Source organism: Mchenga conophoros, linkage group LG5 (assembly GCF_057382185.1).
Source record: "Mchenga conophoros isolate Kocher_MC1m ecotype Shallow Benthic linkage group LG5, M_conophoros_male_GT1.1, whole genome shotgun sequence".
Classification (NCBI taxonomy): domain Eukaryota; kingdom Metazoa; phylum Chordata; class Actinopteri; order Cichliformes; family Cichlidae; genus Mchenga; species Mchenga conophoros.
In genome coordinates, this window is record NC_140530.1 from 35,348,505 (window position 1) to 35,463,671 (window position 115,167).

Genomic DNA, 115,167 nt, shown 5'->3' on the forward strand with positions numbered 1-115,167 from the left:
CTCCAACCTGTCAATATTCCCCCGAGAGTAAAGCTCATGCTCACTCTCTCTACAGAAAATGCATTAGACAGAGACGATATCCTGGACTCGCGCCTTCAATCTATCACACACAACCACTAATCTGTTAATTGATCTGGCAAGGGGAAAGGAAAAGTGTGTGTGTTGTGTGCATGTGTGGGGGATACGGTGCTGAGGGATGACACGACTGAATAAATATATAATCTTTTATAATGGGTTCAGGGACCTTGAGTGGATGAGAGCTTGCTTTTGTTTGGAGTCCCCCTTTAAGGATTCATCCAAACCTGTTTGTTGTTGGCAGCCTACAGCTAAGACCAGAAACAATATAGAAAGATTTCCCTCTAAATAAATATGTGTGCATACATCAGTGACGAGATTCCAGTAAAACGTAGGAGAAGATCATGCTTATGTAGGATAATGTGGGACTCTCTGTTTGGTATTTCTGACTTAAAACATTAACACACAAAGTGTTGCAAACATTACCCACCCGAGGATAAATGTACAGCATGTAAGTATTTGGTAAATAAGTGCAGAAGGCTAGAACTGCTTAGGCTAGAATTGCCTCTATTTGCTTAATCCAGTCAAAAGTGGAGAATTTTTTAACTCAATTATAGCTTTATTTCCTTTTATTTATGGTAGTTTACATGAGATTTGCTGAAACACTAAACCTTTTATCAAAATGGAAACCCCACAATTACATCTTATTCAGCGCAGATGTCTTTACATGCCACACTGCCCTCATTCACAGTACAGGTGTGTTTATGGTGCTGCATTATAAGTAAGGGAGGTCATGCTTGCAGGGCCATTGCTAATTTTACCTGGGCTTTCCCTACTGTGAAAAGTCAAATCTCAAATGTGAAAAAGGTCGATGGTTATGGGAATAACGTCTTTTAAAAACTCAAATGTTAACCTGATGTAAAAATAACACGAATAATAAAATGGGGAGAATCCGACGAGTGTGCATGTCTAAAAGCTTTCAGCGTATCTCTAAAGTAGGCTACATATTGACATACTTCATCCAGTAAATGCAAACTTGGACCTCCAGGAGATGATACTGGAGTGAAAGAACGACACTAATGACTCTGATCATTTCAGTCAAAAGACGACGGTCAATAATATGCAGCAGAAAATGTCATCAAGCGTTGCTTTACAAATGCAGCAGTGTTTAAAGGAAATATTAGAGCAGTGCCAGGAATCGTGCCAGCCGATTGGCCAAACGTACATTGACTCATTTAAAGCGGTCAGCATCGTGTTAACGCCTTTAAAGGACCTTTAAAGCTGTTCTTTTCAGATAAATAAGGACATTCCAACATTTCTATTTCAGTGTTTTTATACTCTGTATGCATGTGGTCCATGCTGTTGCCTTCTAGGATAAAAGTGCAGGTACAACTGGTTTCATAAGCAGATAATGCACTTTGTACAGCCTTCACGTGGCTCATACTACAAAGAACAAAGATTAAATGAAATGACTGGTGTGTTACCACGTTTGAGCCAGGTTCTGAAAGTAATACATTGTGAGGACGATCACATTTTGCATGGGTGTGCTTTGATTTTACTCAAGCCCACTTGGTACCAACGAGTCTTTCTTACTTTTCCGAGGGGAGTCGGAGAAGCTGAAGGAAGCTCAGAGTTTAGAGTCAGGCGGATGGCAGCGGGCATTCTTTCAATAAGAGTGTAATGAATGCAAAAGTGGTTTTTTTGATATTACTCCGCTTCTCAGCCGCTAAAGGGATTAGGAGCCTGATGAAGGCTGGGGTGTTGGTGATAAGAGTCAAAAACAAGAAGAAGTGAGTCATACGCTCTGATCCTTTCACCACAGTCCTCACCAGCAGATTTTTAGCATCCTCCTCTGCGTGACACAGACATCCCCCTCGGAGGCATAAGGAGCTTAGATGATGCAGCATTTTTTTCCTCCCTCCTACAAGAAAAACTTGAAGGAGACTTGCACTAATAGCAAGCTGGCTGCTTCTTGTTGACTTGTCAAGCATTTAACATGAAGAATCTGCCTAAGGAGAAAGAAATCACTGTACCACAGTGAATGCTAACCAAATTAGTTTATCAACTATTTTCACTACAGAATAATTAAGAAATCATATGCTATTTGGTTTTCGTCATTCCACTGTTATAAGTGAATGGATGTTTTTATTAAACATGACAAATCTGAACCAAAAGCCCAACATTAAGACTGCTCTAAGTGCTTGGTCGAAGAGGAGTTGAACTTAATACAGTCATCTTAAGGACTCGGTTCTGGGTGTGAGCACAGACGGCCGACACACCTGATGTTTAAGCCTTCTGTTTAAGAGGGCCATCCAATCAAACAATGGGGCAGTGGCCTTATAGTGAAGAGAGTTAAAGCAACTCAAGTAAAGACCAAATATAAAAGTAGGTCAAAATAAGTATACTGTATTCCTTATATATGGTTGAAAAATTATGATCACAGTTGCATGTTGTGGTTAAAACAGGTCAGGCTGTAATTTTATATGTTAACTATTTAATCATGACTTAGCATTACAAAAGAGTACAAGCACGCACTTATTTTCTTGAGGTTAGAAAAACCTACATGTATGCTGCTTCACCTCCACGCAATGCACGATTTAACCTTTCATCGTTTGTTGTATTTATATCTCTGCTCTTTCCTTTGCTCTGGAAATCAGAGAGAAGAGATTACAGAAAATCCCGTCTTTCAGGTGAGAAAGTGGGATTAAAAAGCAGGCTCAGAGTACAAGGTGTGAAAAATGCTCAGTGTTTGGTGTGAAGCAGGATGTTGAAGATGCACTGTGTGCAGTTTCATTATCCGATTAAAAGCAGCATTATACGTTAAAAATGAACTGCTGGCTTTGCATTGGTTTACTGTGAGAGCTTCTAGGAGGTAGCGTGTCCATGTGTTATTCTTGTTCATATACTGACACCTAATGGCCATCGAGAGTACAGCAAAGCATGTGGAATAACAGTGCACTGAACAGTTTCTCCATTCAAAATCACTGGGTAACTGATTCCCACCAACATTACATTCCCATACAATTCCTATTTTTGTTCAATGTGAAATTCCAGAAAACAAGAAAATCTTGTGATCTCATATTTCATCCCAAATAAGTCAAATCCACTTTGAATAAAAGTTTAATTCACAAAAATACATTGACCAGTATAATGAAAATGTACTAAAATGTACTTTAATAATCCATAAAAGCTGGAACATTATTGACAGAAAAACACAAGAAGCATTATTAGAGTTGGTTTAGTATAATATATTTCAGCTTCGAGAGACATAGAAATCAATCCTTATTTTTCCCCATATTTCTTCTATAAAAGACCCATTTTTTCTGAAGCATTGTTATGCAAAAAGAAAAATGGCATTAGAATATATTATGGGAGCTATGAAATCCCGGTGACTGAGTATAAAATTAAGTCACATCAGAGAGAGATATCTGCAGAAGAGAAGTCCATGAACAAGAGGGCAAACAAAGAAAAAAAATGTAATAAAAAAAATAATAATACATATCATAGACCTCGATCTACCATCACTGACATGACAGGCATGGAGAATAGGTGTATGGCTATAAAAAAAAATTCTCACTTTTCCACTTTGATTTCACTTGAAAACATCTACACGTAATAACTGATGCTTTATTCATGCTCGTTTTTGAAGAATATTTATAATCATACAACTAAAGAGGTCAACTTCCATGTCTTTCAAATACAATATTGAAAAAGATGAAAAATACTGAATCCAAGTTCTAACTTTGTTTTCCTTCTTAAATGCTGTTATTTCTTTATGTTAAGCTGTCAAAAAATAAAAATAAGGGGCTGGCCATGTAGGCAGCTCGTGGACTTTTTTTTGTTTTTTTTTTAACTTTCAGAGGCTTTGCTGCATTTTAATCAGAACATCGTCAGTTTGTGGTGCTGTTGTTGGTGCAGAGGTGGACGCTTCCCGTTCAGCGTTCACACTCAAACTGAGACAGAGGAAGGTCCTCGGAGGCGAGAGACCAGAGTCTACTCTCTCTTACTGTCTTTCTCTTTTCATTCTCTCTGGTGTAGATCATCCTCATCTTTGATAGGAGCAGTTCAGTCAGCTGATTCACCGTTTATGGCTGATGGAGGAAGGGTAGGGTCAGGGCTGTTGGAATGCTGGCACGTTCCAATCAGGGCAACAGTTCTTCATTACAGCATTTCTGCAAGACAGCACACTGTCAGTCCTTCCATAGCCAACTCAAATCACCCTCTGAAAGAAAATTAAGGCGGCAGTGCCCTCTACTGGCTGCTGAGCAGCATTGCAAGTGTTGCAATTTCATTAGAAAAAAAATACACGGGCATATAGCATATATTATACCACTTTAAAGTAAAAGCATTAATGATTACAAGAATGATGTGTATAAACCTGGGATTTTGAGGCTTAAAAATAAAATTAAAAACTTATAACCTGCTTTTTGGACCCTTAATACAAAGTTTTTCATTCTTAAACTTCTTAGCGCTTTTCTTACATCTTAACCAGACCTTGGAAAAGAGATCAAATGTCTAACACAAAGCCTCAGGGGAAAATCACACCTCAGAGCAGAAAGTGAAGCCAGCAGTCCAACAGGGAGCACAGAGAAGTACTCCTGCACTATGTTCCTCAGAGGCACTTTCAGTGCCAAAGGCTTTAGGAAGCCGAGTGATCAGCATTTTGTGGCTTCTCTCAGCTGAGCAAAACTTCAATCAGTCCGTGTGCCAAAAGTCATGTGATGAGGTCTGCCGAGTTTCTGCTTGGGATGTTTAAACACTGCTCAGGTGCCATCTTTCCATTAACAGTCTGAGCTCTTAGCTCATGCTCGCCCTGTGCTTAAGTGTAGCTGCTGCAATTAAATGAACGTCTGTCTGGGCGAACACCGAGAGCCGCTGGTGTTCAACTCACAAACACCAAAATGAGAACAGAACACAAATAACATAATAGGAGTATATGCATGATGCTACAAGTGCAACTAGCAGGCTCGTGATTCATTTGCAGGCCAAGCTACCTTTCAGAGAGGCAGTGACAATAAGTTGGTAATGAGCGCAATAACAGATGCCCTGCAGTAACCATTCTTATTTCAAGTGTTCATGCGGTCTACTCTCATGTTGCTATAATCACATTCTGGCTACAGCAAATCTTGTTTTTCTTATTAGTCTTACAGTTAGCTTTCATAACTTCCATATGTTGTTGCTCGGTTTCTGATGAAGTATTCATTAACAGACCTCTTCAGACACATAGTAGAGCTCCTTCAAGAATATTAATGATAGCTTTATTTCATTAAGGTGTTTGGAATCTAGGGCCATGCAAGCTAACAGCTCCCTAAATATATCCCTCTCCCAGTGAATACAGTGACAGATAAAACCAGAGACTCAAAGTTCATGAGCTCATCAGGTCAACATGCTGGAAGCCACAAACTGACATGTCCCATTAACTCTCTGCGTCCCGTCTGTGCCTGGCACTGTATCCCCTCTCTCCCTCTCGCAGCGTATGAGCTGGTGGGCTGTGAGCAGTGGAACAGCGAGGTTGAAATCCCGTTAGTGCTGGTTCATTGGGCTGGCCGGCGTGAGAGTCGGGTAGGGTGGAGGTGGGGGGTGCTGGGAGTGCTGACGCCACCCTGGGGCATGCTAACAGAGGCCCCCGCTCTCACACACTGGAGCTCTAACTGACCAACACAGATGGGTTCAGAGGAGGAACGCAGTGGGTGGTTCAGCGACCCTGCTGTCTGGGCTGGCTACAATGGCACTGTCTGTTTCACTAATCCAGTTTTATCTGCAAAATCAAAGTTTTATTCCTCCACCCTGGAAGTTAAAAGTAACTGAAGACGTAAGATCTCTCTGTTGGCTGTGTGAACCTGTCAGGTCTGGCAACACTGGGGTTTTGTTCTGACAACAGAGCTCAAAATACCAGCTAACAGATTGTAAGAGCTTCTAAAAGCGACTGCACTCTAACCAAAATACTGGAGGGAGGAAGAAAAAAAAAAAAAAGTTGTGCAAACTGTCGCTTGTTCAGCTACGCCCTTTTTAATTTCAAACAACAAAGAGGCCATATGAGCTCCATTTTGCTCTTTTAATGACATTTGATTGTTTTCACAATATCATTCACCAATTAACAGCGAATAAACTGTTTAAGCTTTTTATTCTTGCTCACAATTAGATTCGTTTTTTGCTCCAATCCTTATGGCAAAATATCCCATAGGCTTGTCAGTCCTTTATTATTTATCTGTAGGCTCTATGGATGTGTACACCTTATTTGTGGGTTCAGTATACTTATATAAAAAAAAAAAAAAAACATAGCCAACTACTGATCTGGAAACATTAAAGCAGACTCGGGAGAAGTAGTTCATGTTTGGAGATTATATTAAAGTCAGCTGTTTATTATTGCGGAAATGCAATGCCACTTTATTACTGACAGGGAAATGTATTGACCGACTGTGAAGAACTTATTTGTCTACTTAGAAAAAAAAAAAGCACAGATCCCTAAAAAAAAAAATGTTAAGGGTCAGAGTCCTGCTCAAGGACACATCAGCTTCACTGACACCCAGGCTTTAGTCCTAAAACCCACTCATGTTCCATCCTGCAGCCCTTCGATCACCAGCAGATTTAGTCCCCGAGCCCAAACCAAACGCTGGCAAATATTTGGGCATTTACTGCTTCAAAAATAGGCTCCTGTGCTGTCGGCAAACACAGACCAAACAGCTCATGCAGAGTGTTACATCATTTGCAAATTCACAAAAGCTAACAGTTACATCTCCTTTGTACAGCGTCTGATCCAGATTCAACCTTTCACACAGCTACTTCAGCAAACAGGTTTAGCCTTTGACAGAAGGTCAAATGACACATCATGCAAACTAGTTTGTTTGAAGCATTCTGAACAGTTTACGCTTCACTACCTTCAAAGTTTGGAAACAACGAGGCCCAATTCAGTAATCTCCATGTGAGGGTGGCTGCACATCCTAAGTTCTTACAAGATTTCCTCAACTGAATAGATTGAGTTTCACCTGAAGGAAACGTTCTACATATGTAGTGGAAACTTTTGAAACTGGTGAGAGGTGGGTTAAATGGGCACAGTTCCATCGGGACATAATGAAAATTTTGACTTATTTTAGGTTACTGAAGATGTATGCCTGCAATATGACAAAAAGGATGGCTGCTCTCTGACCGCAGTTTTACTTAATTAGTAGTTTTTGCAGATTCTGATTAACAATGAAGCAAAAGCAAGTAGCTAACAGCTTACTCAATGTGCTGGCCATCTATTAAAATCTCATATAAGATTTATACAACTGTAGAAGAAACAAGGAAACATGTCATTAGTGTTTACAGAAAATGCTTTGCAGCTCCAATCTGCTCTCATGTTGCAGTCCAGACTTTGACGAATTGACTTTAATTATTGCCTGCGGTCGTTCTAAAATTAACAGACAAGATTGTCTGTTTGGAAGGAGTCACAGAAATAAGCACTTAGCGTGACAGTTTTCAGACTTCCTCATTACCACTGTTAAAAGGAGGCTGGAGTGCCGCGGCGGGAGAGGTCCTCGCGTTTCTCCTCATGACCCAGCAGTATACCTGTGGCAGCCGCTGGCTGCAGTGCTGTTTTGAAAGTTGTGGAAGTGGAGTGGGTAGGGTTGAGCTGCCGTTTCTTTTGATCACCAGTTTTCTCCAGTTAAGGAGGTCAGACTCAGTCTTTATTTTTGACTTTGTTTTGGTAAGGTCAGGGGTGCAGGATTTGTGTTGATTTGTTTTTGTTTATTATTTTGGCCTCGGCTCACCCTGAAGTGTTGACACTCCCGTTTTGTTGTCCGTCTTTACCACTTTATAAATAAATCACATTATAAAGAACGGATTTGTTTCCTGTGGCTGCTTGGGTCATTGGGGGGCAGGTGCCTCACTCATGTTATTGCCTGGCCCTAGACGGGTCGTAACACCACTCAACATGGGTTGTTTTGTTTTTTTTAAATCCTGTGAAAAAGATTTCAAAAGAAGCAGCTCTTCGTCTGGGAAACAACATGCTGACAGATCAGGATTTCCCAGACGTAACGAGCTGCTGCAGCTTGCTGAGGTCTGAAATTTATCTCCAGTTATCGCAGACTGACTCATTCATATTACAGGAATGAAGATTTAAAAAGCATTTCACAGGTCTGAAGGGTAATTCACGGATGCTTTCATTTCTAGACATTCACGGGGCCTATGCGTCATCAGTATCAATGAAATAATATTCACTGAATGACGAGTGAAGTTGTTTGTAGACTGTAAGAGAGCTAACGACAGATCAGTGTTGTGTATCTGCTGTTAGGTTGAAAAGTTCCTCTTCAGACCGTTTTAAACCAAGAACCTCTCTTGTAACCAGTTAAATGAATCACAGGGAGCCAGGTCAGGCATTACCTCATGTTGCTTGCTAATACACACACTATAATTGTGTAATCTATTGTCTCTACTTAAACCCTCAGTTATACCTCCAGCTACTTGGAGGGGGGGCTCCATCTCTAAACTGCATGTTTTGAGTTTATACAGGTACAATAACCACTGTGAACAGTTTATTTAGACTATAAAGTTAAAGTTGTTTCGACTTAACCGCACGCAAACAAACCCACATGACTAAAACGACAACTGATGTATGCAGTACCATCGGAGAGAGCAGGAAGATCAAAGCCATTACATAACAATTAATCTGACAGCTTGTCTATGAATCATGAAGTTGTGAAGATGCCGGCTGCATGGGTATTTAAGACTAATGTGTTTTGAAACTGTAGACACAAACACACACACACACCTGGCTCAGAGCTGCTGCAGGGGCTGAAGGGAGAAAGGTCTTTAAAGCAGGACACAGTTGGATTTCTTTTTTGCCTTCTTCTTTTCCACTGGCGTTTTCCTATTTATCTGTCTGACCAAGTCATAGAAGATCTAAGAGAGAGAGAGAGAGAGAGAGAGAGAGAGAGAGAGAGAGAGAGAGAGAGAGAGAGAGAGAGAGAGAGAGAGAGAGAGAGAGAGAGAGAGAGAGAGAGAGAGAGAGAGAGAGAGAGAGAGAGAGAGAGAGAGAGAGAGAGAGAGAGAGAGAGAGAGAGAGAGAGAGAGAGAGAGAGAGAGAGAGAGAGAGAGAGAGAGAGAGAGAGAGAGAGACAACACAGATAAAATGTTAATAAAGCTCTAAACCTTATACCTTTAAGTACCCACACATAGCCTCGTCACTAAATGGATTTGTGTGACAGTTTGCAGACAGAAGGTTTAACAGGATGTAGCCCAGAGAATGAAGTATAATCCATCTGAGCTCATTATTACCTACATGTCAGAGAAACCTTTATGTGTCTTAAATAAATACAATTCTACTGATGATTGCAGTACACACATCCATCTGTGACTGAGATGGAAAACAAACTGAAAATATATAGAGTTGCATTTTTGGAGGGGACGTTTGTACTCACATCAAGGACGTTGATCTTTGACTTAGCAGAGGACTCTAAAAAGGCACAGTGGTTCCACTGTCTGGCCAGGTTCTGGCCCTGCTCCTTCCCCACCACACGCTCATCCTCCAGGTCGCACTTGTTCCCTACAAGGATCATCGGCACCTGAGGACAGGTAAGAGCAAGCAGGTTCTGTTTGTGCCCACATGATTTATCCCCCATTGTCTGGTCACATATTCCTTGTTCATGCATTTTTAAAATTTATTTTAATGTAAAACTTAACATTTTATTCAGAAAAACTGTTCAGATTCCTCTAAATCCATTTGTCCTTACAACCTAGACTCCACTCTGTATGTCAGCAGGCTGTTTTAGGATTTAATATAAATCCTACAATTTGTATTATTCACAGCTGAGGCTGTAGTCCAGGTTCACATCCAACACAGATAAATTAGAAGTATACAGGATACACGTATACAGCTTGAATCACAAGACCGTACATAATGAGCCATGAATCAAAGTCTCCTCATGAAGGAGAAGAACCTTCCTTTTACTTTTGACTTTGTATAACTTCTTCGTTCATACCTTTTTGCCATTTTTCCCCTACAGAGAGGAAATTAGATATAGGAGAAAAGCAAACGTGTTTCCTATAAACACGTTTGCATTAAAAGGCTTCAGTAACTTTTCTTTTAGACTTTAAATACAAAATTTTAATACAAAAACTTTACTTTTTGTAAACTTAACCATAAACCTTTAAATGCCATCTTGCAGGGAGAAAAGGACCCTTCTTTGGAGGTGCAGCTGGGAATGTTAAAAAACAAACATTATCAAGATTGTTTTAATCCATTTGTCACCCTTTAACTCTACCTCAGGGAACGGTTAACAGTATAAAGGCCCAGGCTTTTTTATTGAACACACCAGCCACACACACACATATAAACAAAGGGGTTAAATCTCTTGGAGTGAAAGGTAGTGAAAAAGCAATATCTGCAAACAAATGTACAACCCAAGTAAAAGACTGAAGAGATGAGTATTAACAGTCAATGAGTGTGCTTTTCTCTGAGGCCTGAATTGGAGGGTCACAAAGATGATCAATAAAAAAACGATCTCCTTCCCGGTGGGAAAGTAAAGAAAATCATTTAGGTTACACAACTGTGTCCAGAGAGATTAAAGAATCAATAGGAACTGACGAGGAAGGTGGTTTATTTTTAACTTTTGTTTCTTTAAAAGGGAAATAAATTAAAAGCAAAGCTGAGGGGACAGTCACTGAGATTAAGTGCAGCCAGTTTTGGAACCTCCTAAAACCTGCTGCTTCTTTTGTTCTCTCAAATGTTTTAATAACCAAAGGTCCCCTCAAAAAGAAAAGAAAACAGAAAAAAAAAAAAAAAAAAAAAGAAAGCCTGAGGAGGACAGTATTCTGGGCAAAACTTCAGCCTCAACTGTCAAAGTAGGCAGAGCTGGGCAGTCAGGGTGTCGGGATGAGTCTCATCCTGCCTGCTGTTTCCTGCCCGGCTATCTAGGGAGAATGCTGGCCCGGAGGAAGTTATGACAGCCCCGCCCAACCGGGATAACATCGCTTTCCTTCCTGAATATTTTCAAATGTTTCAGCTGGATTCCATGCTCCAGCTGCTCTCTGGAATTATATGACACAGAGAGGTCTGTGTGTGGATGTGTTCATTCAGCCTGGGCTGCATTTCCACATTGAAACTTGGCTTAATAAACTAATCACTGTAAAACTGTATGATGTTAGAAAACGTCTCAGATGTGAGGAAGACTTTAAGATGTTGTCACAGGGTTCGTTCACGGGATATCTGCGTTTGTGATACAGCTTAGGAATCAACTGATGGAAAAATTCTGCATGCAACAAAAGAGGCGCCAATAATATATCAGCCAGGAAAGTCTATTTGTGGCGCCAAATAAATTTATGCATGGGAAATCCTGCCTTCACTCTCTTCTGAGGACCTACAAATGCCCCCCAGACATGTCTTGTGGATGTGGAAAAGCTACATATTTTTAAGAAAAATACCAGTATCCTGACATGTGCTCACTTGTCCATACTCTTTCCCCCCCAGTAAGTCTTCTTTTCAGAGGTTGCTGTTGGAGCACTACCGTCAGGCTTCTTGAGACAAAGTAAGATATAGGGTGAGTATTTTGTGCCCTTTCTATGGGGCAGACGACAGGAAACTGAGATGTTTAGATTAACCCCACAGAAGTTGGTGGTTGATGTTTGATATCTAAACAAATCCTCAAGCTGAACTGCTGAATGACACTTCTCCCACGGGTCCCGGGAGAACCAGTGGTATGCCCTCCTAACATAAACTCTTGAGTCAAGCTGGGATAAAAAGAATGGTGAGATGGCTGAAAGGATGGAGGTATGCAGGGAAAAAGGAAAAAAAATGTTCAGCGTCAGCAGAACACAAGGCAGCATTAGCCTACTTGAAGAATCCACACAACCCACAGAATCTGTTCAGACTTTATTAACATGCTACAGACAGGTCGTATCCCGCCCACAATGGCACGCCGAAGATTGGATTGTGGGTAACAGTGAACAGGCGGGTACAGAACGACAAAAATGAATGGAGTTAGTTCTTTAAAATGGAGCAGTGAGTCACAAGCATTGGAGTCAGGCATTACTACCATCCTAGTCACACGGGCAGAGACTGAGGTGGCCCGGAAAAGTCATAAGACCTCTCTTACATAAGAAGTGTGAAAGGAAATGAAGGAAGTGAGCTTTTAATTCACTAGTGTCTGCTCACTTACTTTATTTTTGCCACTAATGGCTCTTCTAAAGAGATGGAATTTGACCCTACTGTGTTCAATGAATGTACAACCATTAAAAGCCCTTTTAATTGAGCCTGGTGATATTAGGTGCATCTGTACATTATACCCGCTTTGCAGTAAATGGTGCATGTCAGAGCTGAGAATAAGAACAGCTGTAGCAGCATCAACGGTTTCTGCTTTAGCTCTGCAGTCACTTGAAAGATTTCTCAAACTAAGAAATCTGCCTTCTTGGAAGAAAAAGGGAAAACATGCCCAGCATTTCCTTTGGTCATGCATTCTTGCAAGGGGCAAAAAAGGATAAACAGATATCATGGCTATCAAAGGTAAGGGCACAAATGACCAGTGGACTGATAGCTGGCAGAGTGGCCATAATAGCCAGATAAGCTGAACTGTTTAAACTAAAAGATGTTTTCAAAGGGAACAGATTTCCAGAAGAAAAGAAACATCAACTCTTTCCTTGCGTGTCGAGAAGCCACTGGTCCTGCAATCCATCTGTTAGCCTGAGGCTAACCTCAGCTCCCAAACCATGGAGAGCCTAATGAAGAACCACAGTCTCACAACCCAGTTTTTGATGAGCTGAGGCTCTCCTTGCACTTCATGCCTGACAGTCCAATCACCCACATAGAGTGCCAGACCACATCAACACCACAAGGTTGGCCATCAAACAGAGGGGGGGAAGAATGCAACAGAAGCTGAAAAGGCCAGTTCAAATAAAAGCAGCACAATAATTGCACAAATATAGAGTAAGGGGAGCAAGAAAAAGAGAAAAGAGAGGTATTCTGCTCCAGGCTATTGAGAGGCTTTGCAGATGGCTGACGGGGAACAGAGAGACGTAAGGAAGCAAAACCAAGAGGGTGGGTTATGGTAACATTCATTCCCTCAAGAGATCACCAAAAAAGGGCATCTTAGATCCTGCTGACGCACTATCGACTCGACCAGAGAGGGGATAGAGGGCTTACTCGCTCCAGCAGTCCCACAATTTAGCAGATATATAGAAAACTGGAAATGTGCTAGTGACAAACAACAAGCTTGGAAAATAAGGAGATGACACATGCTCTTATTTGCAGCGTCGATGTGAGGCAGGCCTGATGGAGAAAACCACACAGTATACAGAAAAATCCCCGTGAGCACGAGTGCTCGGTGTCTGCAACAAACACTGATGAAACCGCAGGGACATACCCACACAACGTTAATATTAATCAGTGCTCAGTTATGCAGAGTACACAAGTTTGCCACTGTTTATACTCTATAAACATAACACCGTGACACTGATTGTGTTATGTTCAGATAATACAAATCTGCAATTAATTGCATAACACAGAGTGATTATAGTGTTGAATGGTATCTATAGCAACAGTCTGATCAGGCCCCTGAAAAATGTAGGCGGCTGAGCCCACGGACACAGGGCGTTTAGGTCTAACTGTACTTGTTGCCACTACTCTGCTTTCCACAGCCTACATGATTAAAGAAAATTTTAGCCACAAACTGATAAAATTATAAAACGCTTGTACGCTTATGCCAGTATACTTACATCCTCTGTGTCCTTTACTCGTAGAATCTGTTCTCTCAGGTCTTGGAGGTCGTTGAAGGTGGACTGTGCTGTGATGGAGTATACCAGGGCAAAGCCTTGGCCATTCTTCATGTACAAGTCCCTCATAGCTGTGAACTGTTCCTACACAAGGGGGGGAAAAAAAAGATGGAGAGACTATGAGCGCTGTCCTACAGCTTCCAACTTTTACTTATTGTTTTTTCTTTTTTTACTCTTTTATTCGCTGCACCAGTTTGACGATTACATTGCATATCTGTGACAAGATTACAAACTTTGCTGGATGGTTAAGTCTAAATAATCATTAAATCATTTGTCAAGCATAGATGTGTTGGCTCTAGATTGTCCCTTTTGTTTTGACTGGTCCATTTGTCAGAATTGAAACAGGAAAAAAAAAAAAGAAAATAAGCAATTTCAGGCCAGTGTACGTCGATGAAACTGAACACCATTTTATTATCAACTGAATAATCACAGTGGATTGGTTGAAATCCCAGTGGATAAAGAAACAGTATTGTGCAGGATTACAATTCTTGGATGTCTGTCAGGTTTTTCAGCAAAGACACACACACAGTGCAATGCAACGTGGTTTGTTACCGACAAACGCACACTTAAAACAGTTTCTGCACATCTCTAGGATAAGAGATGATGTGTTTCTCAGTCGCCAGTTCCCACACAGACAAATGTTTCAGAAATGTTCTTGCACGAGGACACCAGTGGGGGGGCAGAATAAGACTAATGTTAGATTGGTGTACAAAATATTCTAAAACAATCATAGATACACCATAAAAAGGCATCACAGTGTCAGCTCATAACTGGATGTCATTTCAGCTACTAAAGATCTCATTGCCCAATGTATCTGTGAAATACAACTTGTTTTAATGTTTCACAGTGTGGGAGACCGTCACACCTTGTATCAAATATCATTTATGAATATGTAAAAACTGCAGGCGAGGAAAAAGATTTCTGGTGCCAGGAGTCTGTTTCTTTTCTCCCAGATTGAGCCCGAGTAGCGTTGACTAATAGCATCTGAGCAGGTCACGGTCGAATGCAGGTAAACAGTGTGTGCAGAGAGAATCGACTGCTTTCTGACTACAATTTAGCTTTAAATAAATAAGGCTGTTTTCCCTAGACGCCAAATTACCAAACACTACCTAACGCATTGTCCGATCTGAAACGCCTCTAGATTTACTAAAATATATATTCAGGAGTGCATATGCCCAGCAAAGCTGAGCATTTGAAGATTTCAGTGGCAGTGAGTTTACTTACTGTGCCGGCTGTGTCAAGAATTTCAAGCATACATTGCTGTCCATCTACCTCCACTTGCTGTAAGAAAACATGTAAGAGCATCTTTAATTTCAGGTCACTGAGCAAACAAAATTCATAGGTTATATTCATAGGTCATACACTGAAGACTGAAAGAGACAGCTAACACTGAGGGGAAAACATGAAAGCAACCACACCAGTAGTATGAAGTCACAGGAAAATATAAAGAATGAAAACTAGGAATGAGAGGGTAACAGAGTAGAAGCAGTTGAATGAGAAAATTTCCGAGCACAATAATATGTGAACCTGAGGAGCAGCTGGTAACAATCAGCTCATTTCAAGCCAGCACTCTGCCTCTCACGGGACACTCACCTTTCTGTATGAGTCTTCTATTGTAGGGTCATATTTTTCCACAAAGATTCCTTGTACAAACTGAACTGTCTGTAAGGGGAGACACACAGAAAGCCAACATCAAACTGCTGGAGTAGCGCATGCAGCCAAAGTGCCATATCATCTAACACTTTGTCCACCTACGATCATCACAACTAGACAGGAATGAGGATGTTCATGAAGCCCAGCTGTGACCAAAAGCACAACATAATTATTCTACTGGCACACTTCTAAATCTGCATTTGTTTGAACTTTTTTATTTATCAAAAAATATTCAGTTAGAATAGTAAAATGTAGAAAATACAAGGGCTGATCCCCAGTTTAGGATTTGTACTTGTTTAATCATTGCTGTGAACCCAGAAGATGCAGAGAGTTAAGAGCTTTCAGTGCAAGAAAAATTGAGTGGCGCAAAAAAAATAAAATAGAGTGGCCAAATCAACACTTTGCTACTTGAATGTAAAAAACAAAAAACGGCCTGCACATTCACATAAAACAATAGTGGAAGACAGGATCCTTTTCATGGTAAACAATCCTTTTCTTCACTTGGCTGGATGTACTAAAACTCTTCTAGATGTCTATTATCCAAGTCTACCACAATGAGAAGACTTCAAGACAGCAAACAGAGGGCAAACAAGGTAAAAACAATTTAGCCTCAAAAATGTTGAATATAGTATCCAGTAGTTTAGGCCAGATTAGACCTAGAAATGCAGAGGTGCCAGTTCAGTGTGGAAACAGCATTTTTTAGACCAATGAAATTAATCACTCAGTAAGAGAATAATGTGAAGAAATAAATACGGAGAAGGCTTGGAATGAGGCACACATCTCCATCTGTAAAAACATGCTGATGTCAATAGGACTACATTAGGATGTGTAGCTTCCAATAGCACTCACCATTTACCAGTGATATGACAAAAGACAGAGGCAGCTAACTCTGAAGCATATAGGAATATACTGTCAGCTCAGATCATTGACAGGCCAGTGTTTCAGAGTACAGATGGCCAGAAATCTTAACCACACTGCAAAACCAACCCAGAAGTTTTGGAGGTTGAAAAAACAAAACAAAAACACAGAAATATTCTCCAATGGTCAAGGTAATCAGCTGATCTCAATCAAGAAAGGAATTTACATGAAGACAAAACTAAAGGCAGAAAGCCCCACAAACAAGCAACTACAGTCAGCTGCACCAAAGGCCTGGCAAAGCATCACAAAGAAGGAAAGCCATCTGTGGTGATGTGCATGGCTTCCAGACTTGGGCAGTATTAAAAAAAATGAACATTTTATATATAATTATATTAGTTTTTCCAAGTACATGTTAGGCCTGTGCATAAAAATGGTTATAATGCCAATGTTTCTGATCTTCAATCAGCATATCAGTTGCTTTATTTCAAATCTCATATGGTACATAGAGCCTAAATTATGATAAATGTGTCACTCTCCAAATAAACAGCAATGTCCAATTTTGGATTGTGATAAAAGTGCTGTGCTGAGCGGCAGATTTACATTAGTGGGGTAGACCAAGTTCACCTGATAACATCTTAATCCTGCCTGTTTGAGGGATTAATCTGACACCTGGTTGAAATTAGCTGAGCAAAGCATACGACACATTTCACAGGCATCTGAGGTCTCCTGACAATAAAATACATCACTGCTCTGGTTCTGTTCTCTATCAACCTTAAGAAAAGTAAAAAAAACAGATTACGATGTCTATACATGTAAACACAGATGAGCTTAGGACTGGCACTCTTTGAACATTTCAAAAACCCTAACAATAAAACCATTATATGCATTATATGTATACAGGCAGCTAGTTTCGATAACACAGGCCTTGGAGATAGATTAAACCCTTGTCAGCAAACAAGCATGTTCTCAATAAATCCTTTAGGAAAAAATTTAAACAGTCAAAAGACAGTTTCATCTGTGCTCTATAAACCTCCATAATTAAAAATGTTTCACCGCATGCTTTCCTTCAAAAGCTAGCAAAGCCTCTTGCTGTTTTATTGACAATTATCTACAAAGTCTTTAGGGAACACATGGCAGGAGTAATAGAGGCAGCAGATGCAGGAAGAGGATTGGAAGGCCATACTCACCAAAGCAGACTTGCCCACACCTCCAGAGCCTAACACCACTAGCTTGTATTCACGCATGGCGGGATTGCTTCACTGGACAGCCCAACAGTCTGCACTGGACAAACAGGGAAAAATAAAAATTGGACAAACAAAATGAGCAAAGGTGTGAAAAAACAGTGGGGAAAAAGCAAAAAAGAAATCTCTTTTCAGGCAAATCAAAGGGATTTTTTTCCTGTCTGGTCTTTGAGTTTTTCCCACTCCAGAAAGAAAGGATTCTAGTCATTCCTGGAGGATATAGAGGAGAAGCAGGACAACAATGGAGGGAACACCCATAAGTGGAGCTGCTTCAGGGTGGAGGAGGTGAAGAGTATGTGACCCCCTCTCTAACAAAAACCAGCTGTGATGTGTATGTGTAGGGGGGAACTGAAGGAGAGAGGAGATGATACATTGATCTGGCAGATATTCCTCGTAATGACACAATCATTTGGCTTTCACACACAAAACACACCCTGCTTACAGATTTGTTAGTCACTGAGTCAATTTTTGGTTTTATAAAACAGCAATATGGTGGCGGTCTCCTTCGCTTATGACAGAAAACAGCTGAGGGAAGTGGAAAATGTGATGGAAGGAAATTGTGAAGTAAAAATATCCCTTTAAGAAACAAGGAGGTTACGAATCACTGGCACACACTGTGGCGTAAAGTCAGATTGGGTAGCCAACTGGGTCACTACAAGCTGGGCTACAGACTCAGAAGGGGTTTAGATGTAGCTAAGCAATGTGGGGATTTCTGATTCCTTATCTACTGATCTAACTTCATATCAAGCAGTGTCTCAGGGTTTTTCCTGGCTCAGAACAGGCCTGTGATGAGTGTCTACGCACAGCAATAAGAATAAACTCTGTGTACTTTAAAAGCAATCAGTCTGGTACCTTATTTGGCTGAAATCTTTGTTACTGCTCAACATTTTATACACAAACATGTCTATTATAGTTGAGGAAATTAAACCCCCATTAACAAAGCTGGTTTAGAAAAAACAATATTTTAAATAGGAGGAGATTTTCCAGTAATTGTCAAAGCTGCAGTCAAAAAAAGACATTCAACTTGAAATATAAACAATATTCTAAATTACTGATACAACCACAAAATGTGGTAGGGATGTATTTAGAGAACACTAAAACATTTTAATATCGGTTTTCTTCAAAGACACGGCAGCTGACTGCCAGCTTATGTTTTAATGAACCAAGCGCTTTTGGATCAAGGGCTAAAAAGTGCCGCTTGTTGACATCAAGGCTGTAACGAAAAAAATAAATAAAAATCAGATAGTAGCGCATGCTGAAATTAGGTCCCAAGGACAACTATATAGCCTCGATTAATCATCAACTCTTTTGCAAACATCAAAAGCCCAATCATCAGCTACTCTGGAAGCAGATGATCCTCTTCTGCACTGCTTTTTTTAAATAGCACACGCTAAACAAACTCTCAGGGGGAGTGGTCAAAGGACGAAGGACCTCCAGCTTCAATCACAAGCAGGGACCATGTGGGACATGAAGGCCAGAGTGTGCATAATTCATATTCTCTAATCCTCTGCACTCAAAGAGAAGTTCTCCTTGCATGATTAAGGGAGAGGAGCCAATGGGCGGTGAAGAAAAAGAACAGGGATGCACGAGTGCTATCCAAACGTGCGCCCCTGTACGCTCATGTAAACATTCAAGCACAAAGTCAAGTGCATGCAGTGTGTCACATATACAATGTGGTACAGACAATGTCACACTAAGATTTAGGCTACACTTCACTTGTCAGCTATGTGCACATCACAATTCCACTGTGAATGCTGTGGACTGACCCTTGCTAAGACGGATGACGTCAGGGGCTCGCTCTGTGACAGAGGCAGTCAGATTATTATGTGCCAGCTTCAAAGGTCATTATGGAGGATGAGTGTTCCTCCAAAAAAGTGCAGTCAAATTCCAGCTCCCATCTTTACCATTTCAAACCTCAGTTTGCAGCCTGTGCATATGAAGCAATTGTTTCTAAGGGTCCATTCCTCGCATGTGTCAACAAATAAAGTAACTACATGTTTTTAAAAAGGTGTAGAAAGGTTTAAAAAGACAGTTTTCTTTATTTGGACAGGCTGCCTAGCAAGGATATTTAACATGTTATTATCAGCACCGGGTAGGATATGAAAATGTTAGGAGGAATGCACCTACAAACTGTCTGCCAACAAAAATTAAGATGACAATAGGAAAGAAAGCACCACAAACTACCAGGCAGATTAACTACTGTACAAAAAAAAAAAAAAAAAGAAGTGTGCAAAGCCGAATATGACAACAAAACAAGGTCTGTGTGGATCACCCTCAAAAAAAAAAAAAAAAAAAAAGATAACCAGAATAAGAGCCAGTCCAGACTTATTTCGAAGGATCAGTTACTAGTAACTAGCCATCCTTGGCCCTTCTTGTCTCAAGTCTCACTAATCCCTGGCTCGGTAAACAGGTTGATGTTCAATATCATTCATCTGCCTTTCCAAAGAGAAGCTCTTTCCACAATCAGAAACTCCAAAAAACTCCAACTCTGCCTTTATGAATTGCAGCTGGTGACAGCAGTCCTTTTTCTGCTCTTTAGAGGTGCTGTAAGCTGGAGGGACCCCTAACAAGAAGGGGGACAACACGACCAAGAGCCACTACACCAAGAACTCCAAGGCTGCACAGCAGAACAAGGACTGCTGGTTGAGACAAAAGTCAAATTAGAAAGTAAAAGCACAAAAAAAAGAATCCAAATCTGTCATGTACATCTGGAGTTTTCAGCACTGTAAGAATTACTTCTGACGTTAGCAGAGAGATTCCTCATTTCACAAGAGATGGAGATGTCGCCAAAATTTTGTTTCCTCTAAGAGTTTGCTGTTCAGCAAGTTAAAAATAATCTTTTCATTTACTGGACTAGTTTAGCATTAGTTCCGATCTCATATCCCCTTTTTCACACAAATGTGATGCTATTTTCAGAACAAAATGGAAATTAAGCCCTACAATCCGTGTTTCAGGGTTTTTCACAGTCTCTCTGATACTGGAAAGAAGTTAAGTTTAAAGTTACTGACATTTAAAGGAGTTTTGTAATCACCTACCTAACTGTAAGCAAATCTGACAGGGTATGGTTTCCCTTATTGCAATTATGGGTGCTTACCACAGCATATAAACAAATATATATTTAAAAAGAAAAAAAAAGTCACAGGCCATCATGTGCTGGAAATAAAAGTAACTGAACTGCCAATAAGTACTGAGACCACACCCAACTTCTAAAAAAATTATTTTACATAATTTCAAATTAATAAAAATAATACAGAACAGAGGCATGCAGCTGAGAATGAAATGCAACCTCATGGGCCTCTCTTACTAAATATTATATAGGTCAAACCATAACCGTCAAACCTAACCTTCATTTTGATCTTAGTCAGACCAGGGATTTCCCCCTCGTATACAATATTGCAGTGTCCCATCAAAAGGTTTTCTCCATTATTCAATGCCATACTGATAAAATTATTTTTCAACATTTCAATTTACTCTATCTTGAAATAATGGCCACAAATAAAAGACACCTCATTTTTCTAGCCAGGGGAAAACCGTGTACACACCTGTAAAGTTTTGTGGCTATTTCTTGTACAGTTGTGATACTGTCACACTGACAAATCCTGTCCTGAACACCAGGCAAAGAACCTAAAACCGTTTTGGTGGTAGTTCCCCCTACATGACCTGTCACTGGGAGCACATTTCTTTAGCATTATGACTCGCGCACAGAGATTCTCACAGTGAAAACAGTACCAGACAAACTACTGCAGCTGCTAAACATAGGTGACAGTCACCCAGCCGGCACTTTCTCACCAATTAGCACTGTTGGCAGCACTGATATATTTTTTTGTTTCAGTTCCTACCTTCAGGCAGGAGCTTCACAACCATCCATGCATGCACAAACAAACAAGCTGAAACACAGCTTTTACCCGTGACATTGATGAACACAGCCTGTCAATAACATATCAATAATCTTAGTGTAAAGTAATGTATGTGCCGCATTTTTTATTTATTTAATAATTTTACAGTTGTGTTGCTACTTATGCACGTGCACCATCAGTAGTTGTCCTTTTGTTGCACTTGTGCCAAAATAAATATAAAAAGGTCTTAAATCTCAAATCTGATTGCTTTCCCAAATTTTCATATGGCAGTCTATGTATGAAAACAATGAGTCAAAGTGCTGGTGAACTAACACGGAAGCTCAAATACAAATGAAGAGCAAAAAACCACTAAAAAAAAAATAAAAGAAGTAAATACTGCTACTAATAAAGTATTGAGAAACAGACCAAATTTCTTAGCTCAGAGTGTCTTAATTGATGCTAGAATCACTGGACTTGGTGCCATCTTTCACACCCCAAATGAACATATTGATTACAGCTCAAAGAGACTCTGCTTCATGTTTAATTTGCCAGCAACACAATTTTTGTTTCTTTTTGAGTTTTCCTTGAACTTGCAGCTACCTGCAGCCTGTTCTGCAAAAAGGTACTAAAGTGAGTGAAAAGAATACTCTCGTTCTGACACCTTGCCTGCATGATATCAGGGAAACTACACACAGCACAAGCCTGCAAACACAGTCACAATACCCGCAAAAATACACGTAGGGCCATTTAAGGACATCAGCTTTTAAAACCAAACCAGTCTCTTTCCACTGCCCTCAACTACACACTGTCATTCCCAAGAAAACAAACACACCACTGCTGTTAATCTGCTTTCGTAGTAACCCCAGCAAATAAGGAGCGGGAGAAGGCCACATGCCACAGAAAACATGCTCCTCTATGACATCACTGCATCACTCACCCTCTACAGCCAAAGGTATGTATCCATCTAAGGCTGGGAATTGGATTAGGTGGCGCCGGTAGCAAGAGCATGCAACGAATGCAAGTCTGGATAAACTGCAAAACTTAATTTAGTGAACAGGAGGCTGTTCAGCTAAAGTACAACCTCCCAGGATCCACAATTTCCTGGTCTACTGAGATTAATCCAACAGCAACGAAGCTGTCACACAAACTGACTCAGCAGGATGGGATGACTGACAGCTGCCCTCCGTATCCTCCACCCAGTGCGGATGGTGAACATGCACACATCCGCTGGTTACGCTAGCAGCACAATACCAACTCTTGTGGGTTTTCGCTTGCTTGACAAACTACATGTTGATGAGCTACGCTGTCAAAAAAAAAAAAAACCTACTTGTGGTTTAGGGTGAGATAACAGTTGCTCCAACAGTTTCTGCTAATAGGTGTTTTTATGTGTTCAAAAGTGCTTGCTCCTATGTTACCTCGACTAAAAACCGCAGTTCACTACACATAAGAAAGAAAAAAGAAGAAGAAAAAAAAAAAAAAGTACTAACTTTAGAGGCTGCTGACAAAAAATATCTACAAACATTCCTTTGATCTTAGTTTAGTTGGGTCTAAGTTTGTCTTTACATGAAATTTCACCTGTAACAGATTTTCAAGTCCTGCTGTATAAGTAGCTTGGCAATTAATTGTAACTAATTAATTTGAAGTGTATCAACTTAAACTTGTCTGTAATTTCCTGCAATTACTACCAAATTACAAACCTCGCTAGGAAATTAGGAATTTACAAGCTTGTAAAATAAACGCTTACCACCAGAGTTACAATAAAGGGGAATTCCATGTTTTCACAGGTAACTAGAGTAAAATACTTTCTGAAGAAATTGTTTTGTGTTATCAATTAAACTAACTTCATTCAAGAAATAAAGACAGGTGTCAAAGAGTTTTTAGCTGCACTCGCCGATCACTCTTCTCTTACAAAAACATGAACTAACATAAAATAACCCAATAATCCAATAATCAAGTTATACAACTCTCTTTTTTTTCTTATCTCCTACAACCTTAAATGCCCCCATGAGTCAGAGCTAAACTGCAGCCAGGCACACAAACTCTGTGACTTAATTATGACAAAGACCCGTAACTGACAAGCCTTGTCAGCTGAATGCATCTGTGTTACTGGGGCCCTGACCTGTAACCACATCCTCTTTCCTAAGCGCAAAAAGGCTTCATGCTGATAGGATGGAAAAGGAGTAGCTACCTACTAAAATAACCTCTTCCAGTCTCTGTTCCTGTTCAAGAATCCTGACAGCAGGCTGGCTTGCTTACTAAGAGGGAGGGTAGGGGTTATTGGCATAGATGGCATCTTTAGAGTCAGGTTCGGGGAAGTGTGTAATTTCAACAAAGAAAAAGTGAAATAAAGTACCCTTGAGGCAGTGAGCCTCTTTGTAAAAAGGGCCGATTAACTGGGAAAGTGACCTGCTGTGTGTTTACAGTTTCAAGGATGGGGCACACACCTTTCCTGCTTCACATCTCTCCCCCTGAAGCAGAAATAATATGCGATAGGCTGTCACGAAGCTTGGAGTCAGACAAGAGAAAGTAATTTGAGCTCTTTGGTTATCTCACTGTGAATCTACCTAATTTGCTTAAGGCAGCGGCATATGCTTATCACTTCAGGTCATGCCAAGTCCCTGCAATCTGTGGCTCGGACTAAACCACACAGCACAACACTGTCGATGTGTGATTATTACAACATGAGCTCCAGCAACATTAATCAAATTCTGGTCAAATCATAAGCCCGCTTACAGATAAACCCTTAAAATGGCATAATCTATAATCCACGCGAGTGAGGCCGGCATGTGTCCGCAAGCAGTCTAGTTTCAAACCAGCAACTAGCCTAAGTCCCGTTATCAAGCTTGTTAGCAAAATGCCGCTAACTAGCTAGCTTTAACTGCCTGCTGCGGGCCGCCGACACTTCACAAACCGCTAGCCGCGGCTCGTTAGCAAGCGAGCTAACTAGCCGACACATTCCCGACCTCTGCGCACTATCAAAACACAACCACCCTGTCAGAAGCCCGCCTCAAACAACCCTACCTTACTATTCCCGACCAAACCAGACGTGGCAAGCACTAAATCAAGCCACACTGCAGTGTATTTTCTCGGGAAAGCCACAGCTAACGTTACCTGCCCTTCCGTCTGGCCTTGACTAAAATGGGAGTGCACACTCCGGTATGTACTTGCGGGCAATTCCTCTCCTTTATTCGGCGAAAAAACACACACGCATACACACACAGACACACACGGCGTGTGATGATGAATTCGCTAATGGCCACGCAAGCGTCGGCGCTACGTAGTCCCGTGCAAATGACTTATTATTCGACCGCATTCAGCACGTAGTAAAGTTTGGCTTTCTGCACTTACCGTATCTTGCTCGCTGTCTCCTCGCCGCTCCGCAAGTGTCAGTTTGCCTCGGGCCCGTGCGCGCAGCAGACGTCACTCCCCGCTGATTCTCATTTTTCTTAAAAGGGCATGACACATCGGCCGCGCGCCCCGCGTCATTTGCATGATAACGGACTGCACAGTAACGCTAAGTACTAACACACTCACGTAACCTGGATTCATGCATTATAACTGTTTTATAGCAAATAACCTTTGTTGTACAATTAAGCAGTGCTCAAAGTCAAGCACTTTCTGGTTGTGAGTTATGTGAAAAATGCAAACAAATGTAAAAAAACAAAACATAAAAAACAAAGTTTGTGTACAAAATAATTTCTTTTCACTAAGATTATAAATTGTGTGAGATAAAGTCTAAATCAAGTCTCAAGAGCCCCACGAAGACACTTAAAATTTATTTTAATTGAAAAGCAGTCAAAGCTGATTCTTAAAACTTTACCAGCCATCAATTATAAGACTTTAATGATTATTGATGACTTTATAGGGGAAAAAGGTCCTTGAAAGCAGTTAATATAAAAATGACCTACTCCCTTTAATGATTGAGCCAAAGTAGAGCTGACAGCTGACACAACAAATTAACAGTAAACTAATCACCAACAAGTTTTGGGACTGATTAAGCATGCTTTGTGTGTCACTGTGTTAAAAATGTGTTTTGGCTTCCCAAAACTAAACATTATGGTTGGGAAGGTTGCTTATGATGGGTATTTTACACAATTTCCTGACCATTTATAATTAAATATTTTTAGGGGAAGCTGCTGTTGCTTTCCCTATCTTTATTTATTGTTCTGGGATTTTATCAGCTTCAGAAGTAAAGTCTGAAACTTTGCCACGAGTACGGTTCTAAAAATCAAACAGCCCACTTGCCGTGCGAGCTGCATAATTGTCCCCTTTAATGTCCAGTTTCTCATCCGGTGTCCACCTGTAAATTTGAAGCACTGGCTCTAGAAGAGATAACTGGTGCGTGACACGCACATGCAAGAATGTGAGAGGAAAATGCTTCCTTATGTGTCCTTTGTAAATATATCTTTAAAGAGTCAGCTGCACCAAGCTGGGCAGGCAAAGAGGGCAAAAGTGGGGTTTTTTTGTTTGTTTTGCAAGGAGTTCCCTCTAGTGGAGAAGCAAAATCCTGCTCTAGCTTGTAATCTACAGTCCATAAATGTATTCATAAAGCTCCAAAAGACATACTTTACAACTTATTTCTTTAATGTACCAGAGTACAATCTGTCATACAGATTTAATACAGAATACATCAATCCCTTGCTTGAGTTCTCCATTTAATATTAAATGTCTGCCTCAGTTTGTCATTAGCAGTCTTTTTCTCACTTGTGCTGAATGTAAAAACCACCATCACATAAAATAGAACAATCTGACACAACTCCTTACCATTGAAAAATAAATAAATCACTGTAAAACAAACTAAAATATTCCAGGAATGGCATCTGTGTGTCTGTGGTAAGATGCTTGCCTTCATAACTCTGAATAAAGTCAAAAAATTTAAAAAAAAAAAAAAAAAAGGCCAACCAAGTGTTGCTGGCCAACCCAAGCATGACAAAAAAGGCAAATATAGATTAACATAAGTGAAAGCTTTACTGTATGTACATATAATTAATTATGTTCCATGTGTGACATATTTTTGATAGATTCAACATCTCAGATTCTCTATCAAGATACATGCAGTTTATACTGTATGTAAACAAAATAGAAAAGCACATCTCATCCTCACAACAACTCTCAGCTGTCTGTATTTTACCACAGCTAGGTGAAACAGATGCACACGACAAGCCTGACAATGGCAAAAGGCAGATGTGTACATGGCTCCTGAAAGAAGGAAAATGGTGACGTGTTTTGTCGTTCGCTTCTCCGACAGTCCATAAAGTTGGGTGCACTTTCTACCGTTTGATGTGTGGTACTCTGCACCGCCATTTCTTCTTTTTAACTTCAGCAAGGAATTCACAAAAGGCCTAGAGGATAAAGAGGTGAGGACTTCCTCTCACTGATATTGTCTGTAGTCTCCAAAGGGAGAGGTGGGCATGGGAGCAGGGGCAGGTTCCTCTGCAAACTGAGGTCCTAAGGAGGAAAAAATAAAACTCAGAGTGAGATCGGTGCCAAAAGTCTAAAAGAGCAAACTGATGAATCAAAAAGACTTCCCAAAGGTCCTCACTGACATATGACGACTGAGTGTTTTTTTCCAATTATTTAAAAACAGTCACAAATTAAAATAGTCAGTTTCTTCAGAAAGCTGACTCAATCTTCAAATATTCGCATTTTGCCATAACTGTAGTATCATCACTGATAAACACTGTTTCAGAATAAATTTTATAATTTGATAATTTTTGTCCCACAATTCAAACACAAGCAGTAAAATTTAGAAAATTTGCAGAAGAATCAGATGAGATTTATCACACATATTAGACCTGATGTTTATAATCCATGCTACTGTGTGGTGACTGAATACTGTTTTCGGCAAAGCATGTGAGCAAGCTGGGGGTTGACTAACACTCCTAAAGTACAGTCAACAAAGATAAACATATCAGGTGCTGGGCAACAAGAGGTGAAGTCGCAGTACATTCAGTGTTTTTTTTCTTTGCCGCAGTCATGTCATCTTTCATCTAAGTATTCTTTCACGCCTGATGGCTTCTGGTGGTTAGGTAGACTTTTATGTACAGTAATTTATCACAATGGGTGCTCGTTACATAAAACACTCTTCAGTCTCTTTCACTGAATTTATAAAAAGATCACCAAAGTATTACTCACCAGTTGGAAGCTGTGAAGAGGCAAACCTAGTAAGCAGGATTCCAGCGCCCTCTATCAATGCCAGCAGGATACCCCCCATGGCGGCAGAGCCAAACATGGCTACCGGTCCATCTATGGACAAACCAAGGGCATTAATTGACTAAAATCACATAAAACATTCATTTCTGCACTTAAAAGGTATATTCAACAAGACTGAGATGGTACTGTTTGTTAGAAAATGTTCCCACCATCAATTTTTGTATCAGTTTTATTCCACTATTTTTGGATACAACTTATTATAATCCATTTCAATGAAAGGTATATAGCACAAGTGTTTTCAAACTACTTTCGGCTGCTCACCATTGTCGGGCAAATATGTAAACCACTTCTGTCTATTCAATCTTTTGTTAAAGTTGTTCAGAATTATATGAGGACCCCACAGTCCCTGTACAAATAAGCTTCAAGTTTTTCTGCTCCAGTAAAGTAAGCAAAATGACCAGAAAGTGATGCAAAAACGAATCTATAAATAGAAGTAGACAAAAATGAAAACATGCAGACCAGTTACAAGAATCAACAACTCCATTTCCTCATACTGATTGCAGGAAAGTCTGAAAACTGGGTTTACTGGACCAGCTGTTGCAGGTTTTGTTTCTTTTTTAAGAAACTCCCACAAGAAGCCACTGAAGAAAAAAGCCTGAAAATCTCACGCTCAGGAGGGGTTGTAATAAATGTGGACATGCATGTGAAAGCACATTTGCTGTTTGTATGAGGTATGCAAGCTTTCTGTTGACTACTCACTTCTTGCAGCAAGAATAGCTCCTGTCATGGCCCCACTTGTTATTGAGTTCCATGGATCCTCCTTCCCTCGCACTTTTACTAAACCACAGTCAATCATGGAGAAGAGGCCTCCCCATACTGCGAAGCTACCTGCAACACGCCAAAGATTTGCATCAGCTGAAGAAGTTATCATTGAAGATACGCTTGTCACTTTGTCAAGCAATCACCCGCGTCACATATTTACATAAGTGACTTCTACCACTAACACACTTCAACAGCAAATAAAGTATTAATAATTCTGCACACAGATTATGCCTTCAGGCTCCAATAGCAGCTTATTTAATTAAACGATAATTACTTTAATATACAAAGTTGAAATATTTCCCAAGATTAATTTGTCACCATCGGAACTGCAGACGATGTACAACATGCTGCTGACTACAGCCCATGTTCTTTACAAAGGAAGAGAAATGACCTTTGAAACAGTTCAGCAATTGTTCTTACCCCCGAGCTGTGGGGCTCTGGTCTTGATAGCAGTTAAGCTACCCCTCATTCTGTGGCTCATCCCCTACAAAAAAGAGAGACAAAAAACATGCATCAGTGGAAATTCACTGTCAGGTCAGGATTTCTGAGACCAAAGATTCAGAATTTTCAGATTATGACTAATAACATAAGTTGAAAAAATTGTGGGTCTTTGAAATTCAGGTTGGATTAAAAAGAAAATTTCCTGTTTACAGGAACAGAAACACTGCTTTATCATCGAGTGTCTTTGAGTGTGACACTGACCCCAAGGACAGTACCTTGAATGTCAGCTTTGACTGAGGCCAGAAAACAGTCCTTGAACTTACCGAGGGTGCATTTCTGAAGCCTTTCACTGCCTGAAATATTCCTCCTCCAATAGCTCCCATGGTGAAAGCTCCCCCACAGTCATCCACAATCCTCCAGGGGCTAAAAGCAGAACACAGACATTTTAGTTTGTTTAAGTTAATAATGTCATGACATTTGAGATCTCTCATTGCATGTTCATAACAATCTCTTAATGTTCCCTGTAAGTCTAAATTAATCCAAAGGTAAAGGAAGAAGAACTAGTTTATTACTGGTAATATGACAATAAGATATAGGTCATCTGAAAACTCTAAAATCTAACTATACACACACACAGACTTGGCCTTTGAGAAGGAGACCGGTGTAACAGTGAAGCTGTGAAGAGTAGTCAGAGGAGTTTAAATATATCCAAAAGCAACCGACAGTGCACGAGAGAAGTGAAGAAGAGATTCAGCAGGGTGGTGGTGATGGAGACTAGTGTCAGCGCTGATTTATGACAGAAGCAAGAGTGAAAGGGAAGGTTTACAAAAGAATAGTAATGAGACCTGATGAGCAGACAATGGCACTAACAAAAAGACAGGAGGCTGAGCTGAAGATGTTAAGATTTCCACTGGCAGTGAACTAAGAGAGAATGGACGGGATTAGAAAGCTCAGTTTAAACAGAAACTAAGTTTGAGAGGCAAGGCTGAGATGGTCTGAACGTGTGCTGCGGACGGTTAGTGTGTATATATTTGACAAAAAAAAGATGCTGAATATGGACCTGCCAGACATGAGCAGAAGCAGAAGCCCTCAGAGAGGGGCAATGTAGTGGAGGAGGACATGCAGAGGGTTGGTGTGACAGAAAACGATGCTAGGGATAGGGTGAAATGGAGGCAGACGAAGAAAAACACACGTACGCGTGAACGCACACAAACTCACAGGGTCACTCTCTCTGTGTCCTATGTTAATAACCACCTCTGAACCAGCGTAAAACATGAAGTATTACAGCATTACAACATTTTGTTTGTTTGAGCAGTAAGGATTATACTTCACATGACCGCATCTCAAATTTAAACAAACAGACTGCACGTTTACTTCTCACATACGACTTTATTAGAAAGGGTTTACATGGTTAGATGGTTGCATACAATGTAATATGACTTCTGGTCAAAATCAGGAAAATGTAACCGTTTTAAATAATGTATGTAAAACTGGATCTTCTATTTACTCATAGCCATTCGTTTACGTAAACAGATGCACTACATCTTAAATCACGAAACGAACATTTTGCAGTGATATTGAAGGACAGTAACCTTGTGTCTCGTGTTTCTGACCATTAGTATGCGATCTTAAATTGTTATTAAAAGCTGGCCAAAATACTTAAAAACACAAGTGGGAGAAAAACAGCGAACCAGGCCAACCTTTTTGAACTTTTAAGAAGTTTATTTAGTTCACGGTTCTTATAAATTAAACCTAAACCAAAATAAGCATACACGAGGACAGCCACCGAGAAAAAAATGTATGTATTTGTAAAAACATTTATTTTAAATCCTCAGTGACGCTGTTAAAAGTTCATAAACTATTTGAACAGGACATGTCTCAAGCTAGCTGAAGCCATCAGGCTGCAGTCTAGATAGCGCACAAGTAGCTAATCCAGCTAGCTTACTTGTGCGCCAAAGCAAAATAATACTAAAATAACTACTCCAACTTTTCCCGAATGGCTACCAGTATGCGGTTACAATAGATGTTATATGCCTTTTTTAAGCACCGGTTTGTGGGGTCAGTAAATTTAAAGCAATGACATGTGGCAATAAAACCGACAAGGTCACAACGTGACTTAGCCGTCCCGACGCAGTGCTCGCTCAAACTACCTTCACTTGTGTATGCGAAGTTAGCATTTCTGCTAACGGCAGCTAGCCGGCCGGTTTCGAGGTGTTTCGGTCGTGTCACGTGATATAAAACAAAAACATTAAACACAACTAACATGGCATGTATTCAAAACGCAGCCCACTGCAGTACACGCTGAAACGGTGTGGGAAACGGATTAATTTTAATTTTAGGACTCACCACGGCTCTCTGGCATACTCCTCCATTTTGTTCTTTGCTGTTCCGCCTGACGTAACGATTATCGAACACCTGACGTAACGACACTATAGAGACAACGTCATTTATTAAAGGAACAGAGCATGCAGGGACGAAGGATGAGCTTCAGGCTGCTGTCCTGAGAGTTTATTACAGCCTATTTCTTAAACCTATCCACAGAAATACAAAAAAAGATCTTGTAATGAATAGTGTAAAGTAAAAAAGTAAAACTGTTCAAGCACTATAGACTTGTATTATACTTGAGTGTTTGCTAATTCACATAACATGAAGCAAATTAAAGGACAGCCAGACAGGTATAAGAGAGTTTTGACATTTCTATCAACAGAAGCAATGTCACACTGATCACATAAAGTCTTATTTACAGTGACAAAGGTTAAGAAGCAGGTAGAAAAACAAAAGAACACCCCTTAATAAACTTTTTTTTTCACATTTCTGCAACACAAATAGAACTCTTCATAGCAAAATAATCACACTCTGCTGTGCTCCTAGTGTTTTCTTAGTAATAGCAATGCAATGTACTTAGAGGCCTTCTGATGGCACTGAAAACCAGTAATCTCAACATTTCATTCCTTCCCCTCTTTTTCTTCCTTCTGAGACTATTGGTCAGAGTAGCAGCTACAGCTAAAAGACAGAAGGCTGGCTCACTGCCCATTATTAGGAACAAGAAAGGAATGACTTACAGAGCAAGCCCTCATTGAGAAATGACCAAATATAGGCATTTTGTGGATGCAGAGACTGAGGCAAGGCTGCAGAGAGATAAACTGGCCTGCTGCTGCTGCTCTCTTTTTTCTCTGGATGATGGCTACCTTTCCAGCTGGTGGGTGGACACTAGACAGCTCCCAATGTTTCCACGTAGCTTTAAACACATTATGTAAAGAGCAACAGATAGAAGAAAAGTTCTTCATGGTCCACTGCAGAAGCACAGATATGCATGCTACGAAAACATTCACTAGTTGATATAATGTTTTGTGTCTGGTAAAGGTTCTGCCGTGCGGTTTTTGGCATACGGACACCGCAAGTTTCCACCTTAGTCTAAGTAAGTCATGGGACCCCAACTAGCCACAAAAGTCATAGTGATGTCGTAAAATCCTGCTGCGAGTACAAGCCATTGCATTTTTGAATGTATATACAGCTGTGGTCAGAAGCTTCCATACACTCATCATAGGGATGAATGTGATGATCATTTGGGGCTCATAAGGATTTCTTCGAGCTGCTCCTTTTCCAGGGTGGAAGGATTGTACAGCATACATATTTATTTACTTTAAAATGCAAGAATTGGGTTTGCATTTCTTTTGGATTTTTTCCTATCCACACAGGGTCAAAATTATACACACAGGCTGAAAACAGACACAGACTCGAACCTTTTAATAAGCGCTGCTGAAGGTTTTAAAGTGTCTTTTAATTCGACAAGGCCGAGGCCTATTTGCTTCTTGTTAATGATCACGAGAGATTACAATTGGTAGATCCTCTTTGTCTCCATAAAAAGCATTTGTTAGACAGCAACCACTGAATTCCCCAATTCTAGGAATAATGGCAAAGTCCAAAGAACTCAATGAAGTTGAGGAGAATTGTAGATTTATACAAGTTGGGAACATTTCATGGAACCATTTCTAAGCATGCCATCACAATTGTCTGAGAGGGTCCCTGCTCCAAAATCAACACCTTAAAGCACAACTAAACTTCCCTGCTGACCCCATGGACAAACCAAATGCCTTCTGGAGAAATGTTTTATGGTCAGACAAGGAAAAAGATTGACCAATTGTGCTACACTGACAAGAGTTATATTTGAAAGATTAGAGGTGAGCCTTTCAAGTTCTTGTTTTTCAAAGTAATTAAAGCTGTGTGCTGTACAGTCATTGCATCATGGATAAAGAACAGTTAAAAGAAAACATTAAAAGCCTGAAACATGCCCATGATCAGTGATGTAAACGTCTGAGCACATCTTTACTTGTACAAATATAATCATATGCACATATATAGAGAATTAACAAGATTATCATATACATAATTTCATTTATTGTAGCTAAAAATTATAATATAATAACAGATTCCAATCACTTCTATCAGACGGGTAACATTAAACTTGCAAACATAGCAGAATCTTTTATTGAAAACATACAGGCTCTGTAAGAAAAACATGTAATAATGTATGTGCTTCATTACAACACTCAGGTTTTTGCTAATCACATTAAATTTCCTTTAGAACTGATATTCACTTTTAAATAGCACATTAACCAACAGTAGTGTTGATTTAATGGCGTTTCTGACATTTTGATGTAAAACCCAGGCTAGAATGATTCTGCACAAAACGCAACATCAGATGCTGAAACTTATCTCCCTGCACTTCCTGATAAAATGCATGATGTAATTATTTCCATGCTAAGACTCATTCGTTATGTCTCAGGACTCCTGGGACAATGGGCTGCTTTCGAAACCTGCCTGAGATGTCTTGAGATTTGAGACACACAATCAAAGACCACCTTGACCTTTTTGTTTTCTCCACCCACCCAGATTTTCTTAAGTCAGGCCGCCATGTTTGTTAATTCCCTGATATTCCCAGTTTGATTTACAGATTTACAGCTGATAGGATGGATTTCCTCTCCACAAATAAATAACTTTTCAAATTAATCTCAATTACATACTGTTGAATATTAGAGTTTTATAGAGTTGTTTGAATCTCTTGTTAAGCTCATCACACACTCTCCCACACACTCACATTCAGATGCATATACAAGCCAACATGTTATATGATCGGCCTCATATTATCTAGTGCAAATAACCAGCCAAGCGTCAGTATGAATGGAAGACAAACAGCCTCAAACCCATGGCACTCTCTGCAGAGAGGCCTTCATCACTCATTCTCCACAGAGTCTTTTTGGTCCAGTGTTGTTGGGAGAACTCATAGTGATGGCTGTTCTTCCAAACGTCTCATGTTTCACTGTCTTCATCTGCCCCACTGCACTTTAACCGGCCAGGGGAATTTATAAAGGTTATCCCCTAGAAACCCTCTGGTGAGATGTCTGTTCTCCCTCCCTTGCTCTTCTTCTTCTTCACTTTATATTCCAGCAGGAAATATCACTGCAGCCACTTTGGCACCGGCACCTGTGAGAAAAATAAAACGTTAGTGAATCCAAACACAGCATCGGTGAGCTAACCTCTTCGTCAACCCTTCTGATGTACCTTCTTCAGCTGTTTCTTATTGGTTCCTCTGATAGAGGCAAGCAGTTGGTCCCTTGAGTTCTTCGTACCACCTGGGCGGTTTGCATCCAGCATAGGAGGTGGAGGAGGTGGTGGTCCACCCCCAGGAGGAGGCGGAGGTGGAGCCGGACCTCCAGCTCCTTTTCTTGGAGTAAGCTTTGGCGAAGGCACAGGTGAAGGGATGGGTGAAGGTTTAGGCGAAGCTTTGGGAGAACTCCTCAGAGATCCTCCACCTCCGCTCTTGGGCACCTCAAGTGTTCCCTTCTTCTCTCCATTGGCCTGGGCCTGCTTCTGCTCCTGCAGGCGCTTCTGCCTCTGCCTGTCCATGTTGCGACTCAGTATGTTTGTCGTGGTCATTCTTGGTCCTGCTAACTCAAAGTGGTAGCCCAGCTTGAGCAAGGTGGTGTTGTCTTTCAGGATCTTGACCATCTCCATCTCGGTTTTCCCTCCGCAGATGTGCCGCTGGTTCTGAAAGCGCAGCTCGGTCAGCGTGGAGTTGTGCTGCAACGCCTGGATGAGAGACAGGATGCCCTTCCCGGTGAGATGGTTGGAGTCGAGGTTAATGCTGGTGATAGTCTTGTTGCTGCGGATCGTGCCGGCAATGGCATAAGCGACATGGTCGTCTGCACGGCAGTTAGCGAGAGCGAACGTCTTGATGTGGGTGTTGTTGTGCAAAGCTTCTGCAAACTCGATGAGCGTTTTCGTCTTGATGACCTCTGAGTTGTTGACGTTGAGCTCAGTGAGGGAGGGGTTGTTGCTTCGCACCTGCTGCATGAGCTCATCAAACATGCTCGAGTCTTCGTCTTCCTCCTCTGCCTCCTTCGCCTTGCTGTTAGGGCTGTTTTTAGAAGCACAGTTAGCAAGTTTCCCACTATCCTCAGCTTTCTTAACCTTACCGTCCTCTCTTTGCACCTTCTCCTCTGGTTTCCGCTCAGCATTAAACTTCTCTTTCACATGGTCACTGTGGTTAACCAACTCTTCTCTGTCTGTTCTTTTCTCCATCTTGTCACGTTTCACCTCGTCTTTCTCAGAAGGTTGTCGTTCAAGTTTGACATCAGGTTTGTTTTTGTATTCAGATTTCTTCTCCTCTGCTTTAGCCTTCTTCTCTTCTGGTTTACACTCTTGAAGCTGGCTCTCCGATGCCTTGCTCTGCTTCACCATTTTAGAGACAAGCCCCTGTGTCTTGATACTCTCCGTTTTTCTTTCCTTTTCCTTGCCCACATCTTTCTCGCTTTTTTCTCGTAGCTTTGAGATAATGTCTTTGGTTTTGCTGTCATCTCGTCTCCTGCAGTCTTCCCTCCTTTCTTTCTCTTTGCTCTCATCCCTTTTCTCCTGTAACTTTGAGATCATGTCTTGTGTTTTGCTGCCTGTGCTCACTCTGTTTTCTCTTCTGTCTCTCAGCCTGTTGTCCTCATATTTCTCTTTGTCACGGGCCTCCTCTTTCGTGTCGCTCTCTCTGCTATCCAGCTTCCTGTTTCGACTTGAACACCAGCTCCCGTCTTCTTTTGAACTTTCAGGACCTTTGCTGTTTCTGTCCTCCGCCTTGATATCTCTTTCATTTGAGACACTAGCTTGTCTTTGCATTCCCACTTTCATATCGTCATTTCCCTCCTGGCTGAGACCCATCTTCCTCAGGTACTCCTGCTTCCGGCTCTCTTTCTTCGGCTCTCCCTGCAAGAAGATGAGGAGTGTGATAAGGAAATTTTTCCTCATCAGTATGACAAAACAAAAAATTACATGGGTCATTTAACGTCTGTGAAAAGCAGCATGTCAAATGATGCAGCGCTCTAAGCACAATAAATCACAGCAGAGTCTCAATTTATTAGCTACAGAGCACAGAAAAAGTAGTATCACAGAATTACAGCAAATATTGCATGACATGTAAAGTATGATAAGACATCTGATCGTGCAGATGTGCTGTCTTTTATTGTACAACAGCGTCTCACAATAGGGCATGTGTGTTTACAGTCAGCAAAAGGACACTATCCATTTTTTTTAGCACAGGGATACATTTGCAGTGAGGAGCTCGCTAAGTGTTTGATTTGTGAGCCTCCATCTGTTTTGCTTCGTGAGGCCGTGGCCCTGGCAGATGCATCCTTAAAAGGCAGTGAGCGTAGGAGCAATCAACCAAGGAATTCCACCAGGCCGGGATTAAGAAGCTCCGCAGAGCCGCTGCTCCAACCACTTAAGTGTCTCTCTTCTAAGCACACAAACTGATTGAAATCATGCTAATACTAATGGCAATAAATTTGTGTAGCATCTCCAATGAATTACACAAATGCCTCTTGGAGAAGATGTTTGTGCTTTGCTTGTTTGGCAGATGACAATTAAGGGTAAGGAGTGGATGTAGGCGGGTCATAGATGGGGACTCACTGCTTTTCCTGGCACAGGAGTCAACTCTGGGGACTACTATTTTTAAGCTGATGGGACTCGGGGTGCATGAGGTCCAGTTGCTTCAAGTGAAATGAAAAATAGACATGAAAGCTATCCAGGGGGCTGTGGGTATTATGCAATGCTGTAGCCTATCAGTCAGTTTGATTTCATAGCTCCTTTTAAATCTGGTTATAATAATAATGAATAATAATAATGGACTGCATTTTTAATAGTGCTTTTCGGGGCCCTCAAAGCACTTTACAATTCCACTATTCATTCACTCTCACACCCACACACTGGTGGAGGCAGCTACAGTTGTAGCCACAGCTGCCCTGGGGCAGACTGACAGAAGCGAGGCTGCCATATCGCGCCATCGGCCCCTCTGGCCATCACCAGTAGGTAAAGCGTCTTGCCCAAGGACACAACGACCGAGACTGTCCGAGCCAGGGCTCGAACCGGCAACCTTCCGGTTACAAGACGAACTGCCAACTCTTGAGCCACGATCGCTCAAAACTGGCAAAGGGAAGTCGAATATAAACATATGAAGAGAAAGATGAGGATCATACTTCATCATAAAACACTCATGAGTCAAAGCCAAAGCATATTTCCTCACAAACCTCAAATGATCGTTCCCTCTGGCTGAGCCTCCCTTTGGTGTCTCTCTGTTTCGTCGTTGCATCCCAGACATTGTTGCTCATAGGTGGCTGCGCAGGTTGGTTCTCCTCTGCAATGATGAGCCCCTCCTCGGGGTTAATGTCTGGCACCTTCATCATGTCCATCTTCAGCTCCTCTATTTCCTCGGGGGAGAGGGTGGACAGCAGGTTGTCCAGGTCTGGGTCCTCGCTGACCTGGCGACCTATACAGGTCAGGCCTTTCATCTTTCGTCTGGACATCTAGCTCAAGCAAATCCCACGATTTAAATTCAAATTATAAGCTGACTATTCCTATGTGCTGATGTCCTGCTGTTGTGTCGTGTCCCACTCACCAAAAAGCCACCAGAGGCATCAATCCTGGTGCAAAGAGGCTGGTCTCAGAGTCTTGCAGCGAGGGTTACAAGTGACGAACTGTGAGAGGCTCGCATCATCAAAGTGGACTGTGAGGCTGGGACATTCTTCGAAATCCTGTGAAAGTGCATGTCCATATTTAGTTCAGGGTACACACTCCTTTAAAGGTAATGGGAAGGGCTGAAGTTTACAGAGATGCCAGAGCAGGCTTACACAGACTTCCTATTACACAATCTGTATTTATATTGGAGCCCAGTTCAGTGATGTTTATACAGTCGCTCGCAAATAAAAAAGTTTTATAAGAGCTCGCTTTTAAACCAGTGGGGATCGCTACTCTATTGTAGTCACACAGTCAATAACGTTTTGCTGTAATACAAAGGCCAGTGTATAGTTAATAAAATATTGTATGGAATAAAAATAAATACAAATATAATGAATATATGTTTAAAATATGCATACTGTATATATGATACTAAATATTCCCATAATATATTAAACATATATTTAATTATTTAATACAAAGATGTGACACTGCATTAGTGTTTCACTGTATATTTACTATACTTAATTTGAGCTTTTTTACTTTTTAAAGACACTTTATGGTATTGTGCACTCGACAGACACTTCATTAGGCACACCTTGCTCATTCTGGGGTCAGACCTCCTTTTGTCTGCACAACTGCTTTGATTCAAGAAGGTGCTTGAAACGTGCCTCTAAGATTTTGGTCCATATTGACGTGAAGGCATCACACAGCTGCTGCAGATCTCTTGGTTGCACATCCATGATATGAATCTTCTGTTACACCACATCCCGAGAGTGCTCTATTGGACTGAGATCTAGTGACTGTGGAGGCCATTTGAGTACAATGGACTCACTGTCAAGATCAAGACACCAGTTTGAGATGAGAGACTTTTCACATGGCGCATTATCCTGCTGGAAGTGGCCATCAGAAGACAAGTACACTGTTATCATAAAGGGATAGATGTGGTCAGCAACAATATTCGGGTAAGCTGTGGTGTTTAAAAGACACAAAGTTGGTACAAAGGGGTCCAAAATGTGCCAAGAAATTACCCCTAACACTATTATTCCACGACCAGGGCGAACTGCTGATGCAGGGCAGGGCGGATCCATTTGTTGATGATTTTACCAAATTATGATCGACCGTCTGAATGTCACAACAGAAATCAAGGCACATTTTTCTAATATTCTACAAATTTGAGTTACTGTCACCTTCCTGTCACCCTGAAGTAGTCTGGTCACTCTCCTCTCACCCCAGAGAACTGCTGCTCACTGGATATTTTCTCTTTTTTGGACCACTCTCTGTAAACAGTAGAGATGGTTGTGTGGGAAAATCCCAGCTGGTCAGCATTTTCTGAACTACTCATACCAGCCCGTCTGGGACAAACAACCGTGCCGCATTCAAGGTTACTTAAATCCCCTCTCTTCCTCATTCTGATGCTTAATTTGAACCTCAGCAGGTCGTCTTGACCAAGTCTACTTAACTTCAGCTTATTTTGTTTTGCATTGTATTAAAAACTTCAAAAACAAAGTTATGTGAAAAAAAGTAATTTTGTTTGGAGAAGAATTTATTTAAACTAAAAGCCATGAATAACAGAATGGACAATAATGAAACTGTTTAATCCAGAGAGCATGTGAAGAGTAGAAATATTGGGACTTTTTAAAAATTATTATTACTTAACATAACTTATGTCATGTATAAAAAGCTGTAACTTCTGCCTCCAGTGAGTAATCCTGTGATCCTACATTGTTTTCTCATTTCTTTCCTCCCAATATTTACATGCAAATATTTACAGGCAAAATAAGTACATATATTTAAAAAAAAACAATTTAAAAAGGGGGGTTACTTTAATAAAGTTGTGATAAAAAACAATTAAATAATGTTTTTTAGAATTATGATTGTATTTTGAATCACACTGTATTGCTGGTATGAACTCATCCAGTGTGTAAGTTCCCTGTTAATATATAAAACACTTTCAAACGCCACATTTAAGCTGTTTTGGGGGTGAATGCAGACATCTAGTGGCCAGTGTTGTAGATAAAAATCACACTTCTTTCTTTAAACTCAGAAAGAAACACAGAGAGCAATTTGTTACATTCCAAAGTTAAATTTTATGTTAAAAGAAATAAACATTTTCCAGTCACTTTATTTTACAGTGTCATACCATCCATATGACGACAGACATGAAGCCATACCTAGACTCTGAACCTGATGTAAGTCATTAAAACACACTCATGGAGTTGGTTGGTTTAGAAGCACAAATGAACAGAAACATCACTGATGTTATATCAAACTACTTATGAAAGCATCTTTACAAAGAAAATCCCAGCGTCTTCCTTGTGCTTTACAAAGGCTCGACAAATCTGTACACTTGGACGTCGGCATCGGAGTGAGTAATTTATGCTGCAGACTAGCTGTGACAGTAATATTAGCTCTCAGGCATTAACATTATGTTTGAGCTGCTTAATACACTACACCTGAAAAGACAATCCAGGGATCACCTATTAGGAGGCATCGTGTTTTTCCAATTCGAACCTTTTAAAGAAGGATCAGGGATGCCCTCGAAGCTAAAGGAGATTACAGGTTACGGGCCCTGACCTCACTGGAGCCCAAACCTGCAAGGACAAATTGAAAAGGACAGTTTGACATTTTGGGAAATCCACCGTCTGCTTTCTTGCCGACTTAAAGCCAGATGAGAAGGCTGTTAGAGCCAGGAGCTGGCAGGTGGACGGCTAGAGGACGACTGGCTGGGGTTACGGATGGGAACATGTTGAGGTTATGATCAGGAGAAATTCACGCTGACAGAGGAAAACAGACTTCACCTCCCCCAGAATCGAATCTCAAGGCCTGGAAACAGTGCCTGACACTTATTAACATATGTTTATTCTGTGCAACACCCTGTGCTAGCATTCAGATTTTTTTAAAAGTTTCGGTAGGAAGTTTCTTTTTTAAACCAAGACCTTTACCCTGCTTCTAGTCTGATGCTGAGGTAGGCTATCGGCCACTTGCTTCTCCTATAATTAACCACACATGTGCAGAAAGGGACTGACCTGATAGCAGAGTGTGGTGGGTACCACATGAGTGCATTTCCCAACAGCTCAACCGTTTACTGCAACTACAAGGCCTCGAAATTTCAAGATAAATGTACTTTTTACTACTTTTTTTTTTTTGTTGTGGCTTGATGGCAACTGTTTCACATTTTTAAAACATAATCAGTGTACAAGTTTATTCAAATAAACTGACGTACCCAGGAAGCAGTTACGATGAGCAACACCATTATGAGCTGCAACACCTGTGTTAAGGAAGCCAAAAAGTCTTTATTAAAAAGTCTTTTAGGTTTAATTATTTTTGCATGTATTTATGCAGCACAAAATTAATACAACTACAGAAAATGTTACTGCTTGATTCAATGTAGAATTTTGTTTTGTTTTTAAGCAGAGGATTACAGACAATAACTACATTTTGCCAATATATCAAATGTGCCAATAAAGGGGGGAAAGCAACAAAAAAACCCAAAAAAAACAAAAAACAAAAACAAAATGTGCACCCGTCAACAAGAAAGCAAACACCTTCTCCAAAATGTCAAACGAGTCCTTTAAAGAGAGGGGATCTTTCAGCAGTAGTCGTTTTTGGCTTCGTAGCTTAGTCCAGATGGTGAGAACCCATTCACAGTTAAAGGTAACTTAAATAGTAATAAATAGTAAATGGAAAGATGCCAAACGTCATATCTCATGGTACAATAAAAATACACGGTTTTAAAATAACTCGTTACAATATCATAAAATATTTAGTTGAAGAACAGATTTACAAAATATTCATTTAAATAGTTAATCTCTTTTTTCCCATGGTTAGTTACTGTAAGGCGGGATATTTTATTTTAATCAAACAGCGTGACCTGCAACTCCCGTCCTGATATGTTAGAAGGAATAGACGTTAACACGGATTTCACTGTGAAACACCCTACCCGTCACTATGGAATTAATCAAGACTAATTTCTAATTTATTTTAAAATCAGAAAAGAAGCAGAAGCGGACAGGTATCTTTGACCAGGAAGCATGCTGATGTTGAGATCGTAAAAAAGGGTGCCACTAATAAACTACTTCAAAGTAATTACTTGTGTCAGATATTAGAAAGACGAGACAAAGTTCAAACCAACAGTTGACAAAGGGCTTCTTACAAAGAACTGGGAGAACCGTTTAGATCTATAAAGCCACCTGCCTTAGATCCAAACATCACTTTTGCAATCAAACGTGGATCCCTTTTTTCCAGTTTATTTATTTTTTTGCTTAGTTAGAAACAGAGGTGGGACCAAGTCATTGTTTTGCAAGTCTCAAGTCAAGTCTCAAGTAATGTCAGGCAAGTCAGAGTCGAGTCTCAAGTCACTGGTGTAAAAGTCAGAGTCAAGTCACAAGTCTGAAATTTTGAATTTCAAGTCCTTTCGAGTCTTTTAAAAAAAAAACGAAAAAAAGCATGTTGCAGTTATGCTAAATGTAAATATTAGACCATGTAATTTTTAAATCTGTGTTTTTCTCAACACATACAAAATAGTGAACTTAGAAAATATACACAAATTGTGAAATTGCACCTCTTTAAAATGCAGCTCAATTAAACCTAGCTCCAAGAATAATTTTCACCGACAGTTCTGAGATAAGCTGCATGTTATTCTTGGATGCGCTTGTAGGACCGGCTTTAAAATCGCATGACAAAAATATCATACATAAATAAATGATATTTTAAAAAATATATAATTTAAAAAAAAACTGCATCACCAACGTAGCCTGGAAAACATTTGCTAGTTAGATGAAGTCAGCTATCTCATCTTAGCATATTTATATGCATATTTATAATCATACGGTTCTTGGAGTGAGTGCATACACTCATGAAGTTTAGTAACTTCCGGTCACTGCAACAAGCCCAGGTACAGTTTACCGACGGATGGGTGCAGGACCTTGAAATGCACCGTGTAGAAAGTAAAGACCATCGTACGTATCATAAGTTTACCAGTCTCACAAATCGTCGTCATAAATACACATTCGTTAACCGTTTATTAATAGGACCTTTGAGCTCAACAGTAATTAATTAGCAGTGGAAATAATTTCTGGTAGCATCACAGAAATGTAGCAGTGACAATAATATTGTATGCTGTAATCGCACTGGACAATTAGTGATACAAAACAACTGTTTTACCCTGTGAATAAAAGTATATGTTTTTATCAGTGTACCATAATAACAGAAGCGAAACACAATATTGTGTCAGGACAATTCACTATTTATGCACAATAAACAAAGGAGCATAGCGCGACAATTTCTGTTCAGCGCCAGACTTGCTTGTAACCTATATCACCAATTATGTTAAGAAAAATGACGCATTAACTACAACAGCAGACTGACCTTTGTGTAAATGCTTGGAGCAGACTAACCTGTGAGCTGGAGTGTTCTGGGACGTTATAATTGGTCTTTGAATGGCTGCAATCCAGTCGCCTCTTTGTTACTTCGGAAACATGGCTGAACAATTTCTCTTCAACGACGTAATCCGATAACAACCGATCTCTTTACCCGTCGGCTTCCCGTGGCTGTCATGCGACCAGCTATTGCAGTTAATAACACAACAGCTTCTTGACATTTTTGTGTTTCTTTTTATCGCTGTGTGACTGGTTTCAATTGAAAGCCTGCGTGCGCTAGTACCGCTTGCCACGAGTTCCCAGAATCCTTTGCGGTTCTACCCGTGAATGACGTCACATTTTCAATCTCCATATAATATGCATGTTAAATTTTATATTTGGGGTAAAATATCAAGTCTTTTCAAGTAAACCGGTTCAAGTCCAATTCAAGTCCCAAGTCATTGGTGTAAAAGTCCAAGTCAAGTCACAAGTCTTAGAACATTATTTCAAGTCAAGTCTAAAGTCATAAAATTAATGACTCGAGTCTGACTCGAGTCCAAGTCATGTGACTCGAGTCCACACCTCTGGTTAGAAACATCAAAGACAAAGAAGAAGCACGTGATGCTATGATAACCGGAGAAAGTGGATCAGTGGCAGAGATTACCTGGAATGGAACCACAGGCAGTTATCAATTTATTCAAACTTAACAAGGGGGAGGAGGTAAAACATTTTTTTTTCTTTTACCAAATAAAGAGGGACAGCATTCTTTTCTAGAAGGTAACAAGCACTCTCTTTTGGCGACAACCTGTCACTGAGGTGAGTGTTTCAGATCACGAGGCTGATGAAACAGCGCCAAGACGCAGAAGTCGCCTCGCTTTCAGGATCATGTGACGCCTGCCCAGGAGTCAGGCGTCAGGTTGCAGGACAGACTTTGATTTACATTAATACTGTGGAAAAGTAGGACGACGCTGCAAATGAACAACTAAAACAGAACTTAAAGTGCCTCCTGTTTTCTTTCACAGGCAACCCACTGCTAATCGAGCCGTAGCGGTTATTTTAGCGTGTGACTGTGTGCTTAACTGCATCTGCGTGTGTGTGCATGTGTGTGTGTGTCTGTGTGTGGGAGAAAGTGCTGCTGCCTTCTTTTGAAACAGTCCCTTTGCTCAGCTGCAGTAGTGTCTCGCTGTGTGCGTGAAGAGGAGCCCATCAGTGACCAGGATACTGAGGTGGAGAGTACGGTGGTGGGGCTGAAAAACAAGTAGAAAAAGAAGACACACATGCACACACACAGTCAGCCTTTCACTGTAAATCTAGAAGTTTTTGCCCAGATTATACCAGTATTTTAGCTCAGAGCTAGGCATGTTCATGAAACAGACTACAACTACACAGAATACACATGGCTGGGAAACCAAAATAGTGACAGGGTAAGAGTGAGAGAGAGTTTTAAATGTCACTGACATTTATGTATTTGGTGATTTAATGAAGCTGATGAAAACAAAGTTATAAATATTCATACTGAGGGCACGAAAAACATCCATGCTAAATTTTACAGTTTATGGGAACAGTTGCTGGAGAATAAAAAAAAACATGATTAAACACAAGTCAGCTGGAAAATTGTCCCAATCTGTTCAAAGGATTAGTGAAAGTTTTAATCGGCTGGGAGCATTAGGGGAAAAGTCCTCAAATTTAGCAAGACTCACTATTAAAATATGACACAATGTTGTGAAAGTAGCAAAGATGTGAAACTAGTGAAGAGACTATACAGTTCTCCTCTGAGGGAGGAAATGTTCCTAATCAGAGAGGACAATGTCCAACCATTGGACAGAACAAAATTCAACACATGCTGGGGTGAACTGCACTAAAGTCTCTAATATTTAAAAAAAACATTATCAGGTGATCACCCAAAGAACCACGTACACAGTATGTTGGCACATCATTTTTTGCTTTACATGCAAAAGCAGTTTTTGTTCTTGATTGTGATTTGACATATACTGACATGACCAGGAAACCCTGCAGCCATGTGAGCTCACTCTGAGGGAAGTTATGCAGGTCTTACCCTGGCTGTATGCAGGATCCATGGGGCGTGGTACGTACGGTCCAGGCTGCATCATTGGGTACTGTGGAGGCATGCCAGGATACTGGGGCGCCATAGGGTAACCAACGGGTGGATACTCTGAGGGGCAAATTGGTTTACCATAAGCGTCGTACATGGGCTCAACCGGGTAGCTGGCCATGGGGATCTGCTGAGCTGTGGGTTGAAGAAGATCGCACAGTTACGAAGGAAAATCCATACTTCATGGTCGTCTGCATAGACATCGACATGACAACGAGAGGTCTCACCATCATAAGGTGTCCTGCCCCTCTGCTGCCTTCTCTGGTAAAGGTAACAGCAGGAACACATAAAGCAGCAGACCATGGTCGCAATGATGGCCACAAAGAGGAGGATGGAAGACGCAATTCCAGCTAAAGTGGTGGGGCTGAGGAGAAGAAGAGTGGAGGATGTAAGTTAAAAAGGATTCATTTCTTCCTTTGATCATTCAGCCTCATGTTGTTCCTCCCCCCTCTGTGCTGCTAATTATGACTCACTCTGGAGGGAATTAAAGCCGAGGTGGCTGTGATGTGAAGCTTTCGATTTAGCAAAGACTGACCCCAACGTCGCATCCCAGCAAATGCCTCAAACTCTCCACCTCTCTGTCTCGACCCGATTCCACCACCTCATGATCTCAGAGAAGCAACAAAGCCCTCCATTTTATCTTAGCCTCCTCTGCCCACTGATCTGATCTCCCACCAGGCTCAATAAGCCACACGTTATCTGCTGGGTGCTGAACAGTGCCGACTGGTTTAAAATGCAGTGGAGAAAAACTGTCATGCTGCAGCCTCAGATACAAACATGCTTAGACTAGCATCAGTATTTTTCCCAGCTAAATGATTTCTCTCATTACAGGAGACTCACAGAAAGATGAGCCACCACTGACCAGATATTATAGTCAACAGAACAGGCCGTGCACAAGTCTGTGCATGATCATAAACCTCATCCAGCTGTTCCCAACATAACACAACAAGAGGGGACACAGTGACATTTGTAACAAAGTCTAACCCCTTTGTCATTTCGTGTTTGTGGCAGGACTTTTACTTGCGCATTCTTGACTCTGTTATGGTTTGTGTGAAAAACAAACTCAAAGGTCTACTTGTTAATTTTCTTCTAAACTACATTTTTTACTTCCTGATTGAAAACCAGGGGAGGAAGCTAAATGCTCCAAATAAGTAACTAAGTAGAGTTAAGGTGTAATGACTTTACTCCATTTCACTGCAACACACAGAAAACATGTTTTACAATTATTGTGTCCTACATTTTACCATTTTTAACAAGTGTTATCATTTGGCTTTAGTTATGAATCTACAGCTAACATCCATTTTCAATATCCTTTTGTTTGCAGTGCCATGAGAGCGTATAAGTAGATGCTTCCTCTACGGTTCCTGTGTGTTCTCAGAGTCCAAAGATACGTTAGGTTAATTTGTAGGTTTAAATCGGCCTATAGATGTGGATGTGAGACTGCGTGGCTGTCTGTCTCTCACTACGATGTAATCCACATAAGTGGCCGACGCCATGTCCAGCCCTTGTGCATTTGCGTGGTGTTTTATGTGTTGATTACCTTGTGGTTGTGTCACAGTGTTTAATATGCGGTGCCAGCCATGACATAAACAAATAAACTGTCACGGTTCTTTTACCGTCCTGGGTTTCCTCTCTTGGCTGAGGTCAGTTTTTTGTTCCCTCCAGAGTTGAAAGTATTTCTCCCTCAAGTTTTTCCACTTCTGCGTAGATTTCTTCAACTTCATTCTGATGGTTTCAGCCATCTACCTCCAGGAATTTCCTGACATCTGTGAATCCTTATATTGTGGCTATGATTATTATTCCTTATACCAATGTGACGATTCATGTTGAAAAACTGCAGTGAAGAATTAGCCAGAAATGCACAGGAGTCGACGACAGTACAGAACCGGCCAATCATAATCACTGTGGGCTGTTACATTTCCAGAGAGGTTCACAGCGTAGGTTACAAAGTGGGATTTCAGAGAAGTTTGTGGTTACGATGCACCTACAGCAGGGGTGCCCAATCCCGGTCCTCGAGAGCTACCGTCCTGCAGCTTTCAGATGCATCCTTGTTCCCACACACCTGAATCAAATGAATGGCTTGTTATCAGGCCTTTGCCAAACATGATGGCATGCTGAAGAGATCAAACCATTTGATTCAGCTGTGTTGGAGTAGGGATGCATCTAAAAGCTGCAGGACGGTAGCTCTCGAGGACCGGGATTGGGCACCCCTGACCTACAGCATAGATTTAACTCATTAGCGTGTGACGGTGCACATGGACTTTCACCCTATGTCAGCAGCCATCAGCTTCAGCCCCCACTATAACCCTAAGTTTGATAAGCATCTAAGAAGATGGATGAGTATACAGTTTCAGCTTTTCTAGGATAACTGTCCATTGCTAATTATCCTAAACTTTGATCGATCCATTAGCTGTTTTCGTGGCTTTACACAACCTTTCCGGTCTTTAAGGCCCCATCCCAATCCTTTCAGTAATACTGTTTCTCACTTTCAACATTTTATAGGTTTGCACTAAAGCTAACAATCTGCAAATCCTCCTTTCTCAGTTTATTTAACCAAGTGTCACAAATTATTTGGAAATAATGACATTTCACAGACTTTCTGAGAGTTGCCCAGAAGCTGAGCGTCGATGCTTAAGGTCTGGAATCTAAGTTGGAGCTTTGTGGAAAACCATGCTTCGAGGGGATAAAAAGCTCCTGCAGTGATTGCCTTGACTCGAGAACACAAACCGTGACGCTTGGTGTCAAGTAAATGAATAAATAAGTAATAAACCTGAAGCCCCTGCTGCTGCGTCTACACCCACCTGAACTGGAAGAGCATGCAGCGTTTCTGCTCTCTCTCCGTGATCATCTTGAAGGCGTCCAGGCAGCAGTAGCGTCGGTTGCAGTTCCCACAGCAGAACGTGATGAGAGGGCAGTCGAAGCCGTTGTGCCAGGTGCCATTTTTATCCACATACCACAGACACTGCTCGTTCCCACTGACTGCAAAACAACAAGAGCAACACAAAGTGAAAGGGAGGATGACACAACAGGGGAAGTGATCAAATAACTGGCTATGGAAGGAAGCAGAGAAATGAGGAAAACAGCAAGCGCTACTTCACATGGCTCTTTAAAGTGATTATCTTCCTTTTTATCTCTCCTTTTTGACACGCCGTTGTTTGTTTGTATCAAAGTCCTGACTGTTAATTTACAGATCCAGCTCAGGGTTGCCTCGAGCAAATCATAAATATGTATTTTGTACATTTCCTGGCACTTCTTTCTTATATTTTTCTTATTCCAGACCAGACAGTCACAATGCATTATTCAGCAGTTCCCTGTGGCAGAGGCTGAAAACTGATTCGGGCTCCAGTACTGGAAGGTACCCAGGAGATTTAAAGGACCTGAATGACTGCAACTAAAGATCACTTTCACTCTCAGTAAATCTGACAGTTACCTCTTCTATTAAAAGACGAGGTAAAGCACCAAAGTCCTTCATCTGAATATGAAGTACGTATTAAATATTTGGCATTTTTGAGTGAAAACTGACCTTAACGGTTAATTTAAGGCCTTAATTTTTGCCATTATTAAGGAAGATCCACACACAGCCACCACAAAATCTGGATGAAAGAAAACTCAGTTTATTTTCCGCAGTTGACAGGCTTACAAAAAAATGATGATTCACACAAACCTGCGAAACACATGCTGTCTCCTCAAAGAATAAACACATTATAAGCCCTTAATTAAGCTGAAAAACGAACGCATGATTATCCTTTCCACATCGTATAATTTAAGGCAGCGCTAAATTACAGGTCACAGTGTGTTTGTGAAGGCTTCACTGCTTTTTTATCCATCAGTTTTCATGTGGAACCTGGGAGAAAACCGACACACTCTGGGTTTTTCTGCTTCACATTTGGCTTTTGGGGGGTTGACTACACACGACTGGTTCACATACTGCAAAACCAAGAGTTTTACAACACAACCAATGTGTGCTACGCTTAAATAAATGAAAGGCATTTTAATAAAACTGTGTTCACATTTTAAAAAAAACATAACTTTACTACAGTACTCGTGATTTTGTTTTCCACACAGAAACATTACACTAGGTCATCCAACCCGAGCTGCAGCCCGTATGTAAATAAGATGACACATTTAGCCCGAGAGAGCTGCTTTTCCATACTGAGCAGAGCACATTAAACTGATGGAAACTTCACAAAGGCCGTCTAGGCCACAGTATCGAGCCAAGACTTGTATAGACTTGGCTCCTGAACTAGCTGACACTAAATTTGGTTCATGACCTTTGAGTGTTAGCCCTGACAATGCAAGTTGTCCAGCTTTATACAAGCTTTCATTTAAAAAAAAAAAAAAAAAAAAATCTATTACTGTTTGCTGTTAGCATCATTTAGATGCTTGCACTGGTGTGGCCCGTCTCTAAAGCACCACTGGGCCAACTGCGACACAGCTTAACTTGCTGAGTAACAGAAGCAGCCCGGCTGCAGTGAATCCTACCTCTGTTACAATATTCTGTACTTGAAACCATTTAAAGAGGTTTTAATTTAACTTTATGAGCCAAAGTTTAACACATCATACTGGCAGGAGTTTTACTTGATTGTATTAATCAGTCCACGCCATTTAAACCAGCGTGGTCTGTACAATACAGTGTAGTTCATTCTACAAACTGCAATTACTACGGCAATAAACATTTAAACTTTTAAATTTAAGCCCGAGTTTGAGTCACAGACTGTATAAAAAGACAGACGTGGCCACCGTGACGTCACATATTATGCAAACTTGGGGATTGAAAAATAAACCACATATATATTTAATCTTTATTTCACCAGTGCTTTAAACCGTATCACAGAGATAGATCGTAATTCAGCTTTATCTGACATTTTTTTAAGATCTACCAGGTTCTGCAGAAATCCTGGGTGCCGTGAAGACAAGCGAAAATCAAACAGAACAGCTGTTTGCAAGTGATAGGGAGATTTCACAGATAAGCAGGGAGCATTGTAGCTTTATATATAAAAATATGTCAATGTTGTAGTCCCCTTAGGCTGTCTAAAGGGCCAGGAAGCCAGATCATAAAGTGCACAGGGATGTATACTGCTCATTGAATCTGCTATGCTACACAGAGTCCAGGCAGCAGCTGATGCAGATCTAAAAGCGCAAAAATGATTCAGATCTTGATATATATACTACCTGGTATTATCTGTGCATTCATACAGTTTTTTTTAAGTTATATTAAAAAGTAGTTTTAAGTATTAGCCTTCCAGCACTGTCTTTAAACTCTAGTCTGAGCAGTTCTGCTGGAGAAAACATCTTTTTTTGCTTTGTGTTACCACATATTAGACACTATATATAACAATAGCGATATACCAGGTTATTTCCTGCGTATAAAATATATAAAGACTTGGAAAAGACTCTTTGCATCGACTACATGTGGACAACTCTTGCTTAAATGCAAAAAGCTTGTATATTATCAGCCAACTTATACGTCACCCAACTCCACTAAAAGGTCATATATGCATTTTTCTATATGAATGCTTAATATTAATTATTATTTTTAAATATGAAATAAAGCTTTTTTTTTTTTATTTCTATTGATATATTAAGCTTTAACACACTTCTAATTTTGCTCCAGTATGTACAAACACGTCTGAGTCCCTTAGCGCGGTATCAGCCATGAGTTACATGAAGATAAATCAGATTTTCACCTGAACAGGTATCTTAACGGTAAAGCACGAGTCAAAACTAGCTAGCTCCCGGTTCTCCGCTAACTATAGTAGATTTAACGAGCAACGGCAGTTCAGTTCATTTAAACATGAACTGCTGCACGATAGTTCCCGTCATAAAGGAGCCAGTGAAAGCTAAACGTGTCCGCTGAACAGCGTTTAGTTCCAGTGATTTAGGCCTAAAATAAACACCGAGGCTCCGGGCCAACAATTAAACAGCCAAAAGCGCTTTGAGATCACGGTGACTGCGGCTCGGTGTGCGGGATAAATAAGCAGCAGTGCCGCAGAAAAGAAAGGGGAAATAGAAAAGGAAAAAAAAACGGAGGCAGGGATCAACCGTTACTCCGTTGCCGTTAGCTAGCGGCGGGGCCTGGATGGAAAGCTACAATCTTACCCTGAGAAGTGCTGAGGACGACGGCGAGCACCGCCAAAGTCACCGAGATGAGGGGCATGTTTCCCCCCGGAAAGATCATTCCCGTTTGGATTTAAAACCGAGTAATTTTAAAGAGCAGGTGTTCTCATCGGTGTGCACGAGCAGAAAGAGGCGCGCTAACGGTCGTTCTCGTGCATTATCCTGGCCAGGGAACAGCACGGGGGACGGGACGGCTCTGACAGTCCGTAATTTATCCGTGGAAATGACAGAGCGCTGCTGTGACGCCGCTCACCCGGGACGAGGGGTGTGCTGCCTTCACGGAACGACTGAAACGTTAGAATTATGCCCCATCACTCGGCCGTCGACAGTTACCAACAACAAAAACCAAACCGCGTCACCAGTATAATTACAAATCATAATGGAACGGAAATACATCTTTTTACTCAAGTACGCAAATACACAGTAAGCCTTTCACATTTAACAAAAAGATAATTATTATTAGCAATAAACATATCAAAGGTACTCATTATGCACAGTGGTCTTTATCTGCATGATGCGCAGTATATCAAAAAGCATAATCACTGACTATGGGTCGCCAGGACTGACGTAATGAATGAATTAAATACACCATTAAATAATTTATTAAATGTGGCAATAATTAATTAAAATTGGTAAGAATTAACTTAAATGGGAACTAATTAAATGAATATTTTTGACATATTTAATTAATCAATTATTGACACATTTAAATAATTATTTAATGGTGTATTTAATCAATTCATTATGTCAACCCTGGCGTTCCATAACTGACGTGAACATCGTTTTGAATGCTTAGTATATTGCAGGATGTCTCGTTAAGAGCTCGCGTTGTCGAGCCGCCTTGAATGAGTCTTCCTACCTCCAGCCTGCACTGTCTGGATTTTAGCAAGTACCTGAAAAAAACTGCTTTCTTTAATGTCACACTGGTGCTAAATATCCTGAAACCGTGGAATGACCACATGTTTGAAAAACCTGTTATTTATAGGAGATTAAAATAAACCACCTAACTAAGCCATATAAGCCCGGGTTCATTATTTTTTCTGTGAAAATATGCAACTATGAACCTCATTTGTATGAAGTTTCATTAAGTGGAAGGAAAAAACATAGAGATACGAAAAACTTTTTAAATACTCTCTCTGCCCACACAGCTGATCCTGCTCACCTGTTTGACCTTCTTAGTAGCTTTGCTACAATCTGTTAAGCTGGGAGACATGACACATTTGAAAGGAGAAGCACTCCACTCTGCACACACCAAACACGCTTAACGATAATGTGTGTTATGGACATTTTTTGTGGTGTTTTATAGTCATCTAAGTAGTGTTATATATTAACAAACTTTTAGATGGTTCAGATCATTAAAAATAAATAAACAATAGATAATTTTGTATCTACTCAGATTATCTTTAAGTTTTTAATTTATGATTTCATTTATTAAGGGAAATAAGTTATCCATACACAGCTGGCCCTATGCGAAAAACGTTATTCCATCTTCTCGTTTAAACAGAAGCTGTTTGACAAAGTGAAGTAAGCTAAAAGATCTCAAAAACACATGGCACAATCTGAAGGAAGTCGAGAACTGACGAGAAACACATTCAATGACATGTATCAGTCTGGAAAGGGTTAAAAAGGCCATTTCTAAGGGTTTGGGACTCCAGTGAACCACGGCAAAGCCCATTATGCACAAATGGAAAAAACTTGGAACAGTGGTGAACCTTCCCAGGAGGACAGATGCTTTAGTGTGACCTTAAACAGTTCATTCATGCTAGAAAAATCTCCAATACGGCTGAATCAAAGCACCTCTGCAAAGAACAGTGGACCAAAATTGCAACATGCCAAACAGTCTGAGCTGTTTGGCATGTTGACATTCATGATTAGCAGATTCTGTTTTTAAATCCACATTAGCTTGTGTTGCCCACAAAGGTCCATTGGGGTAAGGAGCTCAGGAGCGAGCATAAACATCACATCCTTTTAGATTTTCTTGGAAAATTTAGTCATGAGTTCTATTAAAATAGAAACCAATCTACAGGAAACTCATTTTCAAAGAATCTGTTTGCATATTGGCATTATATCCACAACCTTTTGGCCTCTTTTTTTTGACTAGAACTGCTTTTCTCTTTTTACCTCTTGGGCTTCCAGATCTGCCACAGCTGAAAAGCACCGACTTCTTAGATTTTGCATTTTAAGCCTCAGGACGTAGCCCTGTTGAGACACTGCACTCTGCTGAGTGGACGATGCTTTTATGTTTGTGGCAAACCTGCGAGATCTTAAGTCCTGTATTTGTTTTCTTTGAATCAGTGATTAGTTGTTAATTCTGTAGTTTAATAATAATTTTGTTGCTTTCTGTTCCACCCTGGACTCCAAGTAAAGGTCAAAACAGACATGTCAGCAATCAGAGTCCGAGTAGGTGAAGCGTTTTTCTGTTTCAGTTGAAGTCGGACACAAAGACAGGAATCTGGTGATCATTCTGAAAATGTTGTCCTGCTGGGACTTTTATTTAGAAATGTTTTCATCCCAAACGCCAATGGGTACAAGGAAATGACAAGGCTGTGAATCACCATGGCAACAGTGTTAATTCCCAAATACCCACCGTACCCAGATACACGTCAGCGGGTCTGAAAGCGCTTCATTTCCTGTTGTCAACAGTCTGTTTTATGGAATATAAGGCCGCCAATGTTTCTCTCCCTCTCGAACATCCCGGTGTTTTGTTTTCCTTCAGTCCATGTGAAGTTCTCCTGGAAGTGTTTCTCTGTCTTGCACCTCACTCGTTTCGTTTGTACAGAAACACACACAAAAATAAACGGGCTAAATTACAAACAACACGTGGCGAAAAAGTCCGTACATACATCAAGGTTCAACCTTCTCGTCCAGTTTGAAGTTCCTTCAAAATGGTGAGACTCTCTTCGGGAACTGACCGGTGCAGTCGCTCACCTCGCCACGCTGCTCGTTTTAACAGAGTCCTTCATCCCATCACAAGAATGTAGTAACAGGAGAGCTATGGACACGTGCATGAGTCTCTTCCCACCCCATCCCCCTCCTCTTTTATCAACTTCTCTTTTTCTTTTGCTGTAAATTCATTGTGAGGGTCATGTGACGGGGCTGATGATGGAAGATGATGTGCTGGAGCTGCAGACGGCGGGGCTAGAGGCCTATAGACTGAAGGGTTTGTCTCTCGGCTTGGTTGAGGTGGCCTGAGAACATGCTGTAGCACGGCTGCTGGGCGAACTGTGTCAGGAAGTCTGTAAGGTAAGCCTGAAGAGGAGACAGAGGATACAGTGGAGGTAATCAGGTGGTAAATCCTGTGGGGAAAACAACTTAAACATTTCTTCAGCTTTAGCTCAAACATTCAGTTGGATTCGAGGATAAAGCGATCAGTTTTTGGTGTTGTGACTTTACACCCGCGATTCAAAGCATGAATGGTTCCGGCCGGTCTTTGTACCCACCTAAAAATAAATGGATGGTTTGTATTTAAGGATTCAGAAGATGGTCTCAGAGCTGTCACAGTGACTCTTTGTACAACCCAAACCTTGAACTTATCGTAATCACTGACAGGAAAAGCAGCACATTAGCATATTTTAAAAAGCCGGAACCAATAATGCACTTTTTCATGGAATTCAGTTTTAGTCAGCACTCACAGGGCTTATCAGCCTCATCTCAATTTACCCCGTTTACAGCAGCAGTTCAACACGAACCAGCCGGTAAACACCGTTGTTCCGACTAACATTATTAATGGCTCGGTTCCTCAATAGTACACAACTCGACCCAATGCCATGCATCCTGAAAAATGCTTGTTTACCAGCAGATGAAAGTGCAAATTGCGTGTCTCGTCTCCAACATTAATCCAGCAGGCCATTTTATCCTAAAGCTCTGTTATAATTAGAGCGTCTTCTCATCTGATTTGACATTCTAGGGCAGAAAACGCTGGTAAACTCGCAGCAATGACCTTGGCCACTCTTAAGGGCTGCAGCCTCCCGGGCAGCTTATATATGAACATAATGTATTACAGTATGTCTGCTGGCATAATGGGTACAACCCAGTACTAGCAAGGTGACCTAATAAAGTGGCTGTTAAGTGCATAATACAGTCAATACATATTTCCCTTGTTAATACTTTGAATAGCTCACTATTGATACTCAAGATGGCAGTATAAGCTACAAACACGTGAGCAGAATATCTACACGGGTTGAAAGATGGGTAACAGAAAGGTAGTTCGTGAGGAGGTTTACTTATGTGCAACTGCTAAAAATCTATACATACACAGATATACTGTTGGCATCACTTAAGTAGATTTCAGCTACGGCCAAAAGAAAAGTACAGCACTGTAAATAGAGTTGTGTTAAATGAGGTTTAATTATCTCAAGCAGACATTTTCATTTATGAAATAGCAAAGATCCATGTTTTTATGCTTATGCATCAACCAGTGAAGATTAATCTGAGCAAGTCGATTGAACATTTAGTCTTCATTGATAGTTTATCAATGAAGACTAAATGTTCAATCTACATGATATTTGGCATAAATATCTAAATTATTGTTACTCATTCAAAGGGAACCAGCAGAAGTCTTTGACTTGTGTTTGACTAAGTGAAAGACAACAGAGAGGCCAATAAAATGTCAGAGGAAACCAGCTCCAGCAGTAAAAACACAGAAGCTGGCTTTCATATTATTATTCTCTGTCGCTCCACAGCTCCAACCAGTGTGTCCCACCCACGCTTAGATCTGAAGTAAGACACTTACCTGCAGGTCAATCTGATATATGGGGTCTTTCAAGGCATCTGGATCATCCTCATCGTCGTCCTCGTAATAATCATCATCTATAAAAATAACATTTTATTCGCTGAGGTGAAACAACGTTCTGTCATGAACACAGAGAGGGAGCTGCTCTTAGAAGAAATTAAGATGAAATCCAGTGAGGAGGTACTGGTACCGTATTTGTTAGCGGCAATGAGATCAGAAAGGAGCTGCCCCGCCAGCCCTTCGTCCTCGTCATCATCATCCTCCACCTCGTCCTCCCCCTGGTCCTCCCACATACCACTGGAATCTAAGATGAGCAGAAATAACAGCTGGTTACTGAAAGGTCTGCTGTCCCAGCAATTCAATAGAACAACTGAACAAACTGCGATTTTTCAGTAAGTCAGAAGGCTTCACCTGCCCAACATGATGCACTTCTAGAGACCTGAGTCAACATCACATTTAGGAACTACAAATATAATTGAATAAACGAGTGCATTTGTAAAAGGACTGGAGCTCCCCCAACAGGCCTGTGTGGAGTTTCTGACTTCTGGTGACGGTGTACTGGGGTCCACGAGTACATACTGACTCACCTTGGCTCCAGTCTGCGGCGTTCGTCCTGCTGGCGTTTGCCTCGACTACAGTCGAAAGCTCGTTAATGATCAACTTAAAGATCTTCACCAGCAAAGGAATGTTGGTCCAACGCTCTGGATCTGTTCAATCGAAACATTTGCATTTTCTCATGATAAAACTTCTGCTTTCAGCAGTCTCTCTGTTCAAGTTCAAAATCATTTAGTGTCTTACTCTTTGCAGATTTGGAGCGTGTGCGGATGCCGTCGTCTGGACTGTAGATTTCTTCACCTTTCACCACAATGTCCTGGAGACGTTTATCATCAGTGTTGAGACTGTGCTGCAGCAGCTTGCAGAGAGCCACCGTGCTGCAGGAATTCAAGAGTACATTTGAATGGACACGTTCTTATACATCGCTTTTACACTCTGAAAATGCTTTATACAACATGCCTTGTTCACCCATTCATACAAGCACTTTTTTTTAAATGCACGAGTGCTTTCACCATGGTGTTCACTTCTTCAGATACAGTCCATAATAGACAAAGCTGAGAGTCAGATCCACCTTTCACTCATCCCAATCACTTTTAAAACAACACAGCCTGAACTCAAAGCTGAAGGTTTTCATGTTCTGACATGACGCATGTTCTTCCTTTCAGATCTTCTTTCACTGTAGGCCAAAGTAAAATCGTTGTAGTTTTCTTACCTGACCTTCCCCTCGTACTGCCCGTAGAAAAGGTGCTGCCTGCTCATCCACTCGGTCATGACGAACTCCAGGGCGGGTTTCCCTGTCGGTCCAGGCAGGCTGCACAAAAACTCCAGCAGAGGTTCCAGCTGAGAGTGAACCAGGTGGGCAAACACCATGATCAGAGACTGGAGAGGGAGGAGAAACAGGAGGTGGTTCAGATACCGGCATCCAGTGGAACTCAATTAAAATAAAGAAATTCAGCCTGCGGCCCTTCGGCAAAGCCATCAACCATCTTTCCTTCCTACCTGCATGACACTGAGGGTCTCGGCTTGCTGCATCTTGCTCAGAATCGCTCGGAGGATCTGATCCAGCTGCTCACCGAGCTCAGTTCCAGCCCGAGAGATTAAAGTGGACACCAACCTGCCCACGAAGGCGGCAGTGAACTCGGACGTCCGGGGATCCAGCAGCTGGTTGACCACCTGCATGACGTACCAAAGGCCGCTGTTTCCCTGGTCGTCCCGCCACTGGACAACCTGCTCGAGGGCGATGGAGACGTACGCCCGCAGACACTCACCGCCGTTCTGGAGAGAGGAGCGAAGTGATCAATGTGTTACACCACATGCTACATTTTACACAGTTAAAGTGACCACGTGTGACATAATTATTTCTGGACCTTTTCGTCTTTGTTTTGTTTACCTGCATTATCGCATTGTCATCAGTGCGCAGGGTGCACTGTGCCACCACAGGAAACGCTTGGCACACCAACAGCTCTGACAGAGGGGGTTTGGTGTTTCTGACAACTGTGGTCAGGATGTCAATGGACGTCTGCGACAGAGCAGGAGAACAGAAAGAGAAACCGATGTTTTCAGAAAGAATCATGATCTATCCTCAGCAATCGTCTCAGCTGGATGCAGAAAATGTCAAGTATTACATATTTAAAACACAAAAACCCCCACAAAGGGCATTTTTGGCTTCCACTGATCCACATTTCTTGGGCCAGTTCTTGTTTTTGTTGGTCTGCACGCTGACTGAAGCAATACTTATGCCCACTGTTACATGAAGACTCTTACTTGTATACTTTTTCTTCTTTAAATGTGGCAAATGTCACTGTGCAATCATTTCAAATAAGTTATTTTGAACTAACATAATAAATTATTTTTTAAAAGCAGACTGACACACATTATTGCACCTCGTAATTCTCTGAACAGCTTTGTATATGCCACCTGGTACTTACAGCGCACAGTCCGGTGGGGATCTTGTCATGTGGAGCCTGCATGATGCTGATAAGCGTGGGGATGAGACGCATCTGCATGGGGCCCTGACAGCCTTCAATCTGTGCCAGTTCCTTAAAGATGTCCTGAGCCAGGGATGCCACCACAGGGTCTGAGGACACGAGGACACAAATCTTATCACACCATGTCCTCATCCGGGAAGCACTTTGCTTGGAAAAGGTGGTACAACTTAAGATTTTGCAATCAGGTGCTGATGACCAGAGCATGCTGGGAATTTAGTTCAACAGTCAAAGAAGGTGTGAGTCAAGTACCGTTGTTATATTTAAGGAAAATGGCAATGGTGAGGGGGCAGATCTTATTCTCGGCACTGGTGGTGAACGCCGGGTCAACGGTGCAGACGATGCACAGCGTCTCCATGACAAGCGTCAGCACTTCAGAGCTGAACTGGGCGGCCAGTTGAACCAGTCCATCTAGGATGCTGGGGAGGAAGGGCTGAATGACATGTGTGCTCTCCGACAGTTTCAGCTGATCACAGTACCTGGAGACATGAACACGCAGCATCCTTAATATTTTTATAACTTTATAGTCACTGCTTTGAGGTAACACCTTTTCATGTGGGACTGTTGGCTCTACTTCATGATCTGTTTCATATTTTAGTGATGGACAAAACTAACAAGCACAGAAACCATGAAACAACTCAAGTTCAGACGAGGAAAGGATATGATGCGAAAAACCTACGAAACATAAAACCCAACTGCACAGCTGCTGAAAGAAATTAACTTATCTGATTACCTGTTGAAATTTAGACGAGAAATCAATGTGTTTGGTAAAGTTAAGCATACAGCCACTAGTCGGTTATCTTAATATCACTTAAATAGTTTAACTAATTTATGTTGTGGCTGAGTAACTTCCTGAAGTCACTGATGATGGCATGGGAGACCCACACAGAGCAAGATGCTTGAAAGTAGGGCTGGGCCATATTATACCGTTCACGGTAATACCGGTATAATGTTAGGCAACGATAGGAAAATGAAATATCGCGATAGAATGGGAGTAAAACGCGCATGCGCAGTGCCTTTGTTTTCATACGCACATGGCCGATTGTTGAGTGAAACAGATGAACCAGAACTGGTTTGTAAAAATGGTGCAACTTCAGTGATGTGGAACTGGTTTGGTGTTTGTCCGTCAGATACACGACAAAGCACATTTTTTTTGCAGAACATGCAAGCGGCCGTCGTTATTGTCGTATTTGTCGGACTAAGATGCTCTTAAGTCTGGGAGTAATCTGGGTCCTAAACTCCGTATACTTCAGGTCAAACGAACACTGCAGCATCACTGAGAGTTAAAAACTGTCTAAATTCTTTCATCTTTAATAAAACGATCAGCATTGCTGCTTTACCAGGTGTAACTATGAAGTTTAACTTCCAGGCATCCATGAAAACAAAATTTATTACATTTAATGGAGTTAGAAGTTAGCAGGAAGCTAGCGGAAGTTAGCTCGCTAGTTTCGCTAGTTACCTAAGCATGATATTGCATGTTCAGAGATTTCTGAAAAAATTCAAACGTACAGCTCTGCTATCACTTCCAACATAAATGAAGACAGGAAACTAAACAGCAGTGACGTTTGTAGGGTTACTGAAGTTGGGCTAGCTGGTATATAATGATGTGCTACGTGATCGCTAGCGACACAGCTATGTTAGCATAACATAAACAGTGAAGCTGGAGGACGAACACTAACACTTTTCCACTTATAAAAGTTAACGTGAAGGTTCCTCATGGTTAGAGACAAATGCAATCGCATGGCAGGACATTGTAAACGGACCAAACTTCAGTCAGGAGAACAACTGAGATAATCCATCCACAATAGAAGGTTAGTCATTAATAGACTGCAACAACATGGGAATAGAGCAGCTGCCAGAGAATTCAACATTAATGAATCAATGGTACAGAAGTGGAGGAAGCAAGAAGAATGAGTTTAATAAAGTTTGATTTATTGGACTGCTTTGTTTCGCTTAATGTGCCTTATAATCCCGTGCACCTTATGGTCCGAAAAATACGTACTGCACACTGCAGTATAATGTTGCAAAGCACCTCTTTTTAACTTCAGTGGATATTATACATGGTTATGCTCAGGATATGTCAGCCCATTTCTACTGGAAATGCCTTTTGGTTAAATTTTCAGCAAGGAATTTGCATTTGCACTGTTACATTTTTATAAAGCTTTAATGTACATAAAAACCAGCTTCTTGTTTAAGTGAAAATAAATGGAAGGTTGTCTTTTTGCGCTAGTAATGTTGTGGAGTTGTATTTTGTCTCGCATCAATTATATCGTCAGTTATATCGTTATCGCAAATTTTCAAATATATATCGTGATAAATATTTTTGGCCATATCGCCCTGCTCTACTTGAAAGTGGACATTTAGAGGTTCCTTTAGAAATCTTTTATGAGATTCGGACAAGTCTAGGATAGTGGTTTTCCTTCTGTTCCCAGGTTTTGTGCAAATCTGAGATACCTGCCTGCTTTTTTAAACAGCTCCCGAATGTAACAGGCTACAACCTGTACCGTGGACCAAGACAAAGTTGCTCAATCACAAAATAAAAGGATGGTTTTCTTTTGGCGGTGACCTGGTTACAATTATGAACGGCTAGCTCACCCCCAGATGGCCCTGACCGCGGAGATGCGGAGAGAAGGCGGCCGGCAGTCATGGAGGGCGCTGACTGTGACCTGGAGAAACTGCTGGATGACCTCGGGAGACATGGCGGCTGTAAAGCGACTGGCCGCCCACAGAGCACGACCGAGAAGGAAGGGAGACGCCGCTGGGAAAGAAAAAACAAGCAAGATGAGGTGAGAAACATAAAGAGTGAAATAACCGTTTTCACGTTTCATTGCAGTTTGACGGCTTTGACTTGTTAAAAAAACCTAAAATATTAAAATGCAGTCTTTTATAGTTTATGGGGGAATTTCACGGCTTGTTAGATCATTCGAGGTCAGAGATATAACAAAGGACTCAAAGTTAGTTCTCGTCAGAAGTTCCACGCTCTTGCAGAAAAAACTCAGGAGCTTTGTTCCTGTTTTTCTGCTGACCGGACTCACCCGTCAGGTTGAGATCACCCAGGACAACGCCGGCCAAAAAACCGTGCATGTCAAACTGGATGCGGCCATTTTTCACGTTCTCTGTGATGATGGTCTTGACTGAGCCGAGGGCCAACATACAGGCCTCGTGGATCTTCCACCTGTTTTAAAATAAAAGCAACATAAGGAACAGAAAGCGAAAACATAGAAAGCCAGACTGGCTGTGACCGAGTCTGCCCTCACCAGTGCTCATTGCCACCGTTTTTAGCCTGCTCTGCCTCCTGGAAGTGTCTGGTTGCAGCTGCTGCCAGCGCTGCTGCGCTCTCATTCTGAAACTCTGCAGCGACGGCCTGCAAAAAGAGGTCAAAGGTTACCGTCATGATACACCTGATCAGGGCGAACCCCAGGCTGAAAAGCGAGATCATGAGCAAGTACGACTTTGACACCACAACAAACTTCTGGATGTGTTTGACTGCACAGATCTAACCTCTTCTATCATAACACTGCATGAAACACACACAGTGTATAGTGAAAACAAAAACAAAACTGTTCCCATTTCTTTCACAGCTTTAAAATCTGCCTCCAGTGTCCGTGGAGGTTGTGTGTGTGTGTGTGTGTGTAGGAGAAGAAAAAGCAGAGCCAAGAGGATTATTTCCCTCAGTCTAAATACAGCTGCCTGGCAGACACGCACATCCTCATGTTCTCTGCTTTACAGCCTCAGATAAGTTCGACTTCTTGTAATTCTTTTTCATTTTATATAAATAATAACTGAAAGTTGTAAGATAAAACCTGCAAACTTATTGAAATACCTCTCTATAACCATCTTGGAACTGAAATGGCTCAAGTCAGTCAAACTAAACTAGATCAAGGAGGCTGTTAATTTACAAAAAAAGTGCCTCTGTGTTTAAAAGCAGGCGTCATCTGTCAGCCAATTAAATAACAGCTCTCATACCTGAGACCTTTATCCAATAAGATTGCTTTACCTAAGCAGTAGGGGTGCAACAATACTCGTATTGATATTGAACCGTTCGATACAGTGCTTTCGGTCGTATGCATATGTATGAACAATACAATTTTTTTTATTTATTTTATCAACTTTTCATCTGACGATGCTGTCTGTGTTGAGCGCTAAGTGGATCTGCGTTCCACTACTCCGCCTAGGCTGCACTGTCGAGTGCAGATCCACTGAGCGCAGCGCAAGCTAGCAAGACAGAAGCTAAGCTCGTTGCAACATGGCAAATTGAACCTCCCCCACCCTCATTCAGATCTGGCCTTTGGAACTATTTTGGTTTTCATGTGAAGTATGACCCTGAAGGTCAGTGTTGGGGAGTAACGGAATACATGTACCGCCGTTACGTATTTAAAATACAAAATATGAGTAACTGTATTCCGTTACAGTTACCGTTTAAAAAGGTGGTATTTAGAATACAGTTACTTTGTTGAAATAAATGGATTACACGGCAGTACTTTCCTGTTTCATATCGTGGCGGGTCAGGACTGTTTGGGTTTTGTTTGACAGCTATGTTCTGTTGTTCCAGGTGGCAGCGTTACGGTTGCCATGGTTACAGGGTGACGCTCTCTCTCTGCGTGTTTCCTGGGTGAGAGAGTGCCTTTTGTTGTTGTTGTTGTGCTAAGCTAACAGGCAGAATGCTACAAGCATAGCTCTAAAGAATGTAGCATCATGGGCAGTGTAGTCCGTGCTGCAGGAGAATGGACTGCCATACACGTTATGGGTCTGTGAGCGCGAGGAGGGAGAAAAAAAGCGAGTGGAAAGGTACGAGTTGTCATCGAGCAAAAACGGGAGCTGGAAGCATGTAAATATAATAATAACCACTTCAGCCAAGAAGAGTGCCTGACGAGCCCAGTTGTAAGTAAGCTATTAAGACTCGACTGTACACCGTGTTCGTGTTTTCCTCCGAAACAATAAGTTCCGTTGGAGCAGTCTTTCAACGCCTCTCTCTGTCTCTCGCAAGCAAAGTTGACCCAGACAACAAAGTAAAGCTATTTTTCGGCTACGAGCCCGACAGGGACCCCGCCGTATTAGTCAGAGGTCCCTTTACTACGGGTTCGGAGCCGCGGACCTTCAGTAACAGTAATAAATCACAGCAATAGTACATTCACGTAGTTGTAAACAGCATGATAATATATTAAGTATTCCAAAGTATTCAGAATACGTTACTGTCATTGAGTAAAGTAACGGAATACGTTACAGAATACATTTTGGGGCATGTATTCTGTATTCTGTAATGGAATACATTTTAAAAGTAACCTTCCCAACACTGCTGATGGTAAGCGTGTCATGGACAAAAATAAAACAGTATGTTGGATGTGCCACGCAATGCTCAATTGTTGGGAACTAGTGCGTTAGCGCAGTTAGCTTGTTAACGTATTGACGCCGTCCAGCCCCACGCACGGGGCGATCCGCGGTAGCTCGTTAACGGAGATCTGCCGCGTTATGGCGTTAACGTCATTTCAACGAGATTAACGCTGACAGCACTACTGGGAACACAACGAATATGACTGTAGATTTACGCCGACAGCATCCTAGTGCAAAGACAAGTGGAAGCAGAGAAAAACAACAAGCACACATGCTACAAACTTTACCCGAGTCATTTAGACAGCCATTAGCACATGATTCTCCTTATGGGGACCTGATATGTTTAATATGCTGCTGAGAATATAGCCCAGAAGAAGCGGATAGTATAGCTTTTATTTTGGAAAGAGCCATTTCTCTGTAATAAACTCTCTTTTCCAAAGACGAATGATTTCTCGATCAGATAGATTTATTTTTTTTATTTTGTTGTTTCAGCAACATTAAATTTAAAAACTGTATTTTTGAGTTAAAATATATATTTATAATTTTAATAAATTACAAATTTAAAAGGCATGAACATTTTTTTTGCATCGAAAAAAATATCGAACCGTGACACCAAAGTATTGAACCAAACCGGGAATTTTGTGTATCGTTGCACTCCTACTAAGCAGTGATACTTTTTTTTGTTGTTCTCTCACCAGCAGCAGGTCCTGAGCAGAGATCCTGACAGAGTAGGAGAAGGTGTCATCATCCTCGTCCTCCACAAACTGCTGCGGGTTAGCTGTCCACACTTTGATCTGAAGAGAAACAACACAAATATACTTAGTTTTTTCTTTTTTACTTCCACCTACACGTGCATCTTCTACCAGATGTTGCAGTCGTTTCTCACCTGGTCCTCAGTGATCTGCATGTACAGGATGATGTAATAGATGAGTTCAGGCAGCGCCTTCCTCACCGTGCTCTTCAACTTGTTGTTCTCCAGCAGCGTGTGGACAAACTCAAAGATGCTGAACACCAAATTCTCAAAGCCCAAAACCTCACCTGCAAAAACACAAGCAACCAAATAAATAAATAAGTGGATAACAATATTAATAACCATGTGTAACACAGCAAGACTTGAATTCTGCTCACCGTCTGAGTCTACTGGGTCGTCCACTTCCTCTGTGTAGTTCACTTCTGTTCTCACATAAGTGAAGATCTGGTTAAGGATCAATGCACTCACAAAAACGTTTTTCTCTCATTAATGGCTGTAAATTTAATTATTATATGAGATGACCCTATACAGACAGCTTGTCTGTGAAGTCCATTACCTTGTCACACCCCAGTGCTTCTTTAAGTATGTCAAAGGAGGTTTTGATCCTGCTGAGTAAGCAGGTGATTTCCATACATTAAAAACTGCGACAGTAATGTGGATTAGTGGTTTAGAGAAACTGTCAAATAAACAAGAGATCACAAGTCACAGCAAATGACCTGTCTGTCTGCAAGATGCCCAAAAGGAAGTCAAACCTCGAGGTAAGAAGTGTTCAGCCCCAAAACAAATGCTCTTCAAACGATTGCTGGGAGCGAGGAAACAGCTAATACATAGATGACAGGATATAAAGCTGCGCTTTCAGTCAGTGTATTCCACACAATGGGTAATATCTGCTGCATGGAGGACACCATGGGTTTGGGGAAGTTCTTTACCAATGCTGTCACTGCCTGTGAGACGAATAAGCAAAGAAAACAAGGATTTGAACCCTGGAAAGTAGCCACAGACAAAAAGAAAACTAAAAGACTGACTTAACGTTTGCAGATCATAATCAGTCCGACAAAAGGGTCCAAGTGCACAGAGTTTCTCACCTTGAGGACTTCCATCTTGAGGCCGCTATCAGACGTGGGCCCATCGGGCATCTGCAGGGCTTGGACAAACGCTTCTGTGAACTGCTGCACCACAGGGAAGATCAACGCTTTGGCTGCACCCTACACCCAGGTCAATAAGAACGATTATTAAAAAACACAGCAACAGCGACTCAGGTCTATACCTTCCACTTTTATATGCAGATATAAAAGTGATGCATGAGTAGAAGCCTTTTTGAAAGGCCATCAACTTAAAACTGAAACGTTTGCTGACCCCGCCTCACCTTTTCAAGCTCTTCAATAGCACAGATCAGGTTGGCACAGGTGGTGAATATCTCCACTGCTCTGGAGCGAGTACGAATACTGTAAACCTGCAAAAGTGAAAACAGTTCAGGGAGGCGATCCATGCCGGTGTATCACACAAATGCAATGTGCAGTCATTAATGGCAGTCACAGAAAACAGGACTGTTCAGACTGACAGCTGTAAAATGTGTGCCTGCATCCACAGAGGCTCAATACTGATAGAGATAAGGAGCACATAAGGAGATATAGGAGTACCTCTGCCATGGAAAAGATCTTATACATCTCTGGTAAGATGACTGGAGCCACTAGCGGCATCTGGGTGTCTGTCACCTCTCGAGTAAACTCTGCAAAAAAAAAAGAAGTTGTAAACTAAAGACTCTGAAAAATGGAAATGCATAAAGCTAATCTTCAAGAACTTAGCTGTAGTCTAAGCTAAAAAAAACTCAACTGCTCCTGAGATCACAGTCACTTTAAGCGTTGACTTCCAAAACGGATCAAATGTTTGTGCAACCTTTAAAATTCCCCAAGCAGATAGACTTATTGTGTTATTTATATGTTACTACATACCCGTGAGCACCCTCATGGCCCCGTGCACGGCATTAACGTCTCCGCTGACCAGCATCTCCATCAGGAGGGTGAAGAGCTGCGGCCACGCCTCAGGCCAGTCCCAGTGGGCGATGGCCGACACGGCGTACGCAACACTGGAGCGGACTTTGCTGATGGACTCCCGCAGACCGCTGGGCAGCAGCTCCCTAATGGCGGCTTTCGCCTGGAGGGGAACAACAAAAGTCCGACTCGCTTTGGCTTCAATCGTGTAACAGGGGTGTAGAGTTGGGTGATCTGCCCCTCCGCTCCCTCACTCTGACCACTGATTATACTTACTAATAATCAGACATAGGTCACTTTTACAATTACTTTCCTTCTTTGAGACGAGGCTGGATACCGAAGGCTGTTCTTAAAAAGGGCAAATTAAATACCACTGCAGGATTTATAAGCATTGCTGTTACTTCTTCTCAATTATGGATAAGTTATTATACTTCTCTGAGCGGGCAGCCACCTCTCAGATACTACAGCACCATGTGGCCTACAGAGTGAGTCCCTGCTGTAAGTGACAATGTCTTTACCCCCCTCAGTAATGATGAATCATCCTTTTGCCATTGCACTGTTGGAACAATACTAGCAGTGCCTGAAGCAGAGCGTTTTTGGTTTTTAATACATCTGAAAGCAGGCCTAAAACATGGTTTTTCTTCACTGTCATAATGCGTGAGAAATGATGTAGCTAAAGTTTGAATTTGCAACATAATTAAAAGTGTTTGAGATGCCTGAACATGCTTCCTGAGATTGAGGATGAAGCAGGGTTTACCTGATCTGTGGTTTCAGGAGGCCTGAACTTCTCCGATTGGGAACACCAGTGAGTCTCCACATACTGCTTCAGGATGACGGATGCCAACTGTAAACACAGCCAACCACACAAACAAGAAAATGATGAGGAACAACAGAAAAAGTGGTGTTTGTTGTAAAGGTTCATTTTTTTTCTTTTTCAGTTTCTCTCCTGCTCACCTGACGAATGGCAAGTGCTCCCTGAGGGTCGACTGTGAGTTCTGCCAGGTGGACGCCAAACTCTGCAATGTGAACAAATCAGCAAGGACAACAGGATATAAATACACAACTAAATGCATATCAGCTCGCTTAGAGCATGATGAATATAGAAAAAGCCAAATGTGGATGTATAAATACTGAATTTATAAATGAGGTTTTTGCTAATCCTACACATTTCCATTATTAATTTTCACTATGGTTTAAAGAGCCTGGCAAAATATGAAAATATGCATCCTTCAGCAGCAACAGGATGACAAGGGATCAGTGTGTGACATTAAGTAAGAGACATGAGACACACCATACAGGCAGAGGGAAAAAACTCGAGCGGAGCATGCTTTAGTCTGAACATGGCATGCAGGGTGCCAAAGACATCAGGGTGACATCAGGCGCCAGAAGACAATGTTAGTGCTGACAATCCCATAGCGCGGCTGCCTTAGAGCGGGGCCAGCGGAAAGGGTCGGCTCGCTGCGATACTGCAGTACAGCCGACATCAGTGCGCACAATTAGCCTTTCACCAGCAGCACGAGGACTGCAGGACAAACAATGGGAGGTCTAGCAGAGTCAGAGCTACACCCCCCTGGCTACAGTATCCATCTGTCCAAATTTTACTAAAAATCAGACAGAAAGTGTCTTTTTATTTCTCTATCAAAAAAAGAAGAAAAGTAATCAAGTCTTAAAACTTTGCCAACAGATGAACTGCATAAAGCAACACCACAAGATTACTTCAGGATCTACGTTAACATGTTCTAAGTACAAGCATCACTACTACTTTCTTTTCCCCCCTCATTAATACAATTCTGACACACATTCTGTGACTTTGATGGTTTCCTCCTACACTGAAGCCTCAGACTTTTCCCACTCCATATGAAACACTAACAGCTCTTTCATTGGCCATCCTGTGTGTACTGCCCTCCCTGCTGGTCCTGATGGTGCAGGAAGCTGGAAGTCTGGGAGAAGCCCCTGCCCCCCGGGGACACATCTTCACGGGGGAAAAAAAACAATCTGTCAGTAAGGCATTCAATTGTTAGCATAGTGACGGCGCAATTAATGAATGTTTAATATTAGGCAGGCGGCGAATCCGCTATTGTCCGGGCGGTCAAACAGCGGATTTTGGAGTTTGCGTGAACGTGACCAAAGTAGCTGCTCTCAAAAAAGGAGAGAGACAGAAAAAAGTGGTAATATTTTTTATCAAGATGTTCACGCGCACCTGGCTGAAAAGACCACGCGACTCTTGTCTTTCCCTTTGGTTTACTGACGCAGATGTTGAACCCAGAGTCGATCCCGCCGCCGTGCTGCTGAGGCCGGGGTGCACACAGCTCCCATGTGCTTCATCAAACTTGGTAACTAGGTCCGAGCTACTGACCACACTTGTGACACATCCGGCTGTCCGAACCGATCGCCTGAGCAAAGCAACCGGCCAGTCTCGAACCCCAATCGAAGATCATCATCATTATTATCTTAATCATCACCAACTCCTGGAAATGTGGCCTAATGTTTGCTCCGGGGAGCCAGGACAGTCGCTCAGCTAACGTAATGACTGCTAGCTTAGTCACAAAGTTAGCCCCAATAACGGCGGCCGTCAGCTGTTCGCGCACTGGGCGCGAAGCGGAGGCCCCCGTGCTGTTAATAAGCGACAACACCCCGGTTAACTTCTCAAAGCGCTGTTCAGACCCCGGCTGCCACTCACCCTCTGTCACTTCCAGCACTTTGATCTGCTCCTCCGCGGCGGCGCGCACTTCTTGGACCGGGGACAGGATGGCCGTCAGCGTCTCGATCAGAGCCTCTTTAAGTCCCTGCTGGACCGAACCGGGCCGAACGCTACCCGCTGCACTCATGCCTGCTGTGTTTTCACCCGCAGCCCGCTACAGTCAGTCTACCAGCAGCTGTAGCACCACCACCCGGGGAGGAGCGACGAGCCACGGCCACAGAGGCGAAGCGCGCCAATGCATGGAAACGCGGAGGCGGGGTTTTTGCGGGAGGAAGTGTGTTTGTCGTCCGGTTAGGCCCACGTGTTTTTCTCCCTTTGTTTTTGTTTTTATATTTTAGCGCCCTCTGGTGGAGCGGAGGAAATTTATGATTTTGAGCTCAGGTAAATAATAATAATAATAATTATTATAATAATAATAATTATTATTATTATTATACTAGTTGTAGTATTGCGTATAGTAGAGCTCTCATAGTAAAGGCTATATTAAAGATTTTGTGTTATTGCAGGCATGGTTCATGGAAACTTAGATAGTGAGATCCACTGTGATGTATGGTAAGGAGACGGTGGCACACTAACATGAAGACAGGAGGCTGGAGGTGCCAGTTGAAGATGTTGACAATTTCATTGGGAGTGGCCAGGATAATTAGATGAGTTAATCAGATTGATAGTTCAGGTTGAACAGTTTGGAGACAAAGTTAGTTTGGACATGTGCTGAGGAGGGATAGTGGACAGAGTCGAGAAGGACATGCAGAGGAAAGTTGGGGTGAGAGCCAGAGGCAGATGATCTGCTGTGGCATAACAGTTTCTATGCGCTATACGGCATATGTAGCTCTCCAGAAGACTGGTAACATGTCCTGGGTGTACCCCACCTGGCCCCATGACAGAAGTGGAAATGGATGGATGGAGTTATATATATTTATATTTGTCTCGCCATATAAAGAGGTCAAAGTAACCGTAGCCTAACCTTAAGTGTGAACAACTTGCAAAATCTTGGAGGAATCTGAGCTACCAGCTTCACCATATAATCCTACAGCGAAACAGTGTGTGCAATTTGCAAGGCTGTTACATTTACATCCCTAATACTTTCCCTTCACACTGTTAATCATAAAATGTGTGGCGGTTTGGATGTCTGAATATAAAAATCTTGTGTTATTATTCACTGCTCTAAGATGTACAACATACAGGAAAAATGACTTATGGAAAACTAGCAAATATTGTAGAAACTCAATTACAAAATATAATTTTTTTCTTGTAAAATCCCCACTCGTATGTGACTTTGGCAAATATGTAAATATAAAAAGCATAAAAAAAGTATCAAAACTAACCATACGCTCTGTTGCCAGTTATGAGGTATACCTTGGTAAAAGCAATAGTCCATGGACCTGGAAACCAATGTCCCAAACTAAAGAAGGGACATTGGTTTCCAGGCCTATAATTATATACTTACAGAAAATCCATTAAATGTGGTGCTCCTCAAGGCTCCATCTTAGGTCCTCTTTTATTCCCTTTTCTCTCTCGTTACATGTTACTCTTTGGCTACATCTCTCAAAAAGAGAATATTTATTATTGCCAACATGTGGATCTGCCACGCTGCCACATTAGTCGATAATGCCATGAAACGTTTGACTTATGCTGTATGAAGAAAATCTTTGACTTTTTGGGATGATCGCAAATCACAGATTTAATTTATTTATCATTTGCTTTTAAAGAACTCCATGGATCAGCCAGCACCACAATATAGAACAATAGTTCTAATACCATACTGTGGCTCTAGGTCACTGAGGTCCTCCTCCAAACTTCTTTCAGACCCCAGCTCTTGACTAAGAACCAAAGTTGACAAGACTTTGCAGGGCTCATCCAGAAAGCAGCAATCATTTCTTGAAATTCACCTTTTAGTCAAGTCTGAGGTGCCTCGTAGTTTCTGTCAAGTCCATTGTGAACATGCTGCTCTTTCACTTGTTCTATATTTTCGTATTTGTAGAATTGATTTTCTTTTAATAATTTTTACCTTGAGTTTTTTTAAATTAAAATGACTACTACTACTAGTCTGAAAAACAGAAAATATCCACTGAGCAGAGGTGCTCTGCATAATAGCCAGTCTGCTTCAAGTTGATAGGAAGGCAAGACAGGTAAGACGATAACCCAAATAACTCATTACAACAAAGGTATGCAGAAAAATGTTCCGTCTTGATGAGTCTTGTTTTCTGCAGACGTCAGACGTTGGGTTAAACAACATGAGAGCACGGATAAATCCTGCCGTGTGTGAGTGTCTTGAGGCTGCTGGTGGTCTAATTGTGTGGGGACTTTTTTTGGCACACTCTTGGCCCTTTAGTACCAAACTTTAAACAGCAAGTATTGTTGCTGACCATATCCATTCCTTTATGATCACAGTTGAACCATCTCCTTTATATAAAGCACAATTTCACAGAATTTGAATAATCTCAAACTAGTTTCTTCAACGTGTTTAAAATATTGACTGTACTCAAAGGGCCTCCACAGCCACCAGATTTCAACCCAACAGAGGACTTTTAGGATGTGGTGGAATGAGAAATTTGCATCATGGATGTGCAGCAACTGTGCGATTTTGTCATATGACTATAAACTGAAATCTCTGAGGAATCTTTTTCCAGCACCTTCTTCATGAAGAATTAAGACAGTTCTGAAGCCAAAGGTCGTCCAACCCAGTACAGGCAAGATGTACCTAATATAGTGGCTGGTGAGTGTATATGTGACTTTGTTTTTATTTTTTAATTTGTTATGCACTCTTTGTTCTTTCTCTATATGAATAAAACATGATATACTCTGAACAGTTACCACTTGTGATAAAAAAAAAAAGAAAAGAAAATAAGGTTAATAAAATATGAATCCCCCCCACTAATCATTAAGGACTGGATTCACTGCGTGGCTGAGGTGTTAGACAGCGACTGCTTCAGCTCGTGTAATGTTGATCTAATATACCGATTTCTAAGAACAAACCAAAGACTAAAACAACCGTTTCCTCTTGTTTGAGCAAAAAGAATTTGGTTTATGTAGAAACAAGCAATGTTTTGCAACTGGATATTTCCCTCCTCTCCAAAAGAGTTAAAGCTAAAAATAAAAAAAAGAGAAATGAACACCCACCCCGCTGCACCCAGAATTGCCACCACCTGAAAATATTTGCAGGTTACGGACAGAAAGCAAAGGAAACCCGGGCGACAGCTCACAAGGGTGATGGGGAGGTAAGTGTACAGTACATATATATAAAATATAAAATCTGACATATATTTTATATATATATATTAAATTGTGTTAGGATTCAGTATCGTTCACTACACAGCATTAAAGTGGTGTGTCTTCTTATCTTTTTTCCTTCATTTTTCTTTTTTCCAACGCTATCATATAAACCAGAGGAGAGTCAAAACAAAACAAATGAATCAACGAACAAACAAATGTGGGAATAAAATGGAAACTAAGCAACAGACGAAAGGCCTCCGCCCGATCCGATGCCCGTTCCCCGTCCCCCTCCACCCCACAACCACCCTCCCCAGCGGGAGGGGTGAGCTAGCCCGGACGAGGTGGGACAGACCCGTCCAGCTGTACAGCGCAGTGAAACATAACTTACATATTAGCTCATTTTTACACGTACAGTCGTGATCAAGGCACAGGGATCTTCTACAAGTTTTTTTTTTTTTTTTCAATAAAGTTGTACAAAATAATACATTTTACAGTCTGTACAGGAATAATAGTCCAGCAGTAAAATAAAGACAGACGTACTTAAAGCCAGGAAGGGAGGAGGTGGGAATGGGAGAAGTGAGAGAACAAGACGAAAGGTAAACGGTGTGGAGGTGGGTCATAGTGTGGACAAGGAGGCCTGTGAGTGCATGTGCACGGGTGTGTGTGTTAGTGTGTCCGTGTGTGCTGCCAGGTCAGAATGTCGCATCCAGCCCCGACGAGTCGTTTCTTCAACTTCGTACGTTCCTTTTGCGTCGTCATGCTTTCCTTGTTAAATAAAAATTCCACATATTCAATAGTTGTCAAATAGCAGCAGGAGCAAAGGGGGCGAGGATGTATATATTTTATATATGTGTGTATGTGTGTGTGTGGCTGTTGGAGGTTTAAATGGTGCACAAAGGCAGATCTCACACACACAGTGTACACCCACACACAACATGGGGTAAAAACTAACAAAAACTTAAAAGTTGAATTGCGTTATTACAGGAATATATAATATTTATATTTATATATTTATATATATATATATACATATTTATATACACACATATATAAATATCTATATATATAGCTTGGATTTTTTGCACTGCATGAAGTTCACTGGTATGCATGAGTTTATGCATTGTATGATATTCATCTTGTTTATTTTTTTTTCTTTTTTTCTGTTGTTGTTTTCTGCATCCCTCCTTGGTTGGATTCTTGAAGAGCCGTGTGGTCTTCTGTTAGAGTCACGCTCACGTCCGCAGGCAGCCATTAGTCAATTAGTCCATCTGTCCATCTCTGGGCACAAAACAGCCCTCCTCTGTATCATTTTGCCACCCTCGCTGTCTGCCGTTCCCTTCCTTCGTGTTCAGCACTAGGTGAATAAACTCGTCCCTCTCAGAAGGCATTATTCAATTTAGCCTCTGCCGACTTTGGAAAGCAGTAGAACTTGACTTTTGAAAGGCTCTGTGAGAGTGTATGCGTCTTACTGCTGTATTAAAACCTATCTGAAGTCGTCTCTCATATCTGTGTGTGTTTGTGTACCTGTGAGCATGTGTGTTCATTTAACTGAGAGAGAGCTAAAAGGAGAGTTCGCCTACACTCAGGGATTCCAGTCCTGACCCTCTTTCCTGGGTCAAAGTGTGGCTGAGTACAGCAGTCAGTCCAGGCTGATAGTTGATGATGTGGTGTATCTGTAACAACGTTTCCTTTGTTTTGAAAAGAGTCTTTCCGCTGTTCAGCTTTTCTGCAGTTGTGTTTATCGGGAGAAGCTGTATCGGAGTGGAGGGGAGGGCAAGGCGCTCAGTTGCTTGCTCAGATGTTAGGTGAAGTTGGTGGAAGTGGATGAGTGATTGGCTAACTGGTCGGGAGGGGGTGTTTAGCTAGGTATGATGATAGGTAGTTAGGTAAGATTGGACGCCGCTGCCAATCACAAGAGCTCATACTGCCGTAGGTGCATCCTCTGTATGATGTCGCGACAGTCATTGAAGACGCGGCGGATGTTTTCTGTGTCAACCGCACAGGTGAAGTGGGGATAACAGTAATGCCGCCCGTCTCCGCTGGCTGTGCTGATCCTCTGAGAAAAGAGACACACAAAGACTAGTTGGTACTGACGATGCCCGCAGAGTAACGCTGATCTAAACTTGTCTACCACTTTTTATTATATAGAAGGGAGTATCTGTATATTATCGTTTCTATATTATCATGTATTTTTTTAATGTAACTATTGAGCTGTCATACATTCCTAATATCCAAAGTTAAAAAAAACCTTATGGGCGAAAATCAGAGAACACTTATATATGCAGTATACTCATTAAAATATAATTATTCTAACACCAAACTGAGGGAGAACTTTTTTCCAGTGGCAGGTATTATACTCACCCACTGATACACATTGATAGTTTATGTACTCTGGTGTAGTGACAAAATCTACATCTCTGGGACATAAGCGGTCCATCAAATGCTCAAAAACACTGAAACTATGTTCAGCTCCTTCAGCAGTGCCAGAGTAGAGAGACTGAGTGGAGTTCAAGCCAATTTGGAAACCACATCCCATGTAAATCAGCCTCTAAAGGAATTTTGTCAGGAATATAACTCAAACCTCATATTAGTCTTTTATGTCATATAAAGAATAGAAAAAAGGGAAACTAAAGTCAAAGAGGCAAAACAGGTTTTGCCTCTTTGACTTTTGTACACACCAGAAATTCATCCCGTATGAAGTACTTTGCCCTGGTAACACGGGGATCTTCACCTGGCTCTGGTATTGCTGTTGGAAGAAGAAATCTGGTCACATTCGAGTCACCTTCACGCTGCAGCATTAAATAGTCACACGGTGCAGCACTGTTACCACAGAATAAACCACATTAGAGTTAAACTGGTAAAAATGGCCAATACTTTACTTGATCTCAGGACCGTAACTACTGATTCTCACTGAGCGTGAGGAGAAAAACCTCAGCATGTTTACATATTAACTAGGGGTGCAACGATACACAAAATTCCCGGTTCGGTTCGGTTCGATACTTTGGTGTCACGGTTCGATATTTTTTCGATACAAAAAAAATGTTCATGCCTTCTTAATTTGTCATTTATTAAAATTATAAATATATATTTTAACTCAAAAGTACAGTTTTTAAATTTAACCCTAACCCTTGTGCGTGTTTTTTATTTTGACAGCGAATGCGCACCTGCGGACCACTTATGTGCAGCCCTGGTTATTTAGCTCGTCATATTGCAGCCACAGAAATTATTTTGTCCATGAAACCATAAAGCTGCACTTTCTTTTTGCCTTATAGTCTGATTTGTCATAACTTCTCCGTTTTGTGGTAAGCTTTTCTTTGGCTGTCACTTCTTCACCCTGACCTGTCTTATTTGGCTCAGCAGAACTGAAATGCTTTTACACGCTCACTCACATAAGCTCAGCGATTCTCTGCGCGATCAACCTCTCACATGTGTAAGCTGCGGGAGATTTCACTTGTCATGTTTGCATAGTAAGCTAACGATTAATAAGACGATGTCAGAGGAATTGGTGCACAAATTATCATCACTCACAGATCAGTGCTGTCGCTCTCTATACACAGCTCGCACGATTGCAAAGTGAAAGCAAAAAAACAAGCGCAAATTCAAACGCGACTTCAATATGTCACATATTGACAGTGGCTCACCGATGCCAATGACATAATTACCCAGCTACATTTCTGAAAGAATGCAAAAGCATTGACATATATTTTTCCTACAATAGCCCGACGGGCAGGGCAGAGATAGATTTTGGTAGCCCGACTGAAAAAAATCGCTAGCTCCAGGACATCGGGCTAGCGATATTGCGAGCCCTGTATCTGATTGAGGAATCACTCATCTTTGGAAAAGAGAGTTTATTACAGAGAAATGGCTCTTTCCAAAATAAAAGCTATACTATCCGCTTCTTCTGGGCTATATTCTCAGCAGCATAAGGAGAATCATGTGCTAACAGCTGTCTAAATGACTCGGCTAAAGTTAGTAGCATGCTTGTTGTTTTTGTCTTTGCACTAGGATGATGTCGGCGTAAATGTGCAGTCATATTCGTTGTGTTCCCACTAGTGCTTTCAGGTTAATCTCGTTGAAATGACCTTAACGCCACAACACGGCAAATCTCCGTTAACGAGCTACCGCCGATCGCCCCGTGCATGGGGCTAGACGGCCAACACGTTAACGAGCTAACTGCGCTAACACACTAGTTCACACCAATGTAATTGAGCATTGCATGGCACATCCAACATACTGTTTTACTTTAGTCCATGACTCGCTTACCTTCAGGGTCATACGTCACATGAAAACCAAAATAATTCCAAACGCCAGATCTGAATGAGGTTCAATTTGCCTGTTGCAAGGAGAGCTTAACTTCTGTCTCGCTAGCTTGCCCTGCGCTCTTCCTTCTGACTATGCTGTCTGTGTTGAGCGCTCAGTGGATCTGCGCTAGTGCAGCCTAGGCGGAGTAGTCGAACACAGATTCACTGAGCGCTCAACACAGACAGCATCGTCAGAAGGAAAATTGATAAAATAAATTACAAATGTTGTATTGTTCGATACATATGCGTACTGAACCGAAAGCACTGTATCGAACGGTTCAATATCGATACGAATATCGTTGCACCCCTAATATTAACATGTCAGTGCACTGCGGGCGTTAGCATGTGTGACATTTCGATGGAGCACTCAGAACTCAAACTAACCAAGAGCTCCGGCCGTGAAGTCACACGGACACACGATCTAACTGGATAACAGGAGGCAGAGCCTTCAGTTATCAGGCTGCTTTGCTGTGGAACCAGCTCCCAGGGAGGACTGTATTAGGTGATCATGAACCATCCCTTTGTTATTCTGGCTTTGGCTCTGGTCGGTTTATATGCAACATCTGCACATCATAAAGTGTACTCTCCAGTTTTTTGTTCATGCTGTAGCCACGCTTCCGTTTCTTTGTCATCTCTGGATTGTTTCCCCTCTTTGAGTCTCGGTCTGCTGGTGGTCTCTCTGGAGTGCCTGTTCATAGTGAACTTTTGGATAATACAGCTTCTCCCTCTGATGTTGTACGCTCTCTAACTTGTTCCTTGAGATGAAAGTTGTTAACAGGAGCTATATAAATATTATTGTATTAAAGTGGACAGTTCTGGGGATGTTATATCATCAGGGATAATGTTTGGGGGGAAAAAAAGACTGACAGCAAGATGAAGATGAGCAGATCTAAGAGCGCCAGCCTTACCATCATCAGGCGTAGTGTAGCGTGCAAACTCTGGGAAATACTCCTCAATTTTAGATTTTCCTGCCAAAACCTTCTCAGCAAGCAGGTCCTGTTTGTTCAGGAAGAGGATTACAGAAATGGTCCGTAGCCACCTGCGGAGGGAAGTGAGCAAGTTCAGACCAAGGTTAGTTTCAGACCCAAAACATGTGTTGCTGGAGAGTCACTGTTTTAAAAGTAGAAATTACATTTTAATAGACTTTGGCTGGAGAACACGGCAATAATTTACTCTCTGGAGTTCTGGGTTAAAAAGGTCTTAGAGCTTCTGCCATAAACAGCCCATATGGAGTCAAAGGCGGACATGGTGTCTGCTCAGAGCTTTGTCCCTCTACATATACACCCTGAATCAGAAATTTCACATTTTCTTGATTTTCAGAAGAATTTTTTAGTGCACCGTTCACGTAAACGTATCGAGCGCTTTGTTTAAATTTACTGTACTTATCTCTGAAAAGAAATGACTTCTCTTACCAAACTAGCAAAAGCAGCAGCCCCTCAGATGACAAACCTTCCCAGCTTGATTTGTGTTTTCATTTGCACAGCTAACAGAAAGCTCACATCATGTCTCATGTTCTTTTGATCCTATTTTATCTTTGTTTTTTCCCCCGTATTTCCCTGCTGTGTGCAAGATGGCTTGTAACTAGGCATTCCTCTCAACTCAAAGTAAAAGTTTTATTATTGTATTGTATTGTTGTATATGACTTTCTTTTAGCCCAAACAATGGAAAACTACCAGTCACAGTAATCATATACTTCACTCTTAAGTTGCTCTTATGTCTGCTCCCTTAAAGAAAGGGACCAAAGTGTCACAGCATTTAGTTTCTATAGTCTTTTTAGCAACATTTCTTGGCTTTTATGACTCCCTTTTGTCTCACCTTCAAACAAAAAAAGACAAAAACAGAAAAGAAAGAAATGTGTCCAAAGAAGAATTTGTCTCCGACCTGTTGTTCCAAATGTTCTTGAAAAGATTGAGGGCTTCCTGTAGTCTGTTAGTCTGATTATCTTCTCTGATCACCATGTTGTAGCTGCTACTCGCCACCACAAAGATGATAGCTGTCACATCTGCGGCACACAACACAGAGCAGGATTAATAAAACCACTATGAATAAAAATACCCAAAAACTCAAGATACACAACCTTGTTCTCAACTTGGACTTTAAATGAACGCACATGCTTCAATCCAGTTACGGATTGCTGAACACTACATATATATCTGCTTTAGTAACTTTATAAACCCAATGACATGAAAAAAGCAGCAAAGTGAGTGTTAGATACTTCAGAAATAATTCAGGATCATCTCCTACCATTAAAACACTGGATCCACTTTCGCCGTTCATCCCTCTGACCTCCAACGTCGAACATACTGAGAGACAGAGGAAGTTAAAAAGTTTTATATTTACACTTTTAAAACAGTATTAATCCTTTTATTTGACTTTTTTACTTTCGCTCTATCGCACACATCGTGATAAATAAACATTGAGGTTGCTCACTGGAAATTAACTTTGTCTATTTGAAATCTTGTCTCGAAGATCCCAGATGTCAGTACTCTGCATCTTAGCAGGTCCTGAAAAAAAAAAAAAGGAGTAGGAGGGTTAAAGGAAGCACAAGTGGACAATGAAGCATAAAATGGCAGTAAATGGGCAAGAAGTCGACTTTCGTGAGGAAATAAAACAAATAAAGATAACTGATGCGTGCGTCTTGAAAGTCCATCTAGGGAACAGCATTTAAACTTAAATGCCGGGATGTGTGACACAGTTCATATTATGCACTTATCCGTATTGATACACATTATAAATAAAATAATTTTAAAAAGAAGCTGTGCATATAGTCCATTTTCAATAAGACATACTGAATAATAACACCTAATAATGAATAGTGTTTGTAGATGAGTAGATCTTTTGTAAAAACAGGTCAAAAACAATCAAATTCAAAGTTTTATCTGGCTATCTAAATCAAATAAAAGCAGATAAATTCCACACTCATTTTACTTTTAATTTTTCTATATTCACTTTCCATTTCCCACGGCACTGTTCTTACTCGCTTCTACGCTAATCACAGCTGATTGTACATAAAAATCTAGAAAGTATTCACCAACTATGATTTTAAAAACTGCCACAAATGTGGTAATTATAATTTTCTGCAAACATAACGACACACATTTTCTATATGCAAACATGCCCTGTGCACGGCTCTGCTGCCCTCAGTGGTGATGCGTAATTACAATGCCGTCATGAAGGTCTCTTCATGCTTTCCACGTCCACACGGGTCGTTGGGACGTGAACTTCTCCATCTGCACACGCTCGTTTCACGTATGATATGACGTGTACTGCAGTTCACATCCTTTGTCTGGTTCCGGCTACACAGTTAAACACACTCACACTTTTTACTTCTTCTCGAGTTTCCCCAAGATTAAACTTTGACACGTCACAGAAGGGAAGGCACAGGTGCCTCCAAATAATATACACAGAGCATGAGTGTGTCATGATGGGAACCTGAAAATCTGCTTACAGGTTGTTATTGCAATATTATTTGAGTTTGGTGAATAAATGCAAATGTCTGGCAGGCGTTGCTCTGGTGGTTCATCACCTTCAATCCTGTTTGTGTTATTACAGTGAACTAAAACTCAAAAAATGAAAGCTACAAGAGAAAAAAACATTTTGATTAACTGGAATAGAAAACAAAAACTACTCTCCATTTTCGTTTTTGCTCAATTTGAACATTATAGAATATACTAAACACTGGTGAACATTTTTAAACAATAAAATAACAGAATATAACTGAAACTTACAAAACTAAATAAAAATGATAAAAACTGTTATAACTGGTGTTTGAGTGCTGACTGCCTCACCTGATCAGTGGGTGTGTAGTCGTTCTGCCTGACCACATCAATCCGGTCTAGGAAGCTGCAAAGACAACACAAAAGCTTTTAAATCTCAGCTGGAACTGTATAGAAAAAATATATATACAATATTACAATAAAACGAATGTATTGCTTACTTTCACAGTAAATCAGTCCATTTTAACTAACCACAGTAATCTTCAAAATAAAACCTACTGAACTGTAAACGCAACTTAAAATCCTCCTTAACTCACCAACCTATCAGACTGGAAGAGTTTGGCTTCAAAAACGCACACAAACACAGGCCGAGCGCTGCTGCCGAGCACAGCAATGAGAGCTCGGGAAACATGGAGGATATGAGTCCCTGAATGGCCACGAGGGGGCGAGTGTTTGAAATCGCAGCGAGATCAGAGGCAGCCAGTCTGAGTCACCGGCAGCCGTTTGCTCTGTCAGACTGAAGAAGCCTCGTCAATGGAGCTGCTGTAGTAGTACTTGCACAGAAGGAGAAGTGTGTGTGTGTGTGTGTGTGTGTGCGTGGGTGGGTATGCAGGCCTACAGCGCGTTCATATTTTGAAGAGCGCCTACCCAAATGCATGTTAATGGTCTGTGTGAACGGGTGTATGCTTTCAAGGTGTGTGAGGCAGCCTGACGACTCTTTCGGAGTTGTCTGGACCACAGACACTTTTACACTAGTACCCGTCGTGTACATGCACACCAGCATTAATAAGATTGCCTAAATTTCACACAGGAAAAAAAAACAACTTCCCTATCATCTCCCTTCGAGCCACTGCACATGCATGTAAATAAAATGAAGGTGGAAAATTAAACTTCCAAGCTGTCCAGACGGGACTTTCAGATGTAAAGAGGTAAACATTATCAAAGAAGAGTTGCTCAGCTGTGGCATGGAAAGAGGAGTGAGCTGAATTCAGGCCAGTTATACCGAAAGGAATTTGGTGATTATCTTTAAGCAGCAGTGTCGCACTCGCCTGCACTGATCGAGCACAAGTGCTGCAGTTTTCCTACAGAAACTGAGCTGAAAACTTCACAATCGCAGCTTTAATATCATGCAAATGTTTCAATCACGGATTCTGCTCTCAAACTTAAACATTTGCATATTAAACTTTAGCCCTTCCTCGTGTGTGTTACCATGTTATATTAAACAACAAGATCTCAAGTAAATACTGAATGGACGTGAAATGCAGTACAAATAATTACAGGGTCTCCGACAGATATAGCTTGAAATGCAATGGGAGTCTTTCTGTAGAAAGAAACTTGAAAATTACCTCCATACAAATTGTTAAAATAAAACACCAAATATGCTAAATGTACTTTATTGTACCTTATTGTACTTTAACCTTAATGTACTTTAATGTACCTTATTCTGATGCATTTCTACTTCACAAAATTCCGGAACAATATTTAAATATTAAAGCTTTCCCCTGAGCAGCATGTTTTAAGCAGGGATGAGGGTTATAGTGCAGTAGTGTTAAAGTGTAGCCACACAGTTAATGCTTGCTAATTTAAAAAAAAATGAACAGACATGGCTTTGATGTGTTAAAGCACTGCTTGCAACTTCATCTAACCAATTTTATTTTAAATCTCTGCAAAGCTTCACCAACCAAAATGCTTTAAGTAATCCCTGACTGCTTGTTACAGAGTAGTTGCTAACATACTGCGTTCCCACTCTGTTCCCCGGCCCGCCCGGCTGTCTGCTTTGAATAATTGTCTACGCTCTATTCTTACAACTAGCAAGGCAAGACACTGGCCTGCAGCCGCCTCTCAGAGAACAGGTATGCAGCCCCCTCTGAGATAACTAGGAATGTTGCGGGCAGGGGTGAAATGTGACAGAAGGGCTGCAGGTAACACACTGAGAGGAACGGGGGGCTGCGTCTGCAGGCGCTACAGTGCTGGACAAACGGACAAAAAGACCCCTGAGCCAGGAAGGAGAGGGAGGAGAAAGGGTTCGCAGAGACAAAGAGCGGGCCATGCGCATTTCTCTGCACAAATGCGCACTGACACAGATATTCATGTAAAACACACAGAAAGACCATTAGGCAGTCAGCCGGTCTGGTACCAGCCGCTCTCTGCAGGGGCCAAGTGGCTCAGGTGCTCCCACACCTCAGCACCTTCGAGTCAAACTTCAGCCCATAACATTACATTATTAGTGAGCACCTCAACAACAAAACTTTCATTTTGGGTGAAGGTGAAAGCTACAGCTCTAATGATGAGAGTTAACATGCCTGCCCCCAACATCTGCTGAGGCCAAAATCTTGTTTATCTACAGCTCCGGTCTGAGGCACCAACACGCCCAGGACAAACACACTGCTCAATTTTTAGCACTTCTCCCTATTAATAGGAGAAGTGCCAATAATAACCATGCCTACTAAGATGAACTAAATAATAGTGGCTGCCCCAGTAACAGAGAGGTCTACGGTGTTATGTATATCCACAGGGTTATTCTGGGTAGCAGACAGGGTGACTTAAACTCTGGAAATATACACAGGTCACTTGTCTGGTAGCTAAAAATGACCCAGTATTTACAAGAAAAGCTAAAATTCATTCTTCTGTTTTCTTTGGGTTTCTTTTCTTCTTCTTTTTTGCAGATACAATAAATGTAGGCCACGATTGTGGAAAAATGAAAAATAAATACTCTAGCATTTACATATTTTTAAAATGTCATATTTACTTCAATTCTTTATTTGGATTCATTGTTTTATTGCCACACAAACAACCCTGAAGGATATTTAAATATGCTTGTTCAAATGTATAAAATAAAAATCACATGTTTTATCAATTATATTTTAAAAAATAGACTTTTTTTTAACAAAAGTTCAATTACCAAATTTCTTCTATATTATTGCTACAATAATTAAAGCCTATTGGACTGCTATGAAAACACCTTTTAACTGGATCTGCTTTGCACGTGTAATTTTGAACATGATGAAGTTGTTTTTGTTTTTTTCATGTGTTGAAAAACAAACAAACAAAAAAAACGTAACAGCAGCGGCGCACTGTCCCAACATAGCTGACAACACTCCCATAATGCATTTATCTTGTAAAAGTGGCAGTATTAGAACAAAGGATTACTCAGATTATGAGCTTTCATACGTCCTCATCTCTACTCAGTATTAGATTACTCTGACACACAACTGTGTCGTCCGGCCTGCAACCTTACAGCTGGTAAGGATAAAACAGAAACAGATCAAACGTAACAGGACGGAGCAGGTTTTTATGTTTTTAGGGAGCCAAATTTTCAGATCATAGTACTTTAATTTTAAATTACCTTCATATGAGAAACAGTTATGAAATGTCTCTTTTAAAAAAAAAAAAAAGCCAGTATTTGATCAAAGAACACATTAACTGTGTTAACAGTTTAATAGTACCAGAGTAATAATTAAAGTATTTTAACCTGTATCAGGGTTTGTAGTATAACAAGATACAAACACACAGCATCTGGAAAACTTTGCCCCACCGCGTCCGAGCAGCTCCGCTGTGTGACAACACACACGCAGACACACACAAATCAGCGAGCAGGATTGCGTCCCTAAAAAGCGCCTCTTTCCACATCTCCTCAAATCTATTCATGTCCAAGCAAGTTTTCAGAAGTTCAACCACCATGTCTTTACACAAAAGTAAAAAATGAAGACGCTCAAAAACCTTTACAAATACAGAAAATGCACATTCCCGAGAAGCTGATTAACAGTAAAACTGTAAAACAGGAAAACTGTGAAAACAAATTAAAAGATTATTAGAAGTTTACAAAAAAAAGGATACATTTTAAAATTGTAAATTTAAGTATTAAATCCTTAAATATAGTTTAGTGTCAATTTTACTGACAATAATTTGGCCATTTATTAACACTTAAATTTGTTTTTTCAGATTTACAAAAAATGCAGTTTAGTATTTTTTTTTACGTTAACAGGGCTTTAAATTGTGTCTTTATTGTTGCTGCAAATCTCACTGCAGACACTCAAATGTGTCACTTAAGGCGCCTGAAATCAATCTCAGCTGCACGAGAGAAAACTGAAGCTTTACAAGCCTCTGAAGCACCGAGCCCACTCAAAAAAATAAATACAAAAAAACCCAACAAAAAAATGGTCTCGGTGCTTCCTCAAGGTGGAGGTAATAGGTAGGTGGGGGGAGGGGGACGGTGCAAGACTTGAGGGGGTTACCGCTTCTTTGTACGTTAGCGCTTCACACTGCGACGAGCTGACCAAACCGAAGGCTTCGCCAGCCGATCCTTAATCAAACACACACCACATCCAGAGAGAGAGGGAAGAAAGAGAGAGAAGGCTATGTCTGACATTACAGAGCTGCTCCAAAAATAGCTCCCTGGCGCCCTGGCCTCCAGCTTGGTTGTCATGGCGACAGAACCACAGGCGCTATAAATAGACAATCGGCTCCAAATCTTGTGCTGCTGGAGAGAGGCCAGAGAGAGGGAGAGACAGACAGAGAGAGGAGAGGGAAAAGAAGGGAAGAAAGGCAGAAGAAGGGGACAGAGAGGAATGGAGCGAGCAACAAAGAGACAGAAAGAAAGAAATTCAGGGAATGGAGTGGGTTAGAGGAAACAGAGGGAAAAGTGCGCGAGAGAAGAAAAGGACAAAAAAAGAAGGAAGGCAATTAAAGAAGTAACACACGAGGAAAACAGAGAAAAGTGAACAGATTATAAGAGTAGGAAAGGTAGGAGGAGACGAGAACAGAGTGAAAGAGAAAGACAAAAAGAGAACGAAAGAGAAGAATCAAAGATAAAAATAAAAAAAAATGAACAGGATAGTGAAACATTAATAAAAGAATGGAAAGTTTAGAGGAAAAAAAGAACATAAAGAGAAAAGTAAAAGGAGAGCATAAAAACTTTAAAGAAACTGACAAAGATGGGAAAGAAACGTGACAAAAAATGAAATTAATTGATGAACAAATGATCAGAAATCAAAGAATAAAAGAAAGCAAAAAAGAAACAAACAAGAGCATGAAGAAAACTTTTTAAAGCGAGACAAAGCCCAGAGAAAAGTCACGAAGAAACCTTAAATGAGGCATAAAAATGAAGAAAACCCCCCAAAGGACCAGAAAGGAAAATACAAATCCCGTACAGTAAAGTAAAAAAGAATACAAAACTCAATGAAAGAAAGACAACGACAAGAAGAAAAATAAAGGAAAAGTAACTAAGTAAACACGAGACATCTAAACAGCATTCAGAAAAATCACAAGACGGCGAGATTACAGCAGCAGCAGCAAAGTTTCCCACAGCTGCCCGTCTCCAAACACATTTACACATTTAACATCTGCAGCTTGCACACACCTGGAAATTTCATTTAAACATCTTCAGGATAACACACAGTGACACTGCCACCCCATCAAAACACAAAAAAAATCAGTTCGTCTTTGCCCCCATCCCTCATCTCCCCTCCCTCCTCCTTCAGGATGAGTCAGAGACTCAATCTCAACCATTTTCTGTCCCTGCACAAACACCGCCACACATCACGGAGAGACAGAGAGAGGCGAGAGCAGAGGAAGGACGGGGGGAGAGAAGAGGAGTACGAGGGTGCCAAAGAAGTACTTTAGGGGGACTCTGGCACATTATCGCTGGGATAACGTTTCAAAGAATCCACAATTAATAAACACGGTGGTAACTCTCGGCCGGTATCATGGCCAGGCGGCACAAACGTAACGTCTCTGAGTGACTTCTCCTACAGTTACAAACACCCCCAATTTAAAAAAAAGACACTCCTAACATTTGAGAAGAAGAAAACCAAACAAAATATATAGCAGAGATTAAAAATCCACTACATCTGGTGTTGCAAATCTATGGCGTGGCGCTGTTTATATTATTTTATGCAAAATCCTGACGTTATTTTGCATTATAGATGGCACAACTAATTTTTAACAAAGTAATAGAAAATTACTTTCCCCCCCAAATACATTATTACTTTATCCACTTTAATATATGAACAAATGGAACATTAGCATTTCATTGGGGCTCATGTTTAAGATTCTATGTATTTTTTTTGTTAGTAAAGTGTTGCATATGGAAGGAATGCTTCATAAAATAATGCATAAAAAAGTCTGTTTCGCAAGAGTCCTTCAAAATAAAAGCCTGTAAAAACAAAACACCTTCACTCCCAGCTTCAGGTCAGGTACTCCTCGTCATATTTTAACACAACGGGTACCTCTATACTGTCATTTAAAAATAAAAAAGCAGTCAGACAATAAGGTAACAGGAGACCTAAACAATATACAACATCAATATCGTTCTGGTTCAAGAGACTAAATAATTAATTTATCCAATTTTACGTTGTTCCGTGTTTACTAAGCCACATACCAGGAGCTGTGCACCGGCTACTATACCAGCAACTTGTCCGTGTCTGATTACAGCAGTTTTTTGGGGTTTTTTTTTTTTTACTTGACCTCAGTGTGTCGACATGGCTGAAAAGCTCAAACAATTATGCTTGCCTTACATGCTTGTGCATATCCTGGAAGAAAGTTCACGCTCTGCATCAAATCATTTTTATCAATCGTTTAAAAAAAGAAATAAAAGTCAGTCTGACAGCTTCAGCAAATGCTTAAAAAACATTTTCTCTCAAATTAGCTTTCATTTATATTTTTCACAGATTGAGAATAAAAGCAGCTACGTAATGTGTTCTCGTGAACTCAATTAACGTTATTTCACTTATTATCTGTTTCCTGACAGCTCCACTCCACACTGAAGGTGTGTGTAAGGAGGTGAGACAGGAAGAAAGAGGGTAGGTAAAGAAGAATGACGGTGTAAATGACAGCAGGGTCAGACAGATGAAACAAGACCCCTGCGGAGGAATTACATGAATAATGTACTTATTTTTGGATGTACAGTTTGTTACATGTTACAAAGTCAGGGAAGCAAATGTTTAAGTTCAGGCTGATGTTGCCTTAAAGTTAAAAGAATGATCTCCAGTCAATTTTTTCCTCTCGGTGTGAGGAACAGAGCTTACAGGAAAACAATCTTCATATGATCAGCAATGATCATAAACAAACACAAAATGATTCATGGTATTTTCAAAAAATCCACAAAAGGTGAAGACTGTGTAAAGCTTACAAAGGACTTGTGCTAAAGTATGTACAGCTTTGTTCACTGTTTCCAAATATGCAGTTGTCTCCAACTGGTCAGCAACATCTCATTATTGGCTTAGTTTTCCATAACTTCCTTTTGGCCACATGTTTGCATTATTTCTTTGTCTTTAGGCCACAAGTACAAGCGTCTTTCTACTTCTCATTTGAAGGAAGGGCTCAGATTTGGTGGCAATCTGCTTTTTAGAGATGGAGGAGACGATGCCTCTGCAGACAAAAAGCAAGCTGCCACTTAGCTTAGAAGCATATCTGTCTCTGTCCAAAGATGAAATCTGCTTACCACCCACACTAAAGTCTTACAAAACATGGAAAAAAGGTGTAACCTTTAGATGTTTCACTGAGATGACAAGAAGCTACAACTAAGGACATGACTTTAAAACAGTTAGTTGATCCTCCAATAAGCCATAATAATATCAAAAATAAAAATAAAATAAAAGAGGTGTATTATAAATAAATATTTGCAAAAATATGTGCAAGACTCGACATATTTAAAATCAGGTACTTATTCAACAATTAATTGTGATTTCTCTTAATTTGGTAAATTAATGAGGAAAAATCCTGAAATTTACAGAGGTTTAGGTAAAAAAATAAAATCTCAAGAAAAATGCGTGAAATTTATGATATTATTGAAAAAGTTTGGGAATATTTTTGAGCAATATGGCAGTATTTTCAAAAGATTAGCCATGCTGCACTTTTTACAATTGCATGTTGTCATACAATAAATACCACATAAATAAAAGAAACCACACAAATATTTAACCCTCTCTGAGTTAACAAGTATCTAACACTTAAACAAGTCTCTCTTTTTAATCCCTCTCTTTTTTATGGCATCTTGTTGAGTGTCCTGTAGCCACAGAGCCTCCTCCACACTGCCATACTACCTGGCCAGATTACCCAGCATGCCCTTAGGGGAAAAAAATAAAGCAAACCTTATATTTCCTAAAGTTTATAAAATTGGGAACAGCAGTCAGATACGTTTCAACTTGATCTTTGATCCAATTAAATCTTTCTTAAAATAATAATATAATTTGCGCTCACCATACTGAAGCTTTGGACAGGTGATATTCCCCTTTCACAGAGGTTTTTAAAAATGCTTTACATTTCTTATGATGATAAGAAATGTAAGGGTTATTATAAAATAAACACTTGTTGCTAACCCCAACTGCAAAAAAGACTATATTTGAATAGTCCATCTTATATTAGGAATGATGCTGCATGCCATTTGAAGTGGAAAGTCAGAATTCCACTGGATTTTCAGCTCAAACGCCCCCTCCAGTTGGACTTCCCACTCGGAAAGTCAGCAAAGTCACACCAACTCCAACTTTGGAATCCAACATGGCAGCAGCAGTAAAACTGTAGAAAGTGCAGTCTGTACTACCACTGTTGTGTATTTGTGACTCGCCAAATAAGGCCTACAAAACCTCTAACGTCCCACTTTGACATGATGTGGAAGCTCGGCAAAAATAAAAGCAACTTTTCTTTCTTTTAAACATCTGTTTCTTATAAATTTGTGTCTTAAATCTCAAAGAATCCCTCTTATTTTCTGGATATATGTACCATTTTTGTCTTGCAAATTTTACCACTGCAAGCCTGGATATTTGCAAGGTTAGGAATATTATACAAATAATATAAGAAACTTAGAATAATACCCCTGGCTGTACTATGCCCATAGATTTGTGATTTATGCATTTGTCTGACATGCAAAAGATCCCTGGTTCAAGACGAGCAGGAGACAAAAAACCCTCGGAGATTAGGTCAGGAAGGATAACCAGCATAAAAATCATAAATCAAGTATGGGAAGCCATCCACTGTGGCATGCTGTTTGTTAGCAAGGGAGCGCCCAAAAGAAGCTTGGATTCGCCTTTGTTATGTGTATGAGGTAACAGAGTCTGTGAAGTGATGAGTAAAGCAATTTGAAAAAATAAATAAATAAAAATTACGATTTTTTTCTCTTTTCCACTTATCTTGAAAATTCTTACACTTACAGCGACACTTACACACTGCTATACTGTATATGATGAGACAATAGAAACCTGACAAACCCTTCGCCTCAGCCCTGTTGGGCAGAGGGGGCAACGAGGCACTGAGTGGACTTTGCATTTGAACATCTTACAGTTAGAGTGCATCCTCAATGCATAGGGGAAAAACAGCAACAATAATGATGCATCACGGCGGAGCATGACGGAGCAAAAAGAGAACCGGTGAAGCTTCAGTGACTTCCTTCTAATCACACAGAGACAAAGCATCAGTGCCATGTCAACTTCTTCTTCCCTTTTTTTTCCTGATTTTATCCCCCCCCCCCCCCCGATCATGACACGGGTCAGGTGATCTTTGCAAAGAGAGAGGCAGGAGGTGTACATGGTGGGCCTCACTTTTCCTGTGCTGATCCAGGGTTGACATTTTCATTTAATGCTAACAACCTTCATCAATAATGCTGAAGTTGTCTCTCTCTTCTAACACAGTCGCTCATTCTTTCTCCTTCTGCAGCCTGCCTGGGTTAAAAATAGCTCTCCCCTCTCTCTTTCTCTGCTTCTCCGTTTACATAAGCACACAGAGGGGGGAGGGGAGCACTTCCGGTCTGGCCACCCAGCCCAACATCTGATCCATCATAACACTGGGGCTGCTGGGTGTGGAGAAGAGGAGAGGAGAGGAGAAGAGAGGACAGAGGAGAGGAGAAGGGAGGAGAGGGTTCCTGCAACAGAGGAAAACCCTCATTCAATTTCAATCTCTCTTTTCGATCTTTTGTCATTTTCAATCGCTGTCTCTCCTCAGATGCGTGAAACGCCGCATGTGTTCAATCACACTTCTTACAGTGATGGTTTTTCATGATCATCTCACTGACAGCCTGTGCTGTCAGCCCACCCGCCTCCCACAAAACATAAGAGTGCCACACACACGCAACTGTGACTGCGACAAACAACTGTGGTCGCATTTGCAACATGGAAATGACATGCATACACACCCCCCAATGACAACATACGCTCACAAAGACAGTAACTGAGTAACTAAAGTAACTGAGTACACTCATCAAAAATACGGCACAAAGTACAACTTCACATGCAGTAGAACTTATAATTCTACTTTTTGGAAATGTATACAGAATTCACTCCTCATTCATTTGATTGCTTGAGTTACTACAGTGAGATTTTATGTAAAACATGCCACACAGAGCTGAAGGTGGACCTGGTGGCATGTAGTCCCTACAGATTAACAGTAAATCCTGGGAGGCAAAGTCATTCATTAAGCGTTTCATCAAATAGTTGATTTAACTATTTGTAACATATCAAAAGTCTTACAATTTGAACATGAATTTGTGCAGTACAACTTTACTTTTTGCTTCACTCCTTCCTCTTTTGATCTAAACCCAAAGGTTAGAAACTCGATAACTAATTATATGTGAAGCAGTTTAAAAATAGTTCCCCCTTAACCGGCTGCTACAGTAAAATATGCCATTTGAATTCATGCATCACCGTTATATCTAGTCATTTATTGCATGCTATGACCATGCAATAAATGACGAATATAATGCTATGAGAGCTTTTATATTTGATACTTGCTTTAAACACACAACGACAAATGAAACAGTCAGCACACGTCCCATACTGACGCATGTGATCGTTTTGTGTCTTATAATGAAGCCAGACTGACCAAAGACCAAAGGGAAAGATAACGTGCTTGGAACAGCAGAGGGAGAGTCAGGCGGCACGGGTTGGGGAAGTTCAAGCTAATGTTCCTCTAAATATGTTCCAAATTTCAATGCAGAAAACACAAAAAGATGTTCCAGGAAGATTAACCAATTCCCCATCAGTGAAAACACACACACTATCACCATCCAAAAGGTCTGCACTTTGTTTAGCAAAGACTAACCAAAAATCCACCTGACAGAAAAAACCTATTGCCAGCACATGGAAACGAAACCTTTCAACAGTCCAATTCACAGCAGGAACATCTGTAACCAAGCATCATGGAAACTTTAGATTGGGTGAGCACAAATTTTAGTCAGAAAATGACCAAAATCGCAATTAATTGGTGCGACCAACACCGGCCATCTGTGATGCTTCTTTACACCCATGCTAGCAGCTCTTTGAGGCTTTATGGAGGCATTGAGGTGCTCTAAGCTAAATGCTGACGCTATGACACTAACATTTACCGTTTTTACTACCTTAGCTTAACATTTAAGCTAATATTTGCTAATTAGCACAAAATAGGAACAATAGTTGAACCAATGCAATGAACACATTTTTACTAATTATGCCACAGTTTGGCCTGACACATTAGTGGCTGCTTGAGGGAACTGTGACGTCAACACAGCACCATAGTCATAAATGTGAGCACAAGAAGTAGCAGTGTACTTTTCAATGATAAACACTTGAATATCAAGCCTTTGCCCACATGCTGTGCGTGCCTTCATTTTCAGTTTTTCATGTGCACAAAGTTATTGTCTGTAGGATTCAATATTTCTATAAAGTTTTCTATGTGTTGGGGTCTATTGCTACCTGTTGCTCTGGCATGCTCTCAACAGCACTCGTTACCATGTGGAAAATCCATGTTTTAATAAATAAGCTATGTCAACACGTGCATGGGTAAGTGTCAAAACTGAGAAGAAAATTTAAATGGTCATAATAGTATGCAAACAAAGCGATTGCTAAGTTTTAAGCAGGTTTTTTTTTTTGCAGAACATATAATCGCAGGCTTCAGGTTACAAAAGCTAGAAGGTGCATGGCAAACCAAAACGTCACCAAAGGACACTGCACACCAGCAGCTGTGATGCCATTTTTGGCATACACAAGCCACAACTGCAAGTATAGACTGCCTGCAACATTTCATACTGAAAGTGGCTTTAACCTTTATAGAAAGGTTTTAGTCCAAACTACAAAGGGAATCCCCTGGTGTCCCCACAAGGGAACTATCCACTGGGGACAACTAACGTGAGTCAGAGGTTTCATATTAACCAATTTAATGGTAGCTCAAATATTTCAGTCAATACTAAAGTGGTGGACCAACTAACAAAATACCAACACCATAACAAAGTCCACAAATCCTTTAAAAAAAAAAGAAAAAAGAAAAGAAAAAAGAGACAACACATCATTATTTCCAGCCTAAAGAAATGATCTACAAAACTACTAAAATAAACTAGCCAAAATAAATACACTTGACAAAGTAGCACTGCATTCATTATCACCATTTATCTTCACACATTGAGCTCACATAAACCACAGGGAAACAACCCAACCCAACCCCCCCCAGAGCACACATTAAATGGTTTATATGTCTCACCTTTGAGTGTCAAAACCCGAAGAAGGAAGTTCTTAGAAATGTGCCCGTATTTAACTGCTAGTGTACGTACAGAGGTGAAAATAGTATAAGAAAAGCAAAGACTCACTATTGTGCGCAGTCGATGAGTTGATATTCGTTGGACCTTTCCCAGCATGCCCGCACACCTTCGTCCTGCCAGAGGATCTTTGCGTGGTCATAAAACTCCTGAAAAGACAAAAGCTTGTTTGGATCAGCAACACATCTGAGATCTGCGGCTTTCTGCGACTGGAAACAGGGTAACTGATTGTAAAAACAAGAATTACCACCTTATGGTTGTTAACCTCCACCAACACCTGAAGTTGCATTAATTAATTTCAATTACGATTTACAATAAATCAAATCTCCCTCCCTATAGTCATGCGTCACATATCCACAAGGTTTCTGGGAATGCACGGGCGTGTTTGGAGAAGTGCACGCCCAGATTTCGGCAGGTGTGTGGAGAAACTACAGCCAGACATCATTATTATCAAATGAGACAAAATATTTCTGATGTCCTGATTTTTAAATAACTGCAACGTGATCTAATTTGCAGAGACGCTTATCTCCAACTTTTCCCCATTTTTGTTCACTGTGAGGCGAGGGGACCATGAAGGGCGCCGGACAGACAGGTTAGACATTTTAAACAAAGTAGAGCCAGTAAAAGTTAAGACTTCATACCGTTTTAGCAATTCAGCTTACATCTGTCAACTTATGTTACCCAGTTACAATTGGCTAAATCACCCAGTGTTGTATGTCAGATGTTTCTTTGTGCTGGAAGTGATAAACTCCTAGTCTGTATGTTCCTCACTTTCTCTCTCTCAACAGCGCATGTTTTTGGATTTTTGGGGGCCTTTTGGGCCACGCATTATGCATTACAGATGTTGGATATCATTAACTTACAGGGCCTTTCACACAGGAAGCAACATGTGCTGTGTTGACCTCCAAAAGTTGAGCAAACAGTCCAAAATATGTGCTAAGCTAGCCTTAACACATAATTGTTTGCAACCACATGTAGCGTATACACGTTTTATTCGTCACACAAATGTTCACTTCAATTCAGTTCAGTTATATTTATATACCGGAAAATCATAACAACCGCTGCCTCAAGGCGCTTTATACTGTAAGGTAAAGACCCTACAATAATAAAGGGAAAGCAGTTAAAGTTGGTCAAATGTGACTAACACTTACTGCTGTCGCATTTAGTCAGCTTTTGCAGGACATTCTGATGTCACAGTGAAGTTTACCTTTGACCTTTTAAATATAAAATGCCATCGCATAATTATTTTATTGGATTAAGCATTTGTTTATATTTCCTGTGATGTCACTGTGACCCTGATCACTATAGTGTAATCAGTTTAACCGAGTTCAGTTTCATGAAATCGCCTGAAAAGTGTTCAAGAAATGTAGCGTTTACAAGGCGGGATACAGAAGGACCGACAAACGAACGATCTGCTCTTAATATTAGTGACTAGTTATACATGAAAAAGTTGAGTGTGATCTTGGACAGGCCTGTGTCCCTTTCTTACAGCTGTATTTTTCATCTGGTTCTCGATGGCTGAAACCGTTTAAGGACAGCCGAGGGGGGCAGTGATACACCCCAGCTTAGTTTGGAGTTAAAGGCCGGCTCGCCGAGGAGCAGCAGATGAGCAAACTGATATAAGCAGGAAACAGAGCAGTTCACAGAGTTCATGTAGAAACGGAGAGCTTTGTACCAACACAAGGCTACACTGTCACTACGCAGGGGCCTATCTTCACTGTGATCTAGAATTGTCACATACAATGGAGACAGGCACAAATAAGCCATTATGAGACATAGAGTTAAACTGTATACTATTAAAAAAAAATCAGGAAGGATTAAGTAGGATAATGGAATGAGTAGAAGTCATGGGTTATCAGCTGAGCCTTTCACTTTAGAGAAGTGGCCTTTTGGGTAATTTGTACGTTCTGTATATGAGTGGCAATCTATTGTTAGTGTGTGGAAAGTAACATAGACAAAGTTACTGAAAATCGCCATAAAAGTGTTACCAGCTTCAGTGTAATTGTTAACCAAATGCTGGGCACTGTGTTTTCCACCTATCACTGCAGAGTTGGTCCGACAAGTAAAGACTAGTTAAAGGCTATGAGCTGGGCTAGAATCAAAACACTCTGAGAGATATAACTTGCTATGTAGCAAGTCCAGTATAGCTAGGCTTCATCTACATTAGCTGGGGAGGGTGGGTAACTAGCTCTCTTTGTTAACCCATTCTTTTTTTAGGCTCTGCGCACGCTCATGTAAAAAGGGGGCATTTGATGTATCCCTTGACTATTCCTACAAACAGAATTTAAAGACTGAATGTCGCCTACTTCTGACAGAGGGATAGGTGATTAAGATACATACAGGATATAAGAAATTAAACAAAAATGCAACAAATAAAGAGGACATGGGATTGGGGTTTTTTTTTTTAAATTATGGTACGCTATCAGAAGCTGCTGTGTGTTTCTAACTTGATGACTACAAAAGGTGCAAAGTGTGAAACTATAAAACATATTATAGGCTACTCAGTTCATTCAGGTGGGTCACATGACCTAATGCATGAGTTGTAGAAATAAGTTTAATTCGTCACCAGATCAAAGTGAACACGATTTTACTCATAGGCTAAAAACACAATTAGCTGCAGTTCGCAGAGTATAAAACAAACTTGGGAAAGGTTGGCAGCACAGGGCCTTTTGCATGTTCGCATGTTCCCAACGAGTCTGCTTCCTAAAGGTATGGATCAACAGGTTACATGTATAAAACACATTCCTTCTGCAGAAAATCTTTATCGCTCTTAGAGCACGCTCTAAACGCGGTGATTCTGAAACGACTGTGGTGATCTAGCTAAGTTCAATTAGCGCACGAAACTTTGGCTTTCAGCTCGGCATTCCACAGAAACCCACTACCGGTAATCTTGCTTCATAGTACACTCATCTGAAAAGTTAACCCTGGGAACTTTTTATCTTCTGACATGTTGCACAAAGTGAGATTTTGCACATGACATAAATGTTTGGCATTAAGGTGCTGTCACACTTTTTCAAAAGGCACTGCTCAACTCAGGAAACAGTTGTTACTTAACAGAAGAACTAACTGGTCATGTATCCGCCACTGCAGTTTTTAGAATTTATTTTATTTTACGCATGTGGATTTTAACTTTAACGTTTCGCTGTATCCGATTGATTGATCGTCCCCAAAGTGCATGCATACAGGTGAACTGTATGCACTTACTTGTTGTCTTTACACACACAGTCTTATTCATTATTGTTATTTTAATTTATCCCTGTAGACTGTGGGAAGAGCTCAGAGCAACGTTTTGGACGTGCTGGAATTCAGAAGGTCTAATGATCGTGACAATGACATTAACTTCCTTCTGAACCAACTTAGAAAAACTGAATGTAATGACGTAAAAACAAGTGAGACTGTAATTGCATCCTGGATTTAAGGGCTTTGAATTTATAGTTTAGGATAGCTAAAAGCTGTGTCAGCTGGGAAACGCTCTAATGCTCCTCCAACCCTAAACTGGATAAACAGTTAAGAAAATAGAAGCAGATGAACATTTTTCAGAATAAATGATCAATCGAAAGCAATAAGCACCATTTGAAATAAATTGCAGCAAAGAAAAAAAAGTGCACACAAAAACTTTTTATAAATATTGCTAAATATAATTTCGTTTAATAATTTGTTTACCCTGCCAAAAAACAAAAACCCAACAACTACAAAGGATGTAATTTGTTATCATGATCAGCTCAACTACAAAAAGAAAAGGCCAAAAGAATCTAATAATTAAAATAACATAAAAAAGTGGGAAAGTTTAAATCTGGGTGAAATCTGTATCCATTGGTTGTTTTGTCAGACCAGCTTGTAAATCAGCTAACAATGTTGGCTTTAAGAAGAAAATAAGTGTTTCAGTTAGGAGTAACAACTAACTCACTTATTCTCTTTTTTAACTTTATTTTGTTAAATAATACAGTAACCAGTAATATGTAAATATGGCTTTACCAATAAATTTGTTATTTTATTACCAGTTTCTTTCCCTTACAGTTTATGCAGGACTGTAAACTTCCTGCTGTATAAAAAGCTACAATAGCTATGCAAAGTTTTCATGTTAAGAACTGGAGCTTGCTTATAGACCCAATCTGAGATGCTGTGCTGCAGTTATCATTTAATTATATTTAAAAGGGTTCCTACAGAATTAGAATTAAAGTATCATTTATATGTTTTAGAAGTGTATGTGTTTATTAAGGCAGGGGTGTCTGTGTGAATGACTAAGTCTTTTATTTTTATATATTATTTTTAATTGCAAATCAATACACTTAGACAATGAAAAATGATAAGAGCATAAAATAAAACACAGATAAATCTTTATGCCAAATCCACAGATGACCTTTATTTATTTCCCATCCTTTTTTGATGCATCTCGGCCTTATTTACTTTTTCATGGTCACTTTCATTTAAAGACTTCCTGCATATTTGTTACTGTAAAACGAAAGTGAAGGGGTTGGTGAATTTGTAAACACACACACCCCACCTGTCTGTCCTGAAAGAGGGATCACTCCTTTGCTCCTCTCCCTGAACGTTCCTTTTCTTTTTACCATCGAAAGGCTTTTAAGGATAGGGTATGCTGTGTGCTGCAAACAGCTGAGCACAGGTATGCAAAAATCAGTCTACAAAGACTAAGTTAGTACAAAAGTTTTTCTTTTAAAATACAAAAAAAAGTTCAGTGCTTAATGTTTACAAAGAAAAAGTAATTTTAGTGAATAATAATTATGAGGATTGTTGATTAGACATAAAGCTTCGAGGGGAAATTCACAAAAAGCCTGTGGATATTCAACACAAGCCCTATGCTTATTGTCTGTCTACAGTGAAAGGCAGCGTCAACCAGTCAAACTGGTTTCCAGTAGACCCTAAGGCCAGGCAAGGGGGAGCGGGAAGAGGAGGCAGCTGAGGAGGAGCCGACCCCATCATTTCTCTTTCCTTAACAAATACGCGTTCAGATGGACAAACTGTTCAATTTTTGATGCTCTTTAAACACTGCTTTAAATAACCAGCTATCACTGTGAGCTTTTCAAAAATCACAGCAGTACTTCACTAACAGCACTGCCTTCACGTTTGGATTTACTGTAATCCTCAACACCCTAAAATTAAAAAGAGTTCTGGTTTTTCCCTCCTGCAGTGGAAGTCTAGTGACGGACGGACAGCCCGAGGGAAGGGTCAGCTCGAGATAGGCCCACATAATAAATTTGCCATGACGTAACAGAGACAATATCAGGAGACTTCCTTTTGCTTACACACAAATACGCTCACTCTTTACTGGAAACTCAGCTGTAAACGACAAATGTACAAGACAAATGTACACGAAAGGAGCAACCAGTTTAAACACTAAGGCCACCATGCTGGAAAAACACAGACTCTGTGTTCTTTTCCCTCTATGTAACCGCTCCCCTGTTAGACAACAACTGAGTAATGCTGCACTCAGGAGTTTCATTTATTTTCTGCTTATAGAGATTTACTCATCAGTTAATTTGACCTATATACAATAAACATAGAAAGTATAAGATCACAAAAAAGAAAAGCTGCAAACTCACATTTGGGAAACTAAAGTTAGGGATTTTTTTCCTCCCGTTTATCAGAAACTATCACTATTAAAGACCCGGTTGTTTGAATCCCTGCTTTAACAGTGATTGTCAGCTTCTCACAGATGGCGTCCCAAACGCAAAGGACGTGTTTTTCACTGTGTGTGGTTGCATGATCATAATCTTATTGTCAGATTTGTCAGCAGATAATGGGGATAGTTATAGGGCCAAAACAAAATATTCATTCACTTTAAACATGCATTTACTGAATGTGTTAAAAACAAAAACAAAAAAAACAACAACACTTTTTTTGAATGTATGATTTCCTTAAATTTTAAATTAGTACATAATTTAAATGAAAAACAACCAGATAAATGAAGAAAGGGAGATGGATGCAGGGCAGGACACAGGCTGATCTGGTGTAGAGATAATGGTGTGTTTTTCAGTATTAGCGCACCTTCATACACTAACCCACCTCAGGAAACCGGTCGTTCCATCATCTCAGCAGACAAATCAGAGTAGCATACATACATAATTCCACCATGTGAACAGGAGCCGTCAGTTCGGCATACAGACGACAAAAGGTCTGTATGCCAAACTGTAAATTGGCAAGTCAGGGTGTCATAAAGTGTATGCTGATTTGAGAACGTAAGCTGACTGGACAGAACACCGGCATCGCAGCGACGCACAGAGAAACGGAGAGCCAACATCTCCTGACCCCTCTGTCCCCAAAAGTGGACCAGGTGAGAGACCACCTCATCCATAGCTGCAACAAACTGTTCCCAACATAAGCTCATCTATTGAAACATTTTCAACTTTTGCTTCTTTTGCATGATCTTGGCTCTAGCTAAGCTAAAGTAAGCGATTGGGCTTTTAGGGTGGAGGAAACACATTCAACATCTGATTCGCTATAGTAAAAATGCAAAAAAGTACTCAATGTGCCACATTCAATTAAAGATCAATGTAATTTTAAAAAAATCTATTTTTTTAAATAATCATTGGATGCAAAATTGTAATTGAAATTAAAATTTAATTAACTGCCCACTGTTAGATAGTTAACAAAAAAAAGCTTGAATTTTGCGGTCATTGTGTACTTACTGAAATATTGGAGATTGTTCAGTAGCGAAACACAAATTTAAAGCCAGAATACTTAACACACAAACTGATTCTGTGGCCGCAGATTTCAACCCCAAGGGGCGTCCAGTGAAGGGTGAACATTACTTTGTAAAATATGATTGATCAACTAATCTGGAACACCAGTCTTAATAACAGAAAGACATGAGCAAATAAATCAATGAATCAATCTCCAGATCAGTGGTGGGACCTTCATCGACTTCCTCCCAGGCCGCTGGGAGCAGACTGGTCTACGCGTTTATGGAAGACATGTCCCTCTGGACACATTTAGGTTTATTACAGACAATTAGAGTTAATCGGCGGTGTGGTACTCTCAGGTGAGAGGCTCATTCAATTGACAACCTCCCAAGCGGAAGCACACTTGCTAATTACTGAATCACCACGCAAACACACCAGGCGGACTCATACAGGCTGTCGCGTGATACCTTACTCACCTCTAGCACAACTAGCCAGAACACCTGTAAGATTCAGCAGGTTAGTAATGAGAATCTGACACATTTACACCTGTTAGTGCAAAATAGCAGGAGCGATTTTACAACAAAAAACACCCACTGGGGAAAAAGAGATTTGATTTATTAACTTGCAGCAGCTTTGTTTAAAACCAAATTGCTCTTCAAAAATTGTGCTGTTCAATTTTGTTTTATTGTCTGATCACATGTTTCATTGTGTCACGACATTCATTATTTTCTTTACACACAGATCAAGAGGTTCGAATGAAAGCAGAAGGAAACAAACTGCATTTAAAAGTCAGAGATCTGAGATGAAGTACAGTTGAACTTACTGTAGGAAAATCAAAATCCTTCTGGTTTACTAGGTTCAGGACATAATCAATCCGAGACTGGTTCTCAGGACAGGCTAACTGGCAAGGAGGTGTGAGCGTATTCATGGCCGCCACAATCGTCTGTATGAAAAGAACACACAAACACAAAAAGCCTCATTCATTAATATTATTCATAAATGTGTTTACACTGCCTCAAAACGGCTTTAGATACAAATTTTCATCATCTTAGCCCCTCAGTCACCCACGCCTAGAGGCTGTTTAGCCATCGCCAACAACCACCACCTGCTAGTGATAAATCTGTATTCCCCATGTGGTTGGAGGTATTCGAGACTGCACCGCAAGCCTCCATCTGATTGCTTTGGTCGCTAGCAGGTTGCTTCTGCACTTTTTGAAATTTCTCCACCACCCAGCGAGTGGGTAGTGGGTGTTTGTAGACGAGATGATGCAAACTACAAGTGACTGTGACAATGTGGTACTGCCCAAAGTAACAGCAAGGAGAGTTGTGGTGCAGCAAATTTTTGTAACGACTCCCAGCTGGTTGGGAGCGCACATGGGGTCGCTGACCGGTCTGAAGCAATGTGTGACTGAAAGCCTCCTCGCTTAGAATACAGCATTGAGTTTTGGATTTTTTTATTTATTTTTTTAAGAAGCTATAATCCATGTTTTTTCCTCTTTTAGCCAAAAACCTGCATATCAGACAGAACATTACAAAGAAACATCATTCATCTATCAAAGGAAAAAAGAACAGTGTCTTACCTCTATAGCTTCTTTAATGTTGTTTTTAATATCATGAATTTTCTGTTTTTTCTCCCTGTGAAGAGAAGAGTTCGCATGTGCTTTATTTATTTATCACTTAAAAGCATAGATGGCAACTAGCTTTAATTGACCTAAGCTACAAAGGTTAACAGTGAATGATGACATTTAAAGAAATATTCATGTACAGCTATAAATCCAAATATGGCCATCGCAGTGCAACAGGGACAGGAAACAATATTTTTAAATAAAAACTGTAATTACACAGAGATGTTTTGTTTCTTCAGTGTCAGTCCCAGTGGATTCCAGTGGAAATGTGCTGTGTAATATTAACTTCTCCAGGATGTATTTGTCAGCCTAGAGCTAAATTATATCTGACATCAGTATTACGACTGCCCCACATACACAGATATTTTGTTTATTTGCTGACCAAGTGCAACCACTGAATTTTGCTGATACCAAAGAAGAACAGAACAGCTTGTCTTAATTTTGACAATGACATTCATTAATAGGGATGGGTACCGGTATCCGGTGCCATGATGGCACCGGTTCTGACATAAACGGTAGTAACCAGACCGAAAAGCAGCGCACATTTCGGTGCTTTATTTCGGTGCTTTTTTTTCCTGAGCTGTGATACACTTCTAGCCAATCATTTTACGTTTCCGAGGATAGTAGGCGGGTCCAGGTAGGTACGTTCTTTTAGAGCAGAGCTACAGATTAAAAATGCCCAAGGCGAAGCGGTCAAAAGTCTGGCTGTACTTCACAGCAAAATATGCAAACTCAGCAGCAACAAGTGCTTTAAGCTGATACTGTGATACTGTCAAAGGAAGTAACACCTTGAATCCGATGAAACACCTGGCGACGCATAGCGTTTTTTTTAAAAGCCCAGAAATGCGCCGTATTTGATAGCTTGCTGCGAGACCTCACACCGAGCACATCTACTGCGGGTGGGTTGCCTGTTATGCAACATCCCCCAAAAACCCGGAGAGGAGAGTCCTGGCCCCTAGCCCTGCCAGTGTAGCAGAAATGATGACGGATGATGATGGCAGCAGCAGCCATTCTTCTCTGCGTGAGTAACTTAATGTTGTTCGTGTGTGATTTACGTTGAGTAGGCTAACCACGTTATTACATTAATGCACGTAAGGTGAACTAGCAAACACCGTCGTAGTTACATGCGGCTGTCTTCTTGTTTGATGGCAGATACTCCCTTCACCCTGGCCAAAAAGGCTAAAATGACCAAAGAAAAAGAGGGAAACAGTTAAACATGAGAGGTTTTTGGACAAAGTTTGTGTTTTTTTCCAGTGTTTAAGCACTGCTTCCAGCCAAGAGTGATACCATATATGCCCTATAGCTGCAGAAAAGGCTAACATTGTTATCTTTTTACAAAAAACAAGCTGACCATGAGAGGTTTTTGGACCAATTTTGTGTTCTCCATTCTTTAAGCACCCGTTTGAGCACCGTTTGAGCACCGGCACCGTTTCAAAAGTACCGGTTTGGTACTAGTATTGGATAAAACCTAAACGATACCCATCCCTATTCATTAAGCACTAAACCACACAGCTAGTTGATTGTTATAGTACATTTTTGTACTATAGTTTGAGAAGTCATGAACACCAAGGAGCCCAAAGTACTGCTAAATTAAATAATACGGTCCACATTTTGTCCTTCCTTGTCGTTGTAGAGATAAACAGAATTTCACAACATGGCAGTTCATGCAATCTGTGAGCTTTGCTGATATCGCGAAGCACTGACGTCACACAGAAACATAAGTGCTGGATTCCTTCAAATGTGTCCTGACAAAACACAAAAGTCTGGTTGTTGAAATTCAGATTTGATAATGAATTCCACAAATATCTCAACAATGGGCTACTTAACCTTACAGCAAGAATACAAACCCTAAAATTAAGCGTATACAACTTGTGCTGAGGGGAAAGATTTTAAATTAAAGGCATGGGTGGATATCTCTCGCTCATGCGTCCTATGTAAAATGTAAACAATACTTCCCAGTTGTAGCCACTTCACATGTTAATATAAAAGCACATGTGGGCATTTTAATCAGCTACCATCGCTAGCTGGCACTGAAATAGTAAAATATGTCAATATTTTAACCAAAAATATAATATTTCTGGGATGAATGCTGGTCATTTCTAAATTGATATTCGAATCTTTTAAAGCGTTGTTGATAATAAGGTGGATTAAGAACAATTATATCAGAACAGGCAACACAACAGCAGCACAAATTCTCCAAAACAACCCCGTGTCACTTATTCTGAGCACTTTCTGCCTTATTCCAGATGTGAATTTTTGCAGTGATCCTCATTCTCACCTATGACTATTTCTCCATACAGAGACCAACACAGCTGTACAGATTTCTTTCGTCTGCATATTTACAAATATTTTTAAAAAGCACCCAATTTCTCTAAATAATTGCCATTTAAATTCATGGCAGTAGGATATATTCCTGACTGGTGAAAAAAAACAAGTCAAAAAAGCACAGAAGACCTGAACACGCACTGCAACTGACCTAATGACATGAAACGCAATCAGGCTAAAAAGAGAAATCCACCCCAAGTACAAAAATCCATTCAGAAAATTGCTTTCACAGGATTTTTGCACACATCCCTGTTTTGTTTTTTCAAGGCAAATATTAATCGATTCCTTTCTGATTGCTGGTCAAACCAGTCGCTGACTCTATGTGACAAAATTCACCAAAACACATGCAGTAAGCAGCTTCAGGTACTTTTCCTGCTATGAACATATGTGTCACAGTCAGTAATCACTAACTAACAGCAAGTCTGTGAATAACTTGATAAAAGGTCAAATAAAACCTGACTGTGTTTGAGTTTGTGATCTCTCTACGGTCTAAAGCATAAGTGTCAAACTCTGGCCCGCAGCCTAATTACATTTGGCCCGCGAAGCCACACCAAATTACTATTAGAGCTGGCCTACTGGTATTATACAGCTAATATATATATTGTTTAGTATTAAGCTTTGCTTGTTCCATATTCAGTTTTTCAGCAAAACTTGTTTGAGTCCATAAGAAAAGATTCATTCTCATATCTGGAGGAAGATTTTTTTTTTCAATAAATATTAATGTTAGCCCACGACTTTGTTCCAGTTTTGAATTTTGGCCCACTGTGTATTTGAGTTTGACACCCCTGGTCTAAAGGAAGCTTTGCTCAGGTAACACTCGAGTACAACCATGAGTGCACTCTGTTGACCACTGTTGACCTACCAAGTCCAACAGAGTCAGTCCTTTCTCCCAGTTAAACTGTCATTAATCTAAAAGAAATGATGTGAGTTTCTGAACTCAGCTGCTTTAAATCAAATCTCCTAGATAACAGGCTGTAATTCATAAGGCTACAGCTTTTATATCAAATTATTAACATCATTCTATATTACCACGGTATGCTTTAAAGTGAGCTTAAAAAGCAAGTTGCTAGCCTATGACTCGCGTCCCTCTGCTTCACAGTCAGATCCATCTCTCACTCATAATGTCTCGATTTATTTTAAAAAAACAAATAAAATGGTGATGGCACAAATACTCAATTTGATGTTAGTCTATAGGTTTACCTGGCGACCCAACCTTGTCATGTGTTTCATTCTCTTTGTCTAACTTGTTTATATTTTCTTCCAGTTGGCTTATTGGTTGACTCAACAGTTGTAGCCTGTCTAAAAAAACAAATAATAAAATAAAATAAAAAAATATTGTCCTGATGCTTTTTGGCTACATCTATGTGAACACTCCCACTCGCCTGAAAATACAACAAAGTGATTGAAAGCATTGTTAAGAACATGCCAAAGTAGCATGTGGTGATATAACCCTACCCATAAAGAAATCCCAGCCAATCAAAAGTATACAAGCAAGCAGCAAACAACGCAGCACACGGCAGCTTCACCTCCATCCTAGCTGGGAGGAGCCAGGATGTGAGGAAGCAACATGAGTGAGGGAATTGAGGCTCCATGTGAATGTAATGAAACTCACTCAAATGCTATATTCCTCACACTAGGACCTCCACAAGATAAATAAGTAAATAACAGATCACCTCTATTAAAAGGAGCTGTCCTGCTCAGTCATCTCTCGTGTCCCCCACCCATTTCCTGGTGTGTCACTAAACACCATCATCATCATCATCCCACTACCGGCTCCTTACAAATACCTGTGCCTGACCTTACCTTGAATGGCAAAGCCTTGCATGCAGAGGGGGAAACCCACAGAGTGAAAAGGAACCCTAACAAAGACTGGGAATTCATCACTGCACCGGGGCGCCTGGGTCTGTGAGAAGCGTCTGTTTGATGCGACCCAAAAATAAGCACATGATGATTCTTCTAGCCCAAAACCCCTTTCAAGGAAACTGATGATTAAGAATAGAAAAATGTGACTTTTATTTCCACTGCATCAAGTTGGGAAGGAGTTTTAGGAAATTCACAAGACAGGGTGGCTAAAAGCACCCAAAGCCATGTTTCCACATGAAAAGCTGACAAGGACAAAGCCTTCCTCCTGTGCCACACAACTTTTCACTAATTTGCTACACAACAATACAAAAAAGCCCCAACAACTTTATTTTCCTGACTCACAGGAATGACAGGAGCTCCTCCCCTCTGTTAAGAACATCGGGTTGAAAAAGTGAGAATATGTTTAGTAAATTTTACAGTTTACCAAAAGGAAAAACCTTTTACTTCTTTGTTATAAATGCGAGACAACATAAAGCACATCTAAAGCTGTGTAATTACCTTTAAAAGGCATTTTGCTGCTTAAACTTTCTCTAAGCAACCTTTTTCAGTCACTGCGTCTATTTATCAGTAATGTTAACAAACAGCTGGCTCACAGCACAACCCAGACACCAACGCAAACTTGCAGTAAGTACAAAAAAAGACAAACTCATGTTACTTCAGATGGTACACAGTTCAGCAGAATTCTCCATAGGGATTTTGATTATGAGCCATAATACTGTAGCGATCCAAAGTGAACATAATACGAGGTTTGATATTGTGAAACGATGGTATGATATCAACCTTCCTTAAAGACATTATATTCACCATGTTGCAGAAAAAAAAACTATAACCAATCAAATGGCAGCGATCTTCTACCAGTGTGATTGACAGGAGATCAGTGTTACCATGGAAATGTTTAAATCAAGCTCTATTGTACCAGTGACAAAGTTAGACAGGAAGTGGTTGGTTAGAAGGATGTCCACCTGTTATGTTGGGCAGTAATCAGTCCATACCAGCAGTTAGGCTAATGTTAGCTAACATTAGCCAGAAGAAAGACCGTCTGATGCAACTCGGCTAGCAAATATTCATCCGGCATTGGTAGTCTTATTAAATAAACTTTTTTATCCTTATACTGACACCAAGGTGTACATTTATCTTTCAGCCACTGTAGACTGCATATAAATGACAAGCATAACAGGTCAGGACAAACTGGAGTTTGTCTCCTCACTGATTTGGTTGATGCTAATTGTAGATAGAACGCGAGTACGTGCTCTGCCGACGTCACGTTGACTTCAGTGCACTTAACGACAGGTGTCATTACTAACAATGGTTTTCTGGAAGAAAGAGTCTCTGGGTGTTGCAGAGGCTTAATTCCCAATTGTCTACACCTGACGAGGCGTGGATAAAGGCATGCCTCAGGTTGGCTCAGGGAAAGATGCCACTTCTTACCTTCATGCTCTACGGGCTGTCGTCTTTAGCTGAGGTTAAGTAATTTAAAATAAAACCAATGTTTCTGCAAACTCTGGACTCAGTCTACACTTTATGTTGCGTCGAGCCGGGCTGTGACATAAGGACCTGGAAGTCTGTTTTAATTCTTATAAACAATGTGGAGTATATTTAACCAGCATGCATCTCTACTGATTTTAGAAAAGGTAAAAACCAGAAGATCCTGCTGTGCATGAAGTTAATACAAAGTAAGGAACTACTGCAGCAGTGCTTCTGCAATCTAAAAACAGTTTACACTCGCTGCATTACGAGGTTTTATAAAAAGGTAAATGCCTCTTAAAATACTGCACTTGATGCATATTGTTTAACCCACTATGATAAAATACTAAGATATATATATGGAATTTGTTGGTGTATAGACATGTATAGAATATTTTTTTAAACAGTTATCATAAAAGGCTTTCAATCTGATTTACCATTTTCACAATGAATCCAATAACATTTTGTTTTTTCTTTCATTGTCCAACTAACACTTCAAATACAGTATTTCTATTAGCTATAATATAAAAACAAGCTGGAAACAGCTGCTAATTCATCACTTCTAAATATATGGTTAAAGAAATTATTTATAGGCAAGAACAGTAACATCCAATGCTTCTTTTTACTTCTGTATTTAAGGTGATTTTAAAAGTAATAACTAACCAAGTCTCCTGCTCTACCTGAAAACTTGAAGACTGGTGGGAAAGGTATTTTGTATCAGTGGTATCTTCTTAATGCCCCATTACTCCTCTCCAAAACATCATTACATAATTTAGGTATTTGGTCAACAAATATGTCAGTACCTGAGCAGATATCCATCTAAATGGGTTCCTTTACTCTAAAGAGAAACTGTGGGAGTGTTTAGTGAATAGTGAACTGAGGGGGAACCAGCGAAACTTACTCTGCGTTGAAGCCATTAACGTGCAATATTCGCATCTGTTTGACTATCGTACTTTTCCCGGATTCACCAGCCCCTGAAAGCAGAGAAACAACAAGTCAGACAAGAGTTTCATGAAGTTGTACAAGCAACTAAAATATCCAGGAAGGAGCAGAGATGGAAGGCATTTTGATGTTCCAAGGTTAGACGAGTCCTGGAAGCACTAAACAGCGATGCCTTTAATGATTTGAACTACAACAATGTTGCACCTTAGCAGAGAAGTCCTGTCCATTGTGCACAGACATTGCCCTGTCACAGGCCTTACCTACTTTTAAACAGTGCATGTTACACAAAAGCCAAAAGGCGAGACCTCGATGTACCCAACCTAAGAGTCAAGAACCTTTTACTTTTCTTATCTCTTTTTACTGCTCTTATCATTGACTGCTCTTATCTTATGTATGAAGAAACTTGAGTTTTACTTGAGTATTCCCATTTCAACAGTGCATTTTACTTCACTGTGTTTAAGAAGGAAATATCCTCTTTTAAAACATTACTTCATGTATTTGTTACTTTGCAGTTTCTGATTTTACATTAAAAAAAACAAAAAGGTCAGCGTATTATACACACTGCATTGTTAAAGATTAAACCGGTGGTTCCTGCCACTTCTGGCTAGTGACCTCTTCCAAAGGCAGTTCCTCCAAAGAGAGATTTCCCCTTTAAACGTCTCATTTAAAGAACAATTTTGAGACCCATTATGTCACAAAGCAACACACACAGACCAGAAAAGCAAACCTCATGACCCCTTAGATTTCTCCTGTGACCCAAACCCTTATCTTGGGAACCACAGGTAACTTCATGAATTGTTCTACCTCACCTTGGCAAAGCACTAAACACTAGGATACTACTTTTAACTTGTACTACGCATTTTATGCAACACTGAATCGTAAATACATTTAGCTTGTGTAGTTTTACATAGGGAGGCTGATGCACGACACGTGCACTTTCACCAAAGTCTGCCCCTTCTTCCAGAGGCGACAAGGACCAAGGAAAAAAAAAAAAAAGCTCCAACATGTAGACAACTATTCTCTCCCCGAGCATGTCATTCAGGAGAAAAACTGCTAGACCCTGAACCCTGATGTTAATAATTAAGAAAATAAATTTCTGGATAAGAACAGCCTTCAACGTGTCCTTGCAAAACTGAGTGTGAAAGGAGCCCGGCCATCACATCTCCATCCCCAAGCACCAGGAGCCAGCCAGGCTACAGGCCTGCTTTTCAGAGAAGGCGTAGAGCGAGAGAAACAGGCATTCAAGGCAAACTAGTAATCCTAATTTGCACTCTGTAGTCCAGCACAAGGGCTGGCCTTAAGGTTCACACTGCATCATGTCAGGAAGGCTCTCGTGATGAGGCCAAAAATAGCTTTACCAAATAATGGCTAATTAGAGGATATTAATTTCCAGAGTGGGTGGTGTGGACGGATTATGCAAAAAGAGAGAGAGAAAAAAAAAAAGTATGTCATATGCAGTATGAAAACTAGGCTCAACCAGGATGTACGCAGCAGCCACAAATGAACCAGATCACAAGTTTGGTTTTTTTTGGTTTTTTTTACATGTGTGGAGGTGAGAAAGAGCCATGCACAAACGCCCGCGAGTGGCCTCCCGGCCTCTGCGTGGTGCCTGTGTGTGTGTGTGTGTGTGTGTGTGGTTCCCTCACACAGATGGTGGTGTCTGTCTGCCCCCCTCTCTCTCACATGTTCTGCAATCATGCTCCATAATATCCCATGAATGCAGACAGGCCTGCTTTTTCAACTGTCCTGTGCCAAGACGCTTGAAGCGAATTAGTCGGGACTTCATGGCGTTGCATCAGTTCTTGATGCCTTGCTGTAACAGTGGTCCTTACACACTTTTCATGGGTACAGTCTGCTACAGTGGCACCAACATGAGTTAAACAGGTGAAAATGCTGTTTTGTAGGAACAAAATGGAAACAGTAATGTTAAATTTCACAAAACCTACCCAACAGCAGTAGCCGGTGAGTTGCCCGGTATATCTGTTTGTCTTTTTGGAGCTGCTTCTCAATCTTTTTGTTGGCTTCCCTCTGTGCCTTCTCCTCATTTCGTTGGTCTTCAGTCTTACTATTGCCAAGGCAGCCCATCTTCCCAAAAACCCAGTTGCAGGTTCAGGGTTTGGAGGCAGGGCGGTTGATATGGTTGGGGTAGGTGGGTGAAAGAAGAGGGTGATGGTCAGAAAAGAGAGGATCTTTTTTTAAATCAATCCCAAATTCCTAGACTGGCCCAAGAGAGGAACACCTGGCTCCAAATGGGTGACATGTATCTTGCCAGATGCAGAAGAAGTAGACGCCAGGTAGTAGACAGTGAGCTTCACCAGGCTTTGGCAAAATGTGTATGTGTGGAGGAGGGGATGGGGTGGGGGGTGTGGATATTTACTGGCAATTTATCAGCAACAGATCAGTCAGAAAGGAGCAGAGCTACGATGCCGCCCTTCTCAGATGCTTGATTCCTGTAGTTTTTTCCCCCACTGTAAATCCGCAATGAAGTCATCAACATTGATATGAGAGTGGATGTAAAATTTCCAGCTTCTGGCTGCACATGAATGAGTGTCTAGGGATGGCGATGGTGCTGGTGGTGGGGTCCAGATTCCTTAAAGGTGTATTTTTTTTACCCCCCCTTCTTTTCCTCCTTTGTTTTAAATATACACGTATGTATATTTTCTCAAGCTTTGATGTTAAATCTTCCTCAGCAAATGTCTCCTCCGGAGCCCATCTTTGGCAGATGCCTCACTACTCTGCCGTTCAATTCATTTCCACTCACAACCAAAAAGAGCCCCGTTTTCTTTTTTTCCATCGACTCTCCCTTTAAATATAATTTCAGGTTATTATTTGAAATCCTATCTCAGGCTGGCCAGGAAAAAAAGCACATTAACAGGGCGGATGGGGAGAAATTAAAAAATTAATATTTCCTCTTAAAATGACGGCATGTGAATCATCAGGCTACAACCCGGGCTTCTGTCTCCACCACAACAGTCACATTATATATAGGAGCCTTATCAATAAGATCCCGTTTTTAGCCGATGTCCAAATTATTTCCTCTCCCCCGTAAGTAGATGCTGGTGCTTGGCTTTTTTTTCCTGAGGTTTCACGAGAACCCCCCCACCCCCCAAAGAAAAGAAAAAAGGAAAAAAGAAAAGAAAAAAAAGGGGGGAAAGAAACAAGGCCCCTTCTCCGTCCTTTTTCTCTCCGTAACGTCAATTTATATTTCTCCTCACATCAGAAAGCTTCTCCGGGGCCGAGCTAAGGCGGTGTTTGGCAGCTGGATGTCCTTGAATATAGCGCGATATCCAGGTGATATTCGTGGAAAATCCTCCGTTATTTTCCCGTTTGGCGCAGGTACAAGGCGCTGTCAAGTCTCTCGGATTTTTGTATTCCCTTTGAATCCGTATGGTAGATTATGGTTACATGTGCATGATACATGAACATACCGCGGTGTTTTCAATCACTGGTCCAACGGCGACGCTGTCATTTTTAACCGCCGACAGGCCGCGGTTGCTCCGATGAACCGGTCGGGGAGGTGAGACTCGTTTCTTTGCTGTGTTACCCTGAATTATTTTTGCCCACCTTTTTTTTTCTCTGAGAATTGAACATTGAGATAGATAGCGTTGTAGAGGCGGGGTGGGGCAAACGGCTCTCACGGAACCCTGGGAACGAAGAACCGTGGTCAAGTTTTCCGGGACGGAGAAACTCGACTTCCGCTGGAAGCTTTCACAATAAAAGCCGAAAGGACGCATAAGCGGAACTAATCTCTTAAAAATAGATGTTTTCGTCCTTTTTAAGTATTTTTTGCTGACACACACAAAAACAAATACAGGGTGTGTATACAGTTAGGTCACACGTCTTTGATTTAATGTTTTTCTGTGTTTTCATTTTATTTGTATTCTTGCACTCTACAAGACATTGCCTGATTGTATACTGGACCTTTGTGCAATCCCTCAGTTCACAGTTCACTAATTCGAGGTCATTTCTTACTATTATATATGAGAGTTTATTTTGACTGAAAAATAAATAAATAAATAAAAAAGATGCCATCCAAGTCAAAATTACTGGTTCTCATTTCAAATTTTAGACTTCATAACTTGAAACTTCTTTTTCCAAAAGTTTGAGTAAGTTGAAAATTACATATTATCCCACATGTTTGGCCTATGGCTGGCAAAAATAAAATAGTTTTGGTTGTTTTGTTTATTTCTTTCCGTGGCCTGAAAACAAGCTTCCATAATAATTTACAAAATCTCTCTGTTGTGGCCTTCTTCAGACACAAAAAACTTGTGGACTGATGTGTATAATCAGTAATAATAACATAAAACGCTAATTACAATGGAGGTAACGTAATAGTGATAGGGGTTATTTCCCCTGCAAAAGGAAAAAAAAGGTCATAATTTTTTTTTCACCTTATATTTTTAAACTTCACCATCATACACCGGCTGCACCTGACATTTCAGAACAGTTGCCTTTGAGGGAAGTGGCACAAATAGGAAGTTGGGCTGAATGATGACCTTTATCCTATGATTATACATTTCTACCTCAATGATGGTGCTCTACAATGTCCCCATTTATAGGTAGCAATGAGTCATTAAATGATTTGAGTACAAAAATCACATCAGCCGTCATAATTTTTTGGGTTAAAAAATGCAAATAGCTTGTGATTTGTTTTGATAGCAAAGGTCCTCACAGTGATGTGTCATAAATGGCCTCCACAGTAATGTGCTCTCAGCCCCATCCAACACTGGAATTTTAGACTTCCAATTTTAGACAGCACTTTCCACCACTGTTACCACCAAATCCAAGAAAATCTTTTGAACATCTGGGTTTTGAGGGATTATCTGGTGGCACATGGTGGTATAAGACCTTACTAAGACAATTTATGTTGTTTTGTTTAACCATTAAATATACAGGGGTCGGGGTCTTTTAGAATTCTAAACCATGCATTTAATAAAAGGGAACGTCAACAGGCTTAGATTTGAGCCTTGGCTAATTTGACCAGAGGTCCCAACGAAACCCCAGTACTCCTATAAGTGTAAGAAAAAAGGGAAATATTTTCAATATTTTATTTTATTTACTTATTTAACATGTGACATTTGACATTGATTCACTAATGCAAATCTATGTGGAGCTCAGGGCAAAGGGTTCCTGATAAATATAGCCCCGCAGCAACAGAAAATCCCAGAAAGAGCTTAAAATAAAAATCAGGCATCCAAGCATTAATTGAAGAAAAAAAAAAAAACAGCCTTTGAAACTTTTGCTATGTGAAACATTTATTCTTTTCACAGATTTTTGCAGTTCTTCTAAAACTGGCTTTAAAATCCTCTCTCTGAACTGCACAAAACTTACAGCCACACAAGTGGAGTTTTAATTATTTTTAAAATATATTTAGTAAATACATTAATTTTTTAGTGTGTGTGTGTGTGTGTGTGTGTGTGTGTGTGTGTGTGTGTGTGTGTGTGTGTGTTAAAGTATAACGTTTCACCTGAACTGCGAAAACAGAACAAACATCAATACATTTAACCCACCCACCAAATCTTAAGGCCGAGAAGGTACTTTTGGCTTTTATTTTGAGGGTAATGTGAGAGTAACGCTCGTTTCCGCCTGCATGCCACTTGACGCATCTGGAATGAAGCAGGGTCGGATCACATGATTGCCCGGAGCGTCATGAAGCAGAGGTACAGAAGGGGAGAGGCGCCCTCTTTGAAGCAAAATGATTATTATCCTGTCCGCCGCCTCATTCAACACCTCTGACAAACTTTACATCAAGTTATTCAAATATCGGCTCATAAAGAGATTAATGCTTCCATATACATTCAATCGCAGTAACACCGCTAGGTTACTAATAACAGGAATATGCTAATACGACTATCAACAGTTAATAAGTGAAGGGCAACAATCTTGTTTACCAAATTCTTCAGGTGGCAAAAATGGAAAAAAAAAGTCCGTGTAAAAAGTAAGTGATAAAACTTGCAGCCTTTCAAAGCAAATGTATCACATGGTTTGGTACAAATTACTACTTTAATGGCATGTTGTCACATCTGATAGAAAAAGTAAACGTAAGCTCTCCGTTTATAACATTATTATTGTCACTTCATTCCAAACTAAACGGTGATTATAAAAGTCAAATTAGCGCTGTCAGTTATTTGAGAACGAAAAAGAAAGTAGCGATGCCCTGTTGGAATCGCATTTTAAAAGCTGCGAAGAAACTTTCATTAAATTACAAAAGACTACAACAGTGAATGCAAAACAAATGCTGAGACTCTGATAGAGGACTTCAGGAGGAGAAGGATATCTATAAATCATGTCCTGCCTTTCACAGTCTGCAAACCAATTCAACACCTAATGGAGCTTCTGAAACAGCGTTTACAGGGCTTTGCCAAAGACCACTGAGGTCACATTGCTTTAGTAACTCATGGTTTTTATTAATCTGGCATTGAGAGACTACCAACACTTTTTAGGGTATGCTATGGTTAATGCTAAGACTAGGATAGACCTTTATATATATATATATATATATATATATATATATATATATATATATATATATACATATATATATATATATATATATATATATATATATATATATATCTTATGTCTATAAAAAATACAAAAAAATCATGAAGCTGAAATGTGAATTTAGCATCCAGCAAAAACAAGATGTAATAATATTAAAAATTTTGTCTTTCTAACAATGAATATTGTGCTGTCATTGTTAGTCATGAGCGAAACTTAGAAGTCTCCACCTCGACGTTAGGTACTCAATAAATAGTTCCATGCCATCTTTACTTTGATATAACGGAAGTTTATTTCAAATGAAAGAACAATTATTTTTGTCATCTATAAGTCAAAATTGGAATTATTATTTCAGAAATTCAAGCCTTTTTTTCCTCAGATGTTTGAGTTAGTCAAAATTCTGATATAGCCACATATGGCTGAAAAAATTGTTTGTATGTTTGATTGTTTTTTTCCACTGCTGGAAACAAACTTCTATAATAACACACAAAATCTCTGTTTGCATGATTATTTGTTTATCCTCCTAGAGCATCAGGAGCTAAACAACCAATCTTGGCACACAGGTACATCATAGGCCCCCGGAGGTTCTTATCTATATCAGATATTACAATGTCATCATGTTGCCAAGGAACCACCTAGCAATGTGCTAAAATGACCAGTTTTTAGTTGTTATTCATGCAAAACAA

The 115,167-nt window shown here is 40.6% G+C and overlaps 6 protein-coding genes across 11 annotated transcripts; all 6 read right to left on the bottom strand.

Moving 5' to 3' along the window:
* Window positions 1–3,122: 3,122 nt before the first annotated feature.
* LOC146574988 (ras-related protein Rap-1A-like) lies at window positions 3,123–24,822 on the bottom strand. Of its 4 annotated transcripts, none has more exons than XM_085275117.1 (8): window positions 24,698–24,822; window positions 17,460–17,548; window positions 15,355–15,423; window positions 14,986–15,042; window positions 13,705–13,845; window positions 9,417–9,560; window positions 8,768–8,898; window positions 3,123–4,187 (listed from the first exon to the last, which is right to left on the bottom strand). In XM_085275117.1, exons 2-7 carry the CDS (start codon window positions 17,514–17,516, stop codon window positions 8,809–8,811), a joined length of 558 nt encoding a protein of 185 aa, XP_085131243.1. In that variant the 5' UTR covers window positions 17,517–17,548; window positions 24,698–24,822; the 3' UTR covers window positions 3,123–4,187; window positions 8,768–8,808. The 4 variants fall into 4 exon arrangements, with proteins under 4 accessions (XP_085131243.1, XP_085131244.1, XP_085131247.1 ...); XM_085275118.1 differs by having other exon boundaries at window positions 17,460–17,553; window positions 24,698–24,759; XM_085275121.1 differs by lacking the exon at window positions 24,698–24,822 and adding an exon at window positions 24,461–24,619.
* Window positions 24,823–25,914: 1,092 nt separating this feature from the next.
* Window positions 25,915–31,226, bottom strand: timm17a (translocase of inner mitochondrial membrane 17 homolog A (yeast)). The gene is made up of 6 exons (XM_085275122.1): window positions 31,112–31,226; window positions 29,089–29,188; window positions 28,745–28,808; window positions 28,262–28,390; window positions 27,485–27,595; window positions 25,915–26,797 (listed from the first exon to the last, which is right to left on the bottom strand). The coding sequence occupies exons 1-6, from the start codon at window positions 31,135–31,137 to the stop codon at window positions 26,721–26,723; spliced, it is 507 nt and encodes a 168-aa protein (XP_085131248.1). The 5' UTR covers window positions 31,138–31,226; the 3' UTR covers window positions 25,915–26,720.
* Window positions 31,227–31,353: 127 nt separating this feature from the next.
* On the bottom strand, window positions 31,354–39,686 carry lmod1b (leiomodin 1b (smooth muscle)). 3 transcript variants are annotated; one of them, XM_085275114.1, is made up of 5 exons: window positions 38,361–39,686; window positions 37,704–37,839; window positions 37,336–37,611; window positions 34,328–36,016; window positions 31,354–34,249 (listed from the first exon to the last, which is right to left on the bottom strand). In XM_085275114.1, exons 3-5 carry the CDS (start codon window positions 37,609–37,611, stop codon window positions 34,223–34,225), a joined length of 1,992 nt encoding a protein of 663 aa, XP_085131240.1. In that variant the 5' UTR covers window positions 37,704–37,839; window positions 38,361–39,686; the 3' UTR covers window positions 31,354–34,222. The 3 variants fall into 3 exon arrangements, with proteins under 3 accessions (XP_085131240.1, XP_085131239.1, XP_085131241.1); XM_085275113.1 differs by having other exon boundaries at window positions 37,704–39,686; XM_085275115.1 differs by having other exon boundaries at window positions 37,336–39,686.
* A 142-nt stretch (window positions 39,687–39,828) lies between these two features.
* On the bottom strand, window positions 39,829–51,654 carry shisa4 (shisa family member 4). Its single transcript, XM_085275116.1, has 5 exons — window positions 51,335–51,654; window positions 48,037–48,214; window positions 45,463–45,599; window positions 45,179–45,370; window positions 39,829–44,369 (listed from the first exon to the last, which is right to left on the bottom strand). The coding sequence occupies exons 1-5, from the start codon at window positions 51,411–51,413 to the stop codon at window positions 44,329–44,331; spliced, it is 627 nt and encodes a 208-aa protein (XP_085131242.1). The 5' UTR covers window positions 51,414–51,654; the 3' UTR covers window positions 39,829–44,328.
* Window positions 51,655–53,811: 2,157 nt separating this feature from the next.
* Window positions 53,812–69,673, bottom strand: ipo9 (importin 9). The gene is made up of 24 exons (XM_085275123.1): window positions 69,378–69,673; window positions 67,652–67,713; window positions 67,455–67,541; window positions 66,659–66,860; window positions 66,347–66,435; window positions 66,073–66,159; window positions 65,792–65,911; window positions 65,550–65,650; window positions 65,084–65,142; window positions 64,842–64,993; window positions 64,651–64,749; window positions 61,882–61,988; window positions 61,660–61,799; window positions 61,220–61,382; window positions 58,877–59,103; window positions 58,568–58,716; window positions 58,030–58,158; window positions 57,639–57,914; window positions 57,352–57,518; window positions 56,883–57,016; window positions 56,672–56,791; window positions 56,275–56,388; window positions 56,085–56,161; window positions 53,812–54,601 (listed from the first exon to the last, which is right to left on the bottom strand). Exons 1-24 carry the CDS (start codon window positions 69,523–69,525, stop codon window positions 54,491–54,493), a joined length of 3,120 nt encoding a protein of 1,039 aa, XP_085131249.1. The 5' UTR covers window positions 69,526–69,673; the 3' UTR covers window positions 53,812–54,490.
* A 2,719-nt stretch (window positions 69,674–72,392) lies between these two features.
* On the bottom strand, window positions 72,393–111,676 carry LOC146574993 (guanine nucleotide-binding protein G(s) subunit alpha-like). The gene is made up of 12 exons (XM_085275124.1): window positions 109,927–111,676; window positions 107,940–108,012; window positions 101,342–101,396; window positions 100,586–100,705; window positions 93,173–93,270; window positions 80,701–80,755; window positions 79,343–79,416; window positions 79,157–79,215; window positions 78,794–78,914; window positions 77,821–77,951; window positions 75,290–75,357; window positions 72,393–74,667 (listed from the first exon to the last, which is right to left on the bottom strand). The coding sequence occupies exons 1-12, from the start codon at window positions 110,063–110,065 to the stop codon at window positions 74,521–74,523; spliced, it is 1,140 nt and encodes a 379-aa protein (XP_085131250.1). The 5' UTR covers window positions 110,066–111,676; the 3' UTR covers window positions 72,393–74,520.
* Window positions 111,677–115,167: the final 3,491 nt, after the last annotated feature.

Excerpts from the sequence above, each read along its gene's own strand:
- LOC146574988 (XM_085275117.1), bottom strand. The coding sequence starts at position 17,516 with ATGCGTGAATACAAGCTAGTGGTGTTAGGCTCTGGAGGTGTGGGCAAG. Across the intron at positions 15,043-15,354 it reads TAGAAGACTCATACAGAAAG|CAAGTGGAGGTAGATGGACA; the intron begins GTGAGTGTCCCG and ends GTTTTCTTACAG. Across the intron at positions 8,899-9,416 it reads CAAAGATCAACGTCCTTGAT|ATCTTCTATGACTTGGTCAG; the intron begins GTGAGTACAAAC and ends TCTCTCTCTTAG.
- timm17a (XM_085275122.1), bottom strand. The coding sequence starts at position 31,137 with ATGGAGGAGTATGCCAGAGAGCCGTG. Across the intron at positions 28,391-28,744 it reads CAGAGCCCCACAGCTCGGGG|GTAGCTTCGCAGTATGGGGA; the intron begins GTAAGAACAATT and ends GGCGTGTTGCAG. Across the intron at positions 26,798-27,484 it reads CTCTTCACAGCTTCCAACTG|GACCTCAGTTTGCAGAGGAA; the intron begins GTGAGTAATACT and ends TTTCCTCCTTAG.
- lmod1b (XM_085275114.1), bottom strand. The coding sequence starts at position 37,611 with ATGTCCAGACGAAAGATGAAAGGCCTGACCTGTATAGGTCGCCAGGTC. Across the intron at positions 36,017-37,335 it reads AGAGGGAACGATCATTTGAG|GGAGAGCCGAAGAAAGAGAG; the intron begins GTTTGTGAGGAA and ends ATCTTCTTGCAG. Across the intron at positions 34,250-34,327 it reads ATAAGAAACAGCTGAAGAAG|GTGCCGGTGCCAAAGTGGCT; the intron begins GTACATCAGAAG and ends TTTTTCTCACAG.
- shisa4 (XM_085275116.1), bottom strand. The coding sequence starts at position 51,413 with ATGATCTTTCCGGGGGGAAACATGCCCCTCATCTCGGTGACTTTGGCG. Across the intron at positions 45,600-48,036 it reads TGCATGCTCTTCCAGTTCAG|CCCCACCACTTTAGCTGGAA; the intron begins GTGGGTGTAGAC and ends TCTTCTCCTCAG. Across the intron at positions 45,371-45,462 it reads GGGCAGGACACCTTATGATG|CTCAGCAGATCCCCATGGCC; the intron begins GTGAGACCTCTC and ends TTCAACCCACAG.
- ipo9 (XM_085275123.1), bottom strand. The coding sequence starts at position 69,525 with ATGAGTGCAGCGGGTAGCGTTCGGCCCGGTTCGGTCCAGCAGGGACTT. Across the intron at positions 57,915-58,029 it reads ATGACAATGCGATAATGCAG|AACGGCGGTGAGTGTCTGCG; the intron begins GTAAACAAAACA and ends TCCTCTCTCCAG. Across the intron at positions 57,519-57,638 it reads AGACCCTCAGTGTCATGCAG|TCTCTGATCATGGTGTTTGC; the intron begins GTAGGAAGGAAA and ends CTCCCTCTCCAG.
- LOC146574993 (XM_085275124.1), bottom strand. The coding sequence starts at position 110,065 with ATGGGCTGCCTTGGCAATAGTAAGACTGAAGACCAACGAAATGAGGAG. Across the intron at positions 108,013-109,926 it reads TCACCGGCTACTGCTGTTGG|GGGCTGGTGAATCCGGGAAA; the intron begins GTAGGTTTTGTG and ends CTCTGCTTTCAG. Across the intron at positions 101,397-107,939 it reads GTTAATGGCTTCAACGCAGA|GGAGAAAAAACAGAAAATTC; the intron begins GTAAGTTTCGCT and ends TTCTCTTCACAG.